The sequence below is a fragment of the Theropithecus gelada genome, chromosome 2 (assembly GCF_003255815.1).
Source record: "Theropithecus gelada isolate Dixy chromosome 2, Tgel_1.0, whole genome shotgun sequence".
Classification (NCBI taxonomy): Eukaryota; Metazoa; Chordata; class Mammalia; order Primates; family Cercopithecidae; genus Theropithecus; species Theropithecus gelada.
Window position 1 is genome coordinate 93,484,387 of NC_037669.1, and position 138,707 is coordinate 93,623,093.

The window sequence follows — 138,707 nt, forward strand, 5'->3', positions numbered from 1 at the left end:
CACAGGTTCCATGGATTAGAGTGTGCCCATTTTTGGGAGGCCATTATTCTGTTCATTACAGGATTGTTTCCAGATGTTGGCTATGTGAGTACAGATACTACAAACTTTTATACAGGTTTGTGTGTGTGAACATCTTTATTTCTCTGGGATAAATACCCAGGAGTATAATTACTGGGTTGTATAGTAATTGCTTATTTTGTTGTATAAGAAACTGCCAATCCGTTTTCCAGAGTGGCTGTAATAGTTTATATTCCCACCACAATGTATGAGTGATCCAATATCTCTGCATCCATGCCAGCGTTTGATGTTGTCACTATTATTTATTTTAGCCAGTCTGATAGGTGTGTAGTGATATCTCATTGTGGTTTTAATTTCCATTTTGTTATTGACTCATGATGTTCTTGACAGTTGTTGTGATACTTTGGTTCTTGTCTTCTTAGTTTAAAAAAATTTAAATAAGAGATGCATAGCAAAGGAGATGGAGCATAGAGTAATTTATTGTAAAGGGAAAAGAATATTTTGAAAGTTAAGTGCAGAATAGACAGTACACCCTGAGAGAGAGATGATTCAGAGTGGTCTGCTTATAAGGATGAGACAGTGAAGACTGGCACTAGGGAGACTCTCTTTATGGGAGTATTACATGGTTATTTATAAGGAGTGGAAAGAGGTGTTATTAGTAAGCATGTTCTGGGTGGTCCTATGGGTGTACATGCACAGTAGCTGTGCATACTTGTTCATACATCGCACGTCTCATCAGCATCTGAAATCCACACCCGGGGTGTGCTTTTTACTGTGATAATGAAAGAAGGGTCAGTTTGAGAAAGGTAAAATCGAAGTGTGCATGCACTCTACAGGGGAAATTTCTTGCTGAAGATAGCTTTGCTTGAATGAGCTCAATTACAATGCGAATGCTGAGGTTTATGGCGTTAATTGTGGAAAGGTCATCACGGCTGCTGCGTCCCGAGGACATGGTCTATCTATCCTGCCTCAATGTTGAACATCTTTTCATGTGGGTGTTGATTTTCAAAAAGGTAGCAGTATCGTCTCTAACGCAGTGGTTAGTAATGTTAAGTGCAACATGCATGTTAAAGAGTTTTAAATTTTATTGCAGACAAATAAGGGAGGGAGACTCTGGTAAAGTCCTGGCCTGGAGGAAGCTCTGCCCTAGAGTAGTGGACGCGTCTTTGTATGAACAAAGGGCTGGACCGCTGCCACTCTGAGGCCAGGGACCTAGGCCAGGAGACACTGAATGCCAGGGAGGCGCCACATGAGGTGGAGGGACCTGAGTCCACGGAGAGCTGCGAAGAGAGGACTCATCTGAGTCAGGACTGCACGGCGCGACCCCGCCTAGGCCCCGCCCCTCGGACGGTCCGGTGTCCCGGCCCCTCCCCCTCGTCCCTCGCGGGCGCTCCAGGCTCCAGCCAGAACGCATGGCAGGCGTGGAAACCGCTGCGAGGCGGCGCCACCACGGAGGCTGAGGTTGCCGGCAGTATCCATGGCGTCCCAGGGCGGCAGCTCCCTCGGGCTCCTGGCCTGGCTCTTGCTTCTTCAGCCATGGCTCGACGAGGCCCGGGCGGGCAGGGCGGGTGCGCAGGGAGGCGTAGCACTGTTCTTCCCCTCCGCTCTCCCCTCAGGGCCAGGCGGCCAGGACCCCGGAGCGAGCGGATGGGAGCCGCCACCTGTAGGGGCTCCAGGATCCCAAGCGGCCGGTCAGTCCAGACGGAAGACAGTGACCCCCGCTCCGGTGTTATTTCCCTCAGGTGAGTCTGATTCTTACCAGGCTCTGGCAATCCCACACACTATCATCAACATGGACCAACGGGACAGTAGCATTAAACGTCAGGTGACGCTTCTGGGCCATGCCCAGCCGCAGAGAACTGGCCTGGTTTGAGGGGGAGGGGACCTGCCCTAGAGGAGGAGGGGCTCAGGGGACACGATCTGTCCAGGGGCGGAGCGGCTCCCTGAGACCTGGGAGGATACAGCCATTTTCCGAAGAGCCTCAGGGGATGCAGGCCTTGCTTTGAGGGTTCTGAGGCTCATGGTGAAGGTGCTACAGCAGCGTTACTTTTAGTCCCTTCCTTTCATTGACCTGCCCCAGCCTGCGGCAAGCGGTTTGCAAGGATAATTGGAGGATTGCGGAGCCCAGATAGGAAGTGGCCCTGGCAGGTGAGCCTGCAGACCAGCAACAGACACATCTGCGGAGGCTCCCTTATTGCCAGGCGCTGGGTGCTTACTGCCGCCCACTGCATCTCTGGGTGAGTGTTTGGGGCTCAGAGCTTGGGCCCTGATCAGGCTGCGGGAACTGGAGCCAGTCTGTCCCCCTTCCTCAACCTCCTCTTCCTCATCTGTAAAAGGGGGTGACAGCCCCATAGTTTTTATCCAGTCTGGGTGAGACCTGATGATTAGCATTTCTAACAAGTTTCTAGGTGCTGCTGCTGCCGCAGCTGATCTGGAGACCACCGGCTAAAGTGGTCAGGGGTCCTGGAGGGATGTGGTTTGGAGAGAGGGAGGTAGCTGCTGGCTGGCATAGGAAGATGGTACCAGGCGGGAAGCACCTGGAAGGTGTGGAAGCAGAGTGTAGACCCTGGAGGATCTTCCTGCAGTCATCTGGAATACAGAGTGAAGCTGGGAGACACAAATGTGCATCATCGCTCCAAAACAGCACTTGTAGTCCCAGTTCGTGACATCGTTAGCCACCGATATTTTACGTCTTCTGGAATAATTGAAAATGACATTGCCCTTGCTCTGCTTGACTTCCCTGTGAATTACTCCACGCACATCCAGCCTGTGTGCCTCCCTGAACAGGCTTTCATGGTACAAGCTGATACGAAGTGCTGGGTGACAGGATGGGGCAAAGTGAATGAAACAGGTGAGACTATGAAGCAAGACTACAGCAGCCCCAGACCAGGGAAAATGTTGCTTGGTGCTCTGGGGTTGATCTACAAGCTAAAGGGAGGGACAGGGAGGCAGATTTTTTTTAGTAAGTCAGGGAGGAGGGTGCAGTAGATGCTGCCAGGGAATAATTTTAATAACGGGTCTATGAAATTCTTTTGGTTTGTCAGGACCTGGGGATTTGGGTGCCAGGCATGGTGGGTTCTCTCTCGGGTGGATTTTAACTCTGGGGGTGATGAGCTAGCTGTCTGCCCTTTTAAGGTGTCCCTCCCAGGAAGTACCTACCTTGGTAGATAAGGAGCTTCCTGTGTATGAGAAGAGGCCAGAGACCTGTCAGTGAGGTGTAGGGCCTCCTACCCTTGGGGAGAGGCTGGATTTGGTACCTTCGGGCCATTACCTGTCTGACAGTCTGTGATCCTGCTCTAGAAAGTATAGATGCTTTACTGATGTACAGGATACTGTGTCACTATTAGTACTACTATTCAGAGTGACAGATGCTTGGTTTTGGTTTCTCAGGGTGGTAATGCCTTGCCTTCCCTTTCACGTCTGTTCTTATTTCCCCTGTTTTTGTTTGGATCTTATGTCCTTGTCTCCCCGTGTCAACATTGGGCCTCATATCTTCCTTTGTCAAATGGGACAATATCCAATGCCTAAGAGGGTGTCTGTGTGTGAACACACGGTATTGAGACCCAGAGTGGGTAAGGGGTTCTCCTGTCCTGTCCCACTTATGCAGACCCACTCAGTTGTAAATTGTCTTTCTGCAGATTCATCAAAAAAGATAGTAACTGAGCTTCAGGAGGCTGAACTAAGCATTATGCTTCATGAGAAATGTAATAAGGTATTCAAGGAAAAGATGAGAATTAGGAATGAAATGGTCAAGAAGGGGACCGTCTGTGGCTATAATGACCAAGGGAAGGATTCCTGTCAGGTCAGTTCATGGGCCTCTTGCTACCTCAGCACTGTAGTTGTCTCGTCAAAGCTTCCTCATCCCCAGCCAGTAGGGCCTGGGTTATCTCCTAGCCTCTCCGTTACCCTTATTCATGGTAATGGGACATGAGGACAAGCCACCAAGGCTCTCCTGGACAGCCTACCTGATCCTTCAGGAGAGAGCAGCTGACACAGCCTGGAGTGGGAGGAGGGGTGAATCAGGCAGGTCCCACCAACAATACATGCTCCATGTCTTGAGCCCCTTCTGTGTGGCAGGCAGTGTACTCAGGTAAGCACCTGACTCATTATTGTCTCAGAGTAGGCACGATTCCATTATGTATATTCTGTTTTTTGAAACATACCTTTTTAGTAGGCACATGATTTTGGTTTATTGGAAATTGTCAATTCTCAGATCTCATATTGACAGATACCCAAGGCTAGGGAGGGTCTTAGGGGTTCCTGGGGAAGCCCCCTGAGTGCCTAGCTCTGCAGCCCATTGCAGTGCCATTAGCCTGCTCTGATGTGGATGCTATTTCTTTCCTACAGTGACTATCTTTCTTTTTCCAGGGAGATTCTGGGGGGCCCCTGGTCTGTGAATTAAATGGCACATGGTTCCAGGTGGGGATTGTGAGCTGGGGCATTGGCTGCAGTAACAAAGGATATCCTGGAGTTTACACAGAAGTTAGTTTCTACAAGAAATGGATTATTGATCACTTGAGACAAGCTTCCTGTCTGAATTCAGCAGACTCCCTCATCCTAGTCCTGTGTCTGATGATGCCCCTGGGCATCCTGGTGGCCCCGTGATCAGACCCCATTCCACTCTTCTGCTGTTTCGGAGTCTCACACTTAGGTGTCTTCTCTGACCAACCTCCCGCTCCTTCCCAATGCCCTTTCTGCAAATCCCATTTGGAATCCATGGTCCCTCTGGAGATCCATACAATAGAGCATGGCAGGGAGACTGGGGCCTTGGAAAGTACCCCTGCCTTGTGCTCTGGTCACCTGCCTCAGCCATGCCTGCACCAGGGCTGTGCTCTGGCTGGTGGGAAGGAGGGAGTGAACTGATTGCAGCTAGAGGGCCACCCGCCCTGCCAGGTGGGCCACGGTGACTCATCAATATCTGGGGGAACATCTATCAAAGAAGAGACATCATCAATGGTGAAGCAAGCGTTCAACGTGGTTCTGGTGTCAGGGCTCCCACCTGAGACTTTGAGAAACCAGCCAGCTGGGTGATTGCTCAGCGAGTGAAGGAGGCATTACCAGGTCCCTGCAGAGGTGTGAGGCCTGGGACTTCCACTCTGGCTCCACTGTCTGGGGCTGGGAGAAGATCCCCTGCAGCCCAGTGTGGATCCATCTGCGAGTGGACAGCCTCTGCCACACCAGCTCTCTTGGGGCAACCCATTCTTGCACCTCTTTCCTCAGTGCCCTAGTGGCCACTTTCAGGGACACTACAAGTTGTGTTGGGTCTGTTACAGAGTGTGGAGTTTTCAAAAATCAACTAAATAAATGTTTGGAGAGTCTCCTGTGTTTCTGAAGCTCTGCTCACTGGGGTGTGAGGTTGTATGTAACATACTCTATAAAGAATTGGCTTCCCATTTATTAGGAAGATATTCATGGTTTTTATTAAACTCTGGCAGAGCCAGGGATGAGGAGTTGTCTGCGCTCATTAAGTCTGACAGGTGGCTTTACCCAGTGGGTTCTGCTGGTTTTTTTTTTTTTTTGCCATCGGCATCTCTGTAGCTGGGAATGTGGCACTTGAGTTTAACAAACCCTGCATCAGGAGCATCAAGAGGGACAGAGACTGAGGTGTGGCACACTCAGACATCTTCCTGCTTCTCCTTGCTGCCCTATAACAAGTGTGGGAGGGAGGGAGAGAGAGAGGGGGAGAGAGAGAGAGAGAGAGAACCTGCTGCCTGAGGGAGCTGGGGCTCAGTGGGTGAAAACACTCTGCTTTTCAAACTCTACCTGGTTACAGCTAAACCCAGCAAGTTCTAGGTCATGACCTACAGAAATGCCCGTGAAGAAGAGTTGGATGCCCAGGACTTGCCACCTATTTCTGTTACTTGCATCTTTCTTTCAGAACAGACTGACCCTTTTCCATGTTCCATCTGCTGGGAATGCCAGTATGGCTTCTCATTTCCTTCTTTCTTCTTCCTCATCAGTTCAGCCCCAATATAAGCATTACCCCTTTCCACAAACCACTCCTGTGGACTCTGCTGGGCTGTGTAATGTAATGTGCCTTCTTCTGGGCTCCCTGGACTCTGCAGTCTCTGTGCCTGTTAATTTCTCTGTTTCCACTGGTTGACATGTTGTTCTTCATGGCCGTGGGACTCTGTCTAATCTTTCCTTATCTTCCATCCTCCAGCTCCAGGCTTGGAACAGAGCAGGAGTTTAGGAATTATTTGGTGAGTGAGTGAGTGAATGAATAGATAATTAGGTGCTCATATATTCTCTATTGCCTTACTCTTTTCTCTCACTGCCCTTTCACTTCATTGCTTTGTCCCCCTTTTGCTTTCCAGGTTGCCTTCATCATGGGGAAAAAACACAACTGGGTAGGCCAGGGTTACAGCCCCTGCAGTGGGGAAAGTCCCAGGCTCCAGGAAGTTTATGGTTCCGGATGGGGTGCCCTTTGGTCTGCCAATATTAGAGCATGTTTCTTGTTACAGGAGAATAGAAATTCCATTCAAGCATCTTGGCTACTGAGGAATAGCCTCAGGCTACCAGAAAAGATGGGCATGGCCCCCCAGGGAACAAAACATCAAGTGCCAAGTAAACATTAGTTGATTTTACTCTTTCCAACAAATACTTATGCATTATCTTTTATGAATCAGGCACTGGCCTTCATCCACAGATAAGATGTAGATGGCAGGTGGGGGACAGAGGTGGTCATTACAAGGACTCCTAGGTAAGGAGCTTGGTGGCTGGGTAGAACCTGAAAGAGATAGATGACACAGGGAGAGGAGTTGTTGACTGGCAGGCACTCAGTTTTACTAAAAATGCGAGACTTGAACAAAAAGGAAGTAAAAACAAACAACAAAAATCCCTATGGGTTTCTAGTCATAAGGGGCAAGTGACATAGAGCGCAATAAGCATTTTTAGTGGTCTTGAAATACCATTTGCCAGCTGGCCATGGTGGTTCATGCCTGTAATCCCAGCACTTTGGGAGGCCGAGGTTGGTGGATCACCTGAGGTCAGGAGTTCGAAACCAGCCTGGCCAACATTGTGAAACCCCGTCTCTACTAAAAATACAAAAAAATTAGCCAGGTGTGGTGGCGGGTGCCTGTAATTCCAGCTACTTGGGAGGCCGAGGCAAGAGAATCTCTTGAACCTGGGAGGCGGAGGTTGCAGTGAGCCAAGACTGCTCCATTGCACTCCAGCCTGGGCCACAAGAACAAAACTCCATCCCCCGTCCCCCGCCAAAAAAAGAACAACAACAACAACAACAAAAAAGGAAATACCATTTGCCACCAAAAGAAACCAGGGCTTCTTGGAGAAATGGCTTGAAAAATTTACAGGTATGAAACAGGAAAAGCATAAAATAAGCCTGAAATTTCTTGTCATACTAGATAGCAAGGAAGCTATCATGTCAACAGGACTCAGAACCAATCAGAAGAGGCACCCTGTGTTCTGACATGTGGTGTACCTGCTAGATCCCATTGCAGAGAAATCACAGCCATCCCTCAGCTTCTGAAGATACTGATTCACAGCTGCACCCCTCACAAAATGGGCAGTCAGTCACAGGGAACTGATTCCCTCAGGATTAAGTCTCTTCACAGGGATATCCCATAGCAAATAATTGCTATGCAGAGATATAAAGGCCCAGCCTTCTTCCCTCTATTTGGGACAACTTGGAGAGGCCTCTTGTAGGATCAGCTGAGATGTTAGTTGCAACGGCCTTCTGTGAGCAGTTCTCCTATGAGCACTCCTCAACAAACCATTGGACAGAATTCTCTCTCAGAGTCTGTTCTGGGAACCCAATCTAAGCCACCCTGCCTGGCAAAAAATGTCTTTGGTGTGTTTTGGGATTCTATTGCTGTGTAACAATCACCCCATACTCAGTGGCCTAAAACAACACATTGTATTACGGTCAATTCTCATTATTCAAGCATTCAGACCTGCAAATTCACCTACTTGCTGAAATTTATTTTAACCCCAAATCAGTACTCGGAGTGATTTGTGGACATACACAGGGCAGTGGAAAAATTTGAGTTTTCTGATGCCTAAGTTCCTACCTGAGGCTGTACAATGTGCTATTTTGTCTGCTTTCATCTCTCTTACTGTAAACAAGCGTCTTTTTTGTCATCTCTTAACTGTCACTTTTAATAAAACATTTTTTGTGCTTGTTGTTGGTTATTTTGCTGTTTAAAAGGGGCTTGGTACTTCCACTTGTGTGTTTTCACAAACCTTGAATCAGTTGTGTAACCTTTCAAGTTTGAGCTCCTTGTAAGAAAGGCAGTAGTTGAAAAACATGTAAGCTGCCAACAGCGTAGAAACCCTGAGAGTGCTCCCTTTCTTCACTTTGACATACTTGTAATACCAGTAGTGGCTGTGTTGAAATGCCCCAACAGTGCCTTTAGGGATGAAATCTCACATCAGTATCCAGCGTGTCATCCCTCTATTTTGACATCCATGAGTACAGTTCTTTTCCTAAACTGGTAGAACTGACACCATCTTGGAGTCTTGGATGTCCACTGTCCTAATGTTTTTGTTATGATTAGCCTGGAGTTATGGGTTTTGGGGGAAAATACCACAGAGATGAAGTACCCTCCTTGTCACATCATATCAGGAGGTTACATGCTATCAACATGGCATCACTGGTGATCTTAACTTTCATCTTTGGTTAAGATTATCTTTGCTAGGTTTCTGTACTTTAAAGTTACATTTATATATATAAAAACTCTTTCAATATCCAATTGTTTGGAAGCAAGTTACTAAGTCTTGCCAACACCGAAGTGAGTGGGGAAATTAGACCTTTCAGCAGACAGAGCTAGGATATATATACTAACCCAAGTATACACACATACATATTATCATTTCTGTATTTACCTATATACAGTCATGTGCTGCTTAATGATGCGGGTACATTCTGAGGAATGCATCGTTAGGCAATTTCGTCATTGTATAAGCATCATAGTGTACTTTCACAAACCTACTACATACCTAGGCTATCTGGTGTAACCTATGGCTCCTAGGCTGCAAATCTGTGCAGCATATTACTGTACTGAATACTGTAGGCAATTATAACACAATGGTAAGTATTTGTATATTTAAACTTATCTAAATATAGAAAAGGTACAGTAAAATATGGTATAAAAGATAAAAAATGCAAAACCTATATAGGGCACTTACCATGAATGGAGCTTGCAGGACTGGAAGTTGCTATGGGTGAGTCAGTGGTGGGTGAATGTGAAGGCTGAGGACATTACTGTACACTCTTGTAGACTTTGTAAACACTGTACATTTAGGCTATACTAAATACATAAAAATATTTTCTTCTGTAATAAATTAACCGTAGCTTACTGTACCTTTTTTTTTTTGAGACAGGGTCTTGCTCTGTCGTCTAGGCTGGAGTGCAATGGCGCGATCTCGGCTCACTGCAACTACTGCTTCCTGAGTTCAAGCGATTCCCCTACCTCAGCCCTTAAGTAGCTGGGATTACAGGCACCTGCCATCACGGCTGGCTAATTTTTCTAATTTTAGTAGAGACGCAGTTTCACCATGTTGGCCGGGCTGGTCTCGAACTTCTGACCTTAGGCGATCCACCCATCTCGGCCTCCCAAAGTGTTGGGATTACAGGCATGAGCCATTGCACCTGGCAAGCTTACTGTAACTTTTTAACTTTGTACACTTTTAAATTTTAAAAAACTTGATTCTTTTGTAGTAACACTTAGCTTAAAACACAAACCCATTGTACAGCTATACAAAAATATTTTCTTTCTTTACATCATTATTCTATAAACTTTTTTCTATTTTAAAAATTATTCATTTACTTTAAATTTATTTTTCTTTTTTATCTTTTTTGGACAGGGTCTTACTCTGTCACTCAGGCTGGAGTGCCATGGTGCCATCTCGGCTCACTGCAGCCTCCACCTCCCAGGCTCAAGCGATCTTCCCACCTCAGCCTCTCAATTACCTGGGACCACACAGGTGCCGCCACTGTGCCTAGCTAACTTTTTTGTATTTTTTTGTAGAGACGGGTTTTAGCCATGTTGCCCAGGCTGGTCTCAAACTCGTGGGCTTACGTGAACCACCCGCCTCAGCCTCCCAAAGTGTTGGACTACAGGTGTGAGCCACCACACCTGGCTAATTTCTTTATTAGTTTTTAAGCTTTGTTGTTGTTGTTGTTAAAAACTAAGACACAAACACACATATTAGCCTAGGTCTACGCAGGGTCAAGATCATCAATATCACTGTCTTCTCCCTCCACATTTTGTTCCACTGGGGCAATAACAGGCATGGAACCATCACCTACGATGACAATGCCTTCTTCTAGATACCTCCTGAAGGATCTAACTGAAACTGTTTTACAGTTAACTTAAAAAAAATAAGTAGGAGTAAGCTCTAAAATAATGATTAAAAGTATAGTATTGTAAATACATAGAGCAGTAACATCATTGTTTATTATCAATATCAAGTATTAAGTAAGATACACAATTGTATGAAATATATATATTTATAAATATAATATATAATATATATAATATCTATCTGTCTGTCTATCTATCTATCTATCTATCTATCTATCTATCTATCTATCTATAGAGAGAGAGAGACGGAGTTTTGCTCTGTTGCCCAGGCTGGAGTGCAGTGGCGCTATCTCGGCTCACTGCAAGCTCCACCTCCCAGGTTCACACCATTCTCCTGCCTCAGCCTCCCAAGTAGCTGGGACTACAGGCACCCGCCCGGCTGAGATTTTGTATTTTTAGTAGAGACGGGGTTTCACCACGTTAGCTAGGATGGTCTCGATCTCCTGACCTCGTGATCTGCCTGCCTCGGCCTCCCAAAGTGCTGGGATTACAGGTGTAAGCCACTGCACCTGGCCTGTATGAACTATATTTATAATGACTGGCAGTGCAGTGGTGTTTTTTAAATTTTTTATTATACTTTAAATTCTGGGATACATGTGCAGAACATGCAGGTTTCTATAGGTATACATGTGCCATGGCGTTTTGCTGCACCCATCAACTAGTCATCTAGATTAGGTACTTGTCCTAATGTTATCCCTCCCCTTGCTCCCAACCCCCCGACAGGCCCTGGTGTGTGATGTTCTCCTCCCTGTGCCCATATGTCCTCATTGTTCAGCTCTCACTTATGAGTGAGAACATGCAGTGTTTGGTTTTCTGTTGCTGCGTTAGTTTCCTGAGAATGATGGTTTCCAGTTTCATCTATGTCCCTGCAAAGGACATGAACTCATCATTTTTTATGGCTGCATGGTATTCCATGGTGTATATGGGCCACATTTTCTTTATCCAGTATATCATTGATGGGCATTTGGGTTGGTTCCAAGTCTTTGCTATTGTGAACAGTGCTGCAATAAACATATGTGTGCATGTGTCTTTACAGTAGAATGATTTACAATCCTTGGGGTATATACCCAGTAATGGGATTGCTGGGTCAAACGGTATTTCTGGTTCTAGATCCTTGAGGAATTGCCTCAATGTCTTCCACAATAGTTGAACTAATTTGCACTCCCACCAACAGTGTAAAAGTGTTCCTAATTCACCACATCCTCTCTAGCATCTGTTGTTTCCTGACTTTTTAATGATCACCATTCTAACTGATGTGAGATGGTATCCCATTGTGGTTTTGATTTCTATTTCTCTAATGACCAGTGATGATGAGCTTTTAAAATATGTTTGTTGGCTGCATAAATGTCTTCTTTTGAAAAGTGTCTGTTCATATCCTTTGCCCACTTTTTGATGGGATTGTTTGTTTTTTTTCTTGTAAATTTGTTTAAGTTCCTTGTAGATTCTGGATATTAGCCCTTTGTCAGATGGGTAGATTGCAAACATTTTCTCTCATTCTGTAGGTTGCCTGTTCACTCTGATGATAGTTTCTTTTGCTGTGCAGAAGCTCTTTAGTTTAATTAGATCCCATTTGTCAATTTTGGCTTTTGTTACAATTGCTTTTGATGTTTTAATCATGAAATCTTTGTCCATGCCTATGTCTTGAATGGTATTGCCTAGGTTTTCTCCTAGAGTTTTTATGGTTTTAGGTCTTACGTTTAAGTTTTTAATCCATCTTGAGTTAATTGTTGTATAAAGTGTAAGCAAGCGGTGCAGTTTCAGTTTTTTGCCTATGGCTAGCCAGTTTTCCCAACACCATTTGTTAAATAGAGAATCCTTTCTCCATTGCTTGTTTGTGTCAGGTTTGTCAAAGATCAGATGGTTGTAGATGTGTGGCATTATTTCTGAGGCCTCTGTTCTGTTCCATTGGTCTATATATCTGTTTTGGTACCAGTACCATGCTGTTTTGGTTACTGTAGCCTTGTAGTATTATTTGAAGTCAGGTGGTGTGATGCCTCCAGCTTTGTTCTTTTTGCTTCGGATTGTCTTGGCTATATGGGCTCTTTTTCGGCTCCATATGAAATTTAAAGTAGTTTTTTCTAATTCTGTGAAGAAATTCATGGTAGCTTGATGGGAATAGCATCGAATCTATAAATTACTTTGGGCAGTATGGCCATTTTTGTTATATTGATTCTTCCTATCTATGAGCATGGAATGTTTTTCCATTTGTTTGTGTCCTCTCTGATTTCCTTGAGCAGTGGTTTGCAGTCCTCTTTGAAGAGGTCTTTCACATCCCTTGTAAGTTGCATTCCTAGGTATTTTATTTTCTCTGTAGCAGTTGTGAATGGGAGTTCACTCATGATTTGGCTTTCTGTTTGTCTATTATTGGTGTATAGGAATGCTTGTGATTTTTGCACATTAATTTTGTATCCAGAGATTTTGCTGAAGTTGCTTATCAGGTTAAGGAGTTTTGGGGCTGAGATGATGGGGTTTTCTAAATATACAATCATGTCACCTGCAAACAGAGACAATTTGACTTCCTCTCTTCCTACTTGGATACACTTTATTTCTTTCTCTTGCCTGATTGCCCTGGCAAAAACTTCCAATACCATGTTGAATAGGAGTGGTGAGAGAAGGCATCCTTGTCTTATGCCAGTTTTCAAAGGGAATGCTTCTAGCTTTTGCCCATTCAGTATGATATTGACTGTTGGTTTGTCATAAATAGCTTTTATTATTTTGAGATATGTTCCATAATACCTAGTTTATTGAATGTTTTTAGCATGAAGGGATGTTGAATTTTATCGAAGGCCTTTTCTACATCTATTGAGATAATTATGTGGTTTTTGTCATTGGTTCTGTTTATGTGATGGATTACGTTTATTGATTTGCATATGTTGAACCAGCCTTGCATCCCAGGGATGAAGCCAACTTGATTGTGGTGGATAATATTTTATTGTGCTGCTGGATTTGGTTTGCCAGTATTTTATTTAGGATTTTCACATCAACGTTCATCAGTGATATTGGCCTGAAATTTTCTTTTTTGTTGTGTCTCTGCCAGGTTTTGGTATCAGGATGATGCTGGCCTCATAAAATGAGTTAGGGTGGAGTCCTTCTTTTTCTATTGTTTGGAATAGTTTCAGAAAGAATGGTACCAGCTCCTCTTTGTACATGTGGTAGAATTCAACTGTGAATCCATCTGGTCCTGGGCTTTTTTTAGTTGGTGGGCTATTAATTACTGCCTCAATTTCAGAACTTGTTATTGGTCTATTCAGGGATTTGACCTCTTCCTGGTTTAGTCTTGGGAAGGTGTGTGTGTCCAGGAATTTATCCATTTCTTCTAGATTTTCTAGTTTATTTGCATAGAGGTGTTTATGTGGAATCAGTGGTGATAATCTATTTATTATTTTTTATTGTGTGTATTTGATTCTTCTCTACTTTCTTCTTTATTAGTCTGGCTAGTGGTCTATCTATTCTGTTAATCTTTTCAAAAAACCAGCTCCTGGATTCATTGAGTTTTTGAAGAATTTTTCATGTCTCTATCTCCTTCAGTTCTGCTCTGATCTTAGTTGTTTCTTGTCTTCTGCTAGCTTTTGAATTTGTTTGCTCTTGCTTCTCTAGTTCTTTTAATTGTGATGTAAGAGTGTTGATTTTAGGTCTTTCCCCGCTTTCTCATGTGGGCATTTTAGTGCTTTGAATTTCCCTCTAAACACTGCTTTAGCTGTGTCCCAGACATTCTGGTACATTGTGTCTTTGTTCTCATTGGTTTTAAAGAACTTATTTATTTCTGCCTTAATTTCGTTATGTACCTAGTAGTCATTCAGGAGCAGGTTGTTCAGTTTCCATGTGGTTGTGTAGTTTTGAGTGAGTTTCTTAATCCTAAGTTCTAATTTGATTGCACTGTGGTCTGAGAGACTGTTATGATTTCCATTCTTTTGCATTTGCTGAGGAGTGTCTTACTTCCAATTATATGGTCAGTTTTAGAATAAGTGCTATCTGGTGCTGAGAAGAATGTATATTTTGTTGATTTGGGGTGGAGAGTTCTGTAGATGTCTATTATGTCTGCTTGGTCCAGAGCTGAGTTCAAGTCCTCAATATCCTTGTTAATTTTCTGTCTCATTAATCTGTCTAATATTGACAGTGGGGTGTTAAAGTCTCCCACTATTATTGTGTGGGAGTCTAAGTCTCTTTGTAGGTCTCTAAGAACTTGCTTTATGAATCTGGGTGCTCCTGTATTGGGTGCATATATATTTAGGATAGTTAGCTCTTCTTGTTGCATTGATCCCTTTACCATTATGTAATGCCCTTCTTTGTCTTTTTTGATCTTTGTTGGTTTAAAGTCTGTTTTATCAGGGACTAGGATTGCAACCCTTGCTTTATTTTGCTTTCTATTTTCCTGGTAAATATTCTTCCATCCCTTTATTTTGAGCCTATGTGTGTCTTTGCACATGAGATGGGTCTCCTGAATACAGCACACCAATGGGTCTTGATTCTTTATGCAATTTGCCAGTCTGTGTCTTTTAATTGGGGCATTTAGTCCATTTACATTTAAGATTAATATTGGTTATGTATGAATTTGATCCTGTCATTATGATGCCAGCTGGTTATTTTGCCCATTAGTTGATGCAGTTTCTTCATAATGTTGATAGTCTTTACATTTTGGCATGTTTTTGCAGTGGCTGGTACTGGTTTTTCCTTTGTATATTTAGTGCTTCCTTCAGGAGCTCTTGTAAGGCAGGCCTGGTGGTGACAAAATCCCTCAGCATTTGCTTGTCTGTGAAGGATTTTATTTCTCCTTAGCTTATGAAGCTTAGTTTGGCTGGATATGAAATTCTGGGTTGAAAATTATTTTCTTTAAGAATGTTGAATATTGGCCCCGACTCTCTTCTGGCTTGTAGGGTTTCTGCCGAGAGATCCACTGTTAGTTTGATGGACTTCCCTTTGTGGGTAACCTGACCTTTCTCTCTGGCTGCCCTTAAGATTTTTTCCTTCATTTCAACCTTGGTGAATCTGAAGATCATGTGTCTTGGGGTTCCTCTTCTCAAGGAGTGTCTTTGTGGTGTTGTCTGTATTTCCTGAATTTGAATGTTGGCCTGTCTTGCTAGGTTGGGAAAATTCTCCTTGATAATATCCTAAAGTGTGTTTTCCAAGTGGTTCCATTCTCCCCGTCACTTTCAAGTACACCAATCAAATGTAGGTTTGGTCTTTTTACATAGTCCCGTTTTTCTTGGAGGCTTTGTTCGTTCCTTTTCATTCTTTTCTCTCTAATCTTGTCTTCACACTTTATTTCATTAAGCTGATCTTCAATCTCTGATATCCTTTCTTCTGCTTGATTGATTCAGCTATTGAAACTTGTGTATGCTTCACGAAGTTCTCATGCAGTGTTTTTCAGCTCCATCAGGTGATTTATGTTCTTCTCTGAACTGGTTATTCTAGTTAGCAGTTCCTGTAACCTTTTCTCAAGGTTCTTAGCTTCCTTGCATTGGGTTGGAACATGCTCCTTTAGCTTGGAGGAGTTTGTTATTACCCACCTTCTGAAGCCTACTTCTGTCAATTTGTCAAACTCATTCTCCATCCAGTTTTGTTCCCTTGCTGGTGAAGAGTTGTGATCCTTTGGAGGAGAAGAGGCATTGTGGTTTTTGGAACTTTCAGCCTTTTTGTGTTGGTTTTTCCTCATCTTCGTGGATTTATCTACCGTTGGTCTTTGATGTTGGTGACCTTCGGATAGGGTTTTTGAGTGGGCATCCTTTTTGTTGATGTTGATGCTATTGCTTTCTGTTTGTTAGTTTGCCTTCTAACAGTCAGGCCTCTCTTCTGCTGGTCTGCTGGAGTTTGCTGGAAGTCCACTCTAGACCCTGTTTGCCAGGTATCACCAGCGGAGACTGCAGAACAGCAAAGATTGTTGTCTGCTTTTTCCTCTGGAAGCTTCATCCCAGAGGGTCAGCCACCAGAGGCCAGCCAGAGCTCTCCTGTATGAGGTGTCTGTTGACCCCTGCTGGGAGGTGACTCCCAGTCAGGAGGCATGGGGGTCAGGGACCCACTTGAGGAGGCAGTCTGTCCATTAACAGAGCTCAAGAGCTGTGCTGGGAGATCTGCTGCTCTCAGAGCTGGCAGGCAGGAACGTTTACGTCTGCTGAAGCTGGCAGCGCAGTAGTTTTGCTTGCACCAGCATTAACATGAACGGGTGAGTTATGCATTGTGCTATGATGTTATAATGGCTGTGACATCACTAGGCAATAGGAATTTTTCAGCTCTATTATAATTTTATGGGATCACTGTCACATATATGGTCCATCCTTGACCAAATGGTTGCTCTGTGGTATATGACAGTATTCATTTTTTCTACTCCACTGTACATGTAAAGCAGTTTCAGAATTGTAACCTGCACCTCTGTGAGAAAAACTTTACAAACTAGTATTAACTCTGTAGAGATTCTAGTCACATACCATTTTTCCTAAGTTACTTAAGTCAGTTACCTTTTCCCACATCCTCTTCCATAAGATTATGTTAACATTCTTAATATAGTTAGATTATTTCATCACAGTCTGTATTTCAGACCAGGACCTCCTGACTTCTTGGTTGAATTTTAAAATGTTCCCACTTTCAAATTTGTTCCTTGTGGATGTACAGTTCTACATGTAGAGCCTGTGTATCAAACACTCTGCACCATGTAGCATAGTGTTATCACTCTAAAAATTTCCCTATGCCATCCTTTTTCATAGTCAACCACACATAGCCACCAACCCCTGGAAACTACTGACCTGTTTTTCATTTCTATCTTTTAAAAATTAGCAGCCTCTATATTTGGGCAGTTTTAGTTTTTCAGAAAAAAATGAGTGAAAGTACATGGTTCACATATATTCTTTTAATCTCCCATCCACTTTCCCCTTTTATTAACATCTTGCATTAGTGTGGTACATTTGTTACGATTGATGAGTGAATATTGACATATTGTTGACTAAGCTCTTAGAGTTTGCTCTTTGTGTGGTATATTCTATAACTTCAGATATATGTATAATAAAATGTATCCACAATTAGAGTATCATGTTGTGTAGTTTCACTGCCTTAAAAATACCCTCTTCCCTAACCATCTCACCTTCCCTCTTCCCCACTCCCCGAATCCTGACAACAACTGATCTTTTTTATTGTCTTCATAGTTTTGCCCTTTCCAGAATGTCATATGGTAGGAATCATGCAGTATGTAGCCTTTTCAGATTGGTATCTTTAACTTAGCAATGTGCATTTAAAGTTCCTCCATGTCTTTCCATGGCTTGATAGCTCTTTTTAAAATTGCTGAATAATATTCCATTGTATGGCTATCCTACAGTTTGCTTACTTATTTACCTATTGAAGTATATCTTGGTTGCTTCCAAGTTTTGTCAATTATTAATAAAAATGCTATAAACATTTGTAGGTTTTTGTTTGGACATAAGCTTCCAACTCACCTGATTAAAAAGACTGAGTGCAATTGCCAGATCATATGGCAAAATATGTTTAGTTTTATAAGAAACTGCCAAACTGTCTTCCAAAGTGGTTATACCAGTTTGTGTTCACACCATTAATAAATGAAGCTTCCTGCTGTTCTACATCTTTGACAGTATTTGGTGTTGTATTTTGGATTTTAGCCATTCTAATAGGTGTATAGTGGTATCTCATTATTGTTTTAATTTGCATTTCTCTGATGATATATGATATGGAGTATCTTTTCATATATTTATTTTCTATCTATGCATTTTCCTTGGTGAGGTGTGTGTTCAGATCTTTTGCCTGTTTTGAAATCTATTTGAAAATCGTAAATCTAATTGTTTTCTTATTGTTGAGTTTTAAGAGTTCTTTGTATTTTTGGATGCCAGTCCTTTATCAGATATGTGCTTTGCAAATATTTTTTTCAAGTCTGTGGCTTCTTGTCTTTTCATTCTCTCAACAAGGTCTTCTGCAGAGCAAACATTTTTCATTTTAATGAGATCCAACTTACCATATTTTTTTTCTTTCATGGGGTCTTGCTTTTGGTGTATCTAAAAAGCACTGTCAAACTAAAGGTCCCTAGATTTTTTCCTATGTTATCTTCTAGGAGTTTTATAATTTTGTATCTATGATACATTTTGAGTTAATTTTTGTGAAAGATGCAAGGTCTGTGACTGAATTCTGTCCTCCCCCATATTCTCCTTGTGTTGGCACGTGGATATGCAGTTGTTCCAGCACTATTTATTGAAAAGACTATTCTTTCTTACTTGAATTGCCTTTGTTCCTTTGTTAAAAATCTGTTGATTATATTATTTGTATGGGTCTACTTCTGGGCTTACTATTCTGCTCTATTGATCAATTTGTCTATCCATTCACCAGCATCACACTGTCTTGATTAATGTAGCTTTGTAGTAAGTTTTGAAGTTGAGTGGTATTGATCCTGACTTTGATCTCCTTCAATATCGTGTTGGACATTCTGGGTCTTGTGACTCTCCATATAAATTTTAGAATCAGTTTGCCACTACAAAATAACTTGCTAGGATTTTGGTCGGAATTGCATCAAATCTGTAGGTCACGTTGGGAAGAACTGACTTCTTGACAATGTACAATTCATACATGTACATGGAGCATCTCTCTCTGTTTTTAGATCTTTGTTTTTAACATGTATTTCTTTCATCAAAGTTTTGTAGTTTTCCTTATATGCATCTTGTAGATATTGTGTTAGATTTATACTTAAGTATTTGATTTTTGAAGGGTGCTAATGTAAATGGCATTACATTTTCAATTTCAAATTTTGGCCGGGCACAGTGGCTCACACCTGTAATCCCAGCACTTTGGGAGGCCGAGGTGGGCAGATTGCCCGAGGTCAGGAGTTTGAGACCAGCTGGGCCAACAGGGTGAAACCCCGTCTCCTGAGGCAGGAGAATCACTTGAACCCAGGAGGCAGAGGTTGCAGTGAGCCAAGATTGTGCCATTGCACTCCAGCCTGGGCAACAAGAGTGAGACTCCATCTCAAAAAAAAAAAAAAAAAAATTCCAATTCCAATTGTTTATGGCTGGTATAAGAGAAAGAAATTGGCTTTTAAAAAAATTCTTTTAAAAAATTTTTTGGGTCTTTTTTCAGGCCCAAAGAGACACAAGTATGACTTTTGTTTATTAGCCTTGTAGCCTGCAACCTTGTTATAGTCACTTACTACTTCCAGGAGCTTTATTGTTGATATTTTGGGATTTTCATTACAGATATTCATGACATCTGTGAACAAAGACAGTTTTATTTCTTCCTTCCCAATTTGTGTATTTTCCATGTCATTTCTTTTCTTATTGCATTTACCGGGACTCCCAGAGGGATGTTTAATAGGAATGCTAAGAGTGGACCTCTTTGGCTTATTTTTGATCTTAGTGGGAAAGCATCTAGTTTGTCACCATTGAATATGATGTTTGCTGTAGGTTTTTTAAAAAATAGATGTTCCTTATCAAGTTGAATAAGATATCTTCTATTTCCCGCTTTCTGAGAGACTTTTAAAATCATAAATGAATATTGGATTTTGTCAAATGAGTTTCCTACATCTAGTGACATAACTATGAGATTTTTCTTCTTTAGCCTGTCAATGTGATGGATTACATTAACTGATTTTCTGATTTTTCATATCTGGGATAAATCTCACTTAGTCATGGTATATAATCTTTGTCCACATTATTATATTATATTTGCTAATATCTGTTGATTATTTTTGCATCTATGTTCATGAGAGATATTGGTCTGTAGTTTTCCTTTCTTATAATGTCTTTGGTTTGGATATTAGGGTAATGCTGGCCTCACAGAATGAGTTAGGGAGTATTCCGTCTGTTTCTATTTTCCAGGAGAGATTATACCAATTACAGTTGGTATAATTTCTCCCTTAAGTATTTGGTAAAATTATCTTATTAACCCATCTGGGCCTGATGCTATTTTGGAAGTTTATTACTTTTTTATTAAATTTATTTAATAGAGCTATGGCTAAAATGTGATTTGTTCTCACCGAAACTCATGTTGAGGCTTGGTTGAGGCTGCCCAATATGGCAGTGTTGGGAGGTGGTTCCTTTAAGAGGTGATTAGGTCATTAAGATGGATTGATGTGTTTCTCCTAACACTGTGTTAGTTCTCTTGGGAATGGATTAGCTCCCATGAGAGTAGGTTGTTATAAAGCGAGGTTGCCTCTCATGTTTTGCCTTCTTTGCACACTCCTGCTTCTCCACCATATTATGATTCACATGAGGCCCTCACAGAGGCTGTCCAGATGGGGCTGCCCAATCTTGGACCTTCTAGCCTCCAGAATTGGAAGCTAAATAAACCTCTTTCCTTTATACATTACCCAGTCTCAGATATTTTGTCATAGCAACAGAAAATGGATTAAGACAGGAAATTAGTACTGAGACTGGAGTGTTACTATACAGATATCTGAAAATGTGAAAGTAGCTTTGAAACTGGGTAATGGGTTGTAGCTGGAAGAATTCGGAGGAACAGGCTAGAAAAAGCCTGTATTCCCATGAATGGAGTATTAAGGGTGATTTTGGTGAGGGTCCAGTAAATGGGAAATGAGACTAAGGAAAGTTGGGAACTTTCTAGATATTGGTTAAGTGTCATGAGCAGAATGCTGATAGAAATATGACCAGTAAAAGCCATTCTGATGAGTTCTTTGATGGAAATGTAGAATAGTTTACTGGAAACTTGAGTAAAGGCCACCCTGGTTACACAGTAGCCAAGAACTTGGCTGCATTGTGTCCATGGCCTTTAGCTTTGTGGAAGGCTGAATGTAAGAGTGATGAAACAGCAATCTCAGAGAAGCCATTTCTAAGCAGCAAATGACTTATTTTTGACTTCTAATAGTTATTATGTATTATGTATTCTGGATATGAAGTCTCAAAAACAGTGAGGCCTCCAATTTTGTTATTCTTTTTCAAAATCATTTTGGTTGTTCTGAGTCCCTTGTGTTTCTTTTCTTTTCTTTTTTTTCTTTTTGCTCTCAGCTTTATTGAGAGATAACTGACAAAAAAAATTGTATATATCCAAGGTGTACAACCTAATGATTTGATATACATATAAATTGTAAAATGAATGCCACAATCAAATTAATTAACATATCTATACACATAATTACCATTTTGGGTATGTGTGTAGTGACAACTCTCTTAGTAAATTTTAAGTGAACAATAGAGTATTATTAACTATAGTCCCCATGCTGTACGTTAGATCTACAGAGCTTATAAATCTTAGAACTGAAATTTTAACCAACATCTTCTCATTTATCTGGGGCACCCTCCACCCATGGCAATTCATTGTACTTTCTGCCTCTTTGAGTTTGACTTTTTTAGATTCCACATGTAAGTGAGATTATGCAATATTTGTCTTTCTGTGCCTGGCTTATTTCACAGTATAATGTCTTCCAGGTTTATCCATGTTGTCACAAAGGACAGTATTTCCTTTTTTTTTTTTTTGGATAAGATAGTACTCTGTCACCCAGGCCGGAGTGCAGTGATGTGATCACAAGCTCATGGCAGCCTCATCCTCCTGGGCTCAAGCGATCCTCCCACCTCAGTCTCGCAAGTAGCTGGGATCACAGGCATGCACCACCACCCCCAGCTAATTTTGAAATTTTTTGTAGAGATGGGGTTTCATCATGTTGCCCAGGCTGGGTTCGAACTCCTGGGCTCAAGCAATCTTCCCAAAGTGCTGGAATTACAGTGTTAGCTACCATGCTTGGCCATGGATTTCCATCTTTTTTTTGACTGAATAATATTCCATTGCATATGAGTCTGTGTGTATTTCAATGTATATATGGGCCTATAAAATATACATACATAATGTATAAATATATGTAATATGAAAATGTGTATACGTGTGTATGTTTGTGTGAGTGTGTGAATAATACATTTTCTTTATCCATTTATCCATTGATGTACACTTAGGTTGTTTTTATATTTTGACTGTTGTAAATAATGCTGGGGTGAACATGGGACTGTAAATATCTCTTTAAGGTACTGATTTCATTTCTTTCTGACACATATTTAGAATTAGGATTGTTAAATCATATGGTAGTTCTAGCTTTAATATTTTGAGGAACTTCCATACTCATTTTCATATGACTGTACCAATTTACATTCCCACCAACAGTGTCCTAGGGTGCCTTTTCCTCAGCTCCCTTGCCAACACCTGTTATCTCTTGTTCTTTTGATAATAGCCAGCCTAACAGGTATGGAGTAATAGCTCATTGTGGTTTTGACTTGCATCTTCCTGATGAGTAGTGATGCTTAACACCTTTTCATTTCCTTATTGGTCATGTGGAAACATCTGCTCAGGTCTTTTAACTAATACTTCCCCCACCCTTGACTCCTGGGAATTGCCATTGTACTTTCTGCCTCTATGAGTTTGACTATTTTTAATTGTATTATTATTATTATTAAAATAGAGATGGGATCTTCCTATGTTGCCCAGGCTTGTCTCCCAACTCCTATCCTCAAGTGATCCCCCTGCCTCAGCCTCCCAAAGTACTGGGATTACAGGCATGAGTCACTGCACCTGGTTTTGCCGACTTTTAAAATTGGGTTATTTTTTAAACTGTGGAGTTTTCTGAGTTCCTTATATATTTTGGATATTAACCCCTTATCAGATTTATGGTTTGCACGTATTTTCTCCCATTCTGCAGGTTGCCTTTTCATATAGTGATTATTTCCTTTGCTGTGCAAAAGCTTTTTAGTTTGATGCAGTCCTACTTGTTTATTTTTGCTTTTGTTGCCTGTGCTTTTGTTGTCATATGCAAAAAATCATTGCCAAGACCAGTGTCAAGGAGCTTTTTTGCTAATTTTTTTTCTAGGAGTTTTATGGTTTCAGGTCTTACATTTAAGTCTTTAATCAATTTCTAGTTGATTTTTGTATATGATTTAAGATAAAGGTCTAATTTTATTCTTTTGCATGTCAACACCCAGTTTTCCCAACACAGTTTATCAAAGACATTATCTTTTTCCCATTGAGTATTCTTGGCATCCTGGTCAAAGATTAGTTGACTCTTTATGAGTGGGTTTATTTCTTGGCTCTCTGTTCTTTTCCATTGGTCTATGTGTTTGTTTTTATGCTAGTACCAGACTGTTTTGATTACTAGAGCTTTGTAATGTAGTCTGAAATAAGGATGTGTGATGTCTCCAGCTTTGTTCTCTGTTTCTCATGATTGTTTTGGTTATTCAATGTCTTTTGTGGTTCATATGACTTTTCAGATTGCTTTTTCTATTGCTTTGAAAAAAATGACACCGAAATTTTGATAGGGATTGCACTGAATCTGTAGATCACTTTGGATAGTATGGACATTTCAACAATACTAATTTTTCCAATCCATGAACAAAGAATAGCTTTCCATTTATTTATGTCTTTTTCAATTTCTTTTATCAATGTTTTCTTTTATCTATAATTTTCCATATATAGATCTTTTACTTTGTTAATTTGTTCCCAAGTGTTTTATTATTTTTGGTACTATTGTAAGTGGGATTGTTTTCTTAATTTCTTTTTTGGATAGCTTGTTGTTAGAGTGTAGAAAAATAACTGATTTGTGCATGTTGATTTTGTATCCTTCAACTTTACTGATTTCCTTTATTGGTTCTAATCATTTTCTTGTGGCGTTTTTAGGGTTTTCTATATGTAAGATTATTTCTTTTCCAACAGAGAAAATTAACTACCCCCTTTCCAATTTGGATGTCTTCTATTTCTTTTTCTTGCCTAATTGCTCCAGCTAAGACTTCCAGTACTATGTTAAATAGAAGTGGCAAGAGTGGGCAATCTTGTCTTATTCCTGATCCCAGAGGAAAAAGACAGCTTTTCACTGTTGACTGTGATGTTAACTTGTCATATATGGACTCTATTATGTTGCATGCAGTACATTCTTTCTATGCCTAATTTGCTTTTTTGTTTTGTTTTGTTTTGCTTTTTGAGACAGAGTCTTCCTCTGTCACCAAGGGTGGAGTACAGTGGTGTGATTATAGCTCACTGTAACCTCAAACTCTTGGACTCAGGAGATCCTCTTGCTTCAGCCTCTTGAGTAGCTAGGACTACAGGCACGTGCCACCATGCCCGGCTAGTTAAAAAAAAATTTTTTTTAGAGATGGGGTCTTGCTGTGTTGCCCAGGCTGGTCTCAAACTCCTGGCCTCAAACAGTCATACTGCCTTGGCCTCCTAAACCACTGGGAGTATAGGCATGCACCATCATGCCTAGCTCCCCTAATTTGTTGGGATAGTGTTTTTTTAAAATCATGAAAAGATGTTCATTTTTGTCAAATGCTTTTTCCGCATCTATTGAAATGATCATATAATTTTTATCCTTAATTCTGTTAATATGGTGTATCACATTTATTAACTTGCTTATGTTGGACAATCCTTGCATCCCAGGACTAAATCTTACTTGATCATGGTATATGATTCTTTTTAATGTGCTCTTGAATTTGGCTTGCTGGTATTTTGCTCAGGGTTTTTGTGGCTATGTTCAGCAAAGATATTGACCTGCACTTTTTTTTTCCTATAGTGTCTTTATCTGGTTTTAGTATGAGGCAATTCTGCCTCATAAAATGAGTTTTGGGAGTATTCCCTCCTCTTCAATTTTTTTGGGAGAGTTTGAGAAAAATTGGCATTAATTCTTCTTTAAATGCTTGGCAGAATTCACATGTGAAGCTGTCTGGCCCTAGGCTGTTTCTTTATTGGGACTTTTGCTGATGGATTCAATCTCTGTACTCAGTCTGTTCAGATGTTCTATTTCTTCATGATTCAGTCTTGTTTGGTTGTACGTTTCTAGGAATTTATCCATTTTTTCTAGGTTATCCAATTCATTGGCATATAATTGTTGATAGTCTCTTATAGTCCTTAGTATTTCTGTGGTATCAGTTGTCATGTCTCTTCTTTTATTTATAATTTTATGTATTTGAGTTCTCTCAGTTTTTTCTTGGTCATTCTATTAATAGCTAAAGGTTTGTCAATTTTGTTTATCTTTACAAAAAATCAACTCTTAGTTTTGTTGATCTTTTCTATTATCTTTCTAGTCTCTGTTTCATTTATTTCTACTCTCTAATCTTATTATTTCCTGCTTTGTGCTGATTTGGGGCATAGTTTGTTCTTTTTCTAGTTTTTTAAAGTATAAAGTTAGGTTGTTTATTTGAGTTTTTTTTCCCCTAATGTAGACATTTATTGCTACAAAATTCCCTCTTAGAACTGCTTTTGCTGCATTCTACGCATTTGTATGTTGTGTTTCAATTTTCATTTGTCTCACTTTTTGATTTCCGTTTTCATTTATTCTTTGACCTATTGGCTATGTAGAATCCACATATTTCTGAAATTTCTAAAATTTCTCTTGTTAATGATATTTATTTATTTATTTATTTATTTAGAGATGGCATCTCACTCTGTCACCCAGGCTGAAGTACAGTGGCTTGATCTTGCCTCACTGCAACTTCTGCCCCCCAGGTTCAAGCAATTCTCCTGTCTCAGCCTCCCCAGTAGCTGGGATTAGAGGCATGTGCTGCCATGCCTGGCTAATTTTTATCTTTTTAGTAGAGACAGGGTTTCGCCCTGTTGGCCAGGCTGGTATCGAACTCCTGACCTCAAGTGATCCACCCACCTCAGCCTCCCAAAGTGTTGGGATTACAGGCATGAGCCACTGCTCCCAGCCTTGACATTTACTTTTATATCTTTGTGGTCAGAAAATACATTTGATATAATTTAAATCTTCTTCTGAAATTTGTTGAGAATTGTTTTGTGATCCAATATATAATCTATCTTAGGTAATGTTCTGTGTGTGCTTGAGAATAATGTGTATTATGCTGCTATTGAATGGAATATTCTGTATTTGTCTGTTGGATCTATTTGGTCTATTAGGTTTGTAGTATTATTCAAGACCACCATTGCTTTATTGTTTTTCTGTGTGTAGAATCTATCTACTATTGGCAGTGGGGTACTGAAGTTCCCTACTATTATTGTGTTACTATTTACCCCTCTATTTTGTTAATATTGCTTTATACAATTAGGTGCTCTAAATATTGGGGCACATACATACACAGGTAGAAATATATTTTCCAATTGTTATACCCTCTTAATGAATTGGTCCCTTTAACATTATATAGTGACCTTTGTCTCTTGAGGCAGTTTTTGAATGAAATTCTATTTTGTCTGATGTAAGTATAGCTACTTGTACTCTCTTTTGGTTACATATGTGTGGAATACCTTTTTCCATTTCTTCACTTTTCAGCTTATGAGTGTCCCTAAGGCTGAAGTGAGTAATTTGTAGGTAGCATATTGTTGGATCTTGTTTTTAAATTTGTTCAGCCATTCTGTTTGTTGATTGGAGAATTTAATTCATTCACATTTAAGGTAATTGTTGATAGGTAAGGACTTACTATTGCCATTTTGTTAATCCTTTTCTATTGTTTAGTTTTTTTTTCCTCTCTTGCTGTCTTCCTTTGTGATTTGTTGATTTTTTTGTAATGGTATGCTTTCGTTTCCTTTCTATTTATTTTTTGCAGGTCTAGTAGAGGTTTTTCTTTGTGGTTACTATGAGGTTTATATAAAATATTTTAAAGTTATAACATTCTATCTTAACCTAGTAACAATTTAATTTCAATTTTATGCAAAACTGTACACTTTTGCTTCTCCCCCATCTCCACATTTTATGCTATGTCACACTTTACATCTTTTAATGTTATGTACCCATTAACAAATTATTGTAACTATAGTTATTTTTAATCTTTTTGTCTTTTACTTTATATTTTAGATTTCAAAGTGATTTATACACCATCATTCCAATATTTAGATTTGATGTTATACTTACCTTTACCAGTGAGTTTTATATTTTCATGTTTTCATATTGCTACTTAACATTCTTCTGTTTCAACTTGAAGAACTTCTTTTCCTTTTTCTTTTTTCTTTCTTTCTTTCTTTTTTTTTTTGAGACAGAGTCTCGCTCTGTTGGTCAGGCTGGCGTGCAGCGGCACTGTCTCAGCTCACTGGCAACCTCTGCTTCCCGGGCTCAAGCAATTCTCCTGCTTCAGCCTCCCGAGTAGCTGGGATTACAGGGTTGTGTCACTAAGCCAATCTAATTTTTGTATTTTTAGTAGAGACAGGATTTCACCATGTTAGCCAGGCTGGTCTTGAACTTCTGACCTCAGGTAATCCACCCGCCTCAGCCTCTCAAAGTGTTGTGATTACAGGTGTGAGCCACTGGGCCCAACCTTTAGCTTTTCTTGTAAGGCAGGTTTGTGGTAATGAACTCCCTCAGCTTTTGTTTGTCTGTGAATGTCTTTATTTCTCCTTCATTTCTGAATTACAGCCCTGCTGGCAATCGTATTCTTGGTTGGCAGCTCTTTTTTTTCTTTTAGCATTTTCAATCTTTCACCCACCACCCCCTAGCCTACAGGTTTTTACTGAAAAGTATACTGATATCCTTATGAGGGTTCTGTCCTGCTATGGTTTGAATGTGTCCCCACAAAAGCATGTGTTAGTAACTTAATCCCCAGTGCAACAGTGTTAAGAAGCATGACCTTTGAGAGGTCATTAGGCTATGAAGACTCCACTTTCATGAATGGATTAATGCTGATTATGAAAGGGTTTGAGGCTTCTAGTTTGATCTCTTTTGCTCTCTTGCTATGTGATGCCTTCTGCCATGTTAGGATGTAGCAGAACGACCTTCCCAGCTGCCAAAGCACCTTGATGTTGAACTTCCCAGCCTCTAGAACTGTGGGAAATAAATTTCTTTTCTTTATAAATTACCCAATCTGTGGTATTCTGTTATAGCAACACAAATGGGCTAAGACACTTTGTGATTAATCTCTTCTCTCTTATGCTTTCATGGTTTTTTGTCTTAGGCATTTGATAATTTGAATACGCAATCAAGCCTTCAAGTTTGTGATTTCTGCATCCATGGATTCAACCAACCACAGATTGAAAATATTTAAAAAAAATAATAATAATGCAACAATAAAAGCTAATACAAATATAACAACTATTTACATAGCATTTACATTGTATTAGGTATCATAAGTAATCCTGAGATAATTTAAAGTATATGGAAAGTTGTGCATAGGTTACATGTGAATACTATGCATTTTATTTAAGGGACTTGAGCATCCATGGATTCTGGTATCTGTGGATGGTCTGGAACCAATCTTCCATGGAGACAGAAAGACCACTGTAATGTGTCTCAGGATATTCTTCTTTTGGTTGATCTTGCTTGGGATCCTTTAGGCATCAGGAATCATTAATTAAACTACATTTAATTAAACCTTCTGCCCCTTTCTCTTTTTATTCTTCTTTTGGAACTCCCATAATTCATAAATACATGTTGATGGTACCCCATAGATCTCTTATTTTTTATTTTTTTATTTTTTTAAGATGAAGTCTCAGTCTGTCACCCAGGCTACAGTGCAGTGGTGCAATCTTGGCTCACTGCAACCTCCACCTCCTGGGTTCCAGTGATTCTCCTACCTCAGCCTCCCGAGTAGCTGAGACTACAAGTGTGAGCCACCATGCCTGGCTAATACTTATATTTTTGGTAGAGTCGGGGTTTTACTATGTTGGTCAGGCTGGTCTCGAACTCCTGACCTCAAGTAATCCACCTGCCTCGGCCTCCCAAAGTGCTGGAATTACAGATGTGAGTCACTGCACTCAGCCCCTTTATTCTTTTTACTTCTCTTGTATTTTTATTTCTCTAGTGGCTAATTTCAAATGACATATCACTGAGTTCACTGATTTTTTTCTTCTACATGATCTCTTCTGCTGTTAAAATTTTGTATTGACTTTTCAGCTCTGTCATTGTGTTCTTCAGCTCCAGGACTTTTTATCATTTTAATTTCTTTATTAAATGTCTAATTCTGTTCATACATGATTTTGTTGAGTTGTCTATTTGTGCTCTCTTGCATCTCACTGAGCATCTTTAAGATGGTTATTTTAAATTATTCATCAGGCAATTCGTAGATCTCCATTTTTGTGGGGTCAGCTACTGGAGCTTTATTGGTTTCCTTTGCTTGTGTTAGTCATGTTAGCCTGACACTTTGTTATCCATGCAGAATTTTCTGTAGAATTCTGTAAAAATTTCTGTGAAATTCTGTAGAATTTTCTACATACAAGATTCATCTCTGTATAGAGATAGTTTTATTTCTTCCTTTTCAATCTGGATGCTTTTCATTTATTTTTCTTGCCTGTTGACCTTGCTAGACCTGCCAGTACAATGTTGAATGGAAGTGCGAAAGGAGACATCCTTGACTTTTTCCTGATCTTAGGGTGAAAGTATCCATTCTTTCACTATTAAGTATGATTTTACCTGTGGGGATTTCATAGATGCCTTTTTATCAAGTTTAGGAAATTTCTTTCTATTCCTATTTTGTTGAATGTTTTATCATGAAAGGGCATTAGATATTTTCACAGGTCTTTTAAAATCCTATTAATGTGGTATATTATACTGATTGATTCTCGGATGTTATACTAAAGTTGTATTCCTAGGATAAAGTCCACTGGTCATGGTGTTGATAGTGTATAACCTTTTATATTTGTTGTTGCATTCAGTTTGCTATTATTTTATTGAGAGTTACTACATCTAAATTCATTCTTAAGAAATACTGGTCTATATATTTTTATTTTTATTTTTTGAGATGGAGTTTCACTCTTGTCACCCAGGCTGGAGGGCAATGGCATGATCTTGGCTTACTCCACTTCCCGGGTTCAAGTGATTCTCCTGCCTCAGCCTCCTGAGTAGCTGGGATTACAGACACGTGCCACCATGCCCAGCAAATTTTTGCATTTTTAGTAGAGGTGGGGTTTCACCATATTGGTCAGGCTGGTCTCGAACTCCTCACCTCAGGTGATCCCCCAGCCCTGGCCTCCCAAAGTGCTGGGATTATAGACGTAAGCCACCACACTTGGCCTGGTCTATATTTTATTCCTTTCATTTTTATTTTTTCCTTTCTTTTCCACAGACTCAATAATTTTTTTTTTTTTTTTTTTTTTTGAGACAGGGTCTGGTTCCATCCCCCAGGATGGAGTGCAGTGGCACAATCTCAGCTCACAGCAACCTCTACCTCTTTGGCTTAAATCATCCTGCCTCCTCAACCTCCCAAGTAGCTGGGACTACAGGAGCATCCCACGACGCCTGGCTAATTTTTGTATTTTTTGTAGAGATAGGGTTTCATCATGTTGCCTAGGCTGCTCTCAAACTCCTGGGGTCAAGTGATCCTCCTGCCTTGGCCTCCCAAAGTGCTGGGATTTTAGGTGTGAGCCACCATGCCCAGCTCACAGTTGCTTTGAAATGTCTGGATCCTTAAACGTCTGGCTCTCCAATGGGAAAAAAAGGGAAAAAAGAAATACAAACAAATACGCAGGTGCTGTTCCTTTAAATCTCCTGAAAGCTGTGTCAGCCAGTGGCAGTTGAATCAATGGTGGCTAGTCTGTGTGCTTACACCTCAGTGATCAAAAGCAGCAATAAGCTACAGAACACTGACTCCTGTTACTTGGAGGAGAAGGTTGTTATTGCCCATTCTGGCTCCAGTAAGCTGCACCAGGAACATGGGCATAGCTGCCTGCTGTGAGACTAGGAGTAAGGGGTGTTTAGCTGCTATCATGTTTAAAGCTTAAATTGGTAGAAACTAACTAATCTACTAGCCAAGTTTTCTCCTTGAAGCTGTAAGGGTTCAAATAGACTCCAGACTCTAGTTACTTCAAACAGTTCCCGCCAATACAATTGTCATCTAGGTAAGGAGTTATATTCCTGGAATTTCCTACTCTGCCATCTTCCCTGACATAACTCCCCATATTTTTTATTTTTAAAGGATACTTGAGTTGCATATAGAATTCTTGGTTGACAGTCTTTTTCTTTCAGAACTTTAAATGTGTCACCCAACTGCCTTCAGACTCCATACCTTCCGATGAGAAGTCAGCTCATAATCTTATTGGGGATTCCATGTATGTGATGAATTGCTTCCCTGTTGCTGCTTTGAAGAGTCTCTCTTTGTCATTGTTATGCAACTCTTTGCTTATAAAATTCTGAAATGTGCATATCTTCAAGTTTATTTGGAATTCATTGATGTGTAGATTCATGTGTTTCATCAAATCTGAGACATTTTAGGCAATTATTTCTTTAGCTATCTTTTCTTCCCCCTTTCTCTCCTCTTTGTATAGAACTTCCATTATATTATGTTGACATACTTAATGGTGTCCCACAGGTTTCTGAGGTCCTGTTTATTTTTCGTCATTATTTTACTTGTCTGCTTTCCAGAGTAGATAATCTTAAGTGACCTATCTTTAAGTTCACTGATTCTTCTGCCAGCTCATGTTTACTTTTGAGCTCCTCCTGTGAATTTGCATTTCAGTATTTGTAATTTCCAACTCTAGATTTTCTATTTAAAAAAAATCATTTCTCTTTGGTAGTATTTTTATTTTGTGAGATGGCATTTTCATACTTTCCTTAATTCTGTAGACAGCATACTTTAGTTCTTTGAACACATTTAAAATAGCTTACTTAAATTGTTTGTCTAGTAAGTTCAGCTTCTGGGCTTCCTAGTGGCAGTTTCGTTTGACTTCTTTCCCTATTCTCCCACCCTTGGTACAGGCCATACTTTTTTGTTTCTTTGCCTGTCACATAATTTTTTTAACAGAACAGTTTAAATACTATATGTTGTAACTATGGAAATCACATTCTCACCTTCCTCAGGTTTTGTTATTGTTACTATTTGTTGTTGCTGCTGCTGTGTGTTTCATTAGTGACTTTTCTAAACTAACTCTGTAAGGCTCTTCTTTGTCATATATGGCCATGAAATCTCTGCTTGTTAGCTTTAGTGCTCAGCTAATAATTAGATAGAGATTTTCTTAAATGCCTTGAATCAACAAATTTTCCAGCCTGTGCTAAGGAGCTCTGTTTGTTGGGGCATGTCTACAACACTTCAGTTTGCCCTAGCATTCTTAGCTTTCATTTCTGACATGCATAGACACTCAAAGCTAGCTGGAGGTGAGAGATTAAGGTCTTCTCAGGTCTTTCCTAAATATATATACAGTTCCAACATCTATGTCATATCTGAGTCTAGTACTGATTATTGCTTTTTCTTAGACTGTGTTTTTTTTTGCCTTCTGATTTGCCTTGTAATTTTTGTTGAAAGTTAGACATTCGGCCGGGCGCGGTGGCTCAAGCCTGTAATCCCAGCACTTTGGGAGGCCGAGGCGGGTGGATCACGAGGTCAGGAGATCGAGACTATCCTGGCTAACATGGTGAAACCCCGTCTCTACTAAAAATACAAAAAACTAGCCGGGCGTGGTGGCGGGCGCCTGTAGTCTCAGCTACTTGGGAGGCTGAGGCAGGAGATGGCGTGAACCCGGGAGGCGGAGCTTGCGGTGAGCCGAGATCACGCCACTGCACTCCAGCCTGGGAGCACAGCGAGACTCCTTCTCAAAAAAAAAAAAGAAAGTTAGACATTCTCCATTTCTGTTACTGTATCAGGAGATAACTAATATAAATATTTTCTATGCTTGGAGAAAAACACAGGCTTCCTTCTGCTTGGTGGTTATTACGGAGATTTGTGATACTCTAATAAGGAATGGGCTGTGCTTTAATTTGTTGTTGTAGCTACCAGAGTTGAATTTTTTTGTGGCTATGGGCACCAGAGATTTAAAATTCTGTCAGTGATACCTTGCTTTTGCCTCTTCCACTTGGCTTTTGGTCTTCTCTTTGTGCTGTTATCCTGGAGAACTTTGTAGTTCTTGCAGCTGCATATGATACTATACCACTTCACATTTAGGATACAAAACTTATGACATATTTCTTTTTTCTTTCTTTTTTTTGTTTTTTCAATTAGTTTTCTCAGATTGAAAACAACATATTTGCCAGGCACGGTGGCTCACGCCTGTAATCCCAGCACTTTGGAAGGCTGAAGTGGTGGATCACCTGAGGTTAGGAGTTTGAGACCAGCCTGGCCAACATGGTGAAACCCTGTCTCTACTAAAATACGGGCACCTGTAATCCCAGCTACTCGGGAGGTTGAGGCAGGAGAATTGCTTGAACCTGGGAGGCGGAGGTTGCAGTGAGCCAAGATTGTGCCATTGCACTCCAGCCTGGGCAACAAGAGTGAAACTCCGTCTCAAAAAAAAAAAAAAAAAACCACACACACACAAAAACAACATATTTATATTTCTCTCTCTCCTGATCTTTGTGCTACTGTCATACATCTTCTTGCATACATGTTACAAACCTCACTGTACATTGTTAGTTTTGTTTAAATAGTCAATTCAATTATCTTTTAAAGGTATTTACATTAAAAAAAAGTATCTTACATATTTCCTGTGTAGTTATCTTTCCCAGCACTCTTCATTTCTTTACGTAAATCCAGATTTTCATCTGGATTAGTGTTCCTTCTGTCTGAATGATTTTAACTTTTTTATAGTGCAGGTCTGCTGGTGATAGTCTTTCATCTTATGCATGTCTGAAAAAAATCTATATTTTGCCTTCATTTTTGAAATAAAATTCTACAAGTTCTTTTCTTCCAGCACTTAAAAAATGGTGCTCAACTGTCTTCCTGCTTGTATAGCTTCTGATGAGAAATCTACTGTCATCCTTATCTTTGTTCTTCTGCACTTACTTTATCACTGGTTTTAAGCAAGTTAATTAAGTTGTGCTTTGGTTTAGTTTTACACACACACACACACACACACACACATATATACTTTTTTTTACATATATATATACACACACACATAGAGACTTTTTTTTTTTTGATGGAATCTCTCTCTGTCGTTCAAGCTGGAGTGCAGTGGTGCGATCTTGGTTCACTGCAACCTCCGCCTCTCGGGTTTAAGCAATTCTCCTGCTTCAGCCTCCCGAGTAGCTGGAACTACAGGTGCGTGCCACCACATCCAGCTAGTTTTCATGTTTTTAATAGAGACAGGCTTTCACCATGTTGGCCAGGCTGTTCTCAAACGCCTGACCTCAGGTGATCTGCCCACGTCGGCCTCCCAATGTGCTGGGATTACAGGCACGAGCCACCACTCCCGGCCTGGTTTAGTTTTCTTCATGTTTCCTTCTTTGGTGTTCATTGAGCTTACTAGATTTGTGGGGTTATAGTTTTTATCAAATTAAAAACGTCTGAACATTATTTCTTTAAATATTTTTGTCCAAATACTCACACATTAGGGCACAGCTCACTGATGTTCTCTCTCTCTTTTTTTTCCTGTTTCATTTTGAATTTTTTTCTCTTTTTTTGAGATGCAGTTTCCTTCTTGTTGCCCAGGCTGGAGTGCAATGGAGCAATCTCGGCTCACCGCAACCTCCGCCTCCTGGGTTCAAGCAATTCTCGTGACTCAGCCTCCCAAGTAGCTGGAGTTACAGGCATGCACCACCATGCCCGGCTAATTTTTATGTTGGTCAGGCTGGTCTCGAACTTCCAACCTCAGGTGATCCACCCTCCTCGGCCTCCCAAAGTGCTGTGGTTACAGGCATGGGCCACTGAGCCTGGTCAAATTTTTTTAATTGTTAGGTTTTCAAGTTTACTAATCTTTTCTTCCACAAAGTTTAATATGCTACTAATCCCATGAGTGTATTTCTAACATACATGGTAGTTTTCATTTTTAGAAGTTTGATTTGGGTCATTTTTCATCTTAGATATCTCTCCTGAACTTTTTGAATATATATGTATATGTATAACTTAAAGTTATAATGACTGTTTTAATGCTCCTGCCTGAGCATTTAACATCTGTGTCAGTTTGGAGAAGATAAAATTAATTGATGATTCCCATCATTATCAGTTATATTTTCATGCTTCTTGCATGTTGGGTATTCTTTGATTGGATATTGAATATTGTGACTTTTACCTTGTTGGCTGTTTGATATTTTCATATTCTCATAAATATTCTTGAGCTTTGTTTTGGGATGCATTTAAATTACTTGGAAACTGTTTGATCTTTTCAGATCTTGCTTTTAAGATTTTTTTAAGCAGGACAATTCTCAGTCTAGGCCTAATGATTCCCCATTGCTGAGGCAAGACCTTCCTGGATACTCCACCCAGTGCTCTGTGAATCTTGAGTTATTTTGTCCAACTAACGGAAGCAGGCTCTATTCTTGGCCCTGTGTGAGCACCAGGCATTGTTACTTCTAATTCTTTTCCGTGGTTATTTCTCTAGCTTCAGGTTGTTTCCTCACAGACATGCACTGACCAATACTCAGTTTAATACTTAAGGGGGAGTATTTCTGTTGCTATAAAGGAATACCTGAGGCTGGGTAATTTATAAGAAAAAGAGGTTTATTTGGCTCATGGTTCTCTAGGCTGTAAAGAAGTATGGTGCCAGCATCTGCTTCTGATGAGAGCCTCAGGCTTCCTCCTCTCATGGCAGAAGGCAAAGGGGAGCTAGTATGTAGAGATCACATGGCAAGAGAGGAAGCAAGAGAGGGGACGTGGATGTGCCAGGCTCTTTTTAACAACCAGCTCTCTTGGCAGCTACTATAGTGAGAACTCACTCACTCCTCCTCTTCCAAGAAGGGTATTAATCTATTCATGAGAGATCTACCCCTGTGACCCTGACACATACCATTAGGCCCCACTTCCAGTACTGGGGATCAAATTTCAACATGAGAAGTGGAGGGGACAAACCTCCAAACTACAGCAGGGAACCTCTGCAAATCTTTGTGTTCTTTCTTTATGCGACTCTCTCCTCTGCAGTATTTTATCAACATAGCTGCCTCCGTGTCCCTGGCCTCTCAGCAATACCTGCTCACATCCAGGAGCCTGGTGGATTCTGCCTGCGTTCTCCTTCTCTGTACTGTGGCCTGGAAATTCTCTCAGTCATAAACCTGAGACAATCATAGGGCTTACTCCATTTGTTCCCCATCTATTAGGGATTCTATTTTTTTTGGTTGGTGTCCAGTGTCTTAAAAACTATTGTTTCAGATTTTTGTCCATTTTTGGTTGTTTCAGGTGGGAAGGTCAGTCTTTTTATATTCCACCGCCAGAAGGAGAAGTCAGCATTCAATAACTTCTTTCTTTCTTCTTTCTCTCTCTCTCCTCTCTCTCTTTTTCTTTTTTTTTCGAGTCTTGCTCTGTTACCCAGACTGGAGTGCAGTGGTACAATCATAGCTTACTATAACTTCAACCTCCTAGGCTCAAGTGATCCTCTTGCCTCAGCCTCCTGAGTAGCTAGGACTATAGGCATACACTACTATGCTCAGCTAATTTATTTTATTTGATTTGATTCAGAGACAGGGTCTCACTATGTTGCCTAGGCTGGTCTCAAACTCCTGGGCTCAAGCAATCCTCCTGCCTCAGCTGCCCAAAGTGTTGGGATTATAAGCATGAGCCACAGTTTCCAGCCAATATTCCTTTATAGTTAAAAATATCTATCATAGGTAATTAAAAAATATCTCTTTAAGTTGCTTTCCCTTTTTCATTTTGTATTTTGCTTTTTTTTCTTTTATCTTAATCTTACTAGAATGTTGTCTATTTTATTAGGCTTTTCAAATAACAAAATGCTGATTGTGCTAATTCGCTCCATAATTTTTTCTCTATTTATTGATTTCCTTTTTTTTTTTTTTTTTTAAGAGAGAGGGTGTCACTCTATCACCCAGGCTGAAGTGCAGCAGCCTGATCATAGCTCACTGTACCCTTGAACTCATGGGTGCAAATGATTCTCCTGTCTCATCCTCCCAAGTAGCTGGGACTATAGGTGCACGCCACCATACCTAATGGTTTTTTTTATTTTTAGTAGAGACAGGGTCTATGTTGCCAGGCTGGTCTTGAACTCCTGGGCTCAAGCAATTCTCCCACCTCAGCCTCCCAAAGTGTTGGTGTTACAGGCCTGAGACACTGTGCCTGGCAACTTTATTGATTTCTGTCTCCTTTTTCCATTATTTTCTCCTTTGTCTCAAATTCTTTCTTTGAGTTTACTCCATTGATCCTTTTAACTTTCTGAGTTGGATGTTTAGCTCATTTGCTATCAGTCTTTCTTTTCTGATCTTGTCAAAGCTGTAAATTACTTTCTGGGACTGGTCTATCTGCATCACATATGCTTTGATATGTAGTGTTTTCATTGGCAGTCACCTCTAAATGTTTATTATTTCCCTCATGATTTTCTTTTTATAGGAGAATCACTTAGAAGGGTTTTGTTTTTGTTTCAGAAAGATGGGATTTTTTAATATGTTAAAAACTGATTTTAATATTATTGACTTGTTACTCAAGAACAGAATCTATATGCCAATGATTCCCTGGAGTTTGTTGTTCTCTGTGGCATCATTTCTGAATGTGCCCTTTGTGGTCATTGAGCAAGGGTTCTCTGTCGGTAGTTGTAAATTTTATTATACAGCTAAGGTGAAGATTATTAATTGTAATAGTCAAATCTTCTTTATGTTTGCTTAATTTTGTCTGTGTAATCCAGCAGTTTCTTAAGGGGAAAACTCCAGTCTCCCATTAATTGGTCACCTGTTTCTTTGTGTATTATAGGCTTTTCTCTGCATCTTCTTGATCATTTCTTATTTTTACTTTATATAATAAGATTCCTCTTTGTCCCTTTATCATGATCTTGCCTTAAATACTATGATCTAGGAAGAAAATTGCTATACCACTTACTTTGTGTTTCAGATTTGCTTGGTATTTCTTTTTCTATCCCCCCTTTCCAATTTATCTGTATCTTTTTGTTTTAAATTTGTCTCTTCATATAGTATATTTCTGGATGATATCTTTTTTCTCTAATTATAAAGTCTTTGTTTTGTCTGTTTTTTTCCAACACATTTACATGTAACACAATTGCTATTGTATTAGGATTGATTATAGCCATCTTGTTTTGTGTTTTCTATTTATCATACTTTGTTCTGTTTTGTTTTGTTTTAAAGAGATGGCATTTCAATATATTGTCCAGGCTGTAGGCAAACCCCGGGGCTGCAGAGACCCTTCCGCTGCAGCAGCCTTCGGAGTAGCTGGAACCCCAGGCAGCAGGCCAGCAGGCTCTTTCTGTTTCACTTGAAATCTTCCACTGGGTACACTGTATTTTCTGCTGCTTTGAAGGGTATCCAGTGATTAGATTACACTCAACTTGGGCCGGGCGCAGTGGCTTACCCGTATAGTCCCAGCACTTTGGGATGCCGAAGCAGGAGGATCACGTGAGGTCAGGAGTTTGAGAACAGCCTGGGCAACATGGTGAAACTCCGTCTCTACTAAAAATACAAAAATTAGCCAGGCCTCGTGGCCCGCACCTGTGATCCTAGCTACTTGGGAGGCTGAGGCAGGAGAATCGCTTGAACCTGGGAGGTGGAGGCTGCAATGATCTGAGATCATGCCACTACACTCTAGCCTGGGCGAAAGAGCGAGACTCCATTGAAAAAAAAAATTACACTCAACCGGATAATCCAGGAAAATCTCTGTCTTAAGGTTCACAAGACGAATAACATATTGAAAGCCGCTTCCTTCACAGCACTACCCGGATTCGTTTTTGCTGAGTGACTGGGGATCGCGAGAGCCGCCTCAGGTCTCTGCTGGCACACCGGGTTCCGGCCAACACCAGGACCAGGGCGCAGCCGCCGCGAGGCGTGCTGACTATGCCCATGGCGTCCCAGGATGGCCTACGCAGGGGCCGTGGAGGCACACGCCTGAGCCTCCATTTCCTGATCTGGCTTCAGCTTCTTCAGCCCCTGCTCAGTGAGGCCGGGAGTGGACAGGGCAGGGCGGGGCGTGGCTGCGCCCACGCTGGGTGTGGGGTGGCAGTGGGGGTGCTGTGGGGACAGGCAGACGCGGAGGAGGCGCCGTCAGGCCAGCTCCTGTTTGCCACGGGTCCCCGTCTTCACCAGGTGAGCCATACCGACCCGAGGAGGATTCCAGAGTGAACCTGGCAAGCCCAGAAGCCCGAACGCCTCCTGTGCACCCGAAATTCCCCAAAATTCCAGAAACCTCTGTAGCTCCAGGGACTTCAGCGCCTGCAGGGCCTCCAGGATCCTGGGTTACTTCAGCATCTACAGTGGGAGAAGCCTTGGAATCCGACGGGATCTCTGACCTTGGAAGGCAGTTTTCTCAGGGTATTGTTTCTGGTGCTAGATCTGTCCTGGCCTGCCTGGGAGGTCAAAGGGGACGCAGCCTGGCTCAGGGAGGTTGAGGGTAAGACCCTGACCTACAGGATTTGAGAGAGAGGATAACCCGCCTCCGCCCTGGGCAGCCTGGTGGGGGTGGGGGGAAGGTAGTGGCTTCACTTCCAGTCCCCTCTCTTTACTGAGCCCACCAGCCTGTGGCCACCGTGTTTCAAGGATAATTGGAGGATTGCCAGCCCTAAACAGGAAGTGGCCCTGGCAGGTGAGCCTCCAGACCGAGGACAAACACCTCTGCGGAGCTTCCCTCATCGACAGGCGCTGGGTGCTCACTGCCGCCCACTGTGTCTTTAGGTGAGTGAGTGGGGCTCAGAGCTTGGGCCCTGATCAGGCTGCGGGACCTGGAGCCAGTCTGTCCCCCTCCCTGAACCTCCTCTTCCTCATCTGTAAAAGGGGGTGACAGCCCCATAGTTTTTATCCAGTCTGGGTGAGATCTGAGGATTTGCATTTCTAACAAGTTTCCAGGTGTTGCCACCGCTACCGCTGATCTGGGGACCACGGGTTAAAGTGGTCAGCGGTCCTGGGGGGATGTGGTTTGCAGGAAGGGAAGTGGCTGCTGGCTGGCATAGGAAGATGGGACCAGGCTGGGAAGCACCTGGAAGGTGTGGAAGGGGAGCATAGATGCCCCCCACCCCCTATCCCCAGGATCTCTGTGAAGGCCATCTTTTCTCTTAACAGTGATTTGGAATACAAGGTGAAGCTGGGAGACACTAACTTGAATGCTGGTTCCGAAAACGCACTGGTGATCCCTGTTAAAGACATCATTTTTCCTAGCAATTTTGATTTTGCCAGTTTGACAAACGACATTGCCCTTGCTCTGCTTGCCTACTCTGTGAATTATTCCTCACACATCCAGCCTGTGTGCCTCCCCAAAGAGCTTTTTGAAGTGGAAACTGGGACAGAGTGCTGGGTGACTGGATGGGGCCGAGTGTCAGAGAATGGTGAGACAGACAGGATGCTGAGGTGGGACAGCCTGGTGGGCTGGGCTTGATCTGCAAGATATTGGGAGAGGCAGGGAAGCCATTTTCTAGCATGTGGGTGAGGGAGGAGGGTGCAGAAGATGCTGCCAGGAAGTAATTTAACAACTATGCTATGAATTTCTGTTGTCACATTGGGACCTGGGGGCTTGGGGGCCAGGTGTAGTGGGTTCTCTTCAGGGTGAATTTCAGCTCAGGGTGATGAGCTGTCTGCCAATAGGAGCCAACCACCACTAGAAGTTCCTGCCTTGATGGGTCGAACTTCTTCACCCTAGCAGTGTAGGCCAAGCCAGAGCAACCTTGCCAGTGAGGCTGTGGGGGCTCCCATCCTTAGGGAGAGGCACTACCTGTCCAAGAGTCTGTGATCCTGTTCTAGAAAGTAAAGATGCTTTACTGATGCACAGGACAGCCTGTCATTTCTGCTGATACTCAGAGTGACAGATACTTGGTTGTCATTTTTCAGGCTGACAAGGTCTTGCCTCTCTCCTGATCTGTTTTTCCTTTTACTGTCTTGATTTTGCTTCTTGTCCTTTCCTTTCTCCATGTCAACATCAGGCTCAAGTTTCCTTCTATGTCAAGTGGGGCCAATATCCACTGCCCTGACTTCCTTTAATTTGGGCAGTTGTGTTAAACACACTGATCAGGACTCAGAGTGGGCACTAGGGGCTCCTGTTATATCCCTTTGTGAAGATCCACTCTCTTGTAAGTTGTCTCTTTGCAGTTTCAGGATCAGGGTCATTTGTTCTTCGGGAGGCTGAGCTAAACATTCTGCGTCATGAGCAATGTCGTGAGATGATCAAGAAGAAGAGTGTAGCCAAGAGTAAAATGGTCACGAGGGGGACCGTCTGTGGCTATAATGACCAAGGGAAGGATTCCTGTCAGGTCAGTTCATGGGCCTCTTGCTACCTCAGCACTGTAGTTGTCTCGTCAAAGCTTCCTCATCCCCAGCCAGTAGGGCCTGGGTTATCTCCTAGTCTCTCCGTTACCCTTATTCATGGTAATGGGACATGAGGACAAGCCACCAAGGCTCTCCTGGACAGCCTACCTGATCCTTCAGGAGAGAGCAGCTGACACAGCCTGGAGTGGGAGGAGGGGTGAATCAGGCAGGTCCCACCAACAATACATGCTCCATGTCTTGAGCCCCTTCTGTGTGGCAGGCAGTGTACTCAGGTAAGCACCTGACTCATTATTGTCTCAGAGTAGGCACGATTCCATTATGTATATTCTGTTTTTTGGAACACACCTTTTTAGTAGGCACATGATTCTGGTTTATTGGAAATTGTCAATTCTCAGATCTCATATTGACAGATACCCAAGGCTAGGGAGGGTCTTAGGGGTTCCTGGGGAAGCCCCCTGAGTGCCTAGCTCTGCAGCCCATTGCAGTGCAATTAGCCTGCTCTGATGTGGATGCTATTTCTTTCCTACAGTGACTATCTTTCTTTTTCCAGGGAGATTCTGGGGGGCCCCTGGTCTGTGAATTAAATGGCACATGGTTCCAGGTGGGGATTGTGAGCTGGGGTGTTGGCTGCGGTCGCAAAGGATACCCTGGAGTTTACACAGAAGTTAGTTTCTACAAGAAATGGATTATTGATCACTTGAGACAAGCTTCCTGTCTGAATTCAGCAGACTCCCTCATCCTAGTCCTGTGTCTGATGATGCCCCTGGGCATCCTGGTGGCCCCGTGATCAGACCCCATTCCACTCTTCTGCTGTTTCGGAGTCTCACACTTAGGTGTCTTCTCTGACCAACCTCCCGCTCCTTCCCAATGCCCTTTCTGCAAATCCCATTTGGAATCCACGGTCCCTCTGGAGATCCATACAATAGAGCATGGCAGGGAGACTGGGGCCTGGAACATGCCCCTGCCTGGTGCTCTGGTCACTTTCCTCAGTTACGCCTGCACCAGGGCTGTGCTCTGGCTGGTGGGAAGGAGGGAGTGAACCGATTGCAGCTAGAGGGCCAGCTGCCCTGCCAGGTGGGCCACGGTGACTCATCAATATCTGGGGGAACATCTATCAAAGAAGAGACATCATCAATGGTGAAGCAAGCGTTCAACGTGGTTCTGGTGTCAGGGCTCCCACCTGAGACTCTGTGAAACCAGCCAGCTGGGTGATTGCTCAGAGAGAGTGAAGGAGGCGTTACCAGGTCCCTGCAGAGGTGTGAGGCCTGGGACTTCCACTCTGGCTCCACTGTCTGGGGCTGGGAGAAGATCCCCTGCAGCCCAGTGTGGATCCATCTGCGAGTGGACAGCCTCTGCCACACTAGTTCTTTTGGAGCAACCCATTCTTGGCATCCCCTTCCTCAGTGCCCTAGTGGCCACTTTCAGGGACACTGCAAGTTGTATTGAGTCTGTTATGGAGTATGGAGTTTTCAGAAATCAACTGAATAAATGTTTGGAGAGTCTCCTGTTTCTGAAGCTCTGCTCACTGGGGAGTTTGGTTGAATATAACATACTCCATAGAGAACTGGCTTCCCATTTAACTAAGGAAGCTATTTATGGTTCTTATTAAAACGTAGAAGGACAGGTGAGGCTCTGCCTCCTCAGACATGAACTCTAGGGATGGTTTTAGCCAATGGGTCTTGTTCCCTGTATGCCTGTTATAGCCATCAGCATCTCTGCAGGGAGCTCTGTAGTTGAGTTTAACAGTCTCTACAGTTAGGGATAGGGGATCAAGAGACACTGGAACTGGGCCCAGGAGTGAAGTTCGGGTGTGAGAAATATTCCTCCTCATCTTCTGCTTCTCCTTGCTGCTCCCTCCCACTTGGCTACCAAAGATGCGATCCCATCGGGAGAAGGGCAAGAGAGATTCACTGTAGTATACATAGGTTCCCTCTTCTCATTACAAAGTCTGGTGTCCTGGAGTCTCTCTGTCTAGCTGCTGATCAACCCCCTCCCAACCTCTTGCCCTTTGCCCTTCTAGGGTTGAATGTTTAACCCCCAGGTATGGGTGGGCTTCAGTGGACAGTCTGTATCAGTCCCTTCTGTTGCCTGAAGAAGGCTGAGGCCGAGAGACTGAGAGCTTACATCAAACCCAGTCTCTTAATGAATATAGCACCACCTGCTTTAAGAAACCACTGATTTATTCATAGATTAATAAAACAAATTTAACTTTTTTTTCCCTAGAACATCCCATTACAGCGTTCTTGGTCAGCAGATAGCTTTCTCCATCTCGTGGCTTGCTCTCAGTCCTGTAGTTAACGTTTTACCTGCATCAGAATCCCCTAAGGCTTGTGAAATACAGATTACTGGCCGTACAGTGGCTCATCCCTGTAATCCCAGCTACCTGGGAGACTAAGGCAGGAGGATCCCTTGAGGCCAGGAGCTTGAGACCAGCCTGAGCATGTAGCATGTCTCTTAAAAAAAATTAACTGGGCATGGTGGCCTGTGCCTGTAGTCCCAGCTACTCTGGAGGCTGAGCAGGAAGATGTCTTGAGCCCAGGAGTTTGAGGCTGCAGAGATGTATAATCACACCACTGCCCTCCAGCCTGGGGAACAGGAGGAAACCTCATCTCTTAAAACAAAATTACAGATTCCTGGTTCCTGGTTCCACCCCTGGAGTTTTCAATCCTGTAGGTCTGGGATGGGGCCTACATTCTCTGTCTTTCAGGTAGAAAGACCTTAAAAGAATGTAAATTTACCCGAAAGACCTAAAGAATGTCCATTTCTAAGTTTCTGGCCGATGCTAATACTGCTGGTCTGGAGACCTCACTTTGAGACGCAATGCTCTGCATTAACAAGAATAGAAAAGGCAACCTCCTGTTGACTGCCTTGGCATGGAAGTGGCACATATCACCTCTATTCATGCGGACCCACTTAAGTGCCAGGCTGGGGAGGGAATGTGGCTCCAAGTCTAGCTGATCACCTCCCAATCTCTGCCATGCCTAGCAGATCCAAAGACAGCATCTTCTGCAAAAAATCCCTGTGGAAGCCCAAGGCCTGGCACAAGCCACCCCATTCCTTTTAGCTGCCACGATCTTACTGGTTGTCTGTGGAAGAGGACACATGCCTTCCCCTTCTCTGGTCTCCCCCAAGAGTCCTTATTTTATAGTGGTCTTAGATCCAGCTCAAATACCACTTTTTCAAATACATCTTCTCTGATTCCATAGCCTTACCGTTCTTTTCCTTATTTGTGCTTTCTCCATCTTTCCAGATTCTCAAAGCAAGAGTAATTGTGAAACTCTCCAGTGCACTGGGTGCAGGGAATCAAGGGTGTAGTCAGAGGCTGGGCAACAAGACGCCATTAGTAGTCCAGGGATGTGGCGCACCTTCACCGGCCAGGTTCTCGGGGCATTGTCACCAACTTAAAACCCTTCGGGGTACTTTCATGAGGCCCGCCACGCTGGGAGCAATCACAGACACAGGGCTCCTCAAGAACAGGCAGGAGGTGGAGGTGAGGGAAATGCATCAGTTTTGTGGGGAGCTGTCAGGAGTTCCCGGCGCCATGACGTGCTACAGTGCGGTCACGTGTGCCGACGCCAGGCACGTGCCGGGCTCTCGGGAACCGTCTCCGCAGCCGCCAGGTGGCACCTCCCCAGCCTCATGGCCGTCTCGCTGTCGAGCCTCGGCGTGGGGCCCAGAACTTCCAGGCCCTCGGTCCTGAGCCGCCACGTCCTGCTGCCGCTGCTGCTTCTGCTGCCGCTGTGCTGGGGTGAGGTGGGCGCTCCTCCGCAGCTCTACCTTCCTTCTCCCCGGCCCCCAGCCCTGTTCCGCCTCCGGCTCCGTGCCTGGCCTTGGAGGCGGGGGACTGCCCCTTGGGTGTGGCTGCTTACTCCTGGGTCGGGGATTTTTGCGGCCCACGCACCCCTCGATCAGCTTTCCTCTACTACTCGCTCCCAGGACCTCGCTAGGGCAATTCCAGGATCTTAAACTCCTGCCCCCTCTGGCCTCCTCCGTCAAGCCACACCTGTCCTACAGTCTCCTGGACCAGCGTTGTGGGGAACCCCTGCCTTCTCTTCTCCACTGGCAGTCTTTTCCTTCTCTCCCAGTCTGGACATCGTGGCTAATGTCCCTACCAACCGAGCCGCCCTCAGGCCTCTCAGGCTCCCCCTCCACCCCCGGCTGTGATCTTCGCACGGAGCTGAGCCCCACTGGAGACCCCACTTGGACATGCTCTTTGGCCCAGGAAAATTCTTGGTCCCCATCACTACAGGAGTGTTCTAAAATTCACCTTCTTCCCAGATCCTCTATTCCAACCCAGCTTGCCTCCCTAGTAGCCCATCATTCCCTCAGGAAACACGGGATTCAGGTGCTGTCTTCCTGAACCCAATCCTCAAACCCACAGGGGCTCCTCCAAGCTGGACTGCTCAGCACCACCCTCACCGACTTCTTTAGGAGTCAGAGAGACCTGCTTCTGGTGCAGGGCCAGCGGCTCACCTGTGCCCTGCTGTGTGGGCTCTCCCTGTACGACACTCCCTCCACCATCCTCTCTCATAGGTACCGTCTTGTTTTCGCTTTGCTGATTTTCCTCCCCCATCTCTTGCCTCTTCACTGCCAGACCTCCCAATTGTCTTCACTCCATGCTTCCCACCAGTGCCTCCTCGCTCCCCACTTAACCCTTAGCTTCTTCCTGGGCTGTCTCCACCCTGATCATCCCTGACCTTTGTACCACTCCCTCCTCTTTCATTTTCTGCAGTCTCCTGATTCTCCTCTACCTCAAGGATAACTCCCCCTCTCCTCTGTGTCTGTCCCATGCTGCAGACATGTTCCTCCCTGACGTGTTCGTGCCCCCTAAGTTGCTCTCTTTTTCCCGCTCCTCCCCTCTTAACTGCTCACTGGGTGAACTCACTTGAGTTGCCATTTATGTGATGGTGCCTCATAAAACATGTCTGGATGTGCAGCTGCCTCCTAGACATCTCTACCTGAAAGACCTAGAAACATCTCAACCCCTTGGGGTCAATGCTGAGGTCTTCTTCTTCCTGCCAACTGGCTTCTCTCATTGTTTCCTAACTAAGTGGATGGCAGCCACTTTTCTCCAAAACCAGAAACTGGGTGTGATCCTAGACCCGCCCATGTGCCTAAGTCCCCCACACCTTAGAACACCTGTGAGAACACTGTGTCTGTTCTCACAGCCACTTCCTCATTCAGACCTCCTCATTTCTTGCCTTGGTTCTGCAGAGCCTCTGGTGGGATCTCAGTGCCTCAGCCTTGTCATCTTCCTGTCTAATATCTATACTGCTTTCACAATACAAGCCTGGCTCAGTCATACCTCTGTTGATCTCCCTTTTCCCAGAGGGTCTCACCCTGGCTTCTTGGCTCAGCTTTCGAGGCCTTCATGACTGATGCCTGACTCTCCTCCCCTGGCTCATCTCTTGCCATCACAGGCCTTGCCTCTCTTCCCCTGGAGTCTCTGGCATACAGGACGAAGTTCCTCCTGCAAGGAATGTGATGATCACTTTTCATTTCTGTTTCACCTTCTCATCTTTAACACCTGGCACAGTAAGCCCTCCTACCACTGAAGTGCTCTTTTCTGTCCACCAGTTCTTCTGGGCTCCCCTGAAGCCTGCCGCCCTGTCCCTGCACTGATCTCATGCAGGTCGTTGTGTGTTTACCTCTGTCCACGCTGCTGGACACTGTATTCCTTGAGAGTAGGCTCTATTTGACACGCCTCTGTCTCCCTGGCCTCTGGCTCCAGGCTGGGAAGAGAGGAGAGATTAGGACCTATTTGGTGAATGAATGAATGAACTAATTTTAAAATGCACGTCTTTGCTGTCATCCTGTCATGAGTGCTTGCTTCATCTCTGTCCCTCTTTTCTCCTCCAGGTTATAAACAGGACACAACCAATCCAGGTAGGTAGGGTGAGATCCTGCTGCAGGAAAAGCTGAAGCTCTTGGGAGGGTATGTCTGAAGGGAGTCACATAGACAGTGGTTCTGGGTCTGTAGGAAACAGGCATTTGGTCTAAGGGGTCTGTTTTCTAAAGAATAGCCTGCAGCTACCAGAACACACAGACCTGGCAGTCTAGAGGAAAGAAGATCTTGGCCTGCCATAGGAATGCTGAGCCTCTTGGAATTCTTCCTAGGCCTCATCTCAGACCCTTTTGCACACAGAACCTTTCGAGCTCTAAGCCGTTCAGTTGCAGATAGAGCTTCCCGGACCTTGTGGCAGTGTCAGCAGAGCCCAGCTCTTCTGGGTTTCCTGTCTTTTTCCTTACACCTTAGGCATGGAGGGTTGGGTTACTCCTGTTCTTCAGTTTATAGGCCTCCATTCTCATTGGTCCTGCCAGAACTCTACCCTGATTCATTATAGATTGGATGACTGATGGATTAAGTTAGTTATCCTTGTTTCTGTCCAGGCTCCACTCCCATTCCCCCTTCTCCACCTGCTTAATCTTTCTGGGGGATCATTCTGTTTGTGTGTGCTATTGTAAAAATACATATTGCTGTCTTGGGTGCGTGTATTTTTAATTTACATAAATGGTATGTTCTCTGTATCTCTTTTTGCTCTCCCCTCTTTTAATTCAGCCTCATTAAGACATTTTTAAAATTTGGAAATAATTTTAAACTTACAAAACACTGCAAAAATACAAGTAGTACAAGGAACACACACACATATATAATTTTTTTCAGAATCAGTGGAGGGTAACATACAGCATGGCTCTTTATTGCTAAATACTTTGGTATGTATTTTCTAAGAATATTCTCTTCCATAACCACAGTACACTTAACAACTTCAAAAGTGTACATTGATACCATACTTTTATCTACCATCCATATTCTAATGTGGTCAGTTCTTCAAACTCCTGCTTCAGCAGTGCATGAAGGTGTATAGGTTGGCACAGACCTACCAACCCTTAGTGTGATCCTGCTTTTACATTTTTTGCCAATCTAGTAGATTAAAAAATCACTTATTGATTTAATTTTCATTTTTCTCATTACTGATGAGTTTGATCATGTCTCAATATGTTGTTGGCTTCTTGAGTTTCCTCTTCTGATAAATTGCTTGTCTCTATCTTTTGCCTATTACCTTTTGTTTTTTTTCTTGTTGGTTTCCTAAAGTTTCTTGCATATTTCTAATAAAAGTCTTGTGTTCATTTTAGATATTGCAAATATTTCCTCCCTATCTGTCCTCTGTCTGTTAACTTTGTTCCCGGGCCAAAACCCCTCGATTTTGATATAATCAGGTTAATCAGTTTATGCTTTATGGTTTGTGTTTGAGGTTTTAAGGAGTCCTTTCCTACCTCATGTCACATGATTTATTAATTTTACAGTTTTACCTTTCACCTTTAGATCTTCAAGTGCTTTTAGCAAGGAATCCAGTTTTGGTTTTCTTATTTCTCTTATAGTGAGCCAGTTTTCCCAACACCATGTACTTAACAGTCCTTCTTTTACCCACTGATTGTGGTGGCTCCTTTATTTACATCAAGTTTGTGCAGCACACGGGACAATCTCAAGTTCTCTATTCTTTTCCATTGTCACTTTCCATTGTCTGTCCTTGTGACAGTACCACATTGTTTTTTTTTTTTTTTTTTTTTTTTTTTTGAGACGGAGTCTCGCTCTGTCGCCCAGGCTGGAGTGCAGTGGCCGGATCTCAGCTCACTGCAAGCTCCGCCTCCCGGGTTCACGCCATTCTCCGGCCTCAGCCTCCCGAGTAGCTGGGACTACAGGTGCCCGCCACCTCACCCGGCTATTTTTTGTATTTCTTAGTAGAGACGGGGTTTCACCGTGTTAGCCAGGATGGTCTCGATCTCCTGACCTCGTGATCCGCCCATCTCGGCCTCCCAAAGTGCTGGGATTACAGGCTTGAGCCACCGCGCCCGGCCCCACATTGTTTTTATATTATGGCTTTCACATGTGTCTTAATATCTGCTAGGACAAATGGCCCTTCTTTGCTGTGCTTTTTCAAAGACTGAGCTATTCATAGAACTTTGTTTTTCTGTTTCAGTTTCAGAATAAGTTTATCAAGTTTCTTAAAAATTCTAACTTACAAAATGAATTTGTAGATTAATTTTGGAAAAATTACATCTAAAATATTTAGCTGTCTTTTTTTCTTTCTTTCTTTTTTTTTTTTTTGAGACAGAATCTTGCACTATTGCCCAGGCTGGAGTGCAGTGGTATGATCTCAGCTCACTGCAACCTCTGGCCCCCGGGTTCAAGCAATTCTCCTGCCTCAGCCTCCCGAGTAGTTGGGATTACAGGCGCCCGCCACCACGCCCAGCTAATTTTTTGTATTTTTAGTAGAGATGGGGTTTCACTATGTTGGCCAGGCTGGTCTTGAACTCTTGACCTCGTGATCTGCTTGCCTCCGCTTCCCAAAGTGCTGGGATTACAGGCGTAAGCCACTGTGCCAGGCCTTAACTGTTCTTTTAAGAGCAGGGACTGTCTTGCCATTTATGCTGATCATTTTCTGTGTCCTTTATTAGAGTTTTAAATTTATTACCGCAGGAGTCTTGTGTAGTGTTAGGTAAGTTAATTCTATGAACTTTAGCATTTTTTGCTGCTGAAAATGTATCTTACTTCAGTATATTTTCTAGTTGGTTGTGCTGAGATAGAAAAACGTTATCGTTTTTAAAAGGAAATTGTTTTACTGAAGTATTATATGCATTCCAAAAAGCACAAATTATGAAGGTCCAGCTGAAGGAATTGTCACACAGTGAGCACACCTGTGTCATCACCACCCAGGTTAAAAAGTAGAATAAGTATGTAGAGAGGCTGAAGTGTGAGGATTGCTTGAGCCCAGGAGTTTGAGACCAGCCCTGGCAACATAGCAAGACTGTCTCTATAAAAAATTATTAAAAAATTAGCCAGGTGTGGTGGCAACCGCCTGTAGTCCCAGTGACTCGGGAGGCTGAGGTGAGAGGATCGCTTGAGCCTGGGAGGTCAAGGCTGCAGTGAGCAGTGACACTGCACTGCAGCCTGGGTGATAGAGTGAGACCCTGTTTCAAAAAAAAAAAAAAAAAAAGTAGGCTAAACCAGCACCCAACAGCCCCCTTGCGTTCTGTCAATTATTTCCTCTGCCCTCCTTCCACAAAGTGTCCTTATTCCTGGTCTCTGGTGAGATAGGGTCTTTTCTGCCTGTTCTTTAGTGTTGTATGATGTTTGTTGTAAGTTTGGGGTATATCTAACTTTTGTAAAGTTAAGGATATTCTATCTGTTTCTAGTTTAATAAGAGGGATTTTTTTGTAAGTCATAAATATGTGTTAAATTTTTCAAATGCCTTTTTCTGTGTCCATGGAGGAAAGCGCATGGTCTTTCTGTCTTCAGATTGTTAGAGCCTTTTATGTGGAGAATCCACTGAGAATTCTTCTAATGTGGAACCAGCCCTGCACTCCTGGGCCAATCCTTAATCATCATGGTGCATTGATTTTTTAAAAATACAATGTTAGCTACCATTTTATTTAGAACGCTTGCATCTGCGTTTCTTCATACATTCATACAACCGTATAACTTGACTGATAGAACTGTGTGCAAACTGAGTGTGTGGCCTGTGAGTGAGGGGCCTCTGGGGTCTCTCTGCTGGCACTTTGAATGTTCAATGTGAAAACTTCTGACACAGAAGTCAGGAGCTTTTCTTGACTCTGAGCAGTGTGGGGTACAGAGGCCTTCTGCATCTAAGAAATGCAGCAAGCATTATAGCTTTTCAGAAGTGGGAGGAACTTCCCCAGATGCAAGAAAATGCATTTCTTGCCTTGGGGCTCCTTCTCTGCTTGCCTTTGTTTTGAGGTCCTGGGCTGAAGGCTCCCTGTGACTCAGAATCTCTCTCTCTCCATGTGTCTGCCTTGATGCTTTTTACCTCTGTCATTGTCACTTTCCATCAAGCTCTTGGGCAGAGGCCACTGCCCTTCTCTCACCCTCACTCTCCCCATCGCTGAAATGGGAAGAGCCCCTGACTTTACAGCTTTGTGCACATTGGCCCTGTAGGGCGTCTAGGTCTCAGTCTTTCTCATTCTTCTTTATGTGGTTGCTGTGTGTCCCCGGCACACTTCTTCCTGAAGTTTGTGGTGAGCCCTGGTGGTCGGAGGATTTGGAAATGACCCGCCATTGGCCCTGGGAGGTGAGCCTCCGGATGGAAAATAAGCACGTATGTGGAGGGGCCCTCATTGACCCCAGCTGGGTGGTGACTGCGGCCCACTGCATCCAAGGGTGAGTGTGGCCCATGTGTCCAGGGCTTGGAGACCCCGAGCTACCATGGGCCCAGTCCAGCTTCCTCATTTCCTGAGTGAAACAGTGTGGGAGGGAGGGAGGGAGGAAGTGGGAAGGGCATCTGGGATAGGTGAGAATTGTGCTCAGGGTCTCCTGGGGACCAGGGACTGAGCTAGGGCAGGAACCCCAAACAACAAAGATTACACCCTCAACTGAGCAACAGGAAAACCCAGAACATGCCCCTTACCCCATCACACATGAAAGCATATGTGTACACCAACACTTCCACACCTGCACGCACAGCACACAGACCAGGCCACCTTGAATCAGTTTGAATGATGAATGAGGAGGCAGGCAGCTCTCCGAACTTCAGTGCCCTCAGGCTAGATTAGGCAGATGGGGTGGAGGCAGGACTCCTGCTAAGGGGGTAGGGCTGCGTCCCCACTGGAGTAGGGTAGGAGTGTGTTCCTGCTTGGGAGTCTGATACCTACCAGGTGGGGCTCTCTGTCTCCCACAGCACCAAAGAGTACTCAGTGGTGCTTGGCACCTCCAAGCTGCAGCCCATGAACTTCAGCAGGGCCCTCCAGGTCCCTGTGAGGGACATCATTATGCACCCCAAGTACTGGGGCCGGACCTTCATCATGGGTGACGTTGCCCTTGTCCACCTTCAAGCACCTGTCACCTTCAGTGAGTATGTGCAGCCCATCTGCCTCCCGGAACCCAACTTCAACCTGAAGGTTGGGACACAGTGTTGGGTGACTGGCTGGAGCCAGGTTAAGCAGCGCTTTTCAGGTGAGCAGGATGGGATGGGAGGTGGGTGCGGTACCACCGAGAGCACACTCCTTTCCTTCTGGGGCCTTTCCTGCTGGACCTGGTTCTCTGAATGTGTTAGGACCACTCCTCATGTGGTGACCATTGTCACTGTTTATGTGGACACCTCATTCAGGCCTGGTAGTGCCTGGGCTGGGCATGACCATCTGTGTCTTACAGAAGCTCAGAACTGGGCATTCACTCATTCATTCACTTGACACACTTTGAGTGTCAGCACCCAGCCCTTGGGATTAGAAATGCATGCCCTGCCTGGAGGGAAGTCATGTTTGGGTGTGGGTGTGGGCACAGGCTGAGGAAAACAAGGCAAAGTTCTTGTCTGGTGGTCTTGAGATCCAGCTGGGAGGGATCTGGAATGAGCTCTGGGCAGAGGGACTGCCTTGAGGCCCTGGAGGAGGAGCGAGTGTTAACGAAGGTGGAGAGAGCGGCCATGCCGGCAGAGCTGACAGTCTGCAGGGAAGCCGCGTGGGGCTGGGTAGCAGACTGGAAGCAGCTGCAATGAGACTTGAGTTATGGCTGGCTTGGTTCAGAAGCAGAAGTTTCCCAAGAAGGGGATCTGGACTCAGAGCCTTTGAGGGCGGGGACTTCTCAGACAAGGCCTGCACTGCAGGGGGAGGGGCCGGTAAAGGAGGGGAGGGCTTGGAGGTATGACAGGGGGTGGCTGAGCTGAGTCTCCAGAGTGAAGGGGACAGGACCCTGGACAGAGGTCAGGGTTGGGTGGAGTGAGAGGTCACTGCTCACCCTGCTGGGCTCCACAGCCAACTCCACGCTGACCCCAGAGCTGCAGGAGGCTGAGGTGTTTATCATGGACAACAAGAGGTGTGACCAGCATTACCACAAGAAGTCCTTCTTTCCCTCAGTTGTCCCCCTTGTCCTGGGGGACATGATCTGTGCCACCAATTATGGAGAAAACCTGTGCTATGTGAGTTTCTGAGAGGTTCTGGTAGCTCCACTTCTGTTGCGAATCATTCCCGGGTGGAGGCAGTTCCCTGGGGCGGGGTTGGCCCGGCCTCCCTCTGTCACCATCACCTGGCGGTGCTCTGCTCCTGTCTTCCTTCCCCTGTGATGCTGACTTTTGCCCCGGTTCTGGGGTATGGGTCCCAGCTGAGGAGCCGAAAGAGGCCCCCAAGTAGTGAGGCCCTGGGGGAGTGAAAAGCCTCCCAGCAGAGCTCAGAGGGTGGGCATGGGTCCCCAGGGCCCCGCAGCCCCAGCTGGACCCACAGCCTCCACCACTCCTCTCTTTTTGCCTAGGGGGATTCTGGAGGGCCATTGGCTTGTGAAGTTGAGGGCAGATGGATTCTGGCTGGGGTGTTGTCCTGGGAAAAGGCCTGCGCCAAGGCACAGAATCCAGGCGTGTACACCCGCGTCACCAAATACACCAAATGGATCAAGAAGCAAATGAGCAATGGAGCCTTCTCAGGTCCCTGCGCCTCTGCCTGCCTCCTGTTCCTGTGCTGGCTGCTGCAGCCCCAGATGGGCTCCTGACCTCCCTACCCCTTCCTCCTCCTGCCTTGCCTTTGCTGAATGGGGCCAGATGGAGGTTTGACCACGGTCATGTGTCCATCTTCAACAAGAGCCAGGGTGGGGAAGAGTAACCCCTGGGAGAATGGGTCTGGCTTTGGCATCCTGGTGAGAAGTGTGGTGGATGACTAGGCCTTGGGTGAGCAGGAGAAGGGAAGTGCAGCCTGGAAGGATTCTGGAATCTGGGACCAGGAGAGCAGGGATTAAACATGTGTAAACTTGAGCTGACTCTTTTCTCTTTTCTGGGGTAGTCCTGGAGGTTGGCTGTGGGTGGGATGGCAGAGCTTCCTGGAATTAAGTCTGCCAGGAGCCTCTCTGGAGTGGGGACTGCTGGTTTTTGCTGTATCATTAGTGCTGGGGCTTAAGAAAAAGGTCTGGGCCTGTGACCTCAGTTTCCTTGTCTGTAAAGTAGGCGTGCTGTCGAGGGAACAGCTGAAACAGGCAGGCTTTTAGGCTGCAGCAGGAGTGACTCACGATAGTACTCCAAAAGCAGCTTGCTTTCTGTTTTTAAACAGATTATAAAAGTAGTGCATGTTTATTGTAGAAAATTAGAAAACACAGTTGAACCTAAAGAAAGGAGACTTCCCCTGGAGTCCCACCACGTAGAGACATCTGCTTCTCATTTTGGTATATTTTCTTCTACATTTTTTTCTTAAAAAATATTGCTCATTATCTTTTTTTTTAAGAAAAAAAGTAGAAGAAAATATACCAAAATGAGAAGTGGATGCCTCCATGTGGTTATTTTATTGCTCTTTTTGTAACCTCTTGAGTAGTGTGCTTAGTTCATTATTTTAGACTTCCTTGTGTTCTAGTATTTTCAGTTAATTCCGTAAATTTTCCTGAGTCCCACTTTAGCCATATTTCACAGGATTTGGTACGTACTGGCCTCATTGTCATTCATTTCTGTATTGCTTATAATTTCACAGTATATTTCTTATTTAGCCCAAGAGTTATGTAGAAGGGTGTTATTTAATCTCCTGGTGGTTAGTTCTGGGGAGGAATGAGAGTTTCTTTTTCTCTATATCACTACAGTCATATGCCACATAATGACATTTCAGTCGATTACAGACCACATATACAAGAGTGGTTCCATAAGATTATAATGGAGCATATATAGAAAACTGATATATGGTACTTGATAGTGGCATTGCAGACAAGTAAGGGAAATGACTGATATTCAGTAATGGTGCTGGGACATTTGGTTTTCCTGATGAAAAAATACATATACATAAAAATATATATGTACCATCTAGGCGTGTGTAAGCACAGTCTTTTGTTTGCATGGTGATGAAATTGCCTAACAATGCATTTCTCACACTGTATCCCTGTCATTAAGTGATGCACAACTGAATATGAATTTAATTATTTCTGCATTTTTGAATTTTTTGAGGTTTTACTTGTGGCTTAGTATTTGATTAGTCTTAGTGAGTGTTACTTGTGCGTCTGAAATGAAAGTGTGTGTTTTTAGGAATGTTCATTGCAGCACTATTCATAAGAGCCAAGACATGGAATCAACCTAAAGGCCCATCAATGATGCTGGATAAAGAAAATGTGTTACACAAACACCATGGAATACTATGCAGCCATAAAAAAGAATGAGATATATCTTTTGCGGAAAATGGATGGAGCTGGAGGCCATTATCCTTAGCAAACTAATGCAGGAACAGAAAACCAAATACCGTATGTTCTCACTTATAAGTGGGAGCTAAATGATGAGAACACATGAACACATAGAGGGGAACAACAGCAGCATTGTTCCTGGGGTCTCCTTGGTTTTGGTGATCTAAGAGAGGAGGGAGAGGAACAGAAAAAATAACTGTTGGATCCAAGGCATAGTATCTGGGTGATGAAATAATCTGTACAACAAACCCCCGTGACACAAGTTTACCTAAGTAACCTGCACATGTACTCCCGAACCTAAAATAAAAGTTAAAAGTGTGTGTTTTAGAACAAAGTTTGAGGCATAACTGATTGGATCAGGCTTGTTGATTGTGTTATTCAAATTATCTCAACACCTGACATATTTTACGGCTACATAATTTGTTGATTTCTAAGAAGTTTACTGCAAAAATTAAGAATTTGTCTATTTCTTCTTGCACAATTCTTCCTTTCTATGTTTCAAAGCTGTGTTGTGAGGAATATAGAGTTCATGCTTGCTGTATTATCTTAGTGGGTTACACCCTACCAATAGAAAACATGCCCTTTGTCCCATGTAACATTACTTGTTTTTTCAAAGATCCAGATCAGAGTTCATTCTTAATTTTGGCGGTTCTTCTAATTGATTAAGGTACAATTTTATATTTCGTACTTTTTTTCCTTCAGATTTTCCTCTGGTTTATTTTCTACTTTTTACAGTTTTTTGATTTGAGTGTTTAGGTCATTTATTTTCATTCTCTGTTATTCAATAATAAACATCTTTAAGGTTATAAATTTGCTCGGGCACACGCAATAAGGTTTTTAAATAATGTATTGCTCTAATTATTAGTATTATTCTATTAGTAGTTGTATAGCTATTCCATCTCTCAAGGACAGAGTGAGTTGGAGAAGACTGTCCCACTGCAAGAGAGATTTTCCAATTTCTCATGTTTTGCTGATTGATTTTGTTTCATATGTTTGATGTTATTTTATTGATGGACAGAACTTTATGATGTTACATATTGCAATTTGTGCCTTTTTCAACACAAAATAGCTTTCTTTTTCTGTTTAAATCATTTGTCTTGAATCATTTTTAAAGATTAACATTGCCATTGCCACTTTGGCTTGCATATAAATACATTTCTGCCTATCTTTTAAAAATTTAATTAATTTCTAATTTTTTAAATTAATATTTTTTGAGACAAGGTCTCACTCTGTTGCCCAGTCTACAGTGCAGTGGCGTGATCTCAGCTCACCACAATCTCAGCCTCCCGGGTAGCTGGGACCACAGGTGCATGCCACCACACCTGGCTAATTTTTAAAATTTTTTGTAAAGACGAGGTCTCACTATGTTGGCTAGGCTGGTGTCGAACTCCTGGGCTCAGGCCATCCGCCCGCCCCAGCCTCCCAAAGTTCTGGGATTGCAGGTGTGAGCCACCAAGCCCAGCCACATCTTTTTATTTTCACCTTATTTATGCCACTTTGTTTTTGGTGTGTCTCTAATAAATAGTATGTGGATGGGTTTTTTTCTACCCAACATGAGGATCTTTTTATTTTAAAAGTAGAATTCTATGCATTCACATTGGTTGTGATAACAGATATGCCTGATCTTTTATTCAGTCATCCTGTTTTGTTTTATTGATTAGTTGTTTCCCCCAAAGAATTATTTTCTGCAAAGAGAGAAGAGTGATCGCATTTCTCTTCTCTGAAGTTTCTCTTTTCTTTCTCCTTTCCCTTTCTATGTCTTTCCCCCTGGAGGGAATCTGATTGTACAGATAATAATTTCCTTGATTTTCTACCGTATATCTCTAAAATTAGTTTGTTTTGCCTGTTTTTGAATTTCATACAGTACACAGACTGTATCCGACTTCTTTCGCTCAGAATACGGTGATGAGAGTCACCATCTAGTTAGGTGTAGCAGCAGCTCATCCATTCTCACCGCTGCTGAAGATTCTGTGTAGCTGTTGCACCTTGGATGGCAGTTGGGTAGTTTCCAGCTGGGACTCTTCCCAACAGCGCTGCTAGTGAACAGTCTCTTGCACCTGTCCTGCTGCATCTGTGCAGTTTCTAGGGCATGAAGCCAGGAGTGGAACTGTGGGTTGTGGGGTAGGCACACTTTCTGCTCTGCTAAATGATTCCAAACAGTCGTTTACAGTGGTCATGTCAGTTTATCTCCCCAGCAGTGTGTGAACAACCTCGTCACTCCGTGTCCTTGGCAGCACTGGCTGCAGGGTGGAGCAGGAGCTTCCTGCATGGACAGTGTGAGGAGCCTGGGCTCCTTGGGAGGGGAGACCTCAGGGGAGTGGTGATGAGGTGTCCCCAGATGTCATTCATTCTGCTGATTCGTGAAGACCCAAGTCTGCAAGCAGCTTCCTCTCAGGAAGCCACCTTCCCAGATTAAATATACCTAGATTTCCTCAACCCAGGAGCTCTTCTCTTGAAAATACGGACCCTGGGCTGGGCACAGTGGCTCATGCTTGTAATCCATGGAGCTTGAGACCACTCTGGGCAACACAGGGAGACCTCGTCTCTAAAAAAATTTTTAAAAAATTAGCCAGGCATGATGGTGCACACCTGTGGTCCTAGCTACTCAGGAGGCTGAGGTAGGAGGATTGCTTGAGCCTGGGAGGTGGAGGCTGCAGCGAGCTATGATCTCACCACCATCACACTCCAGTGTGGTGACAAAGTGAGACCCTGTCTGAAAAAAAAAGAAAGAAAGAAAAGTAAAGAAAATACAGACCCTGAGGGAAAAAAGAAACCTCCAGTTCCACCTCAATCACATCACATACTACAGGAACTAGTTATCTTCCTCTCAGTGCCTCAGTTTCCACACCTCCAGGGGGGAATGAGAGGGGTTCACAACGAAACCTGGGCTGGGCACTAGGGTGCCTCATGGGCCAGGCACCAGGCACTGTCACAAGCCAAGCATGTCGTGCTGGCACAGGCTCAGAACTATGCACCGGGGGCACCATCAAGGCCAAGGCTGGGGTACACTGCAGAGAACTGGGCCCAGGAGGCACTGTCATGGGCCGAGCACCAGGAGTACCGCTCCAGGGAGGTTCCTGACAGCAGCATCACCTTGTGGCCCTGGCAGGGCCTTGCCATGACCACACTGCCTCCTTCTCAGAGTCCTGTGACTGCCACAGCCAGGTAGGTCCCCAACCCTGGGGCAGATGCCTACTCCCCACAGTCATAAACACACAATCCACGAGTTCTAGAATCTTGGCACAGTGGAGGTGCCACACCCTCTCTGCCTCCACATCCCATTAGAAGGAGCATTGAGGAGTAGGTACCAGCTTGCCATGGCCTGTGGGCCGGGGTATCTTCAAGGCCTTACAGCTCCACTTTCTTCTGCCAGATTAGAGAATCAGCCATATATTGAAGGTAAGCTTCAGGGACATGGGACAGAGGCTGGAGGGGTCTGTTTGCTGGGAGCCTGTGTCGGGCTGTCCTCATGCCTGAAGGGCCTTGGTGTGTCCATGTCCTGGTGGGTAGTGCATCTTCAGCAGACTGAGAAGCCAAACGGTGTCAGGGCAGTTCCATTTTCCAGGGTGACCATGAGCACAGGAGGGAAGAACCTTATTAAAAATGGGGGAACACAGTGGGCGCAGTGGCTCATGCCTGTAATCCCAGCACTGTGGGAGGCCAAGGAGGGTGGATCACTTGAGGCCAGGAGTTTGAGACTAGCCTGGCCAACATGGCAAAACCCTGCCTCTACTAAAAATACAAAAATTACCTGGGCATGGTGGTGCACATCTGTAATCGCAGCTACTCAGGAGGCTGAGGCATGAGAACAGCTTGAACCTGGGAAGTGGAGGTTGCAGTGAGCTGAAATCACACTACTGCACTCCAACCTGGGCGACAAAGTGAGACTCCATCTCAAAAAAAAAAAAAAAAAAAAAAGGAACAGACTAACACTAACATCCATGGAACTCCCAGTTTGTTTGGGAGGCACAGTCACAGGAGACTCCATCTTGCAATGATGAGGAAGTGAGGCTTAGTGCCCAGTCTGTATCAGCCCAGCTGAGACTGAGTGAGGTCGCAACACCCTGGGAGGCGAGCTTCATCAGCATCCCATTTCACAGTGGGAAATTGAGGCTCATAGAGCTTCAGTGGTTTGTGAGTGCTGCAGCCAGAATTCAATACTGTGTTCAATAGACTCTTTGGGGGTGAAAAGAGGATAACATGCAAATTCGTGAAGCATTCCATATTAAAAAAGAAATTAAAATTTTTTTAGAGACAGGGTCTTGCTTTGTCACCCAGGCTGGAATGGAGGGTGCAATCCTAGTTCACTGTAGCCTTGAACTCCTGGGCTCAAGTGATCCTCCTGCCTCAGTCTCCTGAGTAGCTGGGACTACAGATGTGCACCATCGCAACTGATTAATTTTGCTTTTGTAGAAACAAGATCTCACTGTGTTACTTAGGCTGGCCTCGAACTCCTGGCCTCAAGCCATCCTCCCTCCTGGGCTTTCCAAAGCTCTGTGATTACTGGTGTGACTTTCTCCCTTTCTTGTCCTTTGTGATGTTTAGTTAGTAAGTACTTGTACCAATCCAGACTGGGCCCATTTAAACTCTCCATCTCACACCTGGTTCAGTGCAGCCTGCTCTCTTCTCACCCCTACTGCTGGGGCCAGTGAGAGTCAAGGAGGGAATGGACACGCATCTCTACTCACTTCCTCACACGGTCACATGGGTGGCCCCTGGAGCAGTGCAGTGTGACATTACTGTTCACTGGGGACAGGCAGCCTGGCCAACTAGTGCCCCATCACCAATCCCCTGGCTGGCAGCTCACCCCTGCAGTGATTCTCTCTTCTGCTTCTCTCCCCCAACCATCTGGGTAAGCTATGGGCAGGGATGAGTCCTGGCTGATGGCTTATAACAAGCTCAGGAGGAGTTGTCTCATCCTCATTGTTTGGGAACTCTAGAATATGGGGCATCTCCTGCTGACCCTGGCCTTTGGTTGCCCTTTTTTTTTTTTTTTTTTTTTTTTTGAGATGGAGTCTGGCTCTGTCACCCAGGCTGGAGTGCAGTGGCATGATCTCGGCTCACTGCAACCTCCACCTCCCAGGTTCAAGTGATTCTTCTGCCTCAGCCTCCCGAGTAGCTGGGATTACAGGCATGTGCCACCATGCCAGGCTAATTTTTGTAGTTTTAGTAGAGATGGAGTTTCATCATATTGGCCAGGCTGGTCTTGAACTCCTGACCTCAAGTGATCCACCCACCTTGGCCTCCCAAAGTGCTTCTCTATCCATCTTGTTTGCTGGTTATCCTGAGGTACCCCCAAATTCCTGGAGGTCTGGCCCTTGTTGGTGTTCTCCTTGGGTCCTAGAATCTGGGAGGCTTTGTGGGGCCCTGCTTTCCAGGGGGTGCCATCTTGGGGCTCTAGGGTTTTGGCACCTTGCAGGTGGCCATGGGTCAGAGCCATGGGGATTATAGGTGTGAGCCACTGTGCCCGGCTGGTTGCCAGTTTTGAGGCAGTAGAGAAAGCCCCTTCCCACATGTGCATGTGGCAGTGGCTGCTTACGACAGGGCTGGAAGGCGGCTCTCTCTGTCTCAAATCTGCTGTGTCCAGGGGTGTGAGGGCTGCCCTTTGCTGCCTGAGATCCTCTTTCCTCAGGGCCCTGGCTCCGGGCCTGCGGTCAGACCAACGTGTCCTGCAGGGTGGTGAAGGGGAAGCTGGTGGAGGTAGGCAAGTGGCCATGGCAGGTGAGCATCCTGTTCCTGGGCACGTACATCTGCAGTGGCTCCCTCATCCACCACCAGTGGATCCTCACGGCTGCGCACTGCTTGCAGAGGTCAGTCAGTGGGGCCTGGGGACTTTGCTTTCTGGCCTCGGGGGTCCCTGGTGAATCTAGGGATCTGGGAGCAGGGGGCCTGGCTGGGTGGTCCTGAGCTCAGGGCCCATCTCCTCCCTTACTTATGGCCTTACCACTGGCGACCTGCCTCCTACCCATGGTCCTGCAGATCCAAGGACCCCAGCCTGTACACCGTGATGGTGGGAGTCCACCAGCTCCCAGAAAACGGCACTCAACTCCCGCTCATTCGCATGACGATTCATAAGGATTTCAGCAATCTTGTGTCTCAGGACATTGCCCTCCTAAAGCTCAGAAACTCCATCCCATGGACCCCCCTCGTCCAGCCCGTCTGCCTCCCTAACATCAAATTCAAGCCATCCATTGGAAGCATGTGCTGGGTAATCGGCTGGGGAACTACAGGGAAAAAAGGTGAGTGAAGGCCGGGAGAGGTTACAAGACATTAGCCTCTTCAGAACACAGCGGGCTCCTTCATTCATTCCTTTATTCACTCATTCACTCAGACAGCAAACATTTCCTGACCTCTTGATACAAAGATAGACCCAGTGCTCCAGTGTAAAAGACGCATGTGGCCTGCATGCACCTCAGTTCCCAAAGTGAAGTTAAATGAAATGCCAAGTGCTTACCCTGCAGCATTGCAGGAAGTGAATTCTTGGTTATTAATGGAGTTCCCATTAATGGCATGAGGGCCACGGTCTCAGGACATACTGAGGTATTGAGGCTTCTCTATCCATCTTGTTTGCTGGTTATCCTGAGGTACCCCCAAGTTCCTGGAGGTCTGGCCCCTGTTGGTGCTCTCCTTGGGTCCTAGAATCTGGGAGGCTTTGTGGGGGCCTCCTTTCCAGGGCGTGCCATCTTGGGACTCTAGGGTCTTGGCATCTTGCTGGTGGCCATGAGGCAGAGCTCAGCTCTTCACCCTCATAGAACCTGAATTACTGGAGAAATCCCCTCTTGTCCTTTGGTGCCTGGATATCACTCCAAGCCCCCTGGGACACTTTTGTGTAGTCTTTTTTATTTTTTTATTTTATTTATTTATTTTTTTGAGACGGAGTCTCGCTCTGTCACCCAGACTGGAGTGTGGAGCGCAGTAGATCTTGGCTCACTGCAAGCTCCGCCTCCCAGGTTCATGCCATTCTCCTGCCTCAGCCTCCTGAGTAGCTGGGACTACAGGCATGTGCCACCACGGCCGGCTAATTTTTTTTGTATTTTTAGTAGAGACAGAGTTTCACCGTGTTAGCCAGGATGGTCTCGATCTCCTGACCTCATGATCCGCCTGCCTCGGCCTCCCAAAGTGCTGGGATTACAGGCGTGAGCCACCGCGCCCGGGCTTGTGTAGTCTTTTTTAATGAGCTGGGCTTTTTCAAAAGTTAGACTGTGGGCTGGGGCCTTTATCAATCACCATCCCAGGAAATGGCCCTCCCTCCTACCTTAGCAAATATGGACAACTGTGATGGAGATGTGCCGAAAAGCTGAGGGGATGACGAGGCTGGCTCTCTTGTTTCCTCAGTGACCCCAAGTACTCCCTACAGTCTTCACGAGGTGGCTGTGAGGATCGTGAACAATGACATCTGCAGACAGCGGTACCAATTCCTCTTCTTGAAGGACAAGAAGAGCTTCATCGGGAATGATGTGCTGTGTGCCCGCTCTGAATGGGGCTTGGACACTTGTCAGGTGCGGAGCGTGTGGAGTGGGGCAGGAGAAGGCTTTCATGAGTCATGCATTTTCTTTTCACACGGCACTGGGACCCCTTATGAAAATCTTCTGGTTCTAGATCCTTGAGGCATCGCCACACTGTCTTCCACAATGGCTGAACTAATTTACATTCCCACCAACAGTGTAAAAGTGTTCCTATTTCTGCACAGCCTCGCCAGTATCTACTGTTTCTTGACTTTTTAAATACCATTTGATCCAGCAATCCCATTACTGGGTATATACCCAAAGTAATAAAAATCATTCTGCTATAAAGAAACATGCCTGGGAGGCCGAGGTAGACAGATCACGAGGTCAAGAGATGGAGACCAGCCTGGCCAACATGGTGAAACCTTGTATCTACTAAAAATACAAAAATTAGCTGGGCATGGTGGCGCACATCTGTCGTCCCAGCTACTTGGGAGGCTGAGGCAGGAGAATTGCTTGAACTCAGGAGGTGGAGGTTACAGTGAGCCGAGATTGTGCTACTGCACTCCAACCTGGGTGACAGAGTGAGACTCTGTCTCAAAACAAAAAACAAACAAAAAAACAAAACAAAAAACAAAACAAAAAAACACATGCACACGTATGTTTATTGCAGCACTATTTACAATAGCAAAGACATAGAACCAACCCAAATAGCCATCAATGATAGACTGGATAAAGAAAATGTAGTACATATACACCATGGAATACTATGCAGCCATAAAAAGAATGAGATTATGTCCTTTGCAGGCACATGGATGAAGCTGGAGGTCATCATCTTCAGCAAACTAACACGGGAACAGAAACCTAACCACTGCTGTTCTCACTCATAAGTGGGAGTTGCACAATGAGAACACATGGACACAGGGAGGGGAACAACACACACCAAGGCCTGTTGGGGGTCGGGGACATGGGGAGGGATAGCATTAGGACAAATACCTAATGCATGTGGGGCTTAAAACCTAGATCATTGGTTGATGGGTGCAGCAAACCACCGTGGCACACTATACCTATATAACAAACTTGCATGTTCTGCACATGTATCTGAAACTTAAAGTAAAATAACAAAAGAAAAGAAAATCTCCTTCCCCTGGCCTTCCATTTAGCCTGTAAAATAAGGGTGAAATACTCTTGTCCCTGTCCACAATGAAGGTAGCGATGGCAGTCCTTCTCAGGTTAGTTTACCACTTCTGAGCATCAGCTACGTGCCCAGATGTGCGTCATGTGTGGGCAGAACCTGTTTTGCATAAGTGACATTCATTCTGCAAGCATAGAATGAAGACTTCTGCCACCTGCCACTTGCACCTTCTATTCAACATTGGTTTTGAGATTTATTCATATGGATACATGCAGGTTTTATGCATTAACTGCTCTACAATATTCTCTTTTGTGAGTATGCCACAATTTACCCAAGCTCTTGTTTATTAACATTGAGGGAGTTTCCAATTTTTTCATATCACAAACTCTGCTGCTGCTCTAAGTATTCTCACACACATCTCCCTATGTACATGTTCCACAATTTCTCAGCAAGATGTATCTGCGCAGGAGTGCTGGGTCATAGGCTGTATTTACCTTCATCTTTAATAGTCATGGTCAAATTGTTTTCCAAAGTGATTGTATTAATTTATATTCTAACAACAGTATTTGAGAGTTCTTTGCTCCATTTCTTGCCAGCGTTTGGTACTGTCAGACTATAAAATGTTTTCCATTCCGATGGATGGGAAATAGTACCCGTTGCGGTTGTAGTGTGCATGTCCCCAGTTACTAATGTGGTTGTGCAGTTCTTATGCTTATTCACTATTTGTGATTCTGCTTCTATGAATCACTTATTCATATACTTTGGACATTTTACTATTGTTTGCCTTTTTCATTTTTTTATTTTTTAATATTCTGGATACAATTCTGTGTTCATTGTGCATACTGCAAAATCTTCTCACAGTTTTCCATTTATCTTTTTATTTTGTTTGTACTGTCCTTTGCTGAACAGCAATTTAGGTTTTATTTTAGTCAAATATGTCATGTCTCTGATTTATGCTTTTTGTGTCTTATTTGATCATTCCTTTTCCCAAGGTCATAAAGACATTCTCCTATATTTTTTTCCTCAGAATTTGGAAATTTTGGTTTTCATGTATTGAAACCATGTGGCATTCATTTTAGGAATGGTGTAACATAGGAATCTATTTTTATTTATCTTCTCATGTGGACTACCAATTTTCCTAATGCTATTTACTGAAAAAGTCATTTCCTGCACTAGCTGTCCCTACCTCTCTCATATATCAAGGTTGTGTAAACACAAGGGGTAGTTTTTTTCAGCTGGACACTTACATAATTTATTTTTGTTCTTTCTTCCTTCTCAATACAAATTTTTGAGGCTGCATATTTCCCTCTGAATATGGCTTTAGTTTCATGCCACAATATTTTATAAAATTTCTATTTTGATTTCATTTTGACCTGTGCATGGTTTTTTGTTATTGATTTCCACCTCAGTTTCCTTGTCTTAAAATTAGTTCTAAAGTGGTATCAATTATATGGAATATGCTGAGAAGGTTTACTCTTTCTAGTTTTGTGTTGAAAGCATTTAAGATCATAAAATCACTTTTGATTTGAACTTTGTATTCCTTTCTTAAATTTTCAGTGTTGTGATTCCATCATCACTAGTTTATTTTAAAATATGTTCTGTGATTTTGAAAAAAATGCTATAAAATTTTGTTTAAAAAGTAATACATAAGTGCAAAATTAGAAAATGAGACTTTCCTATAATCAAATTACCTAGGAATTTCTACACTAAGTTGTTTGGTTTATATTCCTAACACTTCTTTCTATACATATAAAATGCTACATTAGCTTTTTTTTTTTGGTTTTGATTTTTTTTTCTTTTTTTTTGATACTGAGTTTTGCCTTTGTTGCCCAGGATGGAGTGCAATGGCACGATCTTGGCTCACTGCACTTCCGCCTCCCGGGTTCAAGTGATTCTCCTGCCTCAGCCTCCCAAGTAGCTGGGATTACAGGCATGTGCCACCAAGCCCAGCTAATTTGTATTTTTAGTAGAGATAGGGTTTCACCATGTTGGTCAGGCTGGTCTCAAACTCCTGACCTCAGGTGATCCACCCACCTCGGCCTCCAAAAGTGCTGGGATTACAGGTGTGAGCCACCGCGGCCGGCCTCTGGTTTTGATTTTTAATAAAGGACTGTTATATAATTTTATTCTCCAATTTTTAAATTTTTACTTAAAAGATGTCTTGGACTCCTTTCTATGTCTATACATATAAATGTCTTCCATCCTCCTTAACTGATGAATAATAATTTTCTCATATGGCTATGCCACAATCTACTTAACCATTCTTCTATTGACAGATATTTGAGCTCATTTTTCAATATTTTTTTTACTATGCCAGAATAAAAAAATTGAATACCTTTTCACATTTGTTCAAACATTTATCTACAATAAATTTTTAGAAGTGTAATTACAAAATCAGTTGTATATATATTTAAAATTTCAATAGATATTTGCAAATTAGCCTCCCAAAGATTTAATCCATTTATATTGACACCAACAGTAGATAAATGACTTTTCCTGCATCATCACCAGAATTAGGTATTATTTTTATTTTAACTTTTGTCCTTTTGGTAGACTAAAACTTATAGCATGTTTTTGTTTTAATTTTATGACATTAAGAAATTCTGTAAATTGCTTGTGTAATAGGGTAAGTAGGAAGTTTCAATAAAGATATCAAAATACAGTATCAGAATTCAAAGAGAGTTGTGTGACTGATATTCGGCTACATGTCTGTATCAAAGGGTCCAGAGGGTAGGGTTGGAGGTGATTTTGTGAGGAGAATTTCTCTGGAGAGAACTCCATCTATGAGCTCACCTTTCTCCCTTTAAGGGGATAGGGATGAGCAGGCTGGGGGTGCCTGTTCCACACAGCAAGTCTACTGGGAGTGGTACCTGCAGGATCACTCAGAAAGCCTGATGCGTACCCCTCAAGGGAAGGGGACAGTCAGCTCTAAATCCGTCCAGGCTCAGGGAGCTCACAGTGGCCTGGAGGGGAGAGTTGGGGGGAAGTTAAGACAGTTCTTTCCCCCTCACTCTGCTGCTGTTACCCTAGCAGGTTAGGAGGATCAGGTTAGTAAGATGAGGGTACGAGGAGTGGAAGCTAGAGGGAGGGAAGCCTCCTACTTGCCAAAGCCCTGATGCCAATGGGGAGAAGTTTTACTTTAAATCAAGTCTAACGTTGTGATTATTACATGGAAATGAATATTCTGATTTCTGAAGTGAGACGTTCATATGACACTTGGTATAATCATGGCAATTGCGATTACGTGAACCACAGTAGGCAAAATGTTCAGGTTCTGCCCAAGGTTTTACCCGGGGTCAAGGAAAAAACTCACCTTCTAAATCAATTTTAAAAGAACAAAGGAAGTCCAAATAAAATGCTTGCTTCTTTTAGTGTACCATTTACACTTTTCCATGTCCTTTGCCCATGTTCGTCTATTAAACCACTTTTGTTTTTGTTGATTTATAAAAACTCTGGATATTCTGTTCTGTAGTAACTAGTGGTAAAGGAGCATTATGTCTTTTTCAGCTTAATTTCTAATGGCTCATAAGCATTTATATAGACATGTGTATGTATATATACACATTTGGAGACGTAACATAAAACATATGGTAAAACATCAAAATTAGTGAATCTGGGTAAAATATTATACTTGCAACTTTTCTGAAAGTCTTAAATTATTTCAGAATACAAATTTACCCCAAAACTTTGGGTACTGGGAGTTGTAACCGATTGTAAAATGCTTTACAATATTTTACCCTATTTGTACCTCATTTACCGTTTTTCTGGTGTAGGTTTTTTTTTTTTTCCCATAAGGTTATGTAAAATTTTTATGTGTTTATATCTATCATTATTTTCCTCCATGATTTTAGGGTTTTGTTTTTTTTTTTTCCTATCCTGGCCGGGTGCAGTGGCTCACGCCTGTAATCCCAGCATTTTGGGAGGCCAAGGTGGGCGGATCACGAGGTCGGGAGACCGAGACCATCCTGGCTAACACGGTGAAACCCCGTCTCTACTTAAAACACCAAAAAAAAAAAAAAAAAAAAAAAATTAACCGGGCGTGTTGGCTGACGCCTGTAGTCGCAGCTACTCAGGAGGCTGAGGCAGGAGAATGGCGTGAACCTGGGCGGCGGAGCTTGCAGTGAGCGGAGATCGCGCCACTGCACTCCAGCCTGGGCGACAGAGCGAGACTCAACAACAACAACAACAAAGAAATACCTTTCCTATCCTAAGATTATAAAATTATTTATTCATCATTTTCTATTTCTTTTCTTTAAATACTTTAAATTTTTTTTCACCTGGATGATTGAGAGAGGAAATTCAGTATTATTTTTCTCCAAATGGGTAGCCTGTTATATAAAAATATTTTGTTGAATACTTGTTTTTGTTTTTGTTTTTGTTTTGCTATGAATCAGAAATGCTCCCTTTATCATATTCTAAATTCCCACCCTATTTTGGTGTCTTGCTACGATTTACATCTCTATGCTACCACCACTCTGAAAATTATTGTAGCTTTAGAATTCTTTTTTATGTGGTAATGCAAGTTCTCTTTCATTCTCCATCTTTTAAAGAATTTACCTGCTGTTCTCCCACGTTCCTTTCCACAGTTTTAGAATAAAGTTGTCAAAAAGAAAATCACATGGGGGTTTTGGTGGAAATTAATAGATCCTTTTAGGGAAATAAAGACTTTTTATTTTGCACTATTTCTTTATGTCTGTAGAGCAGGAGTTTGTAGCTTTCTCCATGTAGTTACTGCATGCTGCTTCCTGAGTCTATTCCTAAACATTATATATTATGTCCTTATTGTGAGTGGTATATATATATATATATATTTAATGAATTAATTATTTTCAGACAGAATCTCGCTCTGTGGCCCTAGGCTACAGTGCAGTGGCACGATCTCAGCTCACTGCAACCTCTGACTCCCGGGTTCAAGCGACTCTCCTGTCTCAGTCTCCCGAGTACCTGGGATTACAGATGTGTGCCACCATGCCCAGCTAATTTTCGGTATTTTTAATAAAGACAGAGTTCTACCATGTTGATCAGGCTGGTCTCGAACTCCTGACCTCAGATAATCCGCCCTCCTCAGCCTCCCAAAGTGTTGGGATTACAGGCATGAGCCACTGTGGCCAGCCTGGTATATTTTCTTTTGTTGTATTTTCTGTTTTTTATTTTAGATTTTTGTGTATTTACTTTGTAATAAGCAACCTTCCTGGACCTAGCTGATTCTCTTCAATTGAGTGGGCCACAGACATACCACCTGCCAATGTGTATGTGCATGGCATGAGGAATCTGTTCAGGGAACTGACTGCAAATTGAGTTAGAGCATACAGTCAGAAAACACATTTATAAAGCTGAGTGTTCTTTCCTAAAATAAAATCCTGTAAGTCTTCCTCATTTCTTTTTCTTGTGTAATTGCAAATGTTCAGAACCACATTCCAGAAAAATTATTATTTCCCACAAGACAGTGTGTCATTTAGTTTTAGATGTATCTCTTGTAAACAACACAAAGCTGGCTGCTACTATTTTTCAACACATCTGAGAGATTGTTCTTTAATCTGTTTACCAAGAAGATTGGGGATTTTTTTTTTTTTTGTTCCCTCACCTTACATTTTGGTTTGATTTTTTTTTCTTCACTCTACTTTTATCCTCTAGCGGTTTAGAAGTTACGTATGTACATTTCCTTCTGCTATTGGTCACCTCGTATTTTCCACATATATATTTAAAATTGAATTATCACGTAGTTAATCAGTGTCTACAGCCTCCTTAGCAGGGGGCCAGAGACTTCCTGCATTTTCGCTTTCTTCATTTCCATCCTCCAGACTCCTCCTCTTGTTGAAGACATCTGGGAGTTCATCTTGCTTGACTCTTTTATTATATCTAAGAATTTTTAGTGGACTCTTGGGCTTTCTAGGCCTACGCTCATATGACTTGTAATTAGTAATGATTTCACCTCTTTCTCTTTTATTTGTGTTTTCCTTTTTTCATTGTTTTGAGTCCCCTTCTCTCCCCAAAACAACCTAGTCATAGCTGTGTTTTCTCTTGCTGCCCACATTCATGGAAGTGCTTCTTACACTTTACCCTGAAGCATGCCATGGTGCCAATTTGGCCTGTCATCTGTTGAGGGGAGAGTCATTCCTTTCTGTTTGGCCACGGCATTTGATTTCAGGAAAGAACGTTCTCCTTTATACATGTGTTTTCTGACTCTGCTCTCAGGATGCCGAGTCCGTTCCCTGAACAGATTCCTCGCGTCCATGCGCCCTGCATTCCAAGATCATTCCTCCCTGCTTATGGTGTACTTTTGTTTCATTCATCTGTTGGATTCAGATTCCTAATATCTTTTTGTGGAGCATGCTTTCATTTATTTATTCATTCAACAGACACCGTATGCTGGGCTCTGGGCCAGACATGGATAACACTGAGTATAAGAAAGGTCTGGGCCCCGGGGAACAAATAGTACCACGTGGCACAGTCCACACAGCACAATGCACATAACCTTTTTACTTTTTCCTCCAGTGACGCTGGGCTCCACTTTAAGGTATGTAGAGAAAGGCACCCCTTTGTCAAGTGATAGTATCAGGACGATGCTTCACTTGAAAAATATTTGTTCATGTTCTGGAACATTCGAAATAACACAAATTATCTCCTCCTTGAACGCTGGATAGCAGTTGCCTATGAAACCACATAGGCCCGTTTTCCTTTGAGTGGTTGCTCTCGGGGAATATTTTAAGTTGTTTTGCCCATAGTTATTGGACTTGTCGGGCTTTCTGTCACTCTTTAAATTTGTTTAAATGATTTCTGTTTCATAGAAAAAGGTCGTTTCATCCAGAGTGTAAATCCACAAAGAGGAAATTGTCAACAGTCTTGAGATTCTGAGAAAGTATATTTTCCCTGGATGTGTTCTAGTTTCTTTTCTACTCAATCCATGAAGTGTTTCCATTTTTCCTTCTCTTTCTGTTTTTCTTGGTAAGAGTCACAAAGTGCTTATCTGTTTTGTTGTTCCTATTGTTGTTTTGTTTGAAACAGGGTCTTACTCTGTTGCCCAGGCTAGAGTGCAGTGCTGTGATCGTAGCTCACTGTTACCTTGAACTCACGGCCTCAAACGATCCTTCTGCCTCAGCCTCCTGAGAAGCTGGGACTACAGGCGTGTGCCATTATGCCCAGCTAGTTTTTAAAATTTTTTGTAGAGACAGGAGTTCACTGTTTTGCCCAGGCTGGTCTGGAACTCCTGAGCTCAAGTAATCCTCCTGCCTAAGTCTCCCAAAGTGCTGGGATTATAGACGTGAGCCACTGTGCCCAGCCTTGTTGTTTTCTAAGAATAAGCTATTGATTTTTATTTCTCAAGTCTATGATTTTTCTGCTTTGTAACACATGAGCTGTCTTCTTTTTGTCTTTATTAATTGCTTTTCAAGTGTCTTGAGCTGAATGTGTAGTGATCATTGATGATAATAACAAATAATTTATTTTTATTCTCTCTTGTTTGATATTAAAAGTACTTTAGACCATGACAATCTGTGTGCAGGTTAGGCCCACATCCTGTGCAATACGTGACGTTCTCATTACTCTACATTCTAATTGTAGATTTTGTTTTTACTTTAACGTTTTGAAAGTTATTTTTTCTGTTGATGGAGTGACTCACATTTTGTTTCTGAACTCTGGTTTTATTTCACTGAGGTGAGAGAATGCTTACCTACAGTGGATCTCTCTCTCTCTCCTTCTCTCATGTTCTTGCTTTCTGTGGGCCCCTACAGTCCCATCAGTCTTATCTCAGGCAAGGGTCCTCACGCTATCATTGCTGGTGTGATTATCCCCGGCTTCATTTTCTCCTTCATCTTCCATTTGCCCTTCTCCGCAAAAGAACATCAATTCAAATCTGTCTAATATGTGTAATTAGGCCAGGTGCGGTGGCTCATACCTGTGATCCCAGCACTTTGGGAGGCCAAGGTGGGTGGATCACCTGAGGTCAGGAGTTCGAGACCAGCTTGGCCAACATGGCAAAACCCCATCTCTACTAAAAATACAAAAATTAGCTGGGCGTGGTGGCAGGTGGCTGTAATCCCAGTTACTCGGGAGGCTGAGACAGGAGAATCGCTTGAACCCAGGAGGTGGAGGTTGCAGTGAGCCGAGATCATGCCACTGCACTCCAGCCTGTGTGACAGAGCAAGACTCTATCTCAAATAATCATAATCATAATCATAATCATAATAAAGTGTAATTAAAGATATCTGTGTCAGCCGGGCGCGGTGGCTCAACCCTGTAATCCCAGCACTTTGGGAGGCCGAGACGGGCGGATCACGAGGTCAGGAGATCGAGACCATGTTGGCTAACACGGTGAAACCCCGTCTCTACTAAAAATACAAAAAACTAGCCGGGTGAGGTGGCGGGCGCCTGTAGTCCCAGCTACTCGGGAGGCTGAGGCAGAAGAATGGCGTGAACCCGGGAGGCGGAGCTTGCAGTGAGCTGAGATCCGGCCACTGCACTCCAGCCTGGGCGACAGAGCGAGACTCCATCTCAAAAAAAAAAAAAAAAAGATATCTGTGTCTTTGAAGAATGCATAGTGTTGCTGTGTGTGTTTTAGTTGGTATAAATTATATTGTGCTGCATATCTCCTCCTGTAATTGTTTACTAAGGCGTCTGAATTTGTTAAGGTATTCACATTAAATGGTTTTATTCTTTCAAATAATTGCCCCCACATATCCTATGTCCTTCCTTCCCCAAATGTCATTTTGGGCAGAGTTCATAATTTTTAGTCACTTTCAGTTATGAAATGCCTTGTCCCATTAAAAGTTTTTATTTAAATTTAAACCTCACTTCAGGAGCCCCCCATCCCCCAATCTCTGGTGCTCCTGAGGATGGGGTTCCCTGCCCTGCCAGGAGATCAGGAAGCTGGCCTGGCCTAATCTCCATGGTGAGGCCATGGAAGCCTCACATCTCCCCCCAGCTCACTCTGCTTGTGATTTTCAAGAGTTCCTTAGATATGTTCAATATTGACCTCTGGTTGGTTTTGGATAGAGCCCTATCTTAATTCCTCAATCTTCAGTGAGATTTGCTATTCTTTACTGAACAGATAACCTTAGTTTTGGTGTAATCAAGCCTAACACATTTCTTCAGGTTTGTGAGTTTTGTTTTTTGTTTTTTTGAGACAGAGTCTTGCTCTGTTACCCAGGCTAGAGTGCAGTGGCGTGATATGGTTCACTGCAGCCTCAACCTGGGCTCAAGCGATCCTCCTACCTCAGCCTCTTGAGTAGCTAGTTTTTAAATTTTTTGTAGTCATGGGGTGTCACTATGTTGCCTAGCCTGATCTTGAACTCCTGGGCTCAAGCAATCCTCCCACCCCAGCCTCCCAAAGCAGTGGGATTACCCCTGTGAGCCACTGCACCCAGCGGTTTGTGGGTTTTGAATCTTATTTTTAAAAATATGCTTCATCCCAAGTCATAAAAACATGGTCCTATATGCATTTTGGTTTCGGTTTTATTTTTTATTTTAGAGACAGGGTCTGGCTCTGTTGTCCAGGCTGGAGGGCAGTGGCATGATCATGGCTCACTACAGCCTGGAAATCCTGGGCTCAAGCGAGCCTCCCGCCTTAGCCTCCAGAGTAGCAGGGACTAAGGTATGTGCCACCATGCCTGGCTAATTTTATTTTTGTGAAGACAGAGTCTCACTATGTTGACCAGGCTGGTCTTGAACTCCTGGGCTCGAGTGATCCTCCTACCTTGGCCTCCCAGAGTGTTGGGATTACAGGTGTGAGCCACTGTGCTGGTCCTATATGTTTTAATTAGCTTTATCATTTTTACTTTTCACATTCAGAGTTTTAATTCCTCTGAAGTTTTGTTACAGTAGGATACAATTTCCTTTCTCCTTCTGGTGAGCCAATGTTGCCACCATCTACTGCAGAGCCCTCATTTCCCGCAGACGTGATGCTTTGTATAAAGTGTGTCAAGTGTCCTCCTGGGTAGGCATCAGGTTACAGGCTCTCCACCGCCCCCACTGGGCTATTTTTTTGTTTCCATGCCAGTACCCCACTATTTCTATAATTATAGCTTTCTCATCTTTAATTATATTTCTATAATTATAGCTTTAAAATATGTGTAACTATCTGGTAGGTCAAATCTGCCCCCAACCTGACTCTCCAATTTTCTCTCCTTTCTCAAAACCATCCTAGAATTTAAGGACTATTATCCTTCAATATCAATTTTAGAATCAGATTGTCAAGTTCCTGAGAAAACCCTGCTGGCTTTTTAATTGGAATTGCTTTGAGAGATTAATGTAAGGAGAATTGACATTGTTATGATTTTTAATTGCTTTTACTCTGTATTGAAATAGACAAAAGGATATTTATAAAACATATATGGAGAATAAAGAATAACATTAGCAACATCCATGTACCCACCAGCAAACCTAAGAAAGAGTGCCCTCACAGGCATGTTAAAGCATCCCCGTGGTCATTCCTGTATCTCAAGCCTCAAAGGCTCTGCCTGCTCCCATTTATTTTGCTGGCTGACATTTGCTCATGGTGCCTCAACTTCCTTGTGTGGTGTGCAATGTTTTGAGTAGCAAGGACATGCTCCTTAGAGTGTTAATTGTAGGACTACTCTAAGGTGTGGCTTGAAAGATAGGTTCCTCCAGACAGAATCCACATTTGCTTCAGCCAGGTGCCTGCAGGTATGACCAACGCAGCATCACTTTATTTATTTACTTATTTTTAACTTTTAAGTTCAGGGGTACAAGTGCAGGTTTGTTACACAGGTAAACTTGTGTCATAGGGTTTGTGTGCAGATTATTTCATCACCCAAGTTTTGAGTCTAGTACCTATTAGTTGTTTTTCTTGATCCTCTCCCTCCTATTACCCTCCCCCGTCAAGTAGGCTCCAGTGTCTGTTCCCTTCTTTGTGTTTATGAGTTCTCATCATTTAGCTCCACTTATAAGTGAGAATATGCGGTGTTTGGTTTTCTGTTCCTGCGTTAGGTTGCCAAGGATAATGGCCTCCAGCTCCAACCACGTCCCTCCAAAGGACATGATTGTGTTCTTTTTTTTATGGCTGCATAGTATTCCATGGTGTATATGTACCACATGTTCTTTATCCAGTCTATCATTGATGGGTATTTAGGCTAATTCCATGTCTTTGCTATTGTGAATATCCTAGCACCACTTTAAACCACATCCATCCTTGGCTCAGATTTTTTGAACCACCCAGTGTGAAGTCATGTTGTGAGTTCATACGAGAGTGTTTCCAGTTCACCCTCACTCTGAGGGTGTGGTCATTTTTTGAAGGTATAACTTTTCGTAGGGTGTCTACTCTGAGGCTCCTCCCCTTAGTGAGGCCCTGGGTTTTTGTCCTTTGTCTCCTGAACCCATGAACAAGGCTATGAAAACTGAAGCTCAGTTTTGCTGGGTTTGACAAAGGGCCTTGGGACAAAAGCTGTCTTCTGGGCTCTACTGACATCTCTATATTCTAACCCTCATTTCGGTTTTGGACTCTGAAGAGTCTTTATTTTCTTGCTAGCTTACCCATGCATTGAAAATCATAATTAAAAAAAACCCTCACATTTGTAGGTATCTTTAGCAATAAAGTTGGTTAGGGTATCTTGTCTTCCATACTGCAGGAAGCCAAATGCTTAGAATTGACCTTTTCACATTGTTTTAAGTTGTCTCAGCTTTGAACAACAGTATATGTGTACACTGATGTAGGTTTTTTTATGTTCTTAGGCCCAGTTTGTTACTTTTTCCCTTAAGTGTCTTTTGCATTCTTCATTAGATTATGTCCTGTAAATCTTGGTGTTCATTACTTTTTAAAAATAAATACAATTGAGTGGTTTTTCTGATTTATAAAATTTTCCGACATTACAGAAGAGTGTAAAGAAAGTTTTAAAAAACCATAAGAAACTCACTATCAGCAGAAATAACAGCTATGACCTTTTGATATATGTCATTGTAAACAGTATTCTTATCTGTAAACCCATGTCTGCACAAAAAGAGGAGAATGGGTTTGCATTTCAAACAGCTCACTCCGAAAGAAAGCAGGATTTCAGGAAAGAAAAAGACCAAAGGCAACGCCTTGGAGGCACACCAGGATTTAAGGGGAAGGCAGAGGAGGGGATGGGGAGTTAGGGTCAGAGTTAGCAGGAAAATGAAGACAGAGGCTGGTGTGGTCCCGTGCAGAGCTTATGTGTCACAGAGCTCATCCTGAAAGGCGGGCTCAGGTCAGGGATGCCCTCCTGCTGCCATCCTTATGCCCTTCCTCCTTTTCTCTACAGGTTGACTCTGGCAGCTCCCTTGTCTGCCAAATGAACAAGACCTGGATTCAGATAGGAGTGGTGAGCTGGAGCTTTAGCTGTGGCCGGCGCCACTTCCCAGGTATCTACACCAGCACTGCCCACTTCACCCAATGGATCAGTACTGAGGTCGCTGACATGAGGTTCATCAGTAGGGCTGGCCCTGCCTTCCTGTGCCCAGTTTTCCTCACTGGCTACATTCTGCTGGGCTCCTTGGGCTCCCTGTGGCTCCTGTGAGCAGTGTTTCAAGGACAGTCCCTCCTGGAGGCTGCTTCTCCCTCCCCTCTGTTCTACCCTCAGAAGTGGAAATGAGAGGTTGCATAGGATGGCAGGGCAGAGTGAGGGGGAGGGTCTAAGAGCCACTGTTACTTTCTGTTGTTCAATGAAGATGCTTTTGAACTTTGAGCCACTCAAGTGATCATCTTTCTTCCTGACTTCAGTCAGAGCCCTTCACAACCTTCCTAACCCCCAAGCAGTCCTGGCTGTTCTCTCAAGCTCAGCCTTCTCTGATAGCTTTATGCCATGTCTGTCTTGTGCTTGTTGTGTGACCCTGGGAGACTGTTCCCCTCCCTCTTCTTCCAAATGTGGGACTGCAGCCCCTTCTTAGTCATCCCAGCACTCCAGCAATCCCCAGGTCCCCATGACCCTCCCCTGGGTATGTGACAGACACTTTCCCTCAGGCCTTCCTGCAAGGCCTGGCCTCTTCCCAAGTAACTCACCATGGTCAGATCACAGAGCCAGACCCAGAATCATGGACCATGTTCTAGAACCCACTAGCCTCTCCTAACCCCTCATATCCTTCTATGGGTCTACAGAGCCTGACCAATTCTTCCTCCCTCTCTGACAGAGGTAGGTGATATGGGGACAGGGCAGAGTGCCTGCCTGGGTGATGAATGTGTGAGGTGACTGCGCCTTGAGCTCCCGAGCTGCCTTGATGACTTCAATTAGACTCTGCAGTGCGAGCAAGGCTGGCTGGAGGTGGCCAGGCTGAGGACAGAGCCCTGCCCCTGTGTGAGGAATGGGGGGCTGTTCAGACCTGGTGGTCCTCAGGTGCAGAGCAATCAGCCTCCCCTATCTCTCAGGGCACCTGAAGGGTGTGATTTACTGTCTTTTCAGATTTTGGAGCATGGAGTGTCCAGCTCAAGGGTGTATCCCAAGACCACAAGCCCTGACACATGTTAGAATATCCTGGCCTGATTTAACTTTCACCTTATCTTAGAAAAAATTATTTTCTTGTAGAGATGGGGGTGCTATATTGCTCAGGCTGGACTCGAACTCCTGGGCTCAAGTAATCCTCCTGCCTCAGCTTCCTGAGTAGCTGAGAATAGCTGGGACCGGAGTATGCTACAATGCTGGATCACCTTACCTTCTATAAGGCTAGAATTTTCCAACAGCTTTGAGTCCCCCACGTGACTTTTTAAATGTATTACCCTCCTGTGTCACTGAACCATCAATGTATTCCCCAAATTGTAACGTGCAAAGTGACCTCCTCATCCCACAGTGTCGCAATGGTAAGCACCAGTGTTCCTCTGTAGAGGGACCCTTCGCCTACGCTCTTTCCTAAGCAGATGGATCTGTGGGGCAAGGGCGTCTGCTGAATGGTGTGGGGGTGGGGTGTGGTTACTTAGAATGAAGCAGTCTTTCAAAATCGTTATTTAAAACACATCTATCTGCTTGATTTCAGTTCCTTGGGCAAAGCCCCACTGGTGGGGCTGGGGGGAAAGTAGGGTCACTTGGAGATCCTGGATGCCAGCCCCTGAGGTTTGGTCTTCATCTCACTGCGGGAGGGGTAACGCCATGAGCCAGTGCAGGGCAATGGGCTGCAGGGGTGAGGAGGTCTGAGAATCGGCGGAGTTTAAGTTGAGGGACTCCAGGAGACTGCTTGGACCCCCGGAGTGAGGAGAGGGAGGGGCCAAGGAGGGAGGTCAGCTGGAGCGTACCCAGCCCGGGAAGCATAAGGGAAGGCTGTCACTAGGGGCGCCGTTGCGGGTCAGACACCAGGAGCGCCGTGGCGGGTGGCCCCTGGGGGGCGCCACGCAGGCGGGGCACTAGGAGCATCCCCACCCAGCTCACCAGAGGCCGCGGCATGCGGTCAACAGGGGGCGCCGTCGTGGGGGCGGCACTGGGAGTGCCTTCCGGAGAGACGCAGTCGGCTGCTACCCTGGGATGGGTCCCTGGTTCCAGAGCCTGGCCTGCGGGCAGCGCCCCCGGAGGTCTGCCCCCTCCCGCGCTGGTTCCCTGCTGCTGCTGCTGCTGCTGCTGCTGAAGCCTGCGGGTGAGTCCTTCCCGATGCCTACCCCACCCGCCCAACACGGCCCTCGCCTTCCACCTCTAATCCTCTCGGCGTCCTCCGCAGGTTGCTGGGGCGCAGGGGAAGCCCCGGGGGCGCTGTCCACTGCCGATCCCGCCAACCAGAGCACCCGCTGTGCCCCCAAGGCCACCTGCCCTTCCGGCTGGCCTCGTCTTCCCCAGCAGGCCCTGACCACCCAGACACTGCCCTCGACCACCCAGACACTGCCCTCGACCACCCAGACACTGCCCTCGACCACCATAGCGACCCAATCCCCAGTTTCTGAAGGCAAAGTCGACCCATACCACTGTGAGTACCGTAGACTCCGTGGGGCAAGGAGGGTGACAGAGGAGTCTTAAGGACCTTGACTGGGGCTAGGGGAGCAGAAGGGACGGGGGACGGGGGGGGAGCAGGATAGAGGAGCGCCTCCTTCTACAGGTGTTCGTTGAGCACTAAACACCTGTGGGCCAGGCCTGGTCCTGTCTAGAGGCCCAGAGCTCTGGGTGTCTTGTCCTCACGGGCCTCCCCTCCTGCTGAGGTAGGGGGCTGGAAATTCAGAGGGGCCTGGGGCCGGCTGTGTGTTCCCGCCCCGTCTGAGCTGGCTGTGGGGCAGGTGACCTCTCACCCTGCTCCAGGCCCTGACCCATCATGCCTCTGACCCAGGCTCCCAGCCAGGGACTTCCAGGATCTCCAGCACAGCTTTCAGGGCCAGGCTGTGTGAGCCTTCTTGTGGTGTCTCCAAGGTGCACACGTAAGATGTTCTCTTGCCCAGTGGCTTTCAGAGACCCACGTAAGAAAGGCTTATTATTTTGGGACTCAGCACATAGCATTTAACTACCACAGAAAGTCGCCCAAACAGGACTTACGGTACCCTGTGCTGTGCATGCCGACATTTTCTTGCCTATGTTATCCTTTAAAAAGGCTGGTCACGGCCCACTTACGTTTACAATCCACGAATCCATTTGAAAACACTAGGAGTGGGACTCCTGGGATGTTGGATATGTGCATCTTCAATCTAGAAAAACTGTTTTCTAAAGCGGCTGCAGCAATGAGCGCTCCCGCTGCCGTGGGTAGGCGTTCTGGGTGATAATCCTCACTGACACGCGCTGTCACCGATGTTGCGTTTTTGCCAGGCAGGTGGTGCAGAGCAGAATCTCATTGTGATTGAAATCTGCATTTCCAGACTGGAGGTAGTGGGCCATGCCGGTAATCCCAGTGCTTTTGGAGGCTGAGGCAGTAAGATCACTTGAGGTCAGGAGTTTGAGACCAGCCTGGGCAACATAGTGGGACTCTCTCTCTCCAAAAAATTAAAAAATAAAAAAATTAGCTGGGTGTGGTGGTGTGTGCCTGTAGTCCCAGCTGTTCAGGAGGCTGAGGTAGGAAGATCATTTGAGCCTAGGAGTTTGAGGTTACAGCGAACAATGATCATACCACTGCACTCCAGCCTGGGTGACAGAGCAAGACCTCATCAGAGGAGGAGGAAGAGGAAAGAAGAGAGAAGAGGAAAGAAGAAGAAGAAGAAGCAGTCTGCATTTCCTTGCAGACTAAGGGCGGAGCAGCTTCTGTGGTCATTGGCTGCTGGGATTTCCTCCTTGGGCTATGCCCATTTTTCTGTTGGGGCATCCACTTTCCTCTCACTGAACCACAGAAAGGGGTTCCCAGAGGAGGGAGAGAGCTCTGCTTTGGCTAAAGTAAGGGACATGGTGAGGGTGGAACCAGGTGGAAATAGGAACAGGTTAGTGAAGGATCTGATTAGAGCTAAGAGTGTGTTGGGGACGGCAGAAGGGCCAGTGGTGCACTAGGCTGGTCAGCTGGGGATGCTCTAGGGCCCGGGCTGCAGGAACAGGGAGAGAGATATCTGGGCAGTGCTTGGGCCCTTCTGAGGCATGAGACCCTAGTCCACATGTGGACAGCATCATTCCATGGTGACAGGTGAAAAGGGAGCACCCCTGGATGGGTGCAGGCCAGTGGTTGGAGAGGCAGGGGGTCAGGCTGGGGAAGGGGAGGGACAGGGAAAGATCCATCCCTCATCAAGCTCTCACCTTCCTCCTCAGCCTGTGGCTTTTCCTACGAGCAGGACCTCACCCTCAGGGACCCAGAAGCCATGGCTCGACGGTGGCCCTGGATGGTCAGCGTGCAGGCCAATGGCACACACATCTGTGCGGGCACCATCATTGCCTCCCAGTGGGTGGTGACTGTGGCCCACTGCCTGACCCGGTGAGTCGAGGTCGAATCGGGGTGGGTGGAGAGGCATTTGGAGCTGCTGCGGGCCCAGTCACCTCCTCCCTGCCAGCTGTTCTGGTGGCAGTGGCAGTAGTGGCAGCTCTGCACTCTGCAGAGCCCCACAATCCCAGCCCCTGCCTTACCTGGGCTCCAAACAGGTGGAGGCTAAGTCCTGAAAATTCCTTCAGGGCTCCAGTCTTTTGAGTGTCCCACCCTTTGCTCGCCTCGCCTGGCCTCTCAGTCCCATGCAGTCATTCCGCAGATGGGAAATGGAAGCTCAGAAGCCATTTGTCTAGCCTCATGCCTTCTCTCCATGGGAAGAAGCTCCTAGTTATTTCATTTCACCCTCTTTGCACCCACATCCTCTTTCTTCCCTTCAATCAACCGTCTCTGACACTTCTTTGAGCAAGGCCCTGACCTGGTCACTGGGGGCAGAGGAGGGATAGATCATTCCTCCCAGCTTGGTTGGGGAGACAGAAAGGAAGACAGATACTCACAAGGGTGCCTGGTTGGTGTGGGGACAAAAGAGGGCGTGTTCTCATGTTTTGGGGCCAGGAGTGCTGGCTGTGAGAACTGACCAGTGAAGTGTGTTCCAGGCCTAAGGGTCAACATACAGACTCCAAGGGGTACCCCAAGGGTGTGCAGCTAGAGAGCCAGGCCATGGTGCATTCCATGGAGCTGGAAAGAGTGGAATTGCCCCCTCCAGGGCACAGCATGGGGTGAAAGAGTCCGCGCTATAGACTGAGAGTAGAGTTTGGAACCAGAGAAAACTGGGTCCACATCCCTTCCACTGACTCCTAGCTATGCAGTCCTGAGTGCTTCATTGGGCTTCTCTGAGCCTCAGTTTCCCCCTCCATAAAGTGAAGGGTCGTGAGGACTGGATCACACAGTGAGTGTGCAGGGCCCTGTTCATGTCTGTGGTAAGGAGTAGGCTCAGGGGGCTTGAAGTGGGTGGGTGGCCCTGCCTGGATCTTCTCAGGGGGCAGCAGAGTGGGGGAAGGCCTGGGCCGGAGGCTGGGGCAGGGGGCCTGGAGCTGATCGTGGCCTCCCTTCACGGCCCCCCAGGCATGATGTTATCTACTCAGTGAGGGTGGGGAGTCCGTGGATTGACCAGATGACGCAGACCGCCTCCGACGTCCTGGTGCTCCAGGTCATCGTGCACAGCAAGTACCGGGCCCAGAGGTTCTGGTCCTGGGTGGGCCAGGCCAACAACATTGGCCTCCTCAAGCTCAAGCAGGCACTCAAGTACAGCAAGTACGTGCGGCCCATCTGCCTGCCTGGCACGGACTATGTGGTGAAGGACCATTCCCTCTGCACTGTGACGGGCTGGGGACTTTCCAAGGCTGATGGTGAGTCAAAGCCGCCCCAGACCAGGGCGGGTGCTGTGAGAAAGGACGTGGTTGCAGGCCAGGGTGCCACCACAGATGGAAGTTTCTGAGGTGCCTTCCCCAGGGAGCCCGCCACTCCTGGGACCTTCCTGCCAGGCTCTCATCTCTGAGGTCTCCCTTCCCTTGAGGATCTCACAGGGAACACCTCAAGGCTGCTCTAGCCTCAGGGGACCGTGATTACCTTTGAATCCTGAGCCAGGCCAGGGCACATAAACAGAACTTCCTCGAAGGCAGAGAGGCACAAAGTAATACCTCACAGTCCACGCCCGCTGCCCAGGCATCGGCAGCTTGCAGCAGAGTACCTGAGGTGGGGGGAGCAGTCTTCCGTGCTGTAAAATGCTGCCCAGAAGGCTCACATGGCCGGCTCGGGGCGGTCTGCACCTGGAGCTCATGGTTTCTGCTCCCCTCAGTGGGCCTCAACTCCTTGTCGTCCTAATTCAGGAGCAAGGCCCAGAGAGCAGGTGTGTTCTCTCAGGGACATCCAGGGGACCCTAGAACTGTCCACTTCCTTCAGGGGGTCCCCAACCCATAAGAGAGATGTCCTTCCCTGTGGCCTCAAGGAACCAACTTACTCTCAAAACAGCCCACGGGGGCTTCAGCCCATGTGGGAGGACCTGGGGGTGACTTTGTCATCCTGCTGTGGCCTGTCTCCTGTCTCCCAGGAGCTTAAGCCAGGGACAGGGACACACTAGTCAGAGAGGCAGGAGGAAGCAGTGCCTGGGCTCCATGGAGGGGTCTGGGATGGCTCAGCAGGGAAGAGGCCTGTGGAGGAAGGGATGCTTGAAGAGAAGGAAGGTTTGGTCCCTGAGAGACTTGGCAGGCCCTCAGGACGGAAGGAGGGGCAAAAACCAAGCGGCCGAGTGTGGTGGAGGGAGTGTGAAGGGTCCCAGTGGCCTGGGCTCTGCAGGAAGCCAGAGCAGGCCCAGCAAGGCTGAGCTGGAGGCAGCCTGCTCCAGGGACTCTGTGTTGAGGGCCCTAGATGGGTACGGGCTAGAACGAGGGTCGGGGTGCATGGCTAAAGCTGAAAAGGTGGGACTGGGGAAGAGTGGAGAGAGGACGAGGTGAGGCTGGCGGCAGCGGGCAGCAGTGAGTGGCCGCGCCTAAACGGGGCCCTGTCCCACAGGTATGTGGCCTCAGTTCCGGACAATTCAGGAGAAGGAAGTTACCATCCTGAACAACAAGGATTGTGACAACTTCTACCACAACTTCACCAAAATCCCCAGTCTGGTTCGGATCATCAAGTCCCAGATGATATGTGCAGAGGACACCCGCAGGGAGCAGTTCTGCTATGTGAGCGGCCTCTCCTCGCTCACTCGCCTTCAGGGGCACCTGGGGGAGAGGCATCTGGGGAGGGAGAAGGGAGGGGTGGAGGATGGGTAAGGGAAGGGAAAGGGGTGGGCAGAACTCAGGGGTGTGGGGATGGAGGATGTGGGGGGAGACTGGGAGGAAACAGATGGGGGCTGGGAACGGGGATGGCGGTTAGAGGTGAGAGGAGTAGGGGGTCCGTGGGGAGCTGGAAGGTGGGTGTTAAGAGGTGGGGGATGAAACCCTTTGAGGAAGGTCTCCTGGGTCTGGAGCACTTCTCACCTATGTTGGCACTGGGGGACTGTGGAGGTGTGGTGTGAGGACATCCTGCCTGTCCTGGAACTGGGTCATGTCTCTGGCCTCACCTGGCCTCCCTGACCCTTACTCCCCCAACCCTTCCCGCAGGAGCTAACTGGAGAGCCCTTGGTCTGCTCCATGGAGGGCACGTGGTACCTGGTGGGACTGGTGAGCTGGGGCGCAGGCTGCCAGAAGAGCGAGGCCCCGCCCATCTACCTACACATCGCCTCCTACCAAAACTGGATCTGGGACTGCCTCAGCGGGCAGGCCCTGGCCCTGCCAGCCCCATCCAGGGCCCTGCTCCTGGCACTCCCACTGCCCCTCAGCCTCCTTGCTGCCCTCTGACTCCGTGTGCCCTCCCTCACTTGTGGGCCCCCCTTGCCTCCGTGCCCAGGTTGCTGCGGGTGCAGCTCTCACAGCCCTGAGAGTCAGGGTGGAGATCAGGTACTCAATTAAACATTACTCTTTTCCATGCCTCCTTATTCCTCGGCCTCGGAGGCCCCGCCTTTCCTGGACCCGCTGTCATGGGAGTCCACAGGTGAACCAGATGAGGATGAGGTGGGGAACTCCAGGCAGTTTACACTGAAAATTGCAGAGCCTCCAGGATCCGCCCCCATTCAAAGGTTTGGGGTGGCTCCCACAGAAGGTGGAGGGGGTGTGAAGGGGTGATATTAGGGTCAGATGATCGAGGGCCTGGAACATACCACCCAGGCTGAAGCTGGGGCTGCCAGGACCCAGCTGGGGTGCAGCTGTTTGGGCTGGAAAGTGGGTGCTGTTTCTGGGATAACTGTGGGAGTCAGGCTTTCCTTAACTTTGGCTGATTTCTGACAAGAGGCTAGAATATAGCCTTTCATTGCCCCAAAGAGCCGTAGTGAACTTTGACCCTTTATCCCTGTCCCCTGTCTGGAGACAGTGGAGTCAGACGTTATTCCAACCCTCAGCAGCCAGGCCTGCCCATAAAAGGCTCGTAGTGGCTCCATGTCAGGGGGAGGGCAGGCAGAGCCCAGGCCTGGACTTCCCCCAGTCTTCAGCAACTGCTGCTTTGTGTGACCCTGAGTGGCCCCTACCCCTCTGGACTTCTGCTGCCTGGTCCACAGGAAAATTCTGCATAAATAGAATGGCCTTCGTCACCCCTATGTATGAGAAGCCCATGGGTTGGACTCCAAGGGCAGACGTCAGTCAACTGCCTCCATCTGGTGTCAGAGTCCTCAGCTTCCATAGCGGGGCCTTTTGCCATCACTCTGCCCCTCACTGCTCCTAAGACCCCATGTTATATATATGCTTTCCTCATCAGCCTGGATCACTCTCCTTCCTGTACAATGATGATCCAGGTCCAGGTCAGGAGCCAGGTTTGACTCTTCTGTGTCCCCAGCACTGGGCACAGACCATCACAGGTCTATTGAAAGTCATGAATGCAGCCTTGTGAACTCAGCACCCAGAGAGCTGGCAGCGTCCCTCCTGAGTCCTGTGCCTGCCTCCGGGGTGGGCCCAGGTGACTGCAGCTGCCCCTCAGCCTCTTGGCTCCCATTTCTCCCTCTATCTCATCCTAATTCAGGCTGGGAGAAGAATCAGGGAGGGGACTTTAGCCTGGTCTGAGCCATCTGTCACTGACTGCTCATCAGCCTCCACATAAATGCCCCAGGAATAGCGCATCCTGAGGGGTCATCTCAGGAAGCCGTTTTCTAGGCCTGGCTCTGAGAAGGCACTCAGCTTTATTCACAAATCTCTGCAGGCTGCTTTTCCAGCAGGCTCCCCTGGCTCAGGAACCTCTGATGTCTCGAGACCTTAGTGTTCAGGCCTAGGTTTCAGAGCCTTAGTCTGTTCGATGCCATCTGGAAGCACCTCTGTGCATCTTCCCTCCCCCAGGTGCTATTTGGGCCTTTGTCTTCTGGTCAGAGATGCTTCTTTTAGGTGCTCGTAGTGGGAAATAATAGAAGAGGAAGCTGCAAAGAAGCTGGCACTGTTATGGTCAGCAGGTGGAAGGCACTGCTGTGATCTCCCAGGGCCCTGGGACTTCCCAGAACAGCTGGGCATAGAAGGGGCCGCCAGAACAGCCCGAGGTCCCCCTTGGCTTCTTAAATATACTCTGATTCCCAGGAGGGGCCCAGACCCCAGCTTTCTTTCCTGCACCCTCTAGCCCACCGACCTTAGCTCTGTGTACCCCTGACCCAGCCCTGCAGCCCACAGCCCCGAGCTCGAGCCTCTGGGCCTCATGCCGGGCCTGGCAGCAGCCTCAGCTTCATCACAACGTGTGAAATGACGGTCTCCCATTGCCTTGAGCTTGGTGTCTGCTGGGCTGGGGGTTCCATTTCTCAAGCCACCTCTACTCACTCCCTTGAGCTGGATCCCTGCCAGGCTTGCGGAAGTCTCCTCACCATCGGGGCTCCTCCCTGGCCAGACAGAGTCCCTTCTGCTGCCACAATGTCCCCCAGTGACCCTCTCTGCCTCCTCATGGCCAGTCTGGGTGTGGCCTCACACCCTGACCCATGCACTTCAGCCATTTCGCGCCAGAAAGGGTAGCTAAAGTAACCCGTTATCCTGTTACTCCTTCACAGCCACCGCCATCCCTGGCAGAAAGGGTGGGAGAGAGGCAGGTCTGGGTGGGGAGAGCAGTGTATCTCCAGAGGGACAGTGGCAACGTACCACCTCTGCCGAGGCAGTACCCATGTGGATGGGGCGAAAGGAGCCAAGTCTGGGCTGGGGGGCAGGACACCTACTAGATTGTCTGGTTCCTGCTCCTGAGGGGCCATGAAGATGTAGCCATGGGCCTCAGCTTCCCTCTATGACCACAGCCTCTGTGGTCCCCAAATGAGCTCAGAGTCCAACATTCCTGGACCCTGGCCACGGCTTGAGCTCCAGGGCCTGCTGCCCAAGCTGTCCAGGATGTCTTCATTTCTCTCCTTTCTTCTTCTTGGCCTCATTCTTCTCATCCTCCTCTACCTTGATGGCCACTGTGTCCACACTGTCCTTCTTCTTCTTCTTCTTCTTATCCTCTGTGGGGCAGGGGAAAGAGACCATGTGATGGTGGTGAGACAAGGTCCTGGGGTCTGACTGTCCCAAGGGGAAGGGCCCCAGAACCTCCTACACCCTGCCTTTTCCTTCCTTCTTCCTACCGGGGAATAGGCTCATCGTTCTATTTGCCTCATGCCAACCAATTTCTGTGCTCTGGTCTCCAGGGGCAAGGTTGGGGCCCCTCCCTGAACCTGCTGTGGTTGGAGCGGAGGAACAGGGTGACTCCAGGCAGCAGGACTGAGGAACTGGCTGGCATAGCAGGGCTCGAGCGAGGGCCAGCTCACCTCCTGGGACTTCTGTGAGCTCATTGAGGGGTGGCACAGTCTCCAGCTTGTCTGTGTACATCTTGGCTGCCTTTCGCTGCAGGTACCGGGCTTCAATCTCCTTCCGGGTCCGTGGCACACGACAGTTGAAGACACAGCACAGGGTGATGACTGTAGGGAGGACAGAGCAGGCTTGGCTGGGGCTGGGGTTCAGACACCCCAGGAATGGCACCCGCCTGCCTTCAGGCCCGCCCCATCCACCCACATGTGTCTCACCCACCAAACTCTGGCAGGAGGCTCAGCATCTTGACAAGACCCCTGTGATGACCAAGGTGGCTTTCCTAAGCGGGGCTGACTTCATGGAGCTGCACGGGCCCCCATGCTTGGAAGGGCCCCTGGCTAAATTATGTCACCAGTCCTGGTCCTGAGGGTCTTTCTGACTAGACTGAAAGTCACTGGAGGGTAAGGCAGAGGTCTGCACCATGACTTAAGCCATAGCTTCCTGTAGGCCATCCAGCACTTCCAATCCAGGCCTCTGGGTGTGCAACTTAGCTTCTCCTCCCCATGCCACTTAGCTTATCCTCCCCATGCCACCGAGAGCTGGGCCAAAGCTGCCTCAGTCATGAAAGGATGTGGCTCTGCATGTCCTCCTCAGCCTCCCAGGACATCCCTGGGCTCTCCCTGGCTAGGGCGGGAGCCCATGAGAGGGCACAGATCCTGCCCTGGGGCGTTCACCTCAGACGGAGTTATTTCAGGAGTGGTTTTCCGGCTGAGGGCAGCTGCACCCACGCCAGTTGGTCCAGGGCATGGAGCTGGCCTGTCTAGTGATGGGCAGGGCAGGTCAGGGTTGCCAGGACCTGGCTGGGCTGAGTTTATTTTTCTAAGGCCCCCACAGCCTGACCACCTTGGCCCCAGTCCTAGGGGAGGGGATGGAGCTGGTTCCTATTATAAATCAGATGACCAGACATAAGTTCCTGGCAGACTCCTGGGGGCAGAAAGGCCCAAGGAGGATAAGCCAGGTCTATTTTGGGGAATATGGATCAGATCTATGTAGTCTGGACTGGAGTACCTTCTGGGGTTATTTTATGCAACCAAGGCAGAACCCCTTCAGACAAATATTGTGGTCCCACTAGGTCTCACCCAGGCTCAGAATAAAAGAAAAAAAAAAATCAATGAATGAATGAATGGGATGATCTCAAAGCCTTTGCTTCTGGGAACAGGACTGGACTCTAGAGTGAATGAACTGGGGAGCCAACAGCATCCAGGCATACACTTGGAGGAGGGTGCTGCACAAGGACCCCAGCTGTAGATCTGACTGTCCGGGGGTGGACCTGAGTAGACAGCAGGTCTTATCCAAGAAGCTGGGTCCTGGATTTCTCCAGAACCTGTGTCCATGCCTAAGACCCAAAGCTGGTACCCAATCCTAACCCTTTTGGCTTAGGCCACCTCTTCTAGCCACCCACCAGGAACCTCCTTGGGACCATGCCCACTCAGGCTCCATGCAAGCTGGTCCTAGGCCCTGGGAGGCTGGGGCTTCCAAAGGCACTCAGTGGGCAGCTGATGGCAGCCAGAGCAGGGCTCAAACACCGCCTCTCACTTCAGGCCTGCCCCACACAGCCTGGCCTGGTTGCTTCTCTTCAAAGAAGCGAGACACAAAGAGCTTTGGGTCAAGTTCCAGGGCCCAGGCAGAGGCTTGGGATATAAGTCCCTGGGTCTGGAGGAGACCTCCAGGGGCACCCCATCTAGCCCCATCCCCTTTTCCTGCAGGGCTTTGAGGGCGATGCTCCAATAACAGCCTCACCACGTAGGCCCAAGCGGACTGGGAAGCAGGAAAAATGTTTTCCCCCAGGAGAGGGAGCTGTGTTATCCCCACTGCCTAGATCCGGCAATGGAAGGTAACAAGTGCTGCCTGCTGCTCAGGCGTCTTGGGACTATCCCTTACCCTTTCTAGGAAATGGGGTTAGAGATGGTCTGTGTGGTTGATATCCGAGTGCTACTTGGGGTCTGACACTGCAATTTTCTCATGTGGCCCCAGGCACCTTTGTTGTGTCTTGAGGCCCACAGTGCTCTCCCTGCTGCTCCCTAGACCTGCGTCCTAGGCTGTGCCTGTGGCTCCTGTAGGGCAGATGACCACCCAGCCCTGCAGCGGGCTGTTTCCCTCTCTGGACACCTGGCTGAGGTTGCAGGCACACCTGTCTGTCTGTGGGGCCTCCACAGAGATGCCTGACTGGTTCTCAGCCTCGGCTGGGAACAAAGCAGAGGCTCTTGCTCAGATGGGGGGCGGGGATTTTCTGCAGGGCAGATATTTTCTCTTGGGATGGCACTTCTGGTGCCAGGAGAAGCACATGCAAATCAGATGTCATGTGTTCCTTGGAGCCCCTCACATCTGGGTGGGCTCTCTGTCGACCACCCAGCTCTCTGGGGCTCCCCATCGCGGGACAGCTTCGGCTGGGACTAAGTGCAGCTTTCGCCTCCCCACCCAGGTTGCACTCAGCAAATGTCCAGTTGGGGTCATTTGAGACCCTGCGTGAGGCTGCATCTCCTCCAGTCTCTGCTTACAGTATTCCCTCTGCCCAGAATGCCTTTCCAGCCTCCCCCTTGCAAAACCCCATCCACCCGCCCACCGGTCTGCAGCGCAGAGGACCCTCCTCTGTGACGCCTTTGCAGGGGAGCAGGCTGCTTCTCCCTTTACTGCCTGTATTCCCCCACGCTCTGCTTTTGCCTCGTGGGAACCTTTGCCTCGTGTTTTGTGCCATGGCAGCCTCCCCACTCGGCCTCTGTCTCCTGTGCCTTTCTGTCCCCTTCCCCACCTCCAGACCTCCACCCTGAAGGGAGGGCTAAGGGGAGCAGGCCAAGCCCATTTCTGCTGTGACTTTGCATCAAGAAGCTCCCAGAGCCTGGGAGAGGAATGGGTTTCCTGCTTTTAATTGAGGCGGGTGTGAGTCATTCCTGGAAAATGGTATTTGACAAGGCAGGGATCGAAGCCTGGGAGCCACATCTGCTGGGCGTCTGGGGAGCCTCTAGTGGAGGATGGCTTTGTTGGGGCCCCTGGGTGTGGGCCTTTAAGCTGGCCAAACTGCAGGAAAAGCATCAGGAGGCCAGCCATAGGGAAAAATGACACGTCCTCGTCCTAGTCCTCAGTTCAGTGGAGTTCCCTGTAATTACCGTAATTGCCATGTGGCTACCTCCCTGGGTCCGGCAGAACACTTCAGGTCACCACCGGCCTGTCAGCCCTCCACAGGGAGTTTGTGAGGATCAGGAGGTGCCAGAAACCACTGTGGGTCTCCTGCGGGTGCCTGGCCTACTTGCACTGCCCGGAATTGCTGCTCCGAGCCCTCTGGGGGGCAGGCGGTTCTGCGTTCCCACTGCAGTGTGGCGGAGAGGGAAGGGAACAGCTACTCACTGATGGACAACACGAACAGTGAAAAGATGCCCACCACGTGCCACAGGCGCATGTCCCAGAACACCACTGTCTCCTTGGTCAGCGGGGGCGGCTTGGGCTTGGGCGGGGCCGTGCTGGGCTGTGGGTCAGGAGAGAGGGGAGTGAGTTAGGCAGAGGCCAGCTGGCTGGAACCTGCTGAGAAGGGCCCAGGTCTCAGCAAACACTCAGCCCAAGCATATCAGAATCTCCTAGAATCAACTCTCTTAAGCATGCACTACCAACACCCTAGACCTAGGAAAGTTCCAGATTTAGAGCAAGAGAACTGAGCAGAGCCAGGGATTTGAAGTGGGAGGGTGGTTGATGCTTGGGGAAACCAAGGCCTGGAGGAGCAAACATGGATGGCTTGTCCTGGCCAGGTTCAAGACCCCTACGAACACACCCTCCTACTCCAGTCCTGGGCTCCACCCAGGCAGATGGGGTCTCAGGACCAAGGCCAGAGACAAGGTAAGGCCTGGTGGGTGCTGGTTGACTGGCTTTGCTCTCACATCTCCCCAGTGAGGGTGAGGTGTGGAGCTAGGAGTCAGGGCCTCATCGTTCTTCCAGCTGGCCTGGACCCCTGCCAGGCAGCCTCCTTTGGTCGCCTACCCTACTAGGAGTCACTCTCTGAACAGAAGGCTGCCAGAGTGTCCACAGGACAGGCACTGAATAAGTAAAAGGCCTGCAGTGCTGCGGCGACACCTGGAGGCCAAAAGGCAGAATCGTGGCTGTAGCAAGCCTGAATAGAGCACAGCCAGACACTCCCACTTTCTAGGGGGATGTGACCCTGCCCTGGGGGACTGAAGGGATAGGACACTGCCCCAGGGTCTAGAGGACACAGTCCTGCCCCCGGTCTGAGAGGACACAGCCCTGCTCCTGGGTGTCTAGGGGACATGATCCTGGCCCTGGGTGTCTAGGTACATGCTTCACCCTGGGTGTCTAGGGGACATGGTTCTGCCCTGGGTGTCTAGGGGACATGATTCTGCCCTGGGTGTCTAGGGGACATGCTTCACCCTGGGTGTCTAGGGGACATGGTCCCGCCCTGGGTGTCTAGGGGACATGGTCCTGCCCTGGGTATCTAGGGGACATGGTCCTGCCCTGGGTGTCTAGGGGACATGATTCTGCCCTGGGTGTCTAGGGGACATGGTCCTGCCCTGGGTGTCTAGGGGACATGGTTCACCCTGGGTATCTAGGGACATGGCCCTGGCCCTGGGTGTCTAGGGGACATGGCTCTGCCCTGGGTGTCTCAGGGACATGGTCCTGCCCTGGGTGTCTAGGGGACACAGTCCTCCCTAGGTCTGAAGGGACATGGACCTACAGTGTGGAATTTGAGTAGATCTGTCCCTGACCAGAGATGGATATGACCCCACGTCTGTCACTTAGTGTGGCGGAGGGGTAGGGAGAGGGGTCTGTCCTCTGAGGGAGAGAGAACCCTGGGGCATATGAGCGAGATGTTGTCCCCTGATTACCAAATAAGGACAGACACGAGTAGTCCCTTCTGGTTTTCTGAGAAGAAAGGCAACCTGCAGTTCGACCATCCAGTCCTTCTTCCCAGGTCCATAAACATGGATTAGGCATCTGTCATGAGCCAGGTGCTTCTTCATCTAGTGCATGCCACCCTTCAGCGTGGGTTGCAGAACTCAAGAGAGGATCAGCAACCTGTCCCAGGTAACCCAGAGGATCTGTGGTCTGGGATTGGTACCTGATTCTCAGGCTCTTTTCTCCTTGCCAGGGTGAGCTATTGACAAGATGACACCATTCCTCAGTACTGTCCCCTGGATATATGTGAGGGGTCAGACATGTATGTAAAGTTGGGGAACATGTGTGAGGTTGGGCACACATGTGGTTGGCGTGCATGTGGGTGTGGTCAGGGACATGTCTGTGCCATTAGGGTTAGGGGCTTGGTGGTGGCAGCTGCCCTAATTCTAAGGCCCAATGTGTTGGCCCGATTGGTTGTATGACTGGAAGACTCTGAGGGCCATGGCAAAGTTCTCAGGTTCTGAGCCAAGGCAGCTCACTTCCTACACATTCTTGCCCCAGCCCTGATGTGGGTGGAGCTGGGCCTACTCTCACTGATAGGGGTCTTGGGTGGACGACAGCAGGTAACAGCCGGTCTTCTCCTCATGGTGGGCCCTGCTGGGGTCTGATTTCTGAAGCATGGAGGCCCCCACCTCCTTCAGGGCCTCATGGGCTGATGGAGGGTGATGGTGAGCCACGCAGGGCTGAGGTGGGTGGTGACATGGCCCCCAGCCCTGCCCATGTCTCTGCTGCTTCTGTGAGGGAAGAGCTAGGGCTTTGCTCAGGCTGTAGGCAGATGTCAGGCAGATGGCCTCCAAATGCAATTTCCTGTGATGAACTGGGAGAAGATGAGTTCCTGGGGGTGAGGGAGAAGGGTCCTTGGCTCAGAACTGACTTAACCCCGCCCCCAGCTTTCTGTCTGCACCTAGGCCAGCTCAGTTTCTGTACCCAGGCCTCAGGACAGCCTGTGAGGGGCCTAAGTATGCCCCACGGGGCTCAAGCCAGCATAGCTTCCGTTACAGGGACACTGGAGCTGACACCTGACTCTAGCCCAGCTTCGTGGTCACGCCCTCTGGGCAACAGCAGGGACAGGCTACATCTGGATTCAGGGCTCTGTCCCTATGTCCCCATCAAACCCTCCAGTTCAGGGCTGTGTCCCCCCATAACGACCTCCCCATGGGTCTGTCTTCCCTATCCCACACTGTCCCCAAGCCCCTGCCACTCAGGACTTCCCTGGGCACCTCTAACTGCCTCTGCATTTCTGTTTTCCTGCTCCTTCTTGTCCACCCCTGCCTGCACAGCCTGCATCCCCTGCTCCTCCCTCGCCCGGGCTCCTGGGCCTTCTCCTTCGGGTCTCACAATCCAGAACTCTAGGTCTGGTCTGCCAGCTCTCTCATTGGCTCCCCTTTCAGGCTCAGCAGGAGTGGGGTACAAGGGGGTTAGGGAGGCTACAGATGGCCCCATCCTTCCTGGCGCCAGCCGGGCTCTGTCAAACCACCCAGTCATCCTCTCCACCTGCTTCTGTGCTATCTCAGCAGCTCCTCCCACCTCTCCCACTGTGTGCCTGCTTCCAATTTACCCTCCTTTCAACCCAGAACTCATCCTGACTCGTCCCTGAGCAGAAACTTTCTAAAGCTCCCGGTTATCACCAGGACCAAGTCAGACTCCCCAGTCCCTGGGTCCTGCCCTGCCTGCCCCTCTGGACCTAGTGCTCCACATGGCTTCTCTGTAAAGGGTCTCCTCATCCTGCTGCCCCCACTCTCCAACTTGGAATGCCCTCATCTCTATCTTAAGGCTGTATCTCCCCCTCCATTAGACAGGGGTCCCTGGAGCATCTCTGGAGATAGAGGCTGTTGCCTCCAGAAGACCCTAAATTCAGGGTCTAGATCTGCTCCATCAGACTAGAGGTCCAGAAAACCCAGGGCTGTGCACCTCCCCGCCAGTGAGACCAAAGGCTGGAGGATGGGGACCCAGTATCCCCCATCAGTCTGGGCAGGGCTGTGTCCCCAGTCAGACTGGGAATCCCTCAAGTCAAGGTGAGTCTCCCTCGTTCAGACTAATGTTCCAGAAATCGGGGACTGTGCCCTTCCATCAGACCAGGAACCCCAAGAGTGGGGGCTGAGTCTCTCTCACAGCCTGGCAGGGGGCTTGGGGCAGGGCTGCATCGCCCAGGAGACTGGATCTCTCAGGGCAAGAGGAAGGGATCAAACAAGCTCCGGATCAGAAAGGCGCCCCCTCTCCCCCAGCGCCCTGCCTGGAGGGTGACAGCCTCCCCAGCCCCTCCGCGCGGCGGCCTCACCTCCACCAGCTGCCCGGCAACCCCCGCGAGGCACACCCCGAGTGCGGCGCCGCCCAGCACCCAGAGGGTCCCCGCGCCCGCCATCTTCGCGCCACCGCGCCGCTTGCGGAGCCCAGAGACGAACGAACGGGCCGGCCGCCGGTCACTGCCCCTGCCAGTCGCCGCGAGCTTTGGCCACGGGTAGTGAGCGAGCATCATTTATTCATCCTCGGTGTCAGGTTCCCGCGCCTCCCGCCCCCGCCATCGCTTCGGTGGAGGGCCCGCCCCCTCCCTCCCGGGAGATCGGGCTGCAGGCTCCACATCCCTGCCCCCACCTTCCGCGTCCCCAGGGACACTGAGGTGGGGGTGGGCGGGAGGGAGGACAGGTTGGGGCCAGGTCCCTAATCAACAGGTCCCCCTCCCTTCTGCAAATGGGCCTCAGTTTCTCCATATGGGACAAGGAGGTGGGGCTGGAATCTGCTGATCTAGGAGGCCCTTCCCATTCTGTCATGCTAGATTTGAAAAATATACTGGATTTGAGTTTGGAGGGGGCAGAGCGGGCAGGTTGCCATGGTGACAGGCACTCAGGGATGTCCTGGTCTTTCTGGCCTGGCTTCCTGCCCAGAGGTGGCTCTGGTCACCCTGGACACCAGAGCCGGAGAGCAGGAGATGGTATGGTCAGAGCTGCCAGCCGGCAGTGTTATGGAGAGTTCCAGAAGAAGCCAGCATCTTCAGCCCCACAGGACAGAAGTCGGCCGCCCCTGGAAGGGCTGGAAGACTATTTTCTGACCCTGACTGCCCTCAATCTCTGCCCCAGCCCGAACGCTGACTCTGACTTCAGTCTAAGCAAGGACCCCAACCTCATGCTGAAGTTGACCCACACTGCACTCTGGCCCTGACCCCATGTTGAGCCTTGACAACTGAGGGACAGAAGGAGGTTCTGAGGAAATGTACAGACCTGGGGGAGGGGCTGAAGACTTAAGAAGAGGAGTGGGGAGGCATGGAGTTGGTAGACTCCTCCTCCCTCCTTTCCTTCCTTCCTTCCTTCCATTCTTGTCCTGCTGCTGAGTGTTGGAAGAAGCAGTCCAGGTGTTGGGCCCCTGGAACCCTTATCACCAGGGACACCGGTGAAGGTCTGCGCAGGCTGGGGATGGCCCAGCAAGGCCTGCCCTGAGAACCGGGGAGACCTTGTGGCTCTAGAGCCCCGTGAGGTTCTGGCCTGGACATGCCATGAATGGGCAAGGACCACAGCAGGCTGCAGCAGGGAGCAGAGGGCCACCTGCGGTCACCTGCCAGTGTCAGGGAGGGCCACTTGCGGGCACCTGCCAGTGTCAGGGCCTGGAGATGACAGCCAGGCAGGAAAACGAGAGCTGCTGGAGAAGGACTGTGGCCCAGGAGACCCATCGAGGAAACGCTCAACAGCAGGAGGCTAAATCCGGGGATTGAGTGGGCTGGGCCAGCCAGTCCTCCCCAGGCATGCCCTGGCCAGGCAAACAGGAACTCTGCTAAAATCCAGATCACTTGTTACATCACTCCAATCCCCACTTCCTCATGCTGCTGCTCACAGGCCAGACTAGGGAAAGCCACACTGACCAGTCAGGGAGGTCACCCTCGGGACATGGGGTCAGGGAAGCTGGACAGGGTGAGGACTAAGTGAGCCTGTCAGTGATGCATTGAGCAAAGCGTTACTCCTCTGTTTCTGTTTCTTATCCATGGAGTGGGGAGGGTGAGACTCCCAGGACTGATGTGAGGATGATATGAATTAATGAATATGGGAGTGCTGGCTCTCCTTAGCAGGACAGGTAGCACTCTGCTGCTTACAGGCTCCCAATCATAGCTCAGCCAAGGGGAGAGCTATTTCTGTTTTCTGTAGGGTTCATCCATCCATCAAGAAGTAGGGCAAGCCTAGTGAATAAATCTGAAAGAAAATACAATCACATGCATCCCCTGGTGTCCCCTGAGATGGCCCCTGCTCTGCGTGGGTTCCACTTCTCTGCAGACTCCTGAACACAGCTGAGATCTCACTATACACTATTTCTGTGTACTGTACACTGGGTACACTTTTGTACCCAGAACTTTTTTTAACCAACTCAAGTACTCTAGATCCTCCTTGACCCCACCACAGCCAAATACTATCACACGGGCTTCAAAGTCAAACTGATTGAACTTAAATAGCAGGGTGTCCCAAGGGTCTCAGTGCAGTTTTAAGCTTTAATAACCTCAGAAGTATAAAATACAAATGTATAAGAGACACCATTTAGCCAGGTGCTGTGGCTCATGCCTGTCATCCCAGCACCTTGGGAGGCCAAGGTAGGCGGATCACCTGAGGTCAGGAGTTCGAGACCAGCCTGACCAACATGGAGAAACCCCATCTCTACTAAATATACAAAATTAGCTGGGCATGGTGGCGCATGCCTGTAACCCCAGCTACTCATGAGGCTGAGGCAGGAGAATCGCTTGAACCTGGGAGGCAGAGGTTGCGGTGAGCTGAGATCGTGCCATTGCACTCCAGCCTGGGCAACAACAAGAGTGAAACTCTGTCTCAAAAAACAAAAAAAAGCAGCATTTGAAAGTTTAAGTTTCCTTTTGTGCCTCTGAAGATAGTCAAAGTTGACTGAAAGAAATTTAAATCGGCTGAGTGTGGTGGCTCATGCCTGTAATCCTAACACTGGGAAGTTGAGGTGGGAGGAATGCTTGAGATCAGGAGTTTGAGACCAGCCTAAGCAATATAGTGAGACCCCTGTCTCTCTAAAAATAAATACATAAATAAAAACAAAAAAAGAAAAGAAAAGAAAAAGAAACAGGTCATTCAAAATTCACAAAACTAAAGTAGCATAAAGAGAATTTAAACAAACTTTCAAAACATTTTTTTGGGAAATTTGTAGCTTTATATGTCCTAACTTCTGAAGTTATTAAAGCTTAAAACTGCACTAAGGTTTCTGGGACATGAGCATACTGACAGCTGTGAACCCTCAGGTGGGCTACTTAACCTCTCTGAGCTTTAGTCCCTCATCTGTAAAACAGATAAAATTCAGGATCATGGGCCAGGTGCAGTGGCTCACACCTTTGGGAGGCCAAGGTAGGAGGATCATTTGAGCCCAGGAGTTCGAGACCAGCCTGGGCAACATAGCAAAATGCCATCTCTATTTTTTTTTAAAATTCAGTATCATGCACCAGCATATCACAAGCCTTCATTAAATGCTAGTCATTATGATTATTATCACTCTTGTTAAAGGCTGTGTGATACTACACTGTATAAAAACTCAACAAGGACCAGGTGTGGTGGCTCACGCCTGTAATCACAGCACTTTGGGAGGCTGAGGTGGGTGGATCACGAGGTCAGGAGATCGAGACCATCCTGGCTAACACAGTGAAACCCCATCTGTACTAAAAATACAAAACATTAGCCGGTAGCACGTGCCTGTAGTCCCAGCTACTCGGGAGGCTGAGGCAGGAGAATTGCTTGAACCCAGGAGGAGGTGGTTGCAGTGAGCTGAGATCGTGCCACTGCACTCCAGCCTGGGTGACAGAGCAAGACTCCATCTCAAAAGAAAAAAAAAAGAAAAGAAAAGAAAAAAAAAAAAAACCTTGTTGGATCTCTGTCCTATTGTTGGACATTTCCATTGCTTCCAATTCTCTAGTATTAAACACCACGTTAAGGCGAACATCCTGAAAGTTGAAAACTCTCTCAAACTGTATCTTTTCCTCTGCACGTACACCAACACAACAATCATCCACACAGGAGTCTTCTGTGATCAAATGTGTGGGTTTTTCCCCTAAACGCCAAGCAGCAGACACCAACTGAGTGCCTTCCAATTCAATTCTGATAGGATCTACCTGGAGATAGTGTCAGATCCCACAGATTGAGGCCTCCGTTCCCAAGACTACCCACCCAGCCCCAAGACACTAGTCCAGTCTGGCCTCTGGAACTTCTGACCAAACGGCTTCACGTTGGGGTTCCTACAACCTCCTCTTTGGGCTTCATTTGCTGGAGTAGGTCACAGAACTCAGGGAAGCACTGACTTACTTTTACTGGTTTACTGTAAAGGGTATTACAAAGGATACAGGTGAAGAGATGCATAGGGTGAGATATGGAGGAAGGGATGTGGAGCTTCCACACCCTCCTGGGCATGCCACCCAGCCTCCGCATGTTCAGCCATTTGGAAACCCTCTGAACCCTGTCCTCCTGGGGTTTATGGAGGCTTCATGACATCTGCATTCCTTCCTCCCAGAGTACAGGACAGGACCCTCTCTGCGGAGAATCTTAAGATTCACAATCAGAAAGGTGCAGGAAGATTAGGGTCCTGGCTTGGGGCAGGCGAAAGCAGGGCAGGAGAAGGTCAGAGAGATTCCGTTTCCTGGGGCCTGCCCTGAGGCCCAACACAATATAGCCAAAGACTGTAACAAGGGCAATGGGAGCCATGAGCCAGGAGCTGAGGATGAAAATCAGTACCTAACACCACATGGGTTCTTTTCCCCCCCATCTTTGAGGGACTTTACATCTCTGAGGGCTTTTCAGTAAGGAATTTAAGTTCATAGAGGGTTTATGCCCTGCCTATGGTCACACAGGAACTATATGGCCTCCAACTCAGCCTTTGCCTCCAACCCAGGGCACTGCCCAGTGTCCAGTGCTGTTTCTGCTCTTAGGAGGACCTCATCTTAGGAGGCCCCCACATCCCTCTGCACCCCAAAATCAGTTGGGCCCATCATATCTGGAGTTGGGGAGCTCTGGACTCCAAGTCCTCCAGCCTTGATCCCTGGAAGACAGTGTCCCCTCCATACATGGTGCTGTGAATGCTGGCCTGCAGAACCCTGCTTCTCCCTCCTGTACTATTTTTAGCTCCTGTGAGTTTCCTGTAGGGACCCAGTCCAGCCTCCAGGGCCTCTGGATTGGAAGCTGTGAGCAAGGCAGGGGGTAGTGCCCAGAGGACCCTGTGGAATGTTCTCTCCTGGAGCCTGAAACTCCAGGGTTTAAGGTTTAGCTCTGGGGAAGCTGGGGGTAGGAAATGGGGACCCCCTAGTCACAAAGCTAGGCTAGGATCCAGGGACTCAGCCTAGGGTGGGGGCGGGAGCTGGGCAGCCTAGGCCTGTGCCACAGCAACTCGGGCCTGCTGGGAGTTGGCTATCCCTGACCTCACTGGCCCCAGGCTCAGCTCAGAATAGCTGTGGGGCTTGGCCAGGCCTGCACCAGACCTGCGTGTGCTTGAGCATGTGCCTTGTGTACTAAGGCACTGATGCACATGGGAGTGCATGTGCATTATGCATGCAGCTTTGTGTGTGACTGGGTGTGAATCTCGATGGCTCCAGAATCACAGGTGCCATTCACATACGTGTGTGTTCCCTGGAGCAGTGTGCAGGTCTGTGTCCCTGCGGATGGGCACACGATCTGCACACACGTGCCTAGGGCCGCCACTAGAGTTGTGCAACTTGGAGTCCTTACCAGTGGGTTCAGTGGTAGATGGGTTCATGTGGACTGTGGAATTGTATCTGTGTGCAGTGAGTGTGGGTCGGTGTATACACATCTGTGGTAGGATTGGCCAGAGGCCCTTGGCTGTGTTGCAGGGGACTGAAGGCAGGTGGACTCAGCAGAGGCTGTCCTTTGGGCACTACCAGAGGCCTTACCTGACCCCAAGCCAAGAATGAGCTGGAAGAGAGGCTGGGCAGGTCTTGCCCCATTTAGCAGATAGGAAAACTGGGCTTGCAGTGTCCATGAGGTCACACAGGGAATGGGGGAAGGACTGACCTGCTGCCCAGAGCTCAGTCAGCCTTCCCATTCCCCTAGATGTGGCTGAACAGGAAGTCTGGACTCTAGGGAGGAAGCCGTGGGAGCCCTTCCCTTCCTGCTTGAGCCCAGGCAGCACTGCCTTCCCTCAGCTGCACGTGCAGATGATGAGAGTGAGGCCCAGAGACACCTAGCATAAGATCAGATCTGTCCTGCTCAGGGCCCTGCCCCACCTGCCCCTATCTGTCACAAGCAGTGAGGCCATATGCTCCTCCTGAGGCCATGGCCTCTCTCCAGCCCTTGCCTCCCTCCCAAGTCCCAGGGATGCCTGGTGGCCCATACCCATGCTCTAGGGGACCCATAGATCCTCTAAACCGTGCTCATCCCTGAAGGAGCCCCTTGAACCCACCATACCCCTCCTCTGAGTCCCACATAACCTGAGAAGGAGGTGCAGGTAAGATATTTCACCAGCAGGGCCACTGAGCCACAGAGAGGCCGCACACTGCCTGTGATCGCACAGGAAGAGGAAGGCAGCACAAGGCCCCATACCAGGTCTCTATCCAGAATGTTCTGCTACCTCCCACTGCCCCACAGGCACACAGAGTCTCGGAGGCCTGTTTAGAACCTGAAGCCTCAGTTCATTCCACCTGCTGGGGTGGTGGCTCTGCCAGGCTGTGCTGTAGACTCAGGGAGCCAAGTGCTCCAGCAGACAGTCCTGCAGGCCATCAGGGCTATGAAGCAGGGTGGGGGCCAAGGTCTGGAGCCTGGGGGTGGAGGGCATGGGGAGGGGAGGCTTTCCCAGAGGGCCAGAGGGGACACCTCACTCACCAGAGGCCTCCTTTGTGGCAGCCTCCACCCACCAACACAGCAACACCTCTACCAGAGGAGCAGGGCCTTTGGGAGTGGAGCCCCTCAGGCAGCAGGGGGTGCAGGAGGGGGCAAGAAAACAAGGCTGAAAAGGGGGAGGCCAGAGCTAGGGCGGGCCTTGGCAGTGTGCGGAGGGATGGAGAAGCAGGAAGGGGCGGCTCTGCATGACTGGGACCCAGGAAGAGAGCAATGTGGGGTAAGAGGGTGAGGTCGCTGCGGCCTGCAGTCACTCAGGCAAGGGTCCCAGGCCAGAAACCCTCCAAACCTAGGGTGATGGGCGGCTTGGCAGACGGTAAACTCCCACCTGGCAACAACCCAAGGGAGCCAGGGGATGAGCTTGGCAGGCCCCAGGCTCCCATTTACCTCCACTGGGGGGGTCTTCAGCCTGGCAGGATGGGGGATGCCTCCCACCTCCTCAGTAGGGGGCTGAGTAGGGGGCTGGTGGGCCACCCTTTCTGCTTTTCCACAGCCATCTTGGACCCTGAGCCTTCTCCTCATTGGAACCTGGGTGCCACTGACAGCAGTGGGTGACTAGCCTGGTGGCCAGAGGGGGACCAGGCCGCTGACGGGGTCCTTCTTTGTTACAGGTTTCAACTATGTTCCCTCCCGCTCCCGGGGAGTCTGTCCCAGACCAGTCTTCAGTCACCCTTTCCAAGGTCTCAGCCCTTCGCACAAAACACAGCCGGCCGGCTTCATGCTCTGCTAGGCCTGTTCAGACTCAGGAGTGGGGAGGAAAGGGGACTTCCCCAAGGTCGCACAAGAGGGGCGGCACCCAGCCCAGGAGGCCGCAGGGCGCCTCAGTATACCCCTCTATCGGCCTCTATCGGCTCCAAGTTCCACGAACCCACACAGCGCTCCGCGTGTGCCGGCTTCTGTGACTCAGGGCAGACCGGGGAGGTCACGGGGCTGCACCACAGGCTCGCAGAGCGACTGACTGGCGGGGCGAGGTGGTGGCGCGGCGGCGGCCTCAGAGCCTTGCAGGGGAAGCGGGGCGCGAGAGGCGAGCCTGAGTGTGCGCGTGGGTGCCTAGGGGGCGGAGGGGTCAAGTCTCCCACTTTTCCTCCCCGCGCCGGATCCCAGGGGCCTCCGCATCCCGGGGGACACCAGAGGGAGACCTCAGGAGAGACTTGGGGCGGGGGACGGATCAACGCCGCGCGCCACCTCCTCCGTGGCCCGCCCGTGGCCCCCGCAACTCCAGAACAACACCCGGAGGCGGGGCGGGGCGGGGCGGGGCGGGGAGGGGCGGGCCTGGGCTGGGCTGAGCGAAGGGGGCGGGGCTGGCAGGGGGCAGGGTGGGGGTGCGAGCTAGGAGCCGCGCGAGCACTCCAGGCGCGGGGCGACCACAGCGCTCAGGTAAGGGCGCGACGGAGGGCGCGCGTCTGCGGACCGGTGTCTGTGCTCCACGCTTAGCCAGTCCAGGTGGGGGCTCCCACCTCTTGGCTGCCGCGGTCCCCGCCCAGCTCCTTGGTCCCAGGGGCAGTCATCCCCCGGCCGTCCGAATCCCTCGTAAGACCCCCCTCGGTCGCCGCGGGGCTCACAGCGTCGTCCTCCTTACCTGGCTGCTAGCCGGCTCGGGTTTGGGGCAGCGCCCCGGGCCTGACCTGAGACATGGTGCCAGGGCCACGGGGCCCCAGCCAGCAGGAGAGACTGCCAGGAGGAGGTGACGCCGGCTGGTTAGGGCGGAAGGGCCCGACCCGGGATTCCAGGAGGTGGCCTTTTCGCATGGGAGTGGCATGGCAAATGCCTGGCGGCCGGAACAGGAGCTCGGGTCTGGGAAACTCCAGCGACTAAGTGTGTGCCTGGGCAGGGAGAGGAAGGGAAGCTGGGACATATGCGACAGCAGGGAGGGGTGCTTGCCTAGGACAAGAGGCTTGGAGCCACCGAGGGGCCGGGGAAGGGTGCAGCGGGGAGAGGCGAGCATGAGACTGAGGGATCAGGTGTGACAGTTCAGTGCCCCCTCCCTTGGGCAGTGCGTCTCTCTACTGTCCCCCACTGGGCACCAGATAACGAAGGGGCTTCCACAGCAGCCCATGAAAAAGCCTCCACAGAAGGCAGAACTTCCCTGCCTGTTCAGACCAGGAAATACCCGAGTGAGTGAGTGTCATGACAAGGTGTGTCAGGGACCTGAGGAGCCAGGCCTGGGAGAGGACAGGGGAGGCCCCAGTGACCCTGCCCCGGAGGGACCTAGCGTGGACAGAGGCCAGGAATGCAGAGGAGAGACCAGGTCTGGCTACTGGTTAGAGTGCCACAGGGGCAGCCGCTGATTCACCTGGGCACGCTGTGACTGGCCAGTTCTGTCCTCACCCCGCCCAACCCCACCCCACTCCGTGGGGAGCATCAGGGCTGCCTGAGGATAGCTATGAGGCAGGGGCCTGCCAGGATCTTGCTCTGTGCCTCAGGTGAGTTGCCCAACCTCTCTGAGCCATCTAGCTAGGTGAACCTGGTGGGCTGGAGCCAGAGGTCTGGGTCTGAGCCCTGCACAAGTTCTACAGATAGGGTCTCTGGGCCCTCCCATTGTTCCTGGGCCTCTGTTTCCCTGTCTGTACATTGGGCACAGCCTGCCACTCAGGAACTTTTGAACTGGAGAGAGGGAGAGGGTGAGGAAGTCATGCCCTTGACTGGAAGGGGGAAGCTTAGGGATGGGACATGGGTTGGGGAGGGGGTACTCCTGCAGGACCCTCCTCATATTAAGGTTCAGCACCTCCTCCTCCTGCCCTGCAAATGTGCACACTCATGCACATTCACACTGCCTCACCCCTGCACTTACGCTCTCCTCGTCACTTCCAGGATGAAGCCCCAGACTCCCTAGCCTGGGAGCTGGGCCCCTCAGGGTCACCTAACTAGAATCCCAGCTTCCACCACAGCCTTCCCCCCACCCACTGCCTTACCAGCCATGCTTAACTTCTGCCCATTCCTCTGGGTGGTGTGACTCAGTCTCCCAGGGTTAGAGATCCCTTTGGGGCCACAGATGTGGAAGACTCCCAGATTAACAGTTGCCAACTTGAGTCTGGAAGACTCACCCCAGTAGTCGTAGGCTGCTTTGTGGGGTGCGGAGTCTAAGGACCAGATCCCCACACCCAGAGAAGCCCCCTTCCACCTGTTTGTCCTTTTGAGGGGAGACTTAAGTAGTTTGAAAAGCTGTGATCTGCTTTGGCTGGGTTCAGTGGCTCACGCCTGTAATCCCAGAGCTTTGGGAGGCCAAGATGGGATGATCACTTGAGGCCAGGAGTTCAAGACCAGCCTGGTCAACATAGTGAGATCCCATCTCTAAAAAAACAAAACAAGTAAAAATAGAAAGAAATACAAATAAGAAGAAAAAAATGCTGTGATCTTGTTGAACCCCCATTTCGTAGAGGGGTGGCTGAGGTACAGAGAGGAGTAAGGCTGTGGATAAGTTGAGGCATGACCAGGGCTGAGCAGCCAGGTGAGGGCTGCTCCTGGGGGAGCAGCTGAGACTGAGCAGTGGGGACAAGGGACAGGAAGCCTGAGGAGGAGGGGCTGTCTCCAGGGTCAGAGAGCTCCTTGCCAAGGTATGGTGTCAGCTGGGGTCGTGGTGCTGGCCCCCCAGAGAGTGTAGGGATGTTGGTGTTCAAGTCTTCCTAACAGCGAGTTATTTACTGCAGTATCTTTTCAACTTGCACTGATCTGGTTCCTGGTCTGCATCTCCCATCCTAGCCTCACCCTTTCTTCCACCTCCCCAACCAGCCTTGGATATCCTCACCTCTTAGCTTAGACCCCAGCTGACTGCCAGCTAAGAGTGGAAAAGTCATCCCCAAAGGGCCTTTCCATTCCAGCAGTTTCGGGAGACATGGGTGAGAGTTAGGTGGGCCTGGCTGCACCCCTATTCCCTTGGCTGGGCTTTCATGGTCTGCCTGAAACTGACCTGGAGCCTCCTGTATCCTGGGGTCCTGGGTCTGCCTCAGGGGCCCACAGAGGGAGAAGAAGCTGCAGCACAGAAGTTGCAGCTGGGTGTCTGGTGGCTTCCCCTTCCTGCCTCTCCCTCTGCAGCCTCACCCTCCGAAGCAGCAGTAGCAGGAAAGGTGGGGCAGGAATGCCTGGCCTGGGCCCTTGGCCAGAGCTCTGAGGGACCCGCCCCACTCCATTCCAGAGCCAATTCACTGGGAGTTGTAGGCTCTGCCAGGGGCCTGGGATGCCCCCATGGCACTCTCGGGGCGGGGTGGCGAGGGGAGGGCTGAGACCCCTTCCCATTCACCCTTTTAGGTCTGCCTGTGTCACCTGCCCATCATTGACTGCCCTGATTATGTCCCCTGCCCCACACAGGTTGGCTAACTCCAAAGCCCAGCATGTCAGAGACAAGGAGAGAGACAGTCTGCGGGTCTTGGGCTAAAAGACCCTGTAACTCTCTGCCCCAGATACCTGATCAGGTCATTTGGGCAGATGAACTTTGCCAAGTGAGGGTACCAGGGTCTGGTGGGGGAGGGCTTTGTTGGAGTAGAGGCTATAGCCTGGCTGTGGGGGTGGGTTTGAGCCCAGGCCTCTCTTCGCCCCTTCTTTTAGGCAGGACACCACATTCCCAGGTGGTTCCTGCCTAATTGGAAGGTCCCTCTCACTCCAGGGCAGAAAATTTCAAGGCTTAAGCCCACCTGCCCACTCCAAGGGCCCCCATCCATCCAGCAGGCACCCCTTCAGGGTGGATGGTTGTGATCAGTGATCCCTCTGTCTGGTTGGGGGACCATGGAGGGTCCAGGCTCCTATCCACATTGAACTCTCTCTCACTGCCTGGCACCATCTCCTCTGCAACTGTCATATGTTTATTCCCCCAAATGTTACTTTGGATCCCATCATTACCTTGCTCTAAAGTCTTCCATGGCTGTCCATGGGCGACTGAGGCACAGCGAAGCTGTGGTCCTTTGGGGTGCTGCTTGGTGGGCCACCCTCAGAGGCTGGTCCCTCACACCCATGAGCCTTTACTCTCAGGGTTCCCCCACTTGCCTGCTGGGTCCTCCCTTCCTTTTCATTTCTTGACCATCCTTTGTGGCTCTAGCAGGAGGCCTCCAGACTCCCCCATACCTCCAAAACTCTCCTTGCGTACACAGCCCTGTTGGGTGACAAGGAGTCCTGAACCATGGGCTAGAGGACAAGGCTGGGCTCCTCTGACAGCCTGGCCCTGTTTATAGAGACTGCAGAATCCCTGAGGGGAGACTTGATGGAAAGGGGCCAAGACCAGGGCACCACTAACACTACCCTGGGCACTTGGGATCCATGGTGGGTATTTGAGCAGAGGAAGGAGCAGGCCAAACTGGGCTTAAAGAACATCTACCCTTTGGGGAAGAAAGGGTTGCTTCCCTTGGCAGCTCTGAGCTCTCTCTCTCCTTCAAGGACCCCTCAGCTGGGCCCAGGCAGGGAGCAAGGCAGGGGTCAGTGGCCAGTCCAGGAGCTCCCCTTTGTGGTGATATGGGCTCACTGCTGAGTTCTGATATGGGTGGTCATGGACCTTGCTTCTGGACACCCTGCCTGAGAGGATGGGCACTGGCCTTGCTCCTGCCCGTGCTATCTAGCTGTAACCTGTGCCCTACACAGGAGGCCCTGAGTCTGACACCCGGCCATGTGCAACCCTGAGGAGGCAGCCCTGCTGAGGCTGGAGGAGGTCTTCTCAGCCACCCTCGCCCGTGTCAACAGCTATGTCCTGCAGCCCCTACTCCCAGCCGGTGAGTCTAGGCTCTCTAGTGGGGAGGGAAGGGCACTGAGGAATGATCCCAGGGACAAGAGTCCTACCTTGTTGGACTCGCTGAGCCACAGCTTTCTCAACCTCAAATAGGAGTGGTGACACCTGGTATCAGCATCTTCTGATGGAGGTGGTGCGATCTCGGCTCACTGCAACCTCTGCCTCCCAGGTTCAAGCGATTCTTGTGCCTCAGCCTTCTGAGTAGCTAGGATTACAGATGCCTGCCACCATACCTGGCTAATTTTCATATTTTTAGTAGAGACGGGGGTTTTACCATATTGGCCAGGCTGGTCTTGAACTCCTGACCTCAAGTGATCCGCCCGCTTCAGCCTTTCAAAGTGCTGGGATTAAAGGCATGAACCACTGCACCAGGTCAGACTGCTCCTTTCTTAAAGGAACCCTGAGGGGCCAGGCCATGAACCTACCTGTAGCCCAGACCAGGCTGTGCAAAGAGATGGAATTCCTCCTCTCCCAGGGTAAAAGACTGCCGTTTGCTTGAATTTTCGTCTTGCTCCCACCTAGGGCACCTGGTGGTGCTGGGAGGGGAACAAGACTGACTGGAACACAGGATGCCTAGGTTTTACTTCCAGCTTAGGTCTCACTTGTGAGGCCTTGGTCAGGTGCCTCTGTGCATCTGTGAAATGGCAGAGAACTGTGTGACCCTGTGGACTCCACATTCTGGATCTGAGGAGTCCAGGATGAGGAAGCCCAGAGCCAGGGAGGAATTTGTGTATGTACTTAGTTCCCTGAGGCTGTCAGGTCAGGGGTGTCCCTGTTGAGTGAAGAGGTGGGTATGCACCCCTATTTCTTCCTCGAGGGTGCTGCCCACTGCTCCAGCCTGCCCTTCCCCTGCTCAGCTTTAGGCTTCACCAATTCTGTCCTGCGGATCCCAGGGATGCAGACCCTGCCACAGCTCCAGGGCTGGCCAGTGCTGGTGGCCCTCATGTGAACACCCGGGGTTTCTGCATGTTCCCCAGGAGATAGAGCCTACATCCTCCACTCACAGTGTGCCTGTGCTCCTGCCCCAGCCCCAGAGCCCTCGGATCCCTGGGGCAGAGAATGCCTGCGGCTCTTGCAACAGCTGCACAAGAGCTCCCAGCAACTCTGGGAGGTGACGGAGGAAAGTCTGCACTCACTGCAGGAGAGGCTGCGCCACCCCGACTCCACCGGTCTGGAGTCCCTGCTGCTGCTGCGAGATGCTGACCGTGTACTGCAGGCCCACATAGAGTAAGACCACTGGAGGTGGGGCTGGGGCTCAGCCCTGGTGTCAGAGTGCCACCTGGCATTAAGGTTCACCTGGGGGTGGGGCTCACATGGATCAGGGTTCAGGCAAAGGTTTGGGCTCGGTCCGTTGTTGGTGCTCACCTGGGGTCAGCCTCACCTGGGCTTGAGTGTTCACCTGACAGCAGGCTCAGACACTCCAGACCTGAGGCTTGGGGCCTCCCAGGGAAGAGAGACTGTATGTTAGAATTGTCTTGTTGGCCCTGGAGTCAAGGTCTCCAGTGCCCAGAGCCAGGCCACTGTCTGGGCCCTCAGGGCTGCAACTGATTAGTGGGTGGGATCTGGGGATCCCAGGGACCAGGGGCTTAGGTCTGGGGCTGAGGACTGGGTTTGTAGGGTGTTCCCTGTGCTGCCTGCAGGTACATCGAATCCTACACAAGCTGCATGGTGGTGCAGGCCTTCCAGAAGGCAGCAAAGAGGAGAAGGTGAGCACAGGGCTGGTGCAGTGGCCCCTGATGGGGCGGGAGTGCCTGAGTGAGGGTGGGGTCAGGGAAGCCCCCTCCCCAGAGCAGTGGGTGTCACAGTCCACGACTCATCCTGGAGGATTCCTGGCTCTACAAGTCTGCACAGATCCACACTGGAAGAGAAAGAGGGGAGGCCCAGTGAGGCCAGGAACAGAATCCAGACCCACTCCCGCTGGGCTGGCCTTGGGGCGGGGAAGGAGGGCGTCCCTTCAGGGTGGATGGTTGTGATCAGCAATCCCTTCATACTCTGAGATATTGCTCCTAAACCTGTGAGGGTAACTCGGGTACTGTGTTCATCTGACAGGGTAGAGGTTTTGAGCCTAGGGCTGGCCTTGGGGTCTGGGGGATTAGCTGGGGCAGGGAGGTGGTGGTGTGGATGCAGGAATGGAGGAAGGGGTGAAGGTGGTGTGTGGCCCTCTCTACACACAGCGAGTATTGGCGGGGCCAGCGGAAGGCGCTGCGGCAGCTGTTGTCAGGTGTGAGCTCAGAGGGCTCGGTGGGCGCGTCGCCGGGCCAGGCCCTCCACCAGCCACTCACCCATCACGTGCAACAGTACGTGCTCCTCCTGCTGAGCCTCGGGGACACCATTGGGGAGGTAGGTACCAAGGGCAGCAGCATGTGGGGAAGCTGAGGGAAGGGAGGGATAGAGCCCAGACTCAGGGGACTCAGCCTGTACTCAGGAACCCTAGTACAAGAAAGACTCAGCCATGCCAGGGGATGGGAGAGAGTTGAAGGAGTTACAGTCCTGTCCTGGGGTTTCCAGGGGACATGGGGGTCATGGTCCAGCCCTGAGGAGGGGGTCCGAAGACATGGCTCTGCCCGAGGGAATCTTAGTGGGTGACAGCACTGCCCTTCCCTGTGGTGTCTGAGGCATGTGGCCCTGCCCTGGTAGAGCCAGCAGAGACCCAGAGAGCAGGGGTAAAATCATGTTCTGGGAGTGAGGACACGTGGGCCCAGGGCCGAGCTGGGGAAGCACCTTCATATTCTACCCACTGCCCCACCAGCAGAAGAGGAGCTGTCAGGGAGAAAAGGGCAAAGTCTGGCCTAGATTCAGGCCTCTCAACCAGCCGGGACCAGGACTGGGCTAGGGAAGATTCCAATAAGCTCCCCGCTCACTGGCTGCCCTGTCCCCCTTCAGCATCACCCAACCCAGGAGCTGGTGGTGAACGCAGTCACCCTCTTTGGGAACCTGCAGTCCTTCATGAAGCAGGCGTTGGACCAGGCTGCAGCCACACAGGCTCTCTGGCACACCCTGAGAGGCCGGCCGAGGGTGAGTTGGGGACCTGAGGGGCAGTTAGGGAGGGGCGTCCTTTTTGGGCATGGAACTGTTGGGGGCCTTGAGCTGCTTGCTGTATTCTCCGGGTCTCAGTTTCCCCATATGGAAGGGGGAGTGATGGCTGAAGCAGGAGGCCGTAAGGTCCCTCTGTCCAGCCATTCTTATCTGTCTGCTGAGCATGTCCTGGGCCAGGCCCTGACCTGGCCTAGGGAAGAGGCAATCAGCAGATTGCCTCTCGCCTGGGGATGTCACCGATCACACCCTTGTGTTGCTGCCCACCACGGCATGAATTGCCCCTGCAGGGAGGAGAGTCCCCTGGGCCCTGAGACTTGGACCTGGTGTGGAGAATTAGGAGACTAGGTGGAGGAATGAGAATTGCGGAAGGGAGGCAGGGGTGGCTGAGTACTGGGAGAGGACTGATAGGGGAATGGCTGGGGCCATGGCACAGAGTGTGGGAGGGGGACACTGAAGCTTCAAGAGAGCCAGGAATGTATAATCAGTGCATTTCTGTCCATCACTGACTCAGTGCATTTCTGTCCATCACTCCAGGTCTCCTGGAGGGGGTCTGTCGGGGGTGCCTGGGGTACAGGGGGAGGTGGCAGAGTGGCTGTCAGTTTGCAGGAAGAGGTGCCTAAGCCTTGTATACTGTCCTCTTTGCCCCACCAGGATGTGCTCTGCACCCCTGCTCACAGACTCCTTCAGGACAGCCAGGACGTACCCGTGACGGTCGCACCGCTGCGGGCTGAGCGTGTGCTGCTCTTTGATGATGCCCTCGTCCTGCTGCAGGTTGGGGTGGGGCTGACCCGAGGTCTTAGGGCCACAATAGGGTTCTGGGGTCTGGTCGGAAAAGGAGCAGGAGAGGGGCACGCTACTGGGACTGAGAAGGTGGGCTTGGAGGGATAGTCAGGGACAGAAAGGCATTGTGTTGGGGAGGGGCAGTCCACTGGAGCTGTCCCCAGAGGAGCATGGGCTGAATGGAAATTCAGTCCAAGGTTTGTCCCAGCTTCAACCCTTCCCATCTGGTGTCCTTGGTTACATGTCTTCACCTTCGTTTTCCCATCTGGAATGTGGGGGTCATTATTAGTGAGTTTGTTCTACAGTAGACACCAGACAACTCTTAGTTCCCATTGTACTCAAATAAGAGAGGAACCCCAGACAGGAAGTCATGGGTGACTGAGGGGTGACTAAGGAGGGCTGGATGAGAAGGCTTCTAGAGAAAAGTACCCCACAGGAGCAGTGCCTGGGCTTTCAGCATTGTGGAAGTCAGGAAGGAGCCAGGCCTGGGGCTGGGAATTGTTACACGGCCAGTCACCAACTCTGGCTCATCCCCCCGAAATCATGTTGTCCTGGTGAGGTCCACAGCACTGTCTTCTCTGCCCCTTAGAAGGTTGGCCTGGAGCCCACTTGCAGACAGGTGGCGGGGGCCTGGCGGGAAGCTGCTGCCCAGCTTAGACCTGTGTCCCCTGAAGCCTGATTTTGGGGTTGGTTCTGATTTAGTTTGAATTCCCCTCCACTCCCAACTTCACACTCCGCTCCAGTGTGAAGCTACTGTCCCTTCCCTGTGCTAGCCCTCTCCGACCGCTGGACCTTTGAACATGCTGTTGTGTCTGGTGGGCCATCTCTTGTCCATGGCCTGCGGCTGGCAAGCTCCTCCTCACCCCTCAGGCCTGGGCCTCCCACCTCGTCCCTGTCCTGGTATGGAGCAGTGATTGGCCTGACTGGGCGGGGCAGGAAGTTGCTACACAAAATCTTCCCATAGGAAGGGGCTTTTTTTCTGGCTCTCAGATCAGGATGGCATTCTGGGTAGAAGGAACAGCAGGAGCAAAGGTTCACAGTGAGGAGAGGTCGGGGCAAGCTCGTGAAGGTGTGATTGCGGAGTGGCCGTGACAGCGTGGTGGTCTGTGAGGTCTCAAATGTTAGGCTCAGCAGTGTCTCAACCCTCAGGTAGTAGGAGCCGCAGAGAGGTTTCCAGCAGGGGTTGACCAGTTCCCAGCTTCATTTCTAGACCACTCTGGTGGCCACAGGGGGCTAGAGGCTGGTTCTGAGTTACTGGCCAAGCCCTGGGGTGGAAGGGACATGGAGCAGCTGTCCCTGAGGTGGGGAGCAAGCCAGGAGGGAGAGGGACTCAGTGCTGGGCAGAATAGCCTCGGTGGCCATGCAGGGTTGAGCTTGGGGCAAGCCTGGGCCAGAGGGTAGGTAAGCATCTGGCCTGGGCTCCAAATGACGCCTGTGTCCGTCCTCTTCCAGGGCCACAATGTCCACACCTTTGATCTGAAGCTGGTGTGGGTGGATCCTGAGCAGGACGGGTGAGCGACCCCCTCGGCTGACACCTCAGACCTTCCCTTTACCCCCATGACACCTGCCCACACCCTGGTACTCTGGCTTGGGCCCCTCCACCTTTCTGGACAGGGCTGGGGCCTACTCGTCACCTCCATCTGTCTAGGTGCACATTTCACCTCCTCACGCCTGAAGAACAGTTCTCCTTTTGTGCCAAGGACTCCCAGGGCCAGGTGAGTGTGGGTGAGCTGCGAACTGCGGGAGTGGGGTCACAGGACAGGGTAGGAAGAGGGCAGAGGTGTGCAACCCTGCAGGGCCCCACAGGAGTGCTGGTGAGTGTCTGGCAGGCCTCTGGGGACCTGGTGAGAGGAAATTGGGGTCAGGCATTAGAATGCCAAAAAGAACAGGGTATTTTTCTTTCTAAAGACAGAATTGGGTCCTGTGTTGATCCCTGCCCTGAGGTCTTGTTTGTCCTCTGGGCAGGCCCTGCAACTGCAGAGGAGGATCTCAGGCTGGGTGGGGGCCCCAGAGGGCAGCAGGGAGCAGTTGAAGGGCCCCCCATGTGACAAAACGGAGTGGGGGTGGAGGGTGGAGGGGTGGTACCTGGAGCTACCCCAGAAGGCTTCTTGGAGGGAAAGCCTCCAGCAGCAGTGATCTCTTCCCCGTGTTCCCCCTCCCACCAGGCAGTCTGGCAGTGGAAGGTGACCCAGGCTGTTCGCCAGGTCCTGCGTGGGAAGAAGGACTTCCCTGTGCTGGGGGCTGGCCTGGAGCCCTCCCAGCCTCCTGCCTGCCGCTGTGCAGAATATACCTTCCGCGCAGAGGGCCGGCTTTGCCAGGCCACCTATGAGGGCGAGTGGTGCAGGGCCCGGCCCCATGGCAAGTGAGTGGCTGGAGCTCTGGGTGGCAAGGTGGGGCTCTGTGGGGGCGGGGGCAGAGAGCAGCACACAAACCTAACTGTCTCAGGACATGCACCAGGAGCAGTTACTCTCTGTGGACAGTCAATTCTCAGACTGCCTCGTAAGTCGCCTCAGACTAGGCCTGGCCCAGAGACGGTCTGTGCCAAATAAAGTCTTGATGGTGACACTAGAGGACAAGGGGCAGCAACCATGCCCTGGCCTTAGAGCCTGCAGGTGCCATTCCATTCTTAGGAGGGTGGGAGAACAATTCTCACATCCGTACCGGATTGTCTGGTGGTGGTGAAATGGCTTGCACACATTCTATCGCCGTCGGTCCTCATAAAGACGCTCTGTATGGAGTGCTTTTACGCATTTCATACGTACAGACACTGAGGCCCGGTGATGGGCATGACCTGCCCAAGGTCTCAGGCAAATGATGGGGTGAGTCGGCCTCATTCACAGGTCTGTGTGACCCCGTAGACAGGCAAGCCTTTACAGAGCATGTGGTCCCACCCCATGCCACAGTTGGGAAAACAGACCCAGAGAGCAGAAGGGACTCACAAGGCTACACTCTCAAGCACCTCTGCTAGTTTCTAATACCCTGCCTCCTTTCAGAAAGGGCTCCAGACGACTTATGAACAGAGGGACAGAAAAAACACAGAAATGGGGAGAAGGATGGTAGAAACCCCACTGACTAGCATTAAACTTGAGCTTGATGCTTAGCTCTGAGTTTCCTGTTGGTCAAGGGAAAAAGGGAACCTAGATGTCTCCAGGGCTTTCCCTATGGGATGCGGTGAGTGTGCCCCATGAGGCTGCTGGTACAGTTGGGCCAGGAGTAGAAAAGGGCTAAAGGGGCTTTCTGCAGGGGATGTTTGGAGCTCAGACAAGAGAGCTGGGTTGGTGCAGAGAGCCCAGTCCAAGGGAAGAGAAAGGGAGGGTGTCTGAGAAAGTAGGTGGCTGAGGTTGCTGAGGGATGGGTGGGCCTGAGGCTCGTGAACCTCCACTATGTTCCAGGGGAACCCTGAAATGGCCGGATGGGCGGAATCACGTGGGGAATTTCTGCCAGGGCCTGGAGCATGGGTAAGGCTGACTGGGGCTGCTGCTGGGAGGCTTGTGGTGGCGGGGGGAGTGCTTTCCTCCCCTGCTGTGGTCGCCAGCCCGGCCCCATCCTGAATTCCCAAACCTCAAGCAGGAACTTAGAGACAATCTGGTCCGGCCTGCCTCACTGTACAAAAGGGGAACCGAGGGCCTGAATGGGGGCCCGTCTGAGCTCGAGGTCATGAGGGAGTGGTACAGGCCAAAAGGTGCTCTATGGTGCCCGGGGACAGGCTGAAGGGAGGGGTCCTGACAGGGGCCCTTTGAAGAACAGGAAGACTGAGGGCCTCTGAGAGTCTCCCTATTGTCCGGAAGGCTCCTTGGGGGCCGGGATGCTCCTGGGTGGCATGGAGTAGGCGTGATGGGCGTCTCAGGTCAGGGCTGATCCCCATCCCCACAACCATGCTGTCAGCTTCGGCATCCGCCTGCTGCCGCAGGCCTCTGAGGACAGGTTCGACTGTTACAAGTGCCACTGGCGAGAAGGCAGCATGTGTGGCTACGGCATCTGTGAGTAAGTGACCCTGGCTGGGGGCTCGTGGGATGGGCCCATCCTCTGGGCCGAGCTCCATGAGGCAGAGTTCGCTGTTGATGGCCCTCCCCAGGTACAGCACCGATGAGGTGTACAAGGGCTACTTCCAGGAGGGCCTGCGGCATGGATTTGGGGTCCTTGAGAGTGGTCCGCAGGCCCCCCAGCCCTTCAGGTACACGGGCCATTGGGAGAGGGGCCAGAGGAGCGGCTATGGCATCGAGGAAGATGGTGACAGGTGAGTGCCCTGCAGCTCCCACTCCCAGGGCGGAGGGATGGACAGGGCCCTCACAGACCAGATTGTTGCAGGACACAGGCTCCTGTTTGTCCTCCGCTATGTATCTCTTAAGCTCCTCACTTCCCCTCCAGTCCCTCGGTTGCCACGGAGGCTCAGGCTGAGGGAATCCTGGTCACGCTGACTGCAGGGTCACCCCCGCCCCTCACCCCTCCTCATGGTGTTGGACAGGCATTTCTGACCCCCTGCTCTGTCACGTCTAAAAACTGCAGCCCTTGCTGGCTCTCTGGGCTGTGTGACAAAGCCCTGGATCCTTGGCCTGGCAATCACGGCCTTGCCTGCTTCTCTAACCTCACCCCAGCTGCGTCTCCTATGCACCCCTCCAGCCTTTCTGGACCACTGAAGTCCCCACATATCCATCACATGCTCCTGCCTCCATGGCTTTGCATACACTCCTATTCCACCTGTCCTTCCTGCCGCCTCCACAGAAAAGCCTCCTAGATGCCCTTCCCAGGCTGCCTGCCTCCCTCCTCTACCCTCTGTTCCTCTTGGGGGTCCTGACCCCTCTGACCTTGTGTCTGTTGAGTGGATTCAGGTGATGTCACTGCCCCTTATCTGCACTCCCTGCCGCCCCGTGCCAGCAGAGTGCCCAGGAGGTGCATGGGAATGAGTCTGATCCAACTCTGGCCACATTCCTCTCCCTGCAGAGGCGAGCGCTACATCGGCATGTGGCAGGCTGGTCAGCGCCATGGCCCGGGGGTCGTGGTCACCCAGGCAGGTGTCTGCTACCAGGGCACCTTCCAGGCAGACAAGACGGTGGTGAGCAGAGTGTGTCCTGGGCTACCTCTCTCTTTGCACCCCACTCCCGCTGGGGGCCCTGAGGCTGAGCTGAGGCTTTTCAGGGAGGGATGGGAAAGGGGGCTGTGTTCCTGGGTGCTGGAGGGAGCCAGAACCTGGGCAGGAAGCCAGCTCTACCACCCCCCTTCCCTGGCCCTGGCCAGTCCCTGCTCTGCCTGACCTTGGTTTCCCCATCAGCAACTCAGGTTAAGAATACTTACCATAGACTCAATGAACTAGCAAGAATCGAGTGCTTACTCGTGATGATGCATTAGCTGACATTCATAGAGTCCTAACTTGACACCTGGCTCTGGGCTAAGTTCCCACCCTGATCCTGTGGGATCCTCCCAAGAGCCCTGCAGGTTGATGTCATTATTATCCCCAGTGTGTCCCTAGTGAATGACAAATGAGAGGCTCAGAGGGATCAGAGGACCTGCTCCATGTCACCTTCACTGAGTGGCAGAGCTGACACTCACACCCTGGTCTGCTGAGCCTCGCCGCCGAGCCTGGGACTCCCACGTTTGCCTCACCCATACCCTTCCAGGTGCTTGGGGAATGTGGGGCTCTGGCTGATGGCTGCTCTTGTTATTACGGTCTGTTGGTTTGTTTATGCTCTACTTCATTCTCGAAAGGATTGAAGGAGGCCTTCGAGGAAAGAGGAAGAAAAGGGAAGAATAAGTATGCAAAATAGATTTGGAAATAAGCTGAACACTAATTGTATCCCTTTCGGCTCTGAGCTTCCTAGCAGCCCATGGGGCAAGGGAGCCTGGTCAGCTCTGCCATTCCCAGGGCCAGTGACAAGCAGGGAAGCAGGAATGTTTCAGAGAAAGCCCCACATTTCTTGAGCTCCCAAGGGCTTCCTGAAGAAGCCACTGGGGTGAGGAACCAGGGTAGAGGGTGTCATTTGGGGAAATACATGGATGGGGTCCATGGGGCTGGTGCTCAGCAGGCCAAAGGCTAGAGTCCTAATTAGGTACAGTCCCGTGGGGCATGATGAGGTTCAGGGCCCCTCTCCCCATGTGTAAGGGCACACCTCCCTTCTTTTGCCATCTGTCTCCACCCTGAGTTTCCTGGCCCTTCCTCACCTACCGTTTCTACCCTCCCTGGCTTCCTCTCCCCAAGGGTCCAGGCATCCTCCTCTCTGAAGACGACTCCCTGTATGAGGGCACCTTCACCAGGGACCTGACCCTCATGGGGAAGGTGAGGACCACCGAGGCCCCGCTCCACACCCTGCCAAGGCTTTGGCTGGGGTCTGTAATCTCCCCACTCGGACTCAGGGCTGGGGGTACAGGCAGATGGGGGAGCAGGCAGGGGAAGGCCTGTCACACCTCCCTGAGAGCCAAGGGGTGAGCACAGTGACTGCACCCTGCCACAGAGTTGCAATTGATTCTGGAGTGAGGTGAGAGGGGACCAGTGGCCTTGCCTGCTATCCAGAGGGTACCAGTGGTCTCCTGGCTGTGTCCCCCTGTACCCTCCTAGTTCAGAATACATGCCCTCCACCAGCACCAGTGACTGGAGCAGCTGTCCCTGGAGGCACTGGCCTTCATTGTGTGCCTCCCTGAGTGGACCCAGGAGAAGGCAGTGTGTCCCCACTGGGGCCTTTGGAAATGTAGGGGTTGTTTTGGTTTCATAATGACTGGAGCAAAGGGGTGGAGATTGGGTTGCTACGAATGGCACAGCCCCATGCGGTGAGACACCTCCCTCCTCAGGTGTTGCCTGTCCCTGGGCTTACTCCCACCCCAGCCCCTCAGTGGTGGTCTCCCCACTCTTGGCTTCCCTTCTCCATCCCTCTCCTCTTCCTACCTCAGAGGCGAGCGAGCCCCTGAGACGTGGGCACAGCTGTTGGTGTGGGGGCTCTGGCAGGCGTAGAGGATTATGAACCCCTCAGTGTGGGGCAGCTTGAATGGATGGCTGGAAGCCTGCTCCTCAGTCTTTAGCGTCTCTGACACTGATGGACAGGCATGCGGCCTGTCATGATTGACTGGAAGGGTAACTGGGCAGACAGACATCCCTGCTCCTTCTCCTGACTCCCAGGGCAAGGTCACCTTCCCCAATGGCTTCACCTTGGAGGGCTCGTTTGGCAGTGGGGCAGGGAGAGGACTGCACACACAGGGTGTGCTGGACACAGCTGCCCTCCCACCAGACCCGAGCAGCACCTGCAAGAGGTGAGTGCCTGGCCCCTGTGGCTCTGGGCCTATCTGGGGATATGTCTGTGTTTCTACACCAAGGACTCACGTCTCATCAGAGGGGCCTTTTTGCACCCCCCTCTTAGCACTCTAGAGAGTCCAGAGACCGCAGGGTGTACAACTCCAGTCAGAGACTCTTGGAATCAGGGGCTGTGTGGATATAATGCTGTACACCGCAAAACTGTAGGAAAAATATTATTTGTAGGCTTTGCTTAGGTCCTGCTTTTTTTTTTTTTTTTTTTTTGTCTTGAAAGAATACAATACGGTTTACAAACCAAACATACAGGAAAAAAAATATAGAAAATAAGAGCATGTGTTAACCTTAAAAGAAAGGGATAGGCAGACATGTTCTATAGCATTTACAACTGATCATTAAGCCTGGCTCTGAGTTTCCTGGCAGCCAAGGTAAAGAAGGAAACTTGCTAAGTGGAATCACAGGCATTATCAAGGAGTATTTGAGAGGAGGATAGATTTCTTTTCCTCTAGGGACAGAGTTCCTTCTTGGAAAACGGTCGCTATTGTTGCGTCTATTGAGGAAGACTCAGTATTGCACAGAGGAAGGAATCTGTGTGGGTGGCAGTTCTAATGAGAAGTGGTCCCAGGCAGCATTTCAGATGTAGGGAGGGAGTATAGTTGACTACTTGGCCCGCTGTCCCTGCATGCTGCTTCTCCCTGACAGCAGGAGCTGGGAGTGGACAGCAATCCCTAGGGGCAGGCCCCAGCCCAGGTGTGGGTGTGGGCTGCGTGTAGCCTACAAGCATGACACTGGAGTGCAGGGCTCCATTAGACACATGCAGCCAGGCCCCAGCCTGTTGGCCAAGGTGGGATCAACGGTAGGAAGGAACTGGCTGTAAGGGAGGGCAGAGAGGGATGTCTTGGAGGGGAATCCCAGACTTTGGGCACTGGTCTGTCTTGGGCCAAGACCCACTCTCTGGCTTGGCCTTCAGATCTGTGCACCTTTCTGTCTCCATCTTTCCAGGATTCCAAATGCTTCTGTGTCTCTTCTGGTCGCAGGGTAGATTCTCTCTGTCCCTTTCTCTGCTGCTCTTCCTCCTGGAGCTGTGGAGGTCAGCCCCCTCTGCATGGTTCAATCCATCCACCCTTCCTGGGGCTTGATCCTGGGCCAGGCTGGTACCCCACCCCTCCAAGGGCCTGGGCAGAGTCCTGCCTACCTTAGCTCCATCTCTCCCTGCCCCATCACCCACCCTCCATCCCCATCACAGGCAGCTGGGCGTGGGTGCCTTCCCTGTGGAAAGCCGCTGGCAGGGAGTCTACAGGCCCTTCCAGGACTTTGTGTGTGCTGGCTGCCCCAGGGACCTGCAGGAGGCCCTGCTGGGCTTCGACGTGCAGAGCTCCAGGGAGCTGCGCAGGTCTCAGGATTACCTGTGCTGCGAGAGGTGAGGCCGAGCTGCGTGCACATGCACAGGTCAGGGTGGGCTGGGGAGGGCTTCCTGCGGGGAGGGAGCTGGGCGCAAGTGTGGGTAAGGGACGCTGTGTGTGGTGCCCAGGACCCACCCCGAGGACAGTGTGGGCAGTATGGAAGACATCCTGGAGGAGCTGCTACAGCACCGGGAACCCAAGGCCCTGCAGCCGTACCTCAGGAAGGTGAGAACCCTGCCAGGATGGCCAAGGGGGTGACATTCTCACTGCCCCTGGTGGGGAAGGGCTCCAATTTTTCATAGCAGGGTGCTGACTGAAGGGGACAGGCCTGTGGGTCCCTTGTCCTCAGAGGGCCTCGGTGTTCCCATCTATGAGATAGGAGAAGTGTCGGGAGGCTGGTGTGGGCATGCCGTGCTCCAGACCCTGGCACTTAGTCTCTCTCCATTGTCTACGCACTGGCCCAGGCTCTGAGCAACTCACTGCACCCTCTGGGAAAGCTGCTCCGGACACTGATGCTAACCTTCCAGGCTACCTACGCGGGTGTCGGGGCCAACAAGCACCTGCAGGAGCTGGCCCAGGAGGAGGTGAAGCAGCATGCCCGTGAACTCTGGGCTGCCTACAGGTGAGCTCGGTGGCACATGGGACAGCCACTGCCCTGTGACACCAGTCTGCCCTTTCCAGGCATCAGTTCTGCCTTGAATCTGGGAGGAATGTCAGGTGTCTGATTCAACAACAAACCAGACCCTTGGTCAGTGTGCAGCTGCTGAGCAAAGGGGTTAGAGGGTGCAGCAAAGGCCCAGCTGCAGCCCTCAGCTAGAGTCCAAGTCCCAGCCAGGCCCTGGGCTGACTCTGACCCTGGGCACTCTCACCCCACTGTAGGCTGAGCTTGACCCTAGACTTAGAACACACCTGCAGTCCCAGGCTGGGCTGTGACCCCATGAAACACTGCAAATAGAAGCCTTAGATGCTATAGTTCCTTCTGCTGCTGGGGTTCTAGGCTTCTCAGGCTACCATCCTGGAGCTCCAACCTTCTAACTTCTGTGGTTTGAGAGGATGAACCCTACAGGCCGTGTCCACAGTTCTGAGACGCTGCCTGCTCTTGCCTTTGTTGACTGGCAGTGGAGCTCCAGTTCTGTGGGAGGTGGCAGCCACACCATTTCTCTCTCCTTGGCTCACAGGGGTCTGCTTCGAGTTGCCTTACAGCGCAAGGGCCAGGCCCTGGAGGAAGATGAAGACACAGAGACAAGGTGACTGGCCCAGGCCTCCTTGGGGCCTGCCGAGTCCAGGGAGGCCTCATGCGTCTGCTCCTAGGACCTCCCTTGGGGAAAGAGGTGCTTCTGGGGAAGTGCTGGGCATTCACTCTATTGACCAAGCACTCTGCGTTGATCATTTGTGGATTAGAATGACCCATGACCTCTGTTCTGTGAGGAACCAGAGGGAGGGGGCACTGCTACAATACACTGAATGCATCTTTATTCTAAATGTATGATCCCAATCTCATCTTTCCCATGCAGAGGGTGAGTAGCTCCCCGAGGCACCCTCTTCTCCCTGCACACAGATGGGGAAACCAAGGGCTGGTAGGGATGAGTCTGAGGTTATATAGGAGTTAGGTGGGTCATTAAATCTGTCTCCCCCTATCCCTGGAGCAAACCTTACAATTTGCCTTTAGGTTCCAGACCTGAAGATGTTCCTGATCAGAGAGGCCTTCCTGTCACTGCATTGCAGGAGCGGGGAGATGGGGTTAGACATTAGGGAGAACTCCCCGCCTGGAGTCCTAGCACAGCAAACCAGGAGGTGGAACTGAATCAGCCTGGAATGGCTGCTGAGAGCTTGGCTGCAAGTTGCTGGCCCATCTGGGGCCCTGGTTTTGCTTTCAGTCAAATGGGGATCAAACTCCTGTCCCACCTGCCGTCTTGGTTGTCAAAGTCAAAGGAGGGAATGAAGTTATGAATTGAATTGGGCAAATCATGGCTGAGAACAGGCTTGGAAAAGGTTTTCTGGGGAGGAGGAGGCTGGAGGCTGGAGAGGAGGCTAGAGGCCGGGACACTGTTTATTGTGGAACTAGGAGCTCTTTGAGAGGTGACTCCTAGTAGTAATCCTAGACCCCACCTTGATCATCCCAACCTGTTCCGGTCTCCCCATCAGAGACCTCCAGGTACATGGATTGGTGCTGCCCCTCATGCTGCCCAGCTTCTACTCAGAGCTCTTCACGCTCTACCTGCTGCTTCATGAGCGGGAGGACAGCTTCTACAGCCAGGGCATCGCCAACCTGAGCCTCTTTCCCGATACCCAACTGCTGGAGTTCCTGGATGTGCAGAAGTAAGCCTTCCCTCCCCCTGTGCCATGTTAGCCAGGACTCTGGCATAGCAGATGACACAGACTCGACTCAGATTGTCTTCAACCTAAAGGTGGGGCTGGCGTTGATAGGTTCATGTACCCACCAAGTTCTAAGCTTATGCATTCAGCTGTGGCTGGATGTAGGTGTTCAACTGAACGACAGAGGGAAGCACTTTCCATTTCTCTCTGTTGGTCCTTCTCAGGCTGCCCCTTGTGGTGACAAACACCATAAGCACCAACCTCTCAAGGTTCATACCCTCCTAGCTCCACTCCCAGAGTCCCCACAGAGGAGCTGGCATTGCCTTCCAACAGCTTCCACAGAGCCCCTGAAGTCCCTTGCTGGCTCAGCTTGGGTCTTGAGCCCACCCCTGAATGCCAGCCGTGATTGACCAGGCCTGCCTGAATATCCACTGCTGAGGCTGGGGCAAGATCACCTGCTCTGAGCACTTGGGCTGAGAGTAGGGGAGAGGAGGTCCCTCAGGGGAAACCGAAGACTGCTCTGGGTGCAAGTCGGGAGGTGTTTACCACACTCCAGGGCCTCCCTTCCACCCTCAGTCTCCAAAACGTCCTTTCTCTTCAGTGTCCCATCTATCCATTGATGCCACAAGTGACCCCACTGTCCCCATTAGAGGGCACGGGCACTCTCTCTGCTCCCACATCCAGGTCTCCTTTGTTACACAGGGATGGTGCTTCCCACCCACCCTGAAATCCCTGTTTCTTCCTCTATCTTGGTGACTGTGTCCTGCATCTGACCAGCCACCAGCCTAGAGACCTGGCTGCCAGTGCTTCCCAAGCGTGCCCCACCTCCCTTACCGCCTCAGTGTCGCTTCCCCACACCAGCCTCCAGCTCTGCCGTGTGAGGGCTGCATCCCCCTGCTCACGGCCCTGTGCTGGCTCAGCAGAGCCTCCTGGATGGAGTGCAGTCTCTTCAGCCCTCCCTCTCTGCTGGTCACCATGACCTGGCTCATACAAGCCTCTGGGCCACCCTTACCTCCCCGGAGCTTCTGGAGCGCTGCCTTGTCCAGGAATCCTTCCATCCTTCCCATGACCTGAGCTGACCTCCTTCCCCTTTCTAGGACCCAGCTCTGCTGGGGGACACAGTGGCACAGGGAATTTGCCCTCTGACCTCACATTCTGCCCCTTGTCCAGGCAAAGCTTCCTGTCTCACTTTTTCGATTTCAGGCACCTGTGGCCCCTCAAGGACCTCACGCTGACGAGCAATCAGGTGAGAGGGAGGCCAGAATCCCAAGCCAGGGGCCCCCAGAGGTCCTGCAGCCTTTGAGGAGCCCCTTGCCTCATGATTGCTGGGCGGAGGCTGCAGAGGAGCTGGGGAGGGGCAGGGTGGGTTGGGAGGAGACACCGTCATTCTGACTTCCCAGTGTGGTGGAGGTAAGCTGTTGGCTTATAACCACCGGGCTCAAACATAGGTTTTTACCTGGCTGTGTGACCGTGTGCAAGAGGCTCGTGCACTGTGCCTCAGTTGCCTCATCAGTAAAAGGGAGCCAACACTAGAACAACTTCCAAATTCTTAATTAATTAATTACTTTATTTATGTTTCGAGAAAAAGTCTCACTTTGTCGCCCAGGTTAGAATGCAGTGGTGTGATCTCGGCTCACTGCAACCTCCGCCTCCTGGGTTTAAGTGATTATCCTGCCTCAGCCTCCTGAGTAGCTGGGATTACAGGTGTCTGCCAGGTGCCCACTACCATGCCCAGCTAATTTTTATATTTTTAGTAGAGACAGGGTTTCATCATGTTGGCCAGGCTGGTCTCAAACTCCTGACCTCAAGTGATCTGCCTGCCTCGGCCTCCCAAAGTGCTGGGATTACAGGTGTGAGCCACAGCACCTGGCCTTTATTTATTTATCTTTTGAGATGGAGTCTTGCTCTGTCATCCAGGCTGGAGTGCAGTGGCACAATCTCGGCTCACTGCAACCTCTGCTTCCCAGGTAGAAGTGATTCTCCTGCCTCAGCCCCCCGAGTAGCTGGGATTACAGACACGTGCCACCACGCCTGGCTAATTTTTATATTTTTGGTAGAGACAGGATTTCAGCATGTTGGCCAGGCTTGTCTCAAACTCCTGACCTCAGGTGATCCGCCCGCCTCGGCCTCCCAAAGTGGTGGGATTACAGGCGTGAGCCACGACACTTGGCCAGAACCACCTCAAAATTGTTGTGAGGGTGAAGTGGGCACATAAGGCAGCTGTTTTCAAAATTTGTCTGCCAGGCTGGCAGCATCAGGATCATCTGGGAACCTGTTAGGAAAGCAGATTCTTGGACCTGCCTCAGACCTACGGAGTCAGAAGCGCAGGGAGTGGGTCCAGGAACCTGTGTTTCACCAAGCCCTTGGGTTTGAGAAACATCAACATAGGCACTCAGAACTGGGCGGCACCCAGTGGCCAGTGCCTGTTATGATTATTATCTTCTTATCCATTTGGATCCTCCCAACCTCCTGGAGACTATTCCCCCCTGTTTTATGGTTGCACAAACTGAAGCCCATAGTGGAGCTGTGATCTGGCCTGGGTCACTCAGGCCTCAGGGTGGGGCTGCACTAAAGCTGGCAGTGAAGGGGAGGGTGGCAGGGGACTCAGGCCCGGCCCTGGGAAGGAGGGGATGTCAGAGCTGGGGGACCATGGCCTCATCCAGCCCACTCCCTCCACCATGCAGAGGTACTCCCTGGTCAGGGACAAGTGTTTCCTGTCAGCCACCGAGTGCCTGCAGAAGATCATGTGAGTGTGAGCCGTAGTGGGTTGGGGATCTGGAGGCAGAGTGTGGGGTGCTCCTGGTTGGGACTGAACCAAGGTCCTTGACCTGGAGCCAGCTACCCTGCTGCAGGACCACGGTGGACCCACGGGAGAAGCTGGAGGTGCTGGAGAGGACATACGGGGAAATTGAGGGCACGGTGTCGCGGGTGCTGGGCCGGGAGTACAAGCTGCCCATGGACGACCTGCTGCCGCTTCTCATCTATGTGGTGTCGCGCGCCCGGTGAAGCAGACAGGCTGGGAACTGGGGGTGCAGGGCAGGGGCAGGGTCCTACCCCCACCATGATATCCTCTGATACCTCTGAACCCCAGGGTTTATGGATGCAGCTTCTCTCAGTACAGATGGGGAAGCTAAGGCCCAGAAAAGGGAGGGTCCCAGCCAGGGTGCTGGGGTGCTAGAGGCGGAGTGAGAACCATGCCCCAGATGTCCAGCCATCCCGGCCAGGGCTCCTTCCCCAGCTGCCTGTCCATGACAGCCCTCTTCTTGTCTCCCTTGATCTCTTGGTGGGACGGTATTCTCCAGAATTCAGCACCTGGGAGCCGAGATCCACCTGATCCGTGACATGATGGACCCTAACCACACAGGAGGCCTGTATGACTTCCTGCTCACGGCCTTGGAGGTGAGGCACAGGGGCTGTGGGCCGAGGTGGAAATGCCCTGGCCCTGGGGCAGACCCTTTTCCCTTCCCAGACATCATGGCACCATCGTGGGAGGGAGGTCAAATTCACAGCTCATGTGCGACTCTGGGAAGGGTCCTCACGGTGTCCCTGATCCTGCTCTTATTAAAGGAGCCAGGGAGGGGTCCCACAGTGCATCCCAGCCCTGGGGACCCTGCGGCCATGATTGCTCCAGGCTGCGTTCCCAAGTACAGTGGGAGAGGAAGGGCCCCATTTTCCTCGCAGACCGTGGCTGAGGGCTGAGTTGGAGACACGCCTCCTCTGGGTTGGGAGGTGGGTGCACATAGCTATTGGGCCCTAGATCCTGTGCATGTGGTTGGGATCAGGCAGGTCAGCTGGCCCCAGCCTTGCCTCTCTCCCGCCAGTCCTGTTATGAGCACATCCAGAAAGAAGACATGAGGCTGCACCGCTTACCTGGCCACTGGCACTCCAGGGAGCTCTGGTAGCTTGGCCTTTCCTGGACAGACTGCAGAGCTGAGCAGGGCATTGCTGGCCCATCCCTCGTTACCCAAGGCAAAGGGCAGGACAGGCCCTTGGAAGTAGCTCTTGGAGGAGATGAGTATTTTGTTTTGCACAGGAAGATGCTGCTGCTGCCCTGACTGGGATGAGGGTGAGGGGTGATGGGTGTGGCCCTGGACGTGGTGGTTTTCCCTTGGCCACTAGCCCGTCTCCAATGACCCCTAAATCTGCAGCATGGTGCTGCAGGGGTGAGGAGCCCCGGGCTTCTCTTAGCTTGAGCCTTTATCCCAAGTTGCAGAGCCTCTCTGGGCCTCAGTGCTGCCATCTGTAAATGGTGGAGTGAGTACGCTGTAAAGGACCTTCTATCCATTTTGCTGAATTCCAGAGTCCTTTCGGAAGACTGACTTCAGTCTGCTGGGCTGTCCTGACCTCTGGCAGGCTCTAAGCCTCGCTGGGTATGCAGTCAACAAGGTGGGCCTGGAGGTCCGTGAACTGCAGGCCGTGTACCCATGACATAAACGGCGGCACTGGAGCAAGCTGGGGCAGGGGGTGGGCAAACTCTCACTGCCAGCACGCCCCAAGTGGCCTGTGAATCATTCACCTGTGACCTCTGTGGGCCTGCGGGGGGACAGCAAGGGCACATGACATCTGCCTGGGCCCTGACCAATAAACCCTCAGACCCTGCTGTGGTTGGGGAGCAGGGGTACCTTTGGGAGGTGAGGACTTTATTTAAACAGCGGTTCTAGTGTGGGACCAAGAGAGGCAGCAGCTGGGTCTTGGGGCAGCTTCATTCCTGTTGGGCCTCAGTTTCTCTTCCCCACATTGAGGGACTTGTGCCGGGTGACATGCAGGGTCTCCCTCTGCCCTAACAGGATATGCATGATGACAGGCAGTGTGATGTGTTCTGAAAGGGTCCAGGGCAAAGCACAGGGGGAGGGTGGATTTGTGTAGGGTGCAGCTCTGGAGAAGAAGCTGGATCATTCCTGGTCCCACTCCCTAGGCCCTGAGCAAGTCAGGCTCCTGGCTCTGGTTGTGGCTCCCCCAAATGAAGTACTGACCTCAGCCTATGAGGGGAGGGTTGAGGGAGGCTCTGGAAAGTCCAGCCACACCTGAGTCCCCAGCAGTAGCCTTGGGGCAGAGGGCACCCACAGAATCCCAGAGATGATGTCAGAAGTGGGCAGAGAGAGCCTGGTGCCTCTGCCACCACCTCCCCAGGAAGGAGGGAGAGCCTTTCTCTGGCTGATTCCACTAAATGTGCCAGCCCAAATGCAGGGCACGGGCTCTGGTTCTGCCAGGAGCCTGCAACACCCCCAGGAAGGGGATGGAACTGCGGAAGAGCGAGGATGTGCAGGGTGCACAGGCACTCATGCTTACTGGGACTGGGCAGCTCACTAGGATTCTATCCTTTCCAACCGGCATCAGCCAGCTCTTGTCCCCTGACAAGTGAGGACAGCCTGACCCTGCCCTCAAATGCAGCCCGCCCTGAGTTCATGGGATGCTGATGGAACCCCACCATACTTCCCTGCCTCCTTTGAGATTTGCGAGCCCTTGCTGCAGTTCAGATTCAACAAGGCCCTCTGGCCACCCTCTCACTAGGCCTCACCCAACACCGGTGGAACTGGAGCCTCTGGCTGGGCACAGTGGCTCACTTTGGGAGGCTGAGGCAGGAAGATTGCTGGAACCTGAGAGTTCAAGACCAGCCTGGGCAATATAGTGAGACCTTGTCTCTACAAAAATAAAATAAAATAATTAGCTGGGTGTGTTGGTGTGTGCCTGTGGTCCCAGCTACTCAGTAGGCTGAGGTGGGAAGATCCCAGAGCCTGGAAGGTCGAAGTTGCAGTGAGCCGAGATCGCACCACTGCACTCAATCCTGGGTGACAAAATGAGACCCTGCCTCAAAAATAAAAATAAAAATAAATAAATAAATAAATAAATAAATAAATAAGAGCCTCTGGACAGAGCCTTGGGGGCTAAAGTGTTTTAAAAGGGTCCTGGAAGAGTCCAAGGGCAGACAGGGCTCTATCAGACCGTTACAACAAAACTCACAGAGCAGGCAGGCAGGAGTCCTTCCTGTAGGTGAGCCTGACTACTGCAGTGAGTGCTTCATGTACAGAAGACCCGCCCAGTCCATACTCCAGGGGTGACCTCTCCCAGCTGCTGCAAGAGCACCTGGCTGCCCAGAGAGCACGTTGGTGCCCAGTCTCTGGATGGTAGGGTTGGCCAGCAAGGACCCTAGCACCTCAGTGATCTCACTGATGTTCAGAGCAGCCTGGCAGGGCCCAGCTCTGGTCCCTCCACCATTCCAGTTCCCACCTCCTTCCCAGGATGAGGAGTCTCTCTTCAGTCATGATCTTGAGGAAGTGTAAGATTCTTCCTAATCAATCCCAAATGGCACTTCACAGTCACCTGGGACAGGGTGGAGCGAGGCCCAGGGAGACACGACACTTCACAATCACCAGGGACAGGGTGGGGAGACACCCGGGGAGACACGGCCCATTCACGGACTCAGGCAGTTTCCTTCCCTGTAAGGGCTGAGTCCCAGGCTACAGTGGAACTCAAACACACTGGCCCTGCCCTTGGGGGCCAGGATGTGGGGCTGAGAATGACAGATACCCAAGGGGCCCAAGGGCCTTTCAGTGAGCAGATGCGTCCAGGTTGCACAGCCGAACCACCCACTTATCCTAGATAGCAGCACTGGCCCTGGACACCTGCCCCACCCCCACCTGCATCCGGGGCCCTCATGCAGTCAATCATGCAACCTCTAGCCCTGCTTCTCCCAGGCCCACTACTCCCTTCACCCGTCAACCCCATCTGCTGCCCCGTCCTGCCCTGCCCTCCTGCTCCTGCCCTGCCCTCCTGCTCCTGCCCCTCTCACTCATCTTTCTTCCTGCAGAAATGCCCTTCTCCAGTCCCACTAGGTCCCAGGCGGATCCATCCTTGCAGGCCTAGCTCATATGAAGCCCTCGTTCCCCTAGAAAGAAGCCTCCTCTCTTCACAGCCCCTTTCCAGACACAGGCCCATGTTTCATTGCTTTGGTGGGGGCTGTCTTGCCTCCAAAGTCAACAGTCCTCAGTGGTGTCTGCTTCCCATCCATTCCCCGGGCACAGTGCAGGCCGCCTTGCCAGGGGCCCGTGCTCCACAGCAACTGGGGACGAGGACAGAACACAGGTTGACACGGGAGGGGTTGGACTCTGAAGGGCCTGACTCCCAGAGCAGGTCAGCATCTCAAACTGGCTGGAGAAGCATCTGTGCAAACAACCCCTCTGGTGTGTCCAGGATGGATGGGCCCCAGGGAAATGGAGCCCCAGGCAAACTCAGGCCAAGAGTAGACAGCAAGTTGATGCCGATGCCTCAGGAGAAGGGGAAGAAAAGATGGACACCCTCTGTGCCTCGCTCCATAGTCACACAGGGCACCAGAGGCTCAGGCCTGGCCCTCCTGGGGCCATGTGTCCACACCAGGCAGCTATGATGCCAGTATGGCAGGACACTTCCAGGCACTGCCCTGCTGCTTGGTGTGGAGCTCCAGCTGAAGGAAGGCCACGGAGTGGCCAGGCCATAGCCAGTGACCCAGATGTGGTGGTTGATGGAGAGGGTGTCCTGAAAGGGACCAGGGCACAGCATGGCCCCATGAATCCTCTGAAGGGACTGCCAACTTCTTTGTCAGCGAGCCTCCCCAGGGGCCTCCTGCGTAGCAGCCCTGTTCCCTGTCTGGAGTATGGTCTGGAACAGCTACCCCACAGTGGGAGCTGGCAGGCATCCGAGGGACCCAAGTGCTGACCAAACCTCTGTTCATTCACACCACCCCCAAGGATGCTGGAGCCAGTGCGTGATCAGGGTGCTCACTGTGAATGCCCCTTGCTTGCTGTAGCACCAGAGAAGGCTGGAGGGATGCTGAGGCCAGAGGGGTGACCAGGGGCTGCTGGAGAGGCACTTAGTGTCACTGTGTGAGTGAAGCAGGTGCTCACTAGTAGGGCCCTAAGGAGGGCCCCAGGACCTCAACTGTCACTCTCTCAGAGGGATGGCTGACCACTGAGGCCCAGCAAGGGACAGGGGCTGCCCTCTTATGGGCACCTGGGAAAGGATAAGGTGAGGGTCTGGGTTAAAGTCAGTGTGAGGGATAGAATTAGGGATTAGGGTTGAAGTCAGGTCAGTGTCAAGTTAGATTTATGGACTGGAGTGAGAGTGAGCGTCAAGGTCAAGCTCAGATTGGGTCAGGGCTTTTCTGGTTGGCTTTGTCAAGGGTTGTACAGACATGTATTCTGGCGTTTACTCTTGCTGCGGGCAAGAACCTGGGATGGGGTCCTGGCTGTCAGGTCTTGGTCTCTCTGGGACCTTGGCCAAGTCCTTTTCGTAACTGGGTCCTGTTTGTTGTCTGTAAATGAAGGAGCTGTCCAGACACCCCTGTTCTGCCATCAGGAGTCCCCTCTGCTTCGAAGGGCAGGTAAGAGATGCAGCTTGGGCTCTGGATGCGTTGAAGAGGGCCCACGTGCGGGCTAAGCACTTTACGGACTTTATCTCAACTCCCTGGTGACCAAAGCCCCAGGAATCACAACCCAGGAAACCTAGGCCCTCAGGGGCAAGCAGAAGCACACACTCTGTCCCTGGTAAACAGGGGCTGAGTAGCTATGGGGGACTGGACCCGCACGGCCTCACGCCAGAGCCCAGGTGCCAGCCGGGTGACTGCACGACTCCAGCACTCCCAGGTGCAGAGCTGGAGCCCAGGTGTTTGGCCACCTGTCCCTGTTCCCTGCCCTGGAAGAAACTGCTTCAAGACAGGCAAGTCTCTCCCAAAGTGATCTTCACATATGCCCCCTGGCTGAGGCCTGGCCCCTCACATCCAAAAGTATTTGGAAAGAGGTGGAAGTGAGGGGGTGCGGTCCAGTCGTCAGAGTCAGGTGGAGGGTAATAGGTCCAGCGGCCCATTAAATTCAGAGCAGTAGCTCTGATCTGTGAAAAGCACACAATAGAATGTTTGGTTTGTTTGTTCGTTTATTTGTTTTGGCAGTAGGATACCAGCAATAATGAGATGAGGCTAAGGGAGGCCTCATCAGTGTCTGGAAAACTAATCATGTTTCATTGCTTTGGCAGGGGCTGTCTTGCCTCCAAAGTCAACAGTCCTCAGCTGAGGCTCTCTTGAGAGAATGGGTATCCAGGAGTTAGACTGAAGGCAACGGTAATGGTCTGGGACATGGTGACCACAGCATTCTGAGACGACAGGTGGGCCAGGTGTCCTGCAGGCAAGAGCCAAAAGACGCTAATGGTCTGGCCTCTCTCGGCCTCCAGGAGCCTAAGGTGTTCCTTCTCCTGCAGTGGAGCTACTCCCCTTTTCGAAATCCTCACTATTCCTAACCCACACTGTCCAGCTGGGTTCTTCTGGAGGTGATTACCATGTATCATCCTAGACGTGCGGACTGCGCCAGCAGCACCATCTTAGGAGTGATCCCTCCTGAGATAATGATCATGATCATTGTCATCAATATCCACAACTGCCCAGTGCTCGCACGCAGAGCCAGGAGCTAAGAGTGACCGGATTGGCATCTCCCCCACCAACCCCCGCCTTGGTCAGTAGCCCGGGTTCCTCCATGCAGGGATGGAGGTGGGCAGAGAAGAGTGAGGAGGGTGAATTACACGGCAGGGTCTCTCATAGCTAGTGTGGGTCTTTTCTCATTCCCCCTCCCTGCCTCATAACTAAATATTTTATTTAAATGAGTGGTACCTTCCCGGAGAATTGCCACAATTAGACTCCACTTATCTGTTCAGGTTTTTTTTTTAGTTCATCTTTTAAGGCACCTGCTGTCTGTGGGTGGTAGAGGACATGAAACGTTCCACACAACAGCCCCCAGATAGCTGCCTATGGCTGGTTCTCTTGGCTATGAGGGTGGTACCACTGTCCGACTGGATGTGCTCCAGGAGTTCAGATACGCAGCAGTATGTTTAGGAGTTGTCACGCAGCACGGCCCACACTCCATGCAAATGGGAATTGCTGTGTCATACCCAAGAAAGGCATCTACTGTCATCAGCACCCAGTGGGTACTCCTGGCAGGAGGGGAGGGGGTCCGTGGAGTCTGTTTTCCAGGACTGGCCAGGTCAGTGTACTGGAGTGCACAGTTCACTGTGGCAGTCACCTTGACTGTGGAGCTGGTACACTCGCAGGCTTGCTTAGCCTTGTGTGCTGGCCTCACTAGGCTTTGACGTGGGCCCCAGTCCTGAGCCATAGACAGATGGCCAGGCCTCGTGTGATGGTGTATCCAGGTGGCTCTGATCCTTATCTGGGCTATGCAGAATCGGTCAGCTTGTTGGTTTCACTGACGTTCACTGCCAAAGGGTCCTTTTCCACGGGTTTTCAGAGGCCCTAGGCCCTGTGCAATCTGTAGCCTAATGTTTGTCCCAACCAGGGTTGGGACTTGACATCCACTTGTTCCATTGTCAAGTGTCAGACCACACAGTCAGCCCACTGGCTGTGAACTTTGGAGGGGCAGTTTCCAGGGTACCACAGCCTGCACCAGTGCCCCGGCAGACTTCTCTCTTCATATGCAGTTTTCTCAGTTTTTCTGTGGGTCCTGTAGCTTGGCTGATCAGTCTGCGAATCAGGCCCAGCCCTCCTCAGGGACTGCGCTATGGTGAAGTCCTCAAGGAGCCTGAGGTGCTGGTGCAGACCCCAGGCCTGGGGTAGCTGCGCCTGGCGGGTGACTGGCCACTTTTTCAGGCAGGTGGGAGATTCCATTGACGCCTGGCTTCCTCCTTTCGTGGCTGTCCCCCTGTCATTAGATGACAGACGTTTGCTGGGCAGTGTCCACTGTGTTGGTGTCTTTCCTCCAGACCCACCGTGTAAGGGGCTGCCTGGGAGGAACCATGCGTGGGGAGCTCTACCCTCAGTGTCTACCTACACCCAGCTGCAAGCCAGTAATTGCCGCTCAAGGGGGTGTGCTGGGCCGTCAAGTGACTGCTGTACTCAGAACACCAGGGGTCACCTTTGCTGACTGCCAGCATCCTGCTGCAGCTGGCTCCAGGCTGAGTAATTGTCCGCCACGCACACTCATAATTTTCAAGGCTCTTCAGGACTAACTGGCTGGGGAGTGCAGTCCGCACAGCTGCTGGATGCTTTCCTTACGCACCTCTTCCTCTCTAGCTCTTTAGTGCTGTGGCCCCTGCCCTCTTCTGTTCTATGCTGCTTTACCGCCATCAAGTGGCTGGGCAGGCGAAGCCTGGTGGGCTCCCAGGTGTGTGCTTGTCTCACTGGCCACTGTCCTAACTGTGGCTCTTCCCCGCTGGGAGCAGACCTTGCAGTCAGGAGTCACAGCATCGGCTGATGTGCAGAGCTGCTCTCTCCTTCCAGCCCCCCTGACCCAGCCTCCTCCTTATTTCATCCTGTCTGGTTTTGTTTTTGTTTTTAAAACTCCCTGAGCCCAGGAACTCGCTGGACATCAGGAGGGGCAGCATTTGGGTGGCTGGTTTCAATCCTGCCTCTTGCTACTCAGCCTGCAAACATTCCTCAGCAGGTAAGACAGAGGGGACACCCTGTTCCCTTCCTCTCACCCTCCCTGGGCGACAGCATGCCTGGGCGATCCTGGGGTCTTCCACATCTCTTCATTTGATCAGCCACGTGGGCCTTTTCTGTCTTCTCTCCAGAAAGGCCCCAGGTTTGGGACCAATTTATCAAACTGTGAAGCAATTTCCATCGACAGCATGGGTGGTTATGTGACTGCAGCTGCTGGTGGACTTGGTGCACTTCCATGCATCCAGCCAGGGACAAGACAATGAGCCCATGTGGATTTAGACAGTTTATTGTTTACAAGAACAGCAGAAGCAAGATGGGCAAGAGGTCACCTCCCTTATCCGTCATCCCACAGTCTGACTCTGACCTGGAGGGGTCGGATGACAGTGTGAGCAGAGGGTCACTCAGCCGTTTAGGAGCTGCCTCCATATTACAGCCAAGCAATATTGTAGCCTGCAGCTGAGAAAGACCTCTCAGTGGCTTCTCCCAAGTCTTAGCTTCCCTGGCTCCAGGAGGAATTGTAGGGTATTCAGCCGAGACACAGGTTGGACTGCAGTTGAGCCTTGCTTATGTGGCCTGCATGGATACGTGCAAGATTTCCAGGGAGCTGTGCGGAGTCACAGCCCATTCTCCACTCCGTTTCCTAATGGAGATCTGACACCCTTCCCTCAACCACCTTCAGAGCTTCCCTTCATCCCTGGTCAGGCCCTGATCGAGAGTGCACCCCTTAGTGCTGAGCACTCTCATGTGGGATTCCTCCCTCCTCGTCCCCACCTCTGTTCCATCAGCACCTCTGTTAGCCCGAAGGCAACATGGGTCTTGGGCACATCTGCTTCTCTCTGTGCCCATGCACGCCCTTCTCCAGGCTCTGGTCCCCTCCCAGCTGGACACCTCCTGCCCGAGCCTCCTCTCCAGTCTTCCTGCTGCCTCTCCCGCCCCCATCCCAGCCAGGTGCCAGCAGCGAGGCAGCCTCATGAAATCAGCCCTGCTCACACCCCTCCGTGGCTTCCCAGTGCCTAGAATCAATCTAGCCTCTTTCTCTTGACTCACAGGCCCAGTCCCTGGGGTCACTCTGGAATCCCTCTGCCAGCCCTTCGTGACTCCTACCCCCTTTCCTCTCTGTGCTCTTGTCACTCTTGTCACCTGTCTTGATGTTCCCGGAGACCCCTGAGCCTCTCCCTCCTCATGGCCCTGCACTGGTGTCCCCTACCTGTCCCTCACTCTCCCCGAAGCAGGCTCATTCTTGTCCTTCAGGTTCCAGGCTAAACAGTGCTTCCCACGAGAGGCTTCCCTGACCCGTGTTTTGCCGCCTCTGCCCTCTCCCTGCATCCTGTCATTGTGCATGGTTTGTCCTCACTGACACCCTCTCCTGGCTAAATTCCCCGCTCCTTGCCGGACTGGGTGCCTGGGGAGGGCAGGGAGAGGCCTCCTCTATTTTGGTCACTACTTCATCCCCAGGACCTTGAACTGTGCTCTGCACAAGGTCCATTAAATGAGTGAATGACAACAATGAGGCTGCAGCTCCGCAGCACCTTCTATGCCCTCCCCCTCCCCATCTAATCTAGTTTAGTGAATGGCACAGCCGGGAATTCAAGGCAGCTGATGCTCCTCAGTGTGGCGCTAGTTGGGGAGCTAGAGGGAAGGGTTCAGTTCGATTCCAGGACAGGGTGTGAATAATTCAGAACACTATTTTTTTCTTTTGCCACGGAGTCTCACTCTGTCACCCAGGCTAAAGTGTAATGGCGTGATCTCCACTCACTGCAACCTCTGCCTTCCAGGTTCGAGCGATTCTCCTGTCTCAGCCTCCCGAGTAGCTGGGATTACAGATATGCACCACCACACCTGGCTAATTTTTGTATTTTCAGTAAAGACAGTGTTTCATCATGTTGGCCAGGCTGGTCTTGAACTCCTGACCTCAAGTGATCCACCCACCTCAGCCTCCCAAAGTGCTGGGATTACAGGCGTGAGACACCACACCTGGCCCAGATCATTATTGATGACACCCCTGAGGCTGGGGAGCCATGACCCTGCCCCCTTAAGAACCCTGCTCCAAATGGAAACAGTAACACGCATCCATGAGCTAGGACAGGGAAGAGAATGACAAGGACTCTAAACCACCTGGAGTGAAATTTCCAATGGAAATGAGACCCGCTGGACCCCTTGGTGCTGGGGGTGGAGTCGGGGAGGGCCTGGAGACTCAGATCGATTTTTAGGTTGTTTGCCCCAGCACCAAGCCGAGAAGTGAGCAAGGAGGATTTGAAGCATCAAGTCCACACCCGAGGTCTGCTCAGTGGGAAACCCCTCAGCCCTGACCCGCCAGCAATTCCAAGACCCAGGGGTGAAGGGAGGTGCAGGTGAGGGTGAGTAGAACATGTGGCTTTTCCTGGAAGGCAGGGAACAGGAGTGGGAAGTCACAGCTTGGGCAACGGGGGACCGAGCTGCAGGGCCGCGTGACCCTGTGCCCCATGGGATGTGGCTGTCTTCCTCAGCTCCTGGGGCTCAGAGCAGTGCTGCAGCCCATGCCAGGGAGTGTGAAGACAGAGCTAACCGGAATGCCCTGGGGTGCCTTTGGGTGGAGGTTGCTGGCGGCTGGGACAGATGAGTCCTGCCCACTGTCTCCTCTGGGGAAAGTGACATCTTTCCCTGCTCTGATGGCTTGAAAGGACCTGCATGGCCGAGCTGCCCAGGGAAGCATTGAGGTGCTTCCTCCGTGTCCTGAGGAGCCAGGTGCTCTCTGCACCCCAGCTGCTGGAGCCCAGAGGGTGGCAACCTGGAGCTAGGACAGTGGTGCCTGGTGCAGTGAGGGCTCTGGTCTGTGTGGCTTCGTTAGCACAGGACCATGAGGAACGGGTGAGGACCATCAATAAGGGGCCATCTCCAAGGCCTACCTTCAGAGGCAAGCTCTTCTCTCCCACACGATTGCTTTGATCCTCGTGGGAAATGTGGTGGACCCTTCTAAGGGGCGGCAGAGAGCACTGGAGGAGAGAGAAAGGGGCCAGCAGGCACATGGGAGATACTTTGACCTCAGGGAACCACCGTTTCAAACCAGAAGGGATCTTTTATGCCCTGCTGTCATGCAGCCAAACCAGGCTCACTATGAGAAACAAAGTGGACATATGAGCAAGCAGGTGCATCCACGCATCTGTACATCCTCTGAGCAGTGCAGACAAGTGGCTGCAGAGGCCCCCGGCCTGTCTCAGGCACTAGCACAGGACTGTTCATCACTAGTTCCTGCATTTCGTCCAGGTTTGGCCAAGGCATCCCCAGGGACAAGCACGGGTGACAGCAGGTGAGCTGAAATCAACCTGTGCTTACACAGTGAGTCTTGCCAGTGCCTCCGAGGAAAGGTGACCTTGGTGAAGTAAGTGGTCACTGGTTTCCTGTGTGCCTGGTCCTGCTGGAGAAAGAGCCTGGAAAACATGCCTACTCTGTGTGGTCGCAGGAGGAAAGGGCAGAGGTGGGGGCTCTGTCTTGGCAGACAGCACCATGGAACTGGATCTTGAAGAATGGATTTGCCAGAGGGAGGAATGGCTTGCCTGGCAGAGGGGAAGGCAGAGATAAAGGTCCAGAGGTAGAAGGGCCTGGCTTTCCAGAATGCAGAGAGCTGGGAGATGAGTTGCGGGGAGTTCAGGCAAACCCCAAGTGAGAAAGACTTTCAAAACCTGCAGGGGCATTTCCCTATATCCCATAACGTTCAGCCTCTCAGTAGTTTTTTTTTTTCTGCTCTGGTGGTGGCTTTCAAACATATCCACCAATTCTTCCACACTCTCCCCACAAGATGCAAAGGCCACAAACTTCACCTTAAACCATGGCCCTTAATAATTGCAGCAGGAGGGAGCCGAGTACCTTCTGAGGCTGCTTATAGAAAGCCACACAGGTCCTGCCAGTTCTCCTGGGATGCTTGTTCTGGGATCCTTTAACCATCGTGCTAGGAGTCTGGCAGCCCTGAGCTGCCATGTGGGGACACCTCAGAGACAGAGACCCGGTAGACCCAGCCTATCCAGCATCCAGTGCCTAGAGTCTTACCAGCCCAGACACTGGGTGCATGAGTGAGGACGCTCGCGTGTGACTGCAGCCTCCCTGGACTGGAACCTTAGAGATGCCCTCAGGCAACAGCTGCCTAGCAGCCCAGTCAGCCCCAGATTCCTGAGCAAAATAAACCCCGGCTATTGTTTCAAGCCATTGTTTTGGGATGGCTTTTTAGTGCAGCACTAGGTAAACAGAACAGTCCTTGCCAAACCTAGTATACATCTTTTAACTTTTAGAGTTTTTCTATACTTCTACTTAAAAATGGGAATTTATTAAAATGGGAAACTTCATATACCTGTGTACGTGGAAATCCAGCATCAATGACCATAAACGGAAGACAATTCTATAAACACAGAGGAAACAAAGGCATGTGTTTGGTTTCTACACAGGTGCTGCTGTCTCTTGGAGTCTGCACCTCGACAGAGGCTGATTCCAGCTTGCAGTTCTCCGTTGCTTGCAGTTCTCCGTTACTTGCAGGTGCGGCATTGAAATCATTCCTTGGTATTATCTGTCTTTGTGATTAATGATAGTTTAAGATGGTACATAGCCACAACAAGTGACAATTTAATTTCACTAGAAATTTTAAATTGCAGAGCTGAAACAACAGAATGCCCCTTGGTGAAAGAGCAATGTCAAGCAGATGCGTAGTTTTTCCACAATAAAAGTAACTCAGCAATGAGTATTTATTTTTGGCTACAGGCGGGCATGTAGAGCTTTTTTTTTTTTTTTTTTTTTTTTTTGAGATAGAGTCTTACTCGGTCACCCAGGCTGGAGTGCAGTGGCACAATCCCAGCTCATTGCAATCTCTACCTCCCAGGTTCAAGTGATTCTCCTGCCTCAGCCTCCTGCGTAGCAGGGATTACAGGCATGCACCATTACGTCCAGCTAATTTTTGTATTTTTAGTAAAGACAGGATTTCACCATGTCGGCCAACCTGGTCTCGAACCCCTGACCTCAGGTGATCCGCCCACCTCAGCCTCCCAAAGTGCTGGGGTTACAGGCATGAGTCACCATGCTCAGGCTCAAAGCATTCTTTAAATGAAATGCTTAGTATAGTCAAATACTGATAACCCGCTGGGCAGAGATCAAGGCGAGACTGGACTAAATTCACCAGGTGCTAGTCATTGAGTGTCTGCTGTGAGGCAGATGCCTTGCTAAGGCTTGGCATTAAAAAATGCCCAGTAGGCCAGGTGCAGTGGCTCCCAGCAGTTAGGGAGGCCAAGGTGGGAGGATCACTTGAGCTCAGGAGTTTGAGCTCTATGAGCCTCGGCAACATAGTGAGACCTCATCTGTATAAACATTTTAAAAATTAGCTGGGCATGGTGGCATGTGCCTGTAGTCCCAGCTACTCAGGAGACTGAGGTGGGAGGATTACTTGAGCCCAAGAGGTTGAGGCTGCAGTGAGCCTTGTTTGCATTATTGCACTCCAGCTGGGGCAACATAGTGAGCCCTGTCTCCACCAAAAAAAAAAAAAAAAAAAAAAAAAGAAGTCCACCATTTAGCTTTTAACTCCATTGGTTCAACCATACAAATAATTCTTCTCTGTACTACCTCCTGTCCAGTTCTGCTACCACCCCTTAGTTCAGTTTCTCCTTCCTTCTGTCTTACAAATGATGTCATGGGTGATTTCCTGTGGTTAGTGTGGATTCCCTCCATGAATCACAGAGCAACTTTCTAGCATCCCAGTTCTGAGTCCACTGCACAACAGGAAACGCACCTTCTGGAACTGACTTCTACCCTCCTTTCCAGTCACAGTCCTGGCATTTATCAAATCTTGTAATCTATCATTCTGCCATATGAATCTTCTAAGACAGTGGCCCGCAACCTTTTTGGCACCAGAGACCAGTTTTGTGGAAGACAATTTTTCCACAGACTAAGGGTGGGGTGGGGTGGGGGGTGGTGATTTCGGGATGATTCAAGTGCATTACATTTATTGTGCACTTTATTTCTATTACTATTACATTGTAATATGTAAAGAAATGATTATACAACTCACCAGAAT

At 49.2% G+C, this 138,707-nt stretch overlaps 7 protein-coding genes across 8 annotated transcripts; 6 read left to right on the forward strand and 1 right to left on the reverse strand.

Annotated features, from left to right (window-relative positions):
• The first annotated feature begins 1,495 nt into the window (after positions 1-1,495).
• Positions 1,496-4,623, forward strand: LOC112619343 (serine protease 44). Its single transcript, XM_025377357.1, has 5 exons — positions 1,496-1,760; positions 2,099-2,255; positions 2,604-2,869; positions 3,657-3,820; positions 4,387-4,623. Exons 1-5 carry the CDS (start codon positions 1,496-1,498, stop codon positions 4,621-4,623), a joined length of 1,089 nt encoding a protein of 362 aa, XP_025233142.1.
• Positions 4,624-38,844: 34,221 nt separating this feature from the next.
• Positions 38,845-42,040, forward strand: LOC112619344 (serine protease 44-like). The gene is made up of 6 exons (XM_025377358.1): positions 38,845-38,938; positions 39,088-39,312; positions 39,450-39,672; positions 40,057-40,319; positions 41,089-41,237; positions 41,804-42,040. Exons 1-6 carry the CDS (start codon positions 38,845-38,847, stop codon positions 42,038-42,040), a joined length of 1,191 nt encoding a protein of 396 aa, XP_025233143.1.
• A 9,277-nt stretch (positions 42,041-51,317) lies between these two features.
• PRSS45 (serine protease 45) lies at positions 51,318-54,002 on the forward strand. 2 transcript variants are annotated; one of them, XM_025377783.1, is made up of 4 exons: positions 51,318-51,430; positions 51,948-52,222; positions 53,017-53,180; positions 53,510-54,002. In XM_025377783.1, exons 1-4 carry the CDS (start codon positions 51,318-51,320, stop codon positions 53,741-53,743), a joined length of 786 nt encoding a protein of 261 aa, XP_025233568.1. In that variant the 3' UTR covers positions 53,744-54,002. The 2 variants fall into 2 exon arrangements, with proteins under 2 accessions (XP_025233568.1, XP_025233569.1); XM_025377784.1 differs by having other exon boundaries at positions 51,948-52,121; positions 52,988-53,180.
• Positions 54,003-58,683: 4,681 nt separating this feature from the next.
• On the forward strand, positions 58,684-76,633 carry LOC112619618 (putative serine protease 46). The gene is made up of 4 exons (XM_025377697.1): positions 58,684-58,798; positions 61,032-61,209; positions 61,379-61,638; positions 76,213-76,633. The coding sequence occupies exons 1-4, from the start codon at positions 58,717-58,719 to the stop codon at positions 76,215-76,217; spliced, it is 525 nt and encodes a 174-aa protein (XP_025233482.1). The 5' UTR covers positions 58,684-58,716; the 3' UTR covers positions 76,218-76,633.
• Positions 76,634-78,396: 1,763 nt separating this feature from the next.
• PRSS50 (serine protease 50) lies at positions 78,397-84,209 on the forward strand. The gene is made up of 6 exons (XM_025377268.1): positions 78,397-78,505; positions 78,587-78,829; positions 80,575-80,737; positions 81,809-82,092; positions 83,255-83,421; positions 83,842-84,209. The coding sequence occupies exons 1-6, from the start codon at positions 78,397-78,399 to the stop codon at positions 84,076-84,078; spliced, it is 1,203 nt and encodes a 400-aa protein (XP_025233053.1). The 3' UTR covers positions 84,079-84,209.
• A 1,217-nt stretch (positions 84,210-85,426) lies between these two features.
• On the reverse strand, positions 85,427-94,475 carry TMIE (transmembrane inner ear). Its single transcript, XM_025377033.1, has 4 exons — positions 94,244-94,475; positions 90,412-90,529; positions 87,030-87,179; positions 85,427-86,726 (listed from the first exon to the last, which is right to left on the reverse strand). Exons 1-4 carry the CDS (start codon positions 94,439-94,441, stop codon positions 86,623-86,625), a joined length of 570 nt encoding a protein of 189 aa, XP_025232818.1. The 5' UTR covers positions 94,442-94,475; the 3' UTR covers positions 85,427-86,622.
• A 7,675-nt stretch (positions 94,476-102,150) lies between these two features.
• On the forward strand, positions 102,151-126,939 carry ALS2CL (ALS2 C-terminal like). The gene is made up of 26 exons (XM_025375947.1): positions 102,151-102,317; positions 106,353-106,480; positions 107,526-107,724; positions 108,138-108,203; positions 108,672-108,837; positions 109,381-109,512; positions 110,185-110,304; positions 111,766-111,824; positions 111,962-112,028; positions 112,479-112,675; positions 113,706-113,771; positions 114,199-114,297; positions 114,389-114,550; positions 115,255-115,366; positions 116,507-116,584; positions 117,419-117,549; positions 118,794-118,967; positions 119,079-119,175; positions 119,415-119,572; positions 120,129-120,197; positions 121,096-121,269; positions 122,470-122,512; positions 123,951-124,012; positions 124,119-124,268; positions 124,569-124,665; positions 125,088-126,939. Exons 2-26 carry the CDS (start codon positions 106,378-106,380, stop codon positions 125,166-125,168), a joined length of 2,862 nt encoding a protein of 953 aa, XP_025231732.1. The 5' UTR covers positions 102,151-102,317; positions 106,353-106,377; the 3' UTR covers positions 125,169-126,939.
• Positions 126,940-138,707: the final 11,768 nt, after the last annotated feature.

What these genes read in the sequence shown, in the direction of transcription:
- LOC112619343 (XM_025377357.1), top strand. Translation starts at nt 1,496, where the DNA reads ATGGCGTCCCAGGGCGGCAGCTCCCTCGGGCTCCTGGCCTGGCTCTTG. An exon ending in GCCGCCCACTGCATCTCTGG is followed by an intron (nt 2,256 to 2,603) that starts GTGAGTGTTTGG and finishes ATCTTCCTGCAG; the next exon opens with TCATCTGGAATACAGAGTGA. An exon ending in AAGGGAAGGATTCCTGTCAG is followed by an intron (nt 3,821 to 4,386) that starts GTCAGTTCATGG and finishes TTCTTTTTCCAG; the next exon opens with GGAGATTCTGGGGGGCCCCT.
- LOC112619344 (XM_025377358.1), top strand. Translation starts at nt 38,845, where the DNA reads ATGGCGTCCCAGGATGGCCTACGCAGGGGCCGTGGAGGCACACGCCTG. An exon ending in GCCGCCCACTGTGTCTTTAG is followed by an intron (nt 39,673 to 40,056) that starts GTGAGTGAGTGG and finishes TTCTCTTAACAG; the next exon opens with TGATTTGGAATACAAGGTGA. An exon ending in GGGCCGAGTGTCAGAGAATG is followed by an intron (nt 40,320 to 41,088) that starts GTGAGACAGACA and finishes TTTCAGGATCAG; the next exon opens with GGTCATTTGTTCTTCGGGAG.
- PRSS45 (XM_025377783.1), top strand. Translation starts at nt 51,318, where the DNA reads ATGACCCGCCATTGGCCCTGGGAGGTGAGCCTCCGGATGGAAAATAAG. An exon ending in GGTTAAGCAGCGCTTTTCAG is followed by an intron (nt 52,223 to 53,016) that starts GTGAGCAGGATG and finishes TGGGCTCCACAG; the next exon opens with CCAACTCCACGCTGACCCCA. An exon ending in ATGGAGAAAACCTGTGCTAT is followed by an intron (nt 53,181 to 53,509) that starts GTGAGTTTCTGA and finishes CTTTTTGCCTAG; the next exon opens with GGGGATTCTGGAGGGCCATT.
- LOC112619618 (XM_025377697.1), top strand. Translation starts at nt 58,717, where the DNA reads ATGGCCTGTGGGCCGGGGTATCTTCAAGGCCTTACAGCTCCACTTTCT. An exon ending in GAATCAGCCATATATTGAAG is followed by an intron (nt 58,799 to 61,031) that starts GTAAGCTTCAGG and finishes CTCTTTCCTCAG; the next exon opens with GGCCCTGGCTCCGGGCCTGC. An exon ending in GCTGCGCACTGCTTGCAGAG is followed by an intron (nt 61,210 to 61,378) that starts GTCAGTCAGTGG and finishes ATGGTCCTGCAG; the next exon opens with ATCCAAGGACCCCAGCCTGT.
- PRSS50 (XM_025377268.1), top strand. Translation starts at nt 78,397, where the DNA reads ATGGGTCCCTGGTTCCAGAGCCTGGCCTGCGGGCAGCGCCCCCGGAGG. An exon ending in GCTGCTGCTGAAGCCTGCGG is followed by an intron (nt 78,506 to 78,586) that starts GTGAGTCCTTCC and finishes CGTCCTCCGCAG; the next exon opens with GTTGCTGGGGCGCAGGGGAA. An exon ending in CAAAGTCGACCCATACCACT is followed by an intron (nt 78,830 to 80,574) that starts GTGAGTACCGTA and finishes CTTCCTCCTCAG; the next exon opens with CCTGTGGCTTTTCCTACGAG.
- TMIE (XM_025377033.1), bottom strand. Translation starts at nt 94,441, where the DNA reads ATGATGCTCGCTCACTACCCGTGGCCAAAGCTCGCGGCGACTGGCAGG. An exon ending in TTGCCGGGCAGCTGGTGGAG is followed by an intron (nt 90,530 to 94,243) that starts GTGAGGCCGCCG and finishes CCTGACCCACAG; the next exon opens with CCCAGCACGGCCCCGCCCAA. An exon ending in GCTCACAGAAGTCCCAGGAG is followed by an intron (nt 86,727 to 87,029) that starts GTGAGCTGGCCC and finishes CCTGCCCCACAG; the next exon opens with AGGATAAGAAGAAGAAGAAG.
- ALS2CL (XM_025375947.1), top strand. Translation starts at nt 106,378, where the DNA reads ATGTGCAACCCTGAGGAGGCAGCCCTGCTGAGGCTGGAGGAGGTCTTC. An exon ending in GTACTGCAGGCCCACATAGA is followed by an intron (nt 107,725 to 108,137) that starts GTAAGACCACTG and finishes TGCTGCCTGCAG; the next exon opens with GTACATCGAATCCTACACAA. An exon ending in ACCTGACCCTCATGGGGAAG is followed by an intron (nt 116,585 to 117,418) that starts GTGAGGACCACC and finishes CCTGACTCCCAG; the next exon opens with GGCAAGGTCACCTTCCCCAA.